We start from the raw sequence: 131,368 nt of genomic DNA on the forward strand, positions 1-131,368 counted from the left end.
TTGGGGCAAGTCATAGTCAAGTCAGCACACTGACACACTGACAGCTGAGTTTGTCATGTTATGATTTTAGTGTATTTTGTATGTTAAATGCAGTACCTGTGAGGGTTTCTGGACAATATTTGTCAGTTTTTTGTGTTGTTAATTGATTTCCAGTAATATATATATATATATACATACATTGCATAAAGCAAGCACATTTGCCCACTCCCATGTTAAATACATGACAAATCTTCCTTAAAGGTACATTTTGAACAGAAAAAAGTTAAATTAATTTGCGATTAATCACCATTAACTATGGACAATCATCTGATTAATCACGATTAAATATTTTGATCAATTGACAACCATAATAATAACTTGTTGTTTTAGTTACGGTATTGGGAATAAAGAAACGGAGCACCTGCTCTCTCTCTCTCTTTCTCACACACACACAGTGCTTTGGCAGCACTCTTCATCTGTTCACCTGGGCCTTTTTCGGGAGGTCGGCTCCATGTCCTCAGATGAGGATTCCTCATCCGGTGAAAACGACTGGTCATTGATCTCTCTCCCATCCGATTCTCCCTCACTCATGTCCTGGAGCATTGCCAGAGCTACTTGGACATTCATCCATCTTCTGCTCCGATTCGTGTTTCCATATCCAAATCTATCTATCTATCTATCTATCTAGCTAGTTCGCTCGCAATATGGCAGGCTGCTTATCAAAAGACGCCTAAACGTCTAAAAAAAGGTGTTGCTCGGCAACCAGGCGTGGCGCGATCTGTTGAGCACAGCAATATACAGCGGTTTTCATTAAGGGTAAAAAATGACCCCATGGCGGTTCTAGGTATAAATGATCATATTTTTTTTCTTTTTATCCCTCACCTCCCATGATTCACTACATAATTCATATTTTTAGGAAAAGTCACCAACTGAGAGATGGGGGGGTTTTTAACAGCGTTCCGCCTAAAAGTGCCGTACAAGAGTAAAACACAATTATTTCTATTTGATTGTTATATTCTACCGAAATGGCCTGTGTTGAACAATAAAATATTAAAAATGAAACAAACGTTTCAGTCCAAAATGGCAGCGGCTGTTGTCCAAAAACACCAGAGATTCTCCTAAAGACATGTAAACAGACGAGTTCTACTTTAAAGCTCCAGAAGCTCAAGAAGCATGTGTTACTTTCAGCATCGTGCTGGTGGAGAATATTCCAGACGACCTCTCTCTCCTCGTGGATGGCAGACACCACCTCCCTCTCTCAGTTGGCTTTCATACATTGTTGGACCTGGCAAAGCACTCAGTTGAGGTGGTGTCACCTGTATGGGCCTTAAACCCCTGGGACCTGGAAACAACGCCAAGCACTGCCAAACAGGTACACAGTCTGGATATACCCCCCTATACATTCCTGCAGAGCATGAACCAACTGCATTTCCCAGGTGTTCTGTAAGAGGAAAATGCAATTATTTTCTAGTAGATCTGTATGTAATCTTTTAATGAGGTTTGTCCTGCTGAGATCGAAGCATCACCATTTTAAGGGACATGGGGAAACACTGCTCAACAACAGTAATACAGCACATCACTCTCTTCCTCAGGGTCAGCTGTTGTTCCAGAGACTGCTCAGCCTGAAATCTCGGGGGGTTAAACTGAAGATTGCCAGCAGTCTGACTAACTCTGCTGAACTGAAGACCTTGGCAGCACACAGTGAGTGGCTGTCATATTTTCATTTGATCTAAGCAATTTGTTATGCCACTGTAACTTTCCAGAATGAAGATTTATAGCTCCTAACAACTCACCTGACAACATTTCTTGTATGGCTGTGGATTGGCAAGAATCTGGCGATACAATACGTTTCATGATCACGATTCAATATATTGCATTATATTGCTACTGTAAATAAGGCGTTATATTATGTTTAGTTGGATCTGCATTCGCATTTATCACAGTCCCTGTAACATCCAACATCATAGCACTACTTTGAGAGGGCACATACACTGAGAGGGCGCATATTTTTACAAATAAAATAAAGTATTGACTGAGTTAATCTTTGCATGTAAACTATTTATTAAAAGTCAATACAGTATCACAAAACATAATATTGCGATATTTTATTTTTTTCGATATTTTCTTACATCCCTAATTTCCTGTGCACAAACCAGTTTTTAAAAGAAGAAGAATTGTAGTAAATGTTTTAGTTGACAGATGTAGGCTCATTGACACCATGCAGCCCCATCCAGCAGCTCCACAGCACGGGTCATGCAACCTTCACATCTGCCAGGCTTCACAACGGAGGTCGGAAAATCATGAATGTGCAAATGTACCTGGCTGGTTTCCTTTCGAAGCCGTTGCCTCTCAGGCTGCCTGCCTGCTTTGCCCCATATGTCCGTCAGACAGTCCGAGGCCAATTGGCACATTTCCACGATTCTCTCCATCTCATTCTTTCAAACTTTTCACACTACCACCACTCTCCCTCCGTCTGTCTGTCTGTCTGTCTCTCTGTCTCACGTTGTCTAGATGCAGAGGTTCATTTTGTTAATATGACAGCTCTTAACAGAGGAGGACTACATTCTTCATTCTGGATAGTGGATCGGAAGCACATTTACATCGGGAGCGCTGATATGGACTGGAGGTCACTCTCCAAGGTAACAGCAAACATCGACAACATGAGTGTGTGCAGAGTAAAATCAGACCGGTGGGTAAATGAGCCGCTGCAGTCGGGTGCGGTCGGGTCTGCAGTTCTTTTCTGGCCTCAAAATGGCTACAGTAGATTTTTTTTTTTCTCTCCAGAAATAAAAGCGGGACAAATTAAATTAGGTGATAACATTTGCACCCCACAGGGACTTAAAATATAACACAGAGTCTGGATTAGTTCCACTCTACACCTGCACCTTTATATGCAATTACTCCAGCAACTCTTAATGAGAATCAGGGATGATTTAAGATTGCTGTCTGAGGCGGGCCAGAGAGGCAAGAAGCAATTCACTTTGCATTTAGTATGTAATTCACAATAGAGGAGGAACCAGGGAGCATTAGCATACCACTACTTGAAGTGATTACCTGGCACTTTTCATGCATCAGCGCTGGCTGGAGGTAGAACTACTGTTAGGTATAATTAACTAAGGAGCCAGAGGGAAGGAAGGGACTCGTATATGAATGATGACACACACACACACACACACACACACACACACACATGACAGAAGGGGCAGGTAAGAAGAGAGACAAAAAGGCAGCAAGTTAGAAATTCAACATACATAGTAGAAGAATAAACTGCAACTCTGTGTGCTTTGTTCTGGGTCACTCACCGAAATAGAATTAACACAAAACAAATATCTGCTGTGGAATTAATGACCAGGCGAGAATATATGTAGAACGACTAATAACGAAGTCTCTTGCTCACTGTTTTTAGCCACGCTTTGGTCCAGACTGAAGTATCTCAACAACGATTTGCCATTAAATAATATACTAGGGCTGTCGCTCGATTAAAACATTCAATCACGATTAATCGCAAATGAATCGCACATTTTTTTTTATCTGTTCAAAATGTGCCTTAAAGGGAGATTTGTAAAGTATTTAATACTCTTATCAACATGGGAGTGGGCAAATATGCTGCTTCATGCAAAATGTATGTATATATTTATTTTTGGAAATCAATTAACAACACAAAACAATGACAAATAAAGTTCAGAAACTCTCACAGGTACTGCGTTTAGCATAAAAAATAAAGTATAAAAAACTCAAGCCCAACAGTCAACAACAGCTGTCAGTGTGTCAGTGTGCTGACTTGACTATGACTTGCACCAAAACTGCATGTGATTATCATAAAGTGGGCATGTCTGTAAAGGGGAGACTCGTGGGTACCCATAGAACCCATTTTCATTCACATATCTTGAGGTCAGCGGTCAAGGGACACCTTTGAAAAGGGCCATGGCAGTTTTTCCTCGCCAAAATTTAGTGTAAGTTTAGAGCGTTATTTGGCCTCCTTTGCAAGTTTTCTAGTTTCATATGATACCAGTATCTTAACGAGCTTTGAGTACTGGTACAACCTAAAAAATTGCAAGTTGTATTAATGCTTTAAAGAAATTTGTGGCGTTAAATCAAATTTGCGTTAACGCGTTATTATGGCGTTTACTTCGACAGCCCTAATATACATATTAATTAACAAATGCAAAACTAATGCCATTCCCATCAGCCTCAGCTGTTGTGTTTAGTGCTAGTTAACAAATGATAACATGTTTATATGCCCAGCTAGAAAGTATAATATTTACTGTGTTCACCACCATACATGATAAATATTATACCTGATACACATCAGCATGTTAACATTGTCATTGTGAGCTTGTTAGCAAATGTGCATGTTGGCATCAAGCACCACTGTGCCTAGCCTCACATGGCTTAGCATGGCTGTAGAGAAAAAAAAACTGATCCTATTATAATAGGATCAATAACTTCTATTAGATTATCAAATCCTCTCACAGAGTGTGATTATTCTTGCTCTAAAATCAGCATCACTTTTGCCAAATATCTAACTCTACTTCCTTTCTCACATTGCTTAAGCATGTCTATCCAGAGTGCATCACACCTACTGAAACTTTTCTGCTGCATCACCCTCTTCTCTTTGTGCTCCTCTCTGACACCCCACAGAGGAAAGAACTGGGGGTGGTGGTGTATAACTGCAGCTGTCTGGCTCTGGACCTCCATCGAGTCTTTTCATTTTACTGGCAGCTCCATGAGAGGGACTACATCCCCTCCATCTGGTCGAAGAGAGTTACAGCCCTTTACGGGAGGCACAGCGCCCTGGAGCTGCAACTCAACGCCACAGAGGCCGCTGCTTATGTGTCTGTGAGGAACGACTTTGTTACGTAGCAGTATTTACTGCATGTTAACACATAACGTGACTCTATACAAAATGCACAAACGACAGGTTGTGTCTAATAAATTCTTTATATGCCTCCTTAGGCACCTCGCTCTGGACTAGATGGTGAATGTCTTTATAAAAGTTTCATTACCAACTAATAAGAGACACACGCAGGGGGCGATTAATCATGTTAATATCACGCTGAGGAGCATCTTGAGTCTGAATATCTCAGTACCTCAGCCTAATTTGACAGTAATGAATCTTGTTACCCTCAAAGCGACAAGACGCTTATCAGTTGCATTCAGGACATTTATCATCCTATAGGAACTAATGGAGCCATGCTGTCACAAGCTGCTGACAACGCCAGCCTGATCTGGTGCCTCGCTTCTTCTAGCGGGGATACATGGTTGGAGAAATGTGCCTTGTTGTTTTTCTTGCCCTTTGTCAAAATGTTACACTGAAGCTGTCAGACATCAAAAGATACGGTTGTAAACTTTTTGTTTGTCAAACTGGGACAAAGTGAATATTAAAAGTCGTCTATATCATATTTTTAGTAGGGCTGTCAATCGATTACAATATTTAATCGCGATTTATTGCAATTAATCACAATTTTGTATCTGTTCAAAATGTACCTTAAAGGGAGATTTGTCAAGTATTTAATACTCTTATCAACAGGGGAGTGGACAAATATGCTGCTTTATGCAAATGTATGTATATATTTATTATTGGAAATCATACAATGACAACTACACAGGTACTGCATTAAGCATAAAAAATATGCTCAAATCATAACATGCAAACTCTGTCTGTAAAGGGGAGACTCGTGGGTACCCATAGAACCCATTTTCATTCACATATCTTGAGGTCAGAGGTCAAAAGACCCCATTGAAATTGCCATGCCAGTTTTTTCTTGCAAAATTTAGCGCAAGTTTGGAGCGTTATTTAGCCTCCTTTGCGACAAGCTAGTATAACATGGTTGGTACCAATGGATTCGTTAGTTTTTCTAGCCTTCAGGTTTTCTTTTTCTAGTTTCATATGACATCAGTATCTTCTCTCTAGCTTTAAAGCCCGCTACAACCTCAAAATCGCAAATTGCGCTAATGCGTTAAAGAAATTAGTGGTGCTAAAATGAATTTGCGTTAATGCGTTATTATTGCGTTAACTTTGACAGCCCTGATAAATTATTTAGACTTTATTGTCCCCCAAGAGGAAATTCCTTTCCACAGCACATCAGACAGACAACAGCACACACTCCTATTCAGCAAGGCCTGTTGGGCTGTGGGGATCAGGCTTTTCCCCAAAGCGAGCACTTCTGCACCTCAGTGTTCTGTACCTGCGTCCGGAGGGCAGTAACCCAACTTTCAGTACTTTGATTTTCATACTTTTTTATTACAGTTTGGGTACAAACTTGTCTGAGTGATGTATCTCTTCTGCAGACCTCTCCTGAAATCTTCTGCGCTAAAGATCGAACCAAAGATGTAGATGCCATCTATCAAGTCATCCAGAGTGCAAAGACATTTATCTTCATATCCGTGACGGACTACCTCCCTCTGGTGAGCAGGAGTTTCAGAGGAACCTCAGTCACAAGGTACATTAATACTCCGAAGACCTTTGACATTCAAACATAGTTTCTTGTGACAGAGAAGGTCCATAAAAAAATTGTATTTTTTGGGGTCTAGGGACGTAAAATTGAATGAAATCAAATATTTCAATAACTTACATTTGAGAAACACACTATGTGTATCATTGCCTTTAATTTGTAAAGCTGTATCTAATTATAATGGTTGCATCGATAGGTACTGGTCAGTTATCGATGAGATGATCAGAGAGGCTGTGGTACTGAGAGGAATCCAAGTTCGCCTGCTGATAAGCTTCTGGAAGAAGACCCACCCCCTCACTTTCAACTTTGTCACCTCCCTCAAGTCGCTCTGCATGCAGCTGCACAACTGTTCATTAGAGGTGGTACGTGATTATTCCTCCAAATATGTGTCATGAAAGGTGTAGTTTAGTATTTACAGTAAACTTCTGGATTTTTTTTTATTCAGTATGCAAATATTACATTGAGAATTGGTGTGTTGTCTTTACATACTGATCTTTATTAATACATTTTTTGCAGAGGTTTTTTAGTCACAAGGAGCGAGAGCATGATATTCAACATGGGCTCAATCACAACAAGTACATGGTGACCGACAACGCTGTCTATATTGGTAGGCAATGTTTGCAAACAATTCAATTTATATTTAAATTCTTTTTTTTATTTAATTCTTTTTTTGTTGATGTTATTTGCCTGTACATGTTTTCAGGTATTTCAGAATGTCTTGTTTTTACACTGACTGCTATTTTAAAGAGATTACGCAGTGTTGTTCTTTAAAGGAGCAGTTTGTAGGATCTGGAGGTTTCTGGTGGTGAGGTTGCAGATGACAACCAACTGAAGCATCTCCCGTGTGCCAAGCGTGTAGGAGAGCTATGGTGGCCGACGCAAAAACGTGAATGGCCCCATCTTGAGCCAGTTGTTGTAAGAGTAGCGTAGGTTATTTGGAGCAAAGCCAGTGGGAAATAGGCGTATACTCTTTCTTGTCGGGACTTAGAACACTCCTCTAACTCTCAGCAAGAAAATTAAGGGTATTTTTATGCATCCGCGCCAGCGACAGCCGTGGATAGAGCCATTATGTTTCGGGTTGTTTGTCCGTCTGTACATCTGTCCATTTCAGGAACGCCTAGAGGGAATTTCTTTAAATTTGGCACTAACCTCCACTTGTACTTAAGGATGAACTAATTAGAATTTGATGGTCATCAGAATCTGTTTTATCTGCCAAGTACATACATACAAGGAATGTGACTCTTGGGCTTTTTACGCATCTCTCTAAGCGTACTTACACAGAAGTAGAAAAGAAAGCTAGGGGCAAGGACAGCAAAGCTGGACAAATAAAGGTAAGGAATAAACAGGACTGTTATGTACACAAGTAGTGAAAGAAATAGGTGCGTATATACCGTAAATATTGTAAAAATACATATAAATACATATATATATATTTATATATATATATATATATATATATATATAAAGCACCAATGACCAACAATAAAATAAAAAATAAAATAAAAACATCAATATATTGACGTAACTGTGTAAAATAGGGCAGGACACTACAAATTAAAGCTCTGTAAAACTTTCCGTTTGGATGAAAAAGGGTGAAAAGGTTTGCCAAGTTTCTTGTCGGATGTTCAAAAGTTCCTCCCTGGTGTACGTAACCAGAGAGGGAGAGCAAAAAACAGAATAAACAAACAAAAACAGAAAAAGTATTAGAGAGTGCAACACCGAGGCTGCCACTCGCGGTGCCATCTTGGTAGCATGTTTTTGGCCATAACTCGAGATTTCTTATGCTAATTATGAGAATTTTACACAAATGTCTGATTGGACAAAATGATGTAGTGATGACATTTTGGACAGACATGCATGTATACTGCAACTAGACTGGTTGGTGGAGGCATACAACCACAATGCGGTGATTCTAGTTTACAAATAGAAAACGTTTGCCCACTCACACACAGACATTTGGACTCACAAGCACCAAACTGTTTGTCAATTTGAACACGCACAACATGAAGAAAAGCACAGTAGTGGAGCACAAAGTCATTATTTCATGAGATAATATCAGTTTCAGACACAATATCTAAGGTTTGCCGTTTGTCCACAGGTAACCACGACTGGGTTGGGAGTGACTTTGCCATTAACACAGGAGTTGGACTGGTGGTCAAGATGAAAGACAGTCTTAAAGACAGAGGAGTGACAATCCTGGAACACATCAGGGCTGCGTTTGAGAGAGACTGGAGGTCACGTTACGCTAAGAGCCTGCAAGGAAGCAAAGAGCAGCAGGGCAAATACAGAAACCTGCTACAAACGAAAATTCACACGGAGTCGAATGAGGAAAACAAGTGGAACTACCCTTTATCTTTATAAGCACAGAATGTCTTCCTATATCTGAAAGCCTCGGAAGGATAAATACTCTAGATTTTGCAGCACATGTACACAATATGAGAATGTGACTTACATTATTAGACTTCACTTTAATTTTATGACATTATTTTAATATATTCAATTACAGTCAATAACGACAACATTGAGGTAATAATTTGACTCACTAAAGTTGCAAGTTACAGTAATAGTATCTACTTAATCAAATGTTTACACTATATGAGCATGCTATGCTGCATGAATATTGAAAGCAATATTCAAATTCAAACTATATACTGGGACAAGCAATATGCTGATTATAAAATCAATATGCTCTATGTGAAACTTATCTAAATCCATAAACATACCCCATCAAACTCAAAACAAATCACATTTAGTATTTAATGATGACGCACTATTTTTGTTTACAGTTTTAATTTGTATTTTATAAACTTTGTAATACTTTTTTTGCATAGCATTTAGGACTATATTGCCTTCAATTGTAATGAATTCAGTTTCTTGAATGCACAAGCTTAAGCAGTAGTTTTACAGCTGTTTATCATCTTATCGAAAATGATCATCTGACCTTATAAAATATATCTTTTTCTTAATTGTTGTTGTGTTTATTTCAGCATCACCTCTCTGGGAAGCACAGAGTGGCCTACATTTATACACAAGGTCCAACAAAACAAGGTCAGGTGCTTCCCGACAGATAACAGTAAGACTCATGGCCGTGTTTCCTGTTTTACAGAATGTAATTAGCATTGACTAATATAGTGATGCCCAACCGTTCACATTCTCCTTTTATCAAAGCCACTAACAAGCTGTAAGGTGTGCCTCTTGTCAGGTCATGCAAACGGAAAATGAAAAAAGTTTTCGAACATAAGGAGGCCTTTTAATCACTGAAGCATTTCCTGATGTTGGATTTTAATAAAGGCCTTTCATTTTATTTAGATAGGTAGGATAGATAGGTATACTGTATCTAATGAGGTCAGTGTGTATTATAGAGGCTAACCTCAAATTGCACCCACAACACATTTTAAATATTGCATCATTACAATTCTACAGTCACCTTTTGGTAAAACAAAACAGTATGTCCAAGAAATGATTCTGTTACAGTAGAAATAGTATAAAACCTGAATTCAGTTTAATTTAAAGTTTGTCTGATGCTCTGTATTGAACTCAGGCAGACTGCATGAACCAAATGTGGCCACTAGAGGACAGACAAACTCCAAAACTAGATGATTTACAAAATACCTGATGTGAGTGTTAGCAAACAGTGGACTTCACAGTTCACACCACAACCACACAGAATTATCATCAGTCAAGGTCCAGTATTTTAATCTCCACATTAAATGGAATAATTAGATTTAATATGTGAAATAACAGTACAAACTATCTGTTCTTCTGTTAATACAATTGGACTATATACTGTTTATTTGGCTGTTTACTGAGGGAAAACAGTCATCTGACTTTCAGATTTATCAAGTTTATTAAGATTGAAATTTTTGAAAATATTTTCTTTTCCAAGGAAATCATATAATAATATTAAATGTTGCATTGTTATTATTATGAGTGTATGTTTTTGCAAACAAGTACAGCCATTTAAAATAATATTTATTCTTAACACACTTAACAATTTAACATTTTTGTGGTGTTGTTTAATTGTGTTGTGTTTCACTTTTATTATTTTATCCACCCCATTTATATTAACCCCCTGAGACCCACAGGATCGAGGGCTATCCCGACCAACTTTACTGTCTTTTAGAGGCTGCACCAGGTTCAGTTTTAGGGCTACAATGAAGGTCCAGAAACCAAATCACAGCATGGCTTTTTCTATGGTGTTCCTCAAGGTTTTGGTGTCTTAATGTTGTATTTTGGAGGGATTATTGATCATTTTCATGAGTTCTCGAGTGGTAAAAAATTGTTAAATTTAGCACCAAATCTGTGAAACAAATGGTATCAATCCAAACATTGCTGCAATGATTGATGAGACATAATGGAGCATGGGGATGATCATCATACTGTACACTTATATCAAAATGTTCTATGCCCTTATACACTTTCACAATTTATTTTGATTGATTCATTCATTAATTCATTGATTCATTCATTCATGTTTATTTCTGATTTATGACTAGAATAATTTGACACACAGTGCTGAGCTGCATCTCAAATAATTAATTAATAAAAAAAATAATCTTCATGTTCCCAGCTTTCAGATGATGTACACCACTTCTATGTGACATATACTGCTGACCTGCTATTTCGCCCTAAAGACCCCAGCATGTACATTATTTGTATTCTGTAAAATCATAGTATACTTTTACATATTTCTTATGGTATTTGTAACATACGCCTATGCCAGAGTTACAGATTTGCTTCCAGCCTTAAACACAAGGAGGCACCGTATCACCATCACAGGATGCTAGATTTGGCAGCTGGAAGTTTTGCATGATGAGTTTGGAGGTTTTGTATTCTGAGGGGAAGAACTTCATCACAGTCATAGCTGCTATCTGTCGGATAAAGTGCACCCTTTGAAATTCAGTTTGTCATGTTGTTTTTTTTAGTGCTGAACAGGATCCCTGAGCTGAACCAAACTTTTTATGCCAAATCATACAAGGCATGTTGAGGGGATTCACTTGGAAATGAATTAGGGTAATTGCATGTTATGTTTGTAGTTGTTTATCTGGTGATACATTTTGCTAAACCTTCTTAAACTAATATAAGATAAGATAAGATATTCCTTTATTAGTCCCGCAGTGGGGAAATGTGCAGTGTACAGCAGCAAAGGGGATAGTGCAAAAAACAAGATGCATCAGCTAACACAGTAAAAAAGAGCTAAACAAAGTGTAACAAAATATGAACCACTTAAATAGAAGTATAAAAATAGGAGCAGTATATACAGTATTGACAATAAACAGACTATTAACAAAGTGGAAAATTATATTGCACAGTGAGAATGAATGAATGCAATTCCACCTGAAAATATTCACACACTTCACACACTTTAGCCAAACTAAAATAAATACTCATTTAAAAAAACACATTCAGAACTTTACAAAAAGTTGTTGCACATTGTTATAGATCCTATTTTGTATGTCTCTACACTTACAACAAAATATCATGTCTAGCTAAGTGGCTGTGCGTGTGCGTGTGCGCGCGCGTGTGTGTGTGTGTGTGTCTGTGTCAGCAGCAGTGTGTGAGTGCTTTTGTTGTCATGTGAAAGAGGCTGCTGCTGATGGGGAGGAGGGGATGGGGGCGCCGTTGTCATGGTGACAGATTAAAAGGCAAAGATATTTCAGATAGCTCTATTAGGACGTCTGCTGCTGGAGACTAAAGGAAGGGAGGAGCATTTCATGTTATCGTGTCTAGAATAGGAGAGTGTTTTGTTTAGTTTTTTAAGGAATCAGCACATTTGGCTCAATTTTCGGTTGTTAAATAGTTTTTAGAAATCCTCCACTCAGTGGTGCTAACTCTTTCTGTGGAGGCTGGGAGGAGGAGGAGGAGGAGGAGGAGGAGGAGGACGGGTTGGGGAGGGGGGACTGACGGCAGATGCCTTTGCAGCAGAGGAGGACCAAGGAGGATGTTGTGCGTGTGTGTGCGTGGTGTTGCGGGACAAAATGCGGACAGAGAGGACTGTGCTTGAACACAGACTTGGCGACGTTTTAAACTGCAGGATGTCGTGGATGTGTAGCGACGGGCTGTGAGCAAAACACGACAACAATCTACATAGCAGTGCCGAGAGGACATTTCCAACTAGTTTACATAAGATGGATGGGATGGTTTGGATGGTGCACTCGTGCAAGACTGCCTCACTTCTGCAGAAGATGTAGTTTCTGGGCTGCTGTACCACTCTCTGCCTGATTGACACATATTCTGTTGAGATTCATCACACAGCATTTGGTAACGATGGAAATTGGAATTGTTCTGCCCTGTCTGGATCAATTCATGCTGAGCCCACTTGTCACTTGGGTAAGTAATGCACAAACCTCTGATTTCCTGCCATGACTCACTATGATATCAACCTTTCATCCATCCTGTCTTTGCTATTTTAGGTGAGGACATTTGTGCCACATGATGGGGGCATGCACTTGGACTTCTCTGAATTACTGGATGGAGTCTTTCTGAATGACATAATGACACAAATGTAAGTCACTTCATGCTTCATGCAGCTTTGTTCTTGCAGCTTAATATTTCATTCATTTCTAATCTAGGTTTGTGAACAGTGTCCCAGATGGATATTCAGATTAGTAGCCTGTGTGTTGTTGATGCTGTTGGCTGTCATAGACTTGAATCAAAACATTTGATGATTAAAGCTGCAGTAGGCAGCATGTTTTTGGCATCATTGGGAGAAAGATTCATAATAACCTTTCAGCATATTGTAATTCAAGTGTTTTGAGAGGAAACTACACTTCTGCACCTCCTCATGGCTCTGTTTTCAGGCTTTAAAAAGTCTAGCCCGTGACGGGAGACTTTGGCCAAACACAGGTCATTTCAGAGAGCGAGCATTCCTATTGGCTGTTCATTCAACAGAGGCAGCTGTCAATCACTCGTGAACTCTGATCAAAGGGTCAAGCTAGGCAGCACTGATCAAATATGAATCAATATTCTGTTACTGTAATGCCTGTGTCTCGCGTAAAATGTTTTCAGAAACATCTTGTAGTGTACTGTTTAGCTGTAAAATGAGAAAGTTTGCTCCAGCTGGTGGGCGGTGCTTGGTATTTCCTCAACTTATGTCAACATGTCTGCCGGGTCACAAACTTTCCCATTTTACAGCTAAACAGTACACTACAAGATGTTTCTGAAAACATTTTACGCGAGAAATAGGCATTACAGTGACGGAATATTGACCATATTTGATCAGCGCTGCCTAGTTTGACCGTTTGATTGGAGTTTATGTGAGTGATTGACAGCTGATCAGAGACGGCAAGGCTCCAGCTCGGCTCTGATTGGTTGTTTCCTTCCGGTCTGTGAAATCTCGTAGATGCCATTAGGAGCACCGGAGGACACAGAGAGGCACATCATTTTTTTCAGATTAATTGTCTCATGCACTACTGTCAGGAGGATATAGTGACCGTTATATAAAAATAACTTTTTTTTAATCATATTTGCTCCATTTCTACCCACTTCAGCTATAAGAACATCACTCAAATACTAGAAATAGTCTTAATTAAGTCTTTTATTAGGAATAGGTATCTTCCCCCCTCATGCCATCTATAGCAGCTACTGATACAGTATCAAGCATCTGCTAACATTCTTATCCAGGCACCAACAGTACTGGCTTTGTCACTCTGCAGTAATAAAGGGGATCTTTGTAGTCTGCCAGCCGTCTTTAAATGCAACTTCCTCATTACTTACAGGTTAGGGTTTCTCAAAAAATGTTAGAATTAGCATGAAAGTTACAGACACTGAGGGAGAAGATCTGCCAAGACATGAGGGACATCATAGATACTGTCAAGATGCTACTTAAGAGATTATGATTTGGGGGCCTTATGTTCTGAGGGAATTACCTTCACCCTTAACAAACATGAACCGATGGTCTTCTGGCAGTTTACGATGTGACACAAACTACTGTGAGTTGACAGGTGGCGAGACCCTGGCTTTAGTCTTCATGTTGGGATGACACTTCAGATATTGATGGTAGAACTGAAATTGAAGAGTTGCAAAGAACGGGTAAAAAAAACTGATGACCCAATGCACTTGTGGATAATGCTGTCTAGCCATCTCAAGTCTACAGTATCCATCATCCCACTTATCCCCCCAGGGTCACAATAACCAGCTCTAAATGCAAAACAATGCTGCGCCAAGGGGAGGGGAAGGGAGGAGACGAGGCGGGATAATCTCCTGGATTGGGAGACCCTCTGGGATTAGGGCCTTGTTGCTGGTGTTTAGTGGCACTGGGACACAGATGGTGGAGGCACAGAAACAGGACAGACAGCGCAGAGATGGAGACAGGCAGACTAAAACATGTGATGCAAGGGTCAGCATCACTTTGCTAGCTAGTCTGCACACAACAGGTGTCTTTTCCTGAGCAATAAGGTGACGTCTGACCTATATAACTGCACAAAGGTGATGGCATTTCAGCTATAATGTCAGTCAGTTCAACCACAGACTACATTAGGCCCGTGCCAACAGCCCAAGAATCCTGCTAAAGGGTTTCCTTTGGGTGGAAAGTCTAATGCCACCCCATTTGGCTCGAAAACAGTGCAGTTTTTTGGCTGAAAGGAATGACGTCACACAGGCTAAAGTTAGGAATGAATAGAGAGACCTCATACATGTTTTCGGGGCGATCCCTGAGCCAAGACTTTAACCAGCTTGCAGCTTCCTCTCACTCCATTCCACTGACAGCTGTTTGTGTGTTTGTGAATAGCAGAAATGTCAAATAAAATGCCTTTTGTACATTCCGTCTTTAGAAATCCCTCAGCTACACCTCAGGGTGCAAACAAAGTGAGCAGGGATCCAAGTCATAGGATCCAGAACCTGAACTTCCTTGTCCAGCAAATCAAAGCGTACTATCTGGTGAGTTTTGGATGTTCCCTCCCCTTGTTTCGCAACCATACGTTATATAATGTATCCAAACTAAGCTTTCCATCTCTCTCTCTCTCTACATGGGATTATGATATCTGAACATTTGATTTAGAATTTTTCAATTCTGCCTATTTTTTGCCTCATCTGTCACACGCACACACAACTAGCTCACACATGCGCGAACCAGATAGTTGGCAGGACTTGTGTCCCAGCAGATCAACTTGTTCTTCTTAAGATGTGTGCCCTAAATATCAGCCGTGTTCACATCTGTGTAATCAGCACAGGAGCGAGGTTAGAGCACAGCAGAGAGCCACAGTAAAGCTGCAGTCAGACAGGCAGAGCTTTAGAATGACACACAAAGTCACAAGATTCATGGGCAGACACACCACTGTGTCTGTGTCAGAGTAATTAAGTACGATTCGAGCTAAGCTTTCTTCTACTAAGAACTGTTAAGATCACAAGAAAAGTAATTTCACAGAGGACGGTACAATCATGCTCTTCAGATTAGCAAAGGAATGATGGGGTTATACTGTATGTATTTTTGTTACCATAGGTTAATAGTAGGGCTGTTAATGTTAACGCTATAGTAACACATTAACGCAACTTGCGATTTTTAGGTTGTAGCGGATTGAAGCTAGAGTGAAGATACTGGCATCGTATGAAACTAGAAACCCTAAGGAATCCATTGGTACCAACCATCAACGTCAAGCTTGTCGCGAAGGAGGATAAATAACGCTCCAAACTTATGCAACATTTTGGCGTGGAAAAACTGTCATGGCCCTTTTGACAGGGGTCCCTTGACCTCTGACCTCAAGATATGTGACTGTACAAGTCTCCCTTTTACAGACATGCCCACTTTATGATAATCACATGCAGTTTGGGGCAAGTCATAGTCAAGTCAGCACACTGACACACTGACAGCTGTTGTTGCCTGTTATGTTATGATTTGAGCATATTTTTTACGCAAAATGCTGTAGCCTACCTGTGAGGGTTTCTGGACAATATTTGTCATTGTTTTGTGTTGTAAATAGATTTCCAATAATACATTTATACATACATTTGCATAAAGCAATCATATTTGTCCACTCCCATGTTGATAAGAGTATTAAATACTTGACAAATCTCCCCTTAAGGTACATTTTGAACAGATAAAATATGTGTGATTAATTTGCAATTAATTGCGATTAAATATTTTAATCGATTGACAGCCCTAATTGGTAGTATATCTGATATCATCTACTGTAATCATTGTTTATACTGTGTTTACTCTTAGTAAAATCAAAGTTTTGGGTACTTCTAGTCACGTTGATCTCACTCAGTGTTGCTGAAAAAACGTCACAGAAAAATCTTCAAAATGAATTAATGCCCTGAGACCGACGGCAGTTTTTATTTATGTCTTTGCTCCAATTAAAAGAACTCTTACTCAAGTACGCTGCAGTAAATATAGATGTAGGGCAGCCCTTGTATCTTTTAACTGCTGTCATCTGAACTGACTTGACTCCCTCTCTCTTCTGATTGGAAAATAAGACTGAAGAGTCTCTACAGCCATGCTAGCTGCTCTGTATGGTACTTTCAGCTACTTGCTAATGTCAGCATGCTAACATGTTTACAATGACAATGCTAACATGCTGATGTTTAGCAGGTATCATGTTTACCATGCTCACCAACTTGGTTTAGGGCTCGATCATGCTAACATTTGCTAATTAGCACTAAACATAAAGCTGAATGTCATTAGTTTTGCAGGTATTTGGTCATAAACCAAAGTATTGGACAAACATGATGATGGTGGGAGATGAAAAGTCAGGGGATCACCAAAGTTATTACAATTTATCCTGAGGGGAACGTGAATGTCTGTATCAAACTTCATATTGCAGTCAAAACCCCCAAATGTCACCCTCATGGTCTCACTAGTGCAGTGGTTCCCGACCTATTCTCCTTGAAGCCCCCCTTACTTGTATCTAAAAAAAGCTGAGCCCCTCCCCCAAAGTTTTCTGAAGTCATCACCCTTAAGAAAAATTATAATCCCTCGAACAGAATCCTCAATTTGAACTACAAAGTAGTAAATCATATATCTTTATCTCTGTCTATAGTTTTACAGACTTTTGTCTGTTTACATTATTCAGTAAGTCTGTTATGATGATTTTAGTTATAGAGTATTATGTGCAAATCTCATTTTGACAACTTCAGAGCAGACAAATCCTGGCACAACCCCAGGTTGGGAACCACTGCACTAGAGGAAATGTCAGGGACCACCAAAATCATTAGGATACATCGTCTGGGAACCATGAATGTCTGCACCAAATTTCATGGCAATCCATCCATTTGTTGTCAACACATTTTACTAAAAAACAAAAAAGTCATCTTCATTGTGGCACTAGAGAAAAAGTCAGTATGATTCATCCTCTGGGGGCCAAAAATGTCCGTACGAAATGTACAGATTAAACACAATAACTATCCATCCAATAGTTGTATATATTTCAGTCCGGACCAAAGTGGTGGACCAATCGACATTGCCATCCTGGTCTCAGTCAGTTGAACTTTCCTTAAAGGGTCACAGTGGCAGTCACTGGAAAATGTGAGGGTTGACTGTATAGCTTCAAAGACTAAATGATTCCAGTCATCTGTAGCTTTCCTTCCATATGGGAATTAGTAATAGTTTCCTGAACTTTACAGGGTCACTTTTCCTCATTAGGAGCTATTAACAATCAGTAATACACTGTGCATACACACCGGAAGACAGACTGCACACACACATGAACGCAAGCCACTTATATCCTGATGCAAGGCTGCACCCAAACACTTCTGGTGGATTCCACCACTGCGCCAGGGAAACTGGCTCTGTCGCCGACCCATTCAGAGCGCTCCTCCATTAGTTGGCTCTGTTTCTATACATGTGTTTCAGCAGCCGCTATGTGCTGTCCATACATACGTCCCTGTCCATTCAAGCACTTTGGCTAGACCGCAAGAAGTATTGTATCCTATCCTTGTTTCAGTGTGGCCTAAAATGTGCTTATCTTCCTTTTTTTTTCCTCCACCCATCTCCCTCGTCCTGCTCTGTTTCTCTTTCTTTGCAGGATAATCTGAGACAATTAATCATGATTCCTTTGCCAAACGTGTTGCTGCTTGGCAGGACTCCTTACTGTGGTATGCTGTTTTATTCCTCGTCTCTCCTCTCTATTAGAGCTGCTAAGTCAGTATGTGGTTGGAAGCCTGATTAGTCTGTTTGGTGATCCTCAATAAGCATTGCATTGATTTATTGAAGATTATTACACGGCTTTGTTGAATACTCAATTCTGATTGGTCAATCACGGCGTTCCACGGTCTGTTATTTCTTTATAGAAATAGTGTCGTCATGTATAACATGCCGTTGCTATGGACGCAGTTCTGATCTCGGACTCTGGAGGACATTTTTTGTGTCAAATTATTGAATTCTTAAGTAAGTCGCTGTGTAATAAGCGGGATAATGTACAGCTAGCAGGTCATTGTTGTGAAATAAACCCCAATGCAAGACCTGTCCTCTTCCTGCCAGGGTTTATTTCACAACAATAACTGGCTCGCTGTATATTATCCCTTACTTAGGACTTATGTGTAATATAGACTTAGTGTCATTGCTAAACGGGTCGATTAAAAGATTTTAAAAAGTTAATTTAACAAAGTGATATATTATTATTTTGAAAAGAATTTTAAAACAGCTCTGCTAATGAAACTGAAGTTAACTAGCAGCAATAATGTAACTGTTAATTGCATTTAGAAAATGGCATCAATGCAAAACGTGATTTCTAAGTAGTGAACAATGAAAATCAGGTAGCATTTTCCCCCAAAAAAAAGGCTTCCCAGCGCTGAAAACGTTTACAGTATTTCCTCACTGACAGACTGCTTTAGCTCTTTGATACCGTTTCTGATGAATTCAACTGCACTCTATCAGTCTGATAAACCACACTGCCTTGTGATGATAAGGCTTTGGCAAGTGGTGACCTAAATTCAGCAGCCAGCGCCCTATTCAACTTAAATCTATGTCAGCAGCCCTCAGTACTTCAATCTGATAAGTTCTATTTCAGATAATGAACTTTTTTTTACTCTCCACAGAGCAAAGTCTGGAGGAAATGAAGAAGCTTTTGCTGCTGCTGTTGGGATGTGCAGTCCAGGTAAACCCTGACTGTCTGACCATTTCTGTTCAGAAAACCGGAAAAAGACTGCATGAGCTGTGGAGATCTAAATCTGTTTGCCTTTTTTACTTTCAGTGTGAGAAAAAAGAGGAGTACATCGAGAGGATCCAGACGCTTGACTTTGACACAAAAGCTGCCATAGCTGCACATATTCAGGAGGTATCTGACTTTATATGACATGAGCTTTGAAATGCCACAGCTGTGATGTACCGGAAATCATGTTGTGTGTAGTCGTGGTTGTATCTGGGACAAGTAAAGAATACTGCAGATACAGTAGGTTTGTAGCCAGCCGAGGTCACATGGCATATTTTCTTGTTAGCTAAATATGAGAAACACAGTTCATATGAAATTCTTGGAAGTAATAAGGACTTATTGGAAAGTGAAAGAAGTAACAGTCTATCATTTTGTAGCTGCATCCTGAGTATCCTTGTGCCACTTTGTTTTCTTTCACATTATATTGTGCTTTTCTCTGCTTCCCTGACTGTCCCTTCCCATGTTTACCAGTTGACCCTCAGTCAGGAGAACGTGCTGGATCTGCAGTGGTTGGAGTCCAGCGAGGTGCACCCAGAGGAGCTCGAGGCCGTAGCGAGGAACATGGCCACGCACCTCCGACATGTGCTGGACCAGAGAGACACCCATTTAGAGGTATATTTAATTTGCATGCATATTAATTAGGGCTGTCAATCAATTAAAATATTTAAACGCGATTAATCGCATGATTGTCCATAGTAAATCAAGATTAATCGCAAATTAATCACACATTTTTTATCTGTTCAAAATGTACCTTAAAGGGATATTTGTCAAGTATCAATACTCATATCAACATGGGAGTGGGCAAATATGCTTGCTTTATGAAAACATATGCATATATCTATTATTGGAAATCAATTAACAACACAAAACAATGCAAATATTGTCCAGAAACCCTCACAGGTACTGCATTTAGCATAACAAATATGCTCAAATCATAACATGGCAAACTCAAGCCCAACAGGTAACAACAGCTGTCCGTGTGTCAGTGTGCTGACTTGACTATGACTTGCCCAAAACTGCATGTGATTATTATAAAGTGGCATGTCTGTAAAGGGGAGACTCGTGGGTACCCATAGAACCCATTTTCATTCACATATCTTGAGGTCAGAGGTCAAGGGACCCCTTTGAAAATGGCAATGCCAGTCTTTCCTCGCCAAAAGTTAGTTCAAGTTTGGAGCGTTCTTTGGCCACCTTAACGACAAGCAAGTATGACATGGTTGGTACCAATGGATTCCTTCCATCCTGGTTTTCTAGTTCCACATGCCAGTATCTTCACTCTAGCTTTAAAACTGAGCCCGCTACAACCTATGAATCGCAAGTTGCGTTAATGCATTAAAAAAATTAGTGGCGTTAAAACAAATTTGCGTTATCGCGTTAACTTTGACAGCCCTAATATTTACTGCATGTTTGCACCGATTTTAAGAGGTACGTTGGATGTTAAATCATATGCTAATCTGTCACCTGTCCTTTTTGCAGACTATAGCCGAGCTAATGCAGGAAAAGGAAGGTGTGGTTAGCTTGCTCAATAGCCCCTCCAGCCCGATGTCCGGCAGCTACTCTCCCAGCATGCAACAGCAGACGGGGACTCAGCAACACCTGGCAGTGGAGCTGGCTGACTCTAAGGCCAAGATCAGACGACTTAGACAAGAACTGTAAGTATTAAATGGTTATTTTATTTATAAAAATTTTAAAAATACAGTGCAGTTAAAGGAACAATATATAGGACTGACAGCTAGCTTTTAAAATGGATAACAGTAGTCCAAATTCAAAACATTGGAGCCGTGGCCCATCCGCTCCTCCGGTGTGACTGATAGCAGCGCATGTTTTCGCAATTTGAGGGTTACCTTCTAGACACGACCGCATTAGCCTCTGGCCAGCAGTAGACTCTGAATCACTTCACCGCTCAAATTCTCGCTGCCTTGATAACTCAGCTGCACACGGACGTCAGAGAGATGTGCCGAGGCTTTTCAGGTCGTTAGAATCTAATGTTAACATTATCTCTGCTGATACAGTTAGTTTTCTTGCTTCCATGGCGGTAGAAGGCTGTGTTTGCGTGACAATTTGTTTCATATGTGTCAACGGGGTGTTGAAATGGGCAGTGGACGGGATCACAACGGCCAAAACAAAAACGGGCATTCCGGACCGGAATGGAAATTTCAAAGGAGAACAAACTGGCCGTAGCATTGTTGTCGGAGAAGCCAGTATTTCAATTCAGAATGTTTCCTTAATCTCTGATGACATATCATGGTCATTTTATGATTTATTACAGTAAATATATTACATATTGGTCCTTTAAGCAAGAAAGCATGAGGAAAAATTGGTAAAAAAAAAAATCCTTGTGGCTAAAAGGTTAACATAAAGTTTACACAATCAGGAGAACAGAAAAAGTTCACTCTTTTACAAGTTCACAGTCATAAAAGCATCTTACAGCAAACATGCCAATGCGTTGGAAAAATTTTGTTCTGAGACCTAAATGCAACACCAACGGCATGAGATCAAAAATACACACTGGTAGAAGTTGTCCATTCCCACAGTAAGTGATTGTTGAATTTTATATAGTGTCTTGGTATAGTACGAGTATCTCCCCAGGACGCATGTTGGTAAAGCGTTGGTCTGTCCTCTGGGGGAACTGCCAATAGAGAGTGAATGAGAAGCAGCGAGAGATACTACAGGATAAGAGATGCCCCTGGGAGTTTGGCCCACATTACGGCCTGCTTGGCAGGTTCAATGGCTGTGCACCGCCACTGACCCACATTGGCCCTGCATTTCAGCAGATACTGCATGCACACACACGCGCACACTAACCCCTGATCCGATCAAGATCTCAGTTCCATCATTGCACTCCGTCCCATCTTCTCAGCTGTATTGTCCTGTTGTGATGCTCAGATTCACATACTGCTGCCTCTGAGCAAACACAATATCACTTAAAGCATCATGTATAGCTCTGGCCTTAGACAGTTCTTTCATGTGCATAATATACATCTGAACCACGTGGGAAATAAAATAAAATGGGGTTTAAGGAGCTTTATGTTGGAAGCTTTATGTTGGAATCAAGTATGGGTGTTTTGTGCAGTGTTTGTACCAACATTAGTAATTATAGCCTACTTATCGCTTTGAATTTGAGAGCATTTGAAACATAAAATTTCAAGGGGGGATTTGTATTTGATCATTATTTAAATATATGCAGAAAAGTAGTATACACTAACCGGCCCGCCTGCTTGTCTTTCTGCACTGCACATCTGACCCCACCAGAGAGGAGAAGAGTGAGCAGATGCTGGACTGCAGACATGAGCTGGAGAACATGGAGGCTGAGCTGAAGAGGATCCAGCAGGAGGTTAGAAGTCAGAAAAGACAAAGAATAAATTGCAGCTCCTTCTGATGATGACACACAGTGACCTACTGATCGCTCTGCAGATTACACAGATTATTGCGCGCCACACTTTGCTGCAGAGCAGTAAATTTAAACCTCTGGACTCAGAGATACAACCAAAAGCTTATATGGATTTGTCTGAACAGGAGATCTCGAATTGTATTCTCTGTTTAAGCCTTGTGGCTGCACAAGTTAGCATGTTTCATATGTTTCCAACAACCAGACATTTGTTGGAAATTAAAGCAGTCAGAGACCCTCGGGGCTTTGGGATAGGGTTGGTGGGCCTGGGTATCACCCTTCACCTCTGGAGCCTGATGGATGTCTCTCTAGTTCTGGTCAGACACCCTTGGGGCCATTGGAAGAAGGCCAGTGGGCCTGAGGACTGACCTCCAGCTCTGGATCTCGATGGATCTCTGGGGCTGGTCAGACACTCTTGGGGCCATTGGAAGAAGGCCATGGGGTCCTGACGACCCACCTCCAGCTCTTGAGCCCAATGGATGGATCTCTGGGGCTGGTCAGACACTCTTGGGGCCATTGGAAGAAGGCCAGGCGGCCTGGGGATCGTCCTCCAGCCCTGAATCTTTTTAGCCGATAAATACTCTACCAGCTAGTTGCTAACTTTGTCTGTATGCCCTTTGGTGCTGGGCCGAGAGTGTACAGTGGGTTTATCAAAGCTGCCTGCAAAATGAGGTTGATGGGATCTGTGAGACAGAACCGTAAACAGTAAAAACCAAACGGTAAAGTAGCGTACCATGAAAAAACAAAATAATGATCTGAAAGACACAAAATTAAAGCAAAAAAAGCTAAAGGGGAACTGCAGAGTTGGGTGATAATTCTCTGAGGGCCTGTCACTACCCTTTCACAATACATGTACTCATTTGATCTATGGTTAATATAAAAAAACATTGGTCAATACAGCTTTAAATACAAATAATGCAACAAACTGACACTGACATATGTTAGTATGTCTGGGACTAGTTGAGAAAGAATGATGCAGAGCTCCATGTTTTTAAAGTTTTCGCTATAAACCATGCCTCTGTCTGAACCGTCACCAGAACTCCCAGCTGCTTGTAGACGCACGCGCAGCCCGCACCTACCGGGACGAGCTGGACGCCCTGAGAGAGCGAGCAATAAAGGCAGACAAGCTGGAGAGTGAAGTGGGACGCTACAGGGAGCAACTACACAAGATGGAGTTCTACAAGGCCAAAGTGGAGGTTGATGCAGTCTTATAAAAGCTTTACCAGTGAAATTTGAGACATGAATTTTGATCTAAATTTTGAACTTAAGAAATCACTGAATCCTCTGATGCAACAATCACTCATTGATATATTTGTGTGTGTGTGTGTGGATTTCAGGAGCTAAAGGAGGATAACAGGGTTCTACAGGAGACCAAAGAGGTGTTGGAGGATCAGCTGGCAGGCTGGAGGGCCCGCTCTGATAAAATCCACCAGCTGGAGAAGCACAGTCTGTTGCTGAAGGCCCGGGTCCATGACATGGAACAGGTCAGACTGCACACAAGGAGATCAGTGGCAGTATAATTCAAAAACATCTAGAACTCAACATTAGATGCCTAAATCCTCTTTTACTTTTAATGATCATCCAGTCGTTTCTGCAGCTGGACAGAATCTGTTCTCACACCTCTGCTGACCTCTGACATTGTGTCTCCACTTCAGGAGAGGGAGGCAGATCAGAGGCGCACTGAAGAGCTGCAGGAGGAGAACCTGGCTCTGTGTTTGGCTCAAAGGAGGAGCATGGAGGAGTCCCAGCACCTGGGCTGGGAGTTAGAGCAGCTCTCCAAGACCACTGAGAACTCTCAGGGTAAGAGCTGGTCATACAGTAAAATGATGTAATGGGAGAATTATTGGAACGGTAGGGTAAGTAAGGAAATACATATGTAAATTATGTGGAAGTGTGTTCATCCGTGGATGCATGCATGCATAAGTGCTTTAATCTATTAGCACTTTTTATCCACTTTTACGATTTTTTCTCAGGAAATAGTAATGTATGCATTTTTGATGTTTCTGTATGCAGTTTGAATGTATGCTGAAACATGACCTAGAGTATAAGCTCATTTACTAGATGTCCACAGATCAGGAGATGTTTCACCAAACACTGTAAATTGTGATTTACAGATTAACACTTGTATGTCCCTCCCATTCTGCTACTGATCCTACAGACATTTAATAGCCTAACTGAGCTAAGTTATCTATGTCACATACCTCTATGTACATCATCTGAAAGCTGGGAACCTGAAGATTAATTTGAGATGTGTGTCAAGTTGTTCTAGTCAGAAATAAAAAATGCAAATGAATGAACATCTTCAATGACTAATTAAAATAAATTGTTAAAGTGTATAATGGCTTAGAACATTAAGATAGAAGTATATGATGGGCATTCTCACGCTCTATTATTTTTTATAAGTTGTTGCAGCAATTTTTAGGTTGATACCATTTGTTACACATATTTGGTGACAAATTGATAAAAATCATCAAGAATCCCTCCAAAACACCACATTAAGACACCAAGACCTTGAGGAACACCATAGAAAAAGCCATGCTGTGATATGGTATCAACAACTATAAAAAAATAACACATCTGTAAGGCATGTAAACAACTGCATGGTTTTTCCCCCCAAACTGCATGTGATTATCATAAAGTGGGCATGTCTGTAAAGGGGAGACTCTTGGGTACCCATAGAACCCATTTTTATTCACATATCTTGAGGTCAGAGGTCAAGGGACTTCTTTGAAAATGGCCATGCCAGTTTTTCTTTGCCAAAATTTAGCCTAACTTTGTAGCGTTATTTAGCGTTCTTCCCAACAAGCTAGCATGACATGGTTGATAACAATGGATTTGATTTTTTCTAATCCATTCCTTAGGGTTTTTCTAGTTTCATATAATACCAGTATCTTCACTCTATCTTAAAAACTGAGCCTGGTACAACTTCTGAAAGACAGAATAGCAGCCGGGCCCACCAGTGGGCCATCAGAGTGTTAAGGGGGTTTAAGCTGCACACGACACCTTTAAACGTTTACAACTAATCTTTCATTCTGTCTGTCTCAAGTCCTCATTTCCTGCAGTTAATTGCCACCATGTGTTTGTGTAAAGGCCAGCAGACTCTGAGCGAGGAGGTGAGTGAGAGGACCCGCAGTCGGATGCTAAAGCTGGAGAAGGAGAACCAAAGTCTCTTAAGGACCATAGAGGAACTCAGAGCTGCCTCTATTAACAACAGCACGCAACCCAAACATGGCCACCACCTCGAGTGTGACCGTGTCCGCCAGGTGGTCTGTAGCACCAACAACTGTACCTCATCAACAGATGAACCCGCTGGGTTGCAAACCACCTGCTCCAATATAGAAAACCGCACTAATGTATTCCCACTCAGCGCACTAACACAGCAGATGCTGAATGGATATTCAAACTGCCATCAGCCACTTCACGCAGACAATCTGGATGGAGTCCAGAGTGAGATCCTCCTCACAGATAATCCAGACCTTCATATCCAGGAGAAAGGACAGCTAGAGGATGGAAGCAGTGGAGACCGTTTCAAAGAACTGATGTCTGATCTGGAAGCCTTAGAAAACAGTCACAATAGGCTCCGTTGTTTTGTTGGATCACGTGATCGCTCCCCTGGCTCGAAGGGCAGCAGTCCCTGCCACGACAGCATCCTCACAGGTCTGCCAACACGTTCCTCCTACGCCAGCAAGCACACACAGCGGCTGGAGGCCAAGTGCAGAGCCCTGGACACAGTTAACCAGCATCTACAGACTTCCCTGGATAACACTGGTAGGTTCTGTGGACCAAATCAACATTAAAGATTACAGCAATCCAAGCATACAATTTACCAATTAGTTTATTTTTTCTCCCCATGTCTTTAGACCGGAGAGTTCAGCGCCTGGAGGCGGAGGTTCAGGAGCTGGAGGCAGAGAACCAGAGTCTGCAGGCCACTTTAGAGGAACTTCGGATCTCTGCTCGGCGCCTGGAGCAACTGGAAACGGAGAAGCAAAGCCTGGAGCAAGAAACCACAGTCCTGGAGAGGGAAAAGAGGCAGCTAGAGAAAGAGAATCGACGACTCCGCCAGCAGGTAGGGAGGCTCGTTTTCTAAAGCTAACGTAAGGTAGGATAATGTTTGGAAGACTTGCTTTGTTGCCCTTGAATAAAATGGCTACTGTTCTACTTTCCTCTGTTTTAGGCTGAAATCCAGGAAGCCAATTTAGACAGCAGCAATGTCTGTATGGCCAGCCTGGAAAGGGAGATGCGGTTTCTAGTAAAGGAGGTGGAGGGGTTAAGGGAGACTGCTGAGAGGGTCAAAGGCCTGGAGAGAGACAACAGAGAACTGACCAAGCAAGCTGCTATCGACCAGAGGACCCTGGCCACCCTCAGAGAGGTGAGGGGAGGAAGTCTGTGCTGTCTAGTTTATGCTGACTGAATAAATAATCTGCCCTGACCCACCCTGACGTTTCACTGATAATGCACTGGTGTTGTTTTTTCACAGCAGCAGTGTACATGTGTTTCACATTGGTTCTCAGTTTTTTACTTTTGGCTAGATTTTATCTGAACACACGTGAACTAGCTATATTAAAATATTTATTTTGAAAAATTAGATAAAAGCAAGTAAAGATAATGTAAAATGTATGTTTTGTAACATTTGGTTTTTTTTTGCATCAATGACAGTGACTTAGCCAGATGTTTGGAAAGTATTCTTCTATTCTGAATGCCATTTTATGTCCTAATATGAAGGCTGTCACGCGTGCAATGGTCTGCTGATTCTATGACAATTCTTTTTTTAACCAGGCCTGGAGATTTAACCTAAAATAGTCAAGAAAACAATACAATTTGGATCTGTGAATATGGAATTATGTCCTAACCTTGAATGCACAGTTTTACCACAAATGGCAATTTGTCTGTGGGTTAAAAATTTTAACAACACAAAACAATGACAAATATTGTCCAGAAACCCTCACAGGTACTGCATTTAGCATAAAAAATATGCTCAAATCATAACATGGCAAACTGCAGCCCAACAGGTAACAACAGCTGTCAGTGTGTCAGTGTGCTGACTTGACTATGACTTGCTCCAAACTGCATGTGATTATCATAAAGTGGGCATGTCTGTAGATGGGAGACTCGTGGGTACCTATAGAACCCATTTACATTCACATGTCTTGAGGTCAGAAGTCAAGGGACCCCTTTGAAAATGGCCATGCAAGTTTTTCCTTGCCCAAAGTTTGGAGCGTTATTTAAGCACCTTCGCGACAAGGTAGTAAGACATGGTTGGTACCAATGGATCCCTTGTTTCATATGATACCGGTATCTTCACTCGCCCGCTACAAGTTGCAATTCGCAAGTTGCGTTAGTTCACTAAAGAAATTAGTGGCATTAAAACGAATTAGCCTTAATGCTTTATTATCACATTAACTTTGACAGCCCTAATCTCTTTAAAATGTTTTTTAGTGTAATTCACATATACTGTTTATCTTCAGGAGCTGGTAAGCGAGAAGCTGAAGACCCAGCAGAGAGACAATGAACTGGAGAGGCTGGCCCATGAGTTGGAAATGAAGGTCCTGAACCAGGAGAGTGCACAGCAGGCTGAACAAGAGGCACCAGACAACAGGTGCTTACATACTGTTTGGAGCTCCCATCCTGTAACTTTTGAAGTGAGCATGATAAGAAACGAAGAGTGTTGTAATTCCAAAGTTGGTGCATAATTCCTTCTTTCCTCTATGCAGCAGGTTCAAGATGCTGGAGTCACAATTGGAGTCGTCTCTGAAAAAATCTCTTCAGATTAAAGAGGACAAGATGGCAGCTTTGGCAGCTCGTCTACAGGAATCCTCCACCTTGAGCCAGCAACTGCGCCAGGAGCTCAAGACTGTAAGTCATGTCATAAAAATTCACCTTTGGAGGCCTGTTAGTGTCGCATTTGAGAAACAAAATACATTGGCTGTGCCCAAAATCACTCACTACTGACTATAAAGTGGATTATATAGTGAGTTTGCCATTTTGTAGTGTTGTCTGAATGTATAGTGAGAGTTATTATACCTTATATAGTGGACTCAAAGTGTCCCACAATGCATCGTGAAAAGTAGTGGACAACGATGGTCACTAATTGAGCACTATATACCATCATGCATTGCGCTTAAGGTAAAATGGCAGACAGATGAGAGGAAAGAGAGCAGCACTGAGACAAATCCATGAGTTGCGGCGCGAAAATAATGTATTTAATGTGAGCGGTGATGTGATGGTCTACCAGCAGCAGCAGACGTTGATCTGGCACCTTTTAATTGTGCGACAGCAATGAAAGTGTTTTTTGTTTTTTTATTTTGCTGATGATCTCACTATATATATATGATACGATAATTACGATAATACTTTTATTGTGTCAGACAGGTCTGAAATTTGTCTTGCATCACTCCATTTGCAACATCACAGAAAGGACAAAAAATCAAGACAAGAAACAAGGATACATACATTTAACATAATACAATAACAGAAGACAATTTTCAGGGCCCTTCAACGTACATTTGATCTGGGATTAGGCTCCATATTTAGTTTTAGGATTGACTGGGGTACAAAAGAGTGCTTCAGTCTAACCTTATTAAATCGTGGAACCCTGTATCTCCGATTTGATGGTAACAATTTGTACGTAGAACTCCCTAGATAGTGGGAAGGGGCTAGTGAATGATTGAGTGAATGATTGATTGAGTGAATGATTTTGGACACAATGTTTTGTATTTTAATACAGATCCAAGTGTTTGTGACCTTTGACCCCCACAGGTGAAGCTGAGCTATGAGGCCTTGCAACAGAGGCAGGAGGAAGAGTGGACAGCATCAAGTTCTACCCCACCCAGAGAGACTGGCAAGGCGATGAGCGAATGGCTGCGTGGAAGCCAAGAGGCCACCAAGGAACTGCTGAAGCTCAAAGACCGTCTCATTGAAGTGGAGAGGAATGTAAGTGGTTGGCCTTGCTTTCAATGTTGATCTATGTTAATAATAGACTTAACAATGTGCTGAGGGCATGAAGTTACATTTAACAATAATCTTTTCTTCTCCTCTCCAGAATGCGACACTTGAGGCAGAGCGCCAGGCTATGCAGGCCCAACTGAAGCAGCTGGAGAGTCAGTGTGACAGTCAGCAGGCTCAGATCCTCGCCCTGCAGAGGCAGGCTGCCTCGCTACAGGAGAACAACACAACCCTGCAGGCACACAACGCTAACCTGCAGGTGCCACTACAGCACACACTATTCTCTGTGGTACACTTAAAGTTACTCTGAGGAACTTTTAAGTGGTTACGAAGCAGTGTCAATTTAATACTGACGCCTCTATATGAGTAGTAAACAAGACCATCAGCTAAAAGATTGGCTATTTCTGTATAGTTATTCTTAATGCTCGTCATCGGTGCCACCAGGTCTGATTCTGGCGATATCAGACAAAATCATGCAGGTTCTCCATTGGGGCCTCCCAGATCCCGGTTGTCAGACCCTGCTTCTGTAAAATGAGAGGTTTATTAAAGGAACTCTGGTGCTCTGAAACACACCTTTTGTCCACAGGGACCGCCAAAATCAACAAGCCACTGCATCGGTATGCATGCAGACAGTACACACTGAAATGCTACACTAATCCCTTTCTTCTCCAGGTGGAAAAATCCACTCTGAACTCACAGAGTGCTTCCCTCATGGCCCAGAATGCTCAGCTGCAGCAGCAGCAGTCAGGGACAGAAAGCGAGCGGGACAGTGCCATGCGGGAACGCGAAGAGCTGCGCGGTGTTCACGAGCAGCTGCTGCGAGATCACGAGCGGCTAGCGGCTCTGCATGAGCGGCAAGCCATGGAGTACGAGGCCCTAATGGGCAAGCATGGCTGTGTGAAAAACGCCCATCGCACACTGGAGCTGGAGCATCGCACACTGCAGGACAGGTGGGGGAAAGGCACTATTGTCATGCCATGTGGTACGAGATCCCTGCATGTTCCTGTGTTTGTGTTTTCATGCATGTATTTGTGTGTGTATCTTTAGGTACAATATCCTGTTGCAGCAGCGGACCAAGCTAGAAGACCTGGAGAAAGCCCTGAAGGAGGAGCAGATGAGGATGGCTCTGGAGAAAGAACAGCACAGGACCACTGCTGCCGAGTGCTACCGGCTCCGTGACGAGAAGGACTGGTGAGGAGGCACAAGCATGCACCCACTGGAGAATGTACACACTAATGTGCACCCAGACGAATGCATGGAGGTGGGCTTATACAAGGGGATAAACATCTCCGTACATCTTTTTTTTAAGGCTGAACAAGACATACCGTCAGCTTCTTAACGACAACGAGATGCTGACAGCAGATCACAAGCAGCTCAAGAGCCAACTGAATGAGGCCAAGCTGGAGCACACCTGGCGGGAGGCCGACTTTTCCAAACTCAAGAAGGAGTTTCAGCAGCTGGATATCACCTCCACAAAGCTCACCAACCAGTGTGAGGTATTGACATTAAGCAGGTTGAGCTGGTGTAGTATTTCCTATTAAATAATATAAATTTAATACATTTAACCTCAGCACACTCTGGACAAACACTCTTCAGAGTTGGGGCTATATACATGCTCAATAAGCTGACTTTATGTATAGTAGTGCAATATTTTTTTTTTTATATAATTGCACAATAGTGCGTGTTTTCTACATTCATGCTTACACATGTGCACATATGGCCGCTTGTCTATGTGATGTGTAGCTGCTGGGCCAGTTGAAGGGCAACCTGGAGGAAGAAAATCGCCACCTGCTCGGCCAGATCGAGACCCTGATGCTACAGAACCGAACTCTGCTGGAGCAGACTATGGAGAGCAAGGATCTGTTTCACGTTGAAGAGCGACAGTATATGTAAGCAAATAGGGGCAACACCATGCAGTCCCGGCGGCATGAACGTGCATTGGAGGGCTGGGCCCGCCCACTGAGTTACCTGTGTCAGGGCTTAACCCGTCCCCAAAGATGGACTAGTTAAATGTGTTAAATGTAGTGGGTATTACATGCGCACAGCGTTGCCAACTTGGCAACCTTTTAGCTGGATTTAATAACTTTTCAGACCCTTGGAGCCATTGCTGCTCAATGTACTGTATCTCACATTGGCTTACATTTAAAATGATTTTCGTAATAACAGCCTGTCAAAATACATGCAGGTCTCTAAACTAACTGTATGGGGGGTCTGGTGGTCAGCCCTGAGTGACACAAGTTACAGGAAAAATATGTGAATGTAATTATTTTTATGTCGCAGAATTAATCTGGAAAGTAAACAACAGTATTTGAGGTACACATTTATCTGTTTTGTTAGCCTATTAAGACGTGTAGCCTACTTTGAATGTAATATGGTACCAGAGTGCATAAGAAAGCATACAAATAGAGCTTATTTATCAACGCCAGGCCAGGTAGACTGCATTTCCACTGACCTGCTAAATATATTACTTCACTAATATACTTCACCTATGTCGTTTCCAGATATTTTACGTATAGATATAGATAGGGAGAATGTACTTATAAATGTATAATCAGCCAGATCAATACACTCACATGCCGGCGCTGCCTATTATGTTTACATTGGGCCCGCTCAGACAAATCAAATGCCTGGCCACGGATTTATGTCTGCCGCCGGGTCTGACACCATGACAAGATAATGCTGCATTAAACAGGATCTTCTGTGTTGATTTACAACATGTTACTCTCATTTGTTAATGGCATTAAGGCTAAGCGATACTTGCAAATAGCAAAAAATTTACCCTATTTAGGACACCAAAATACAATCAACAATCCCTGCAATTATAATTGATGATCTATTCATCTATTTTCTCTCTCTGCCTCTCTGTTCAGTGACAAACTTAATGATTTGAGGAGGCAGAAGGAGAAGCTGGAGGAAAAAATAATGGACCAGTACAAGTTTTATGAGCCATCACCTCCTCGCAGGTAAGTTGCCTGTAGTAATGATAATTATGATTGATTCTTACCATTACTATGGTGAAATGACTGTGACACATTAAATTTCTGTTTTCACATTCAGCACTTTATACATTTTAATGTGGTACTTGGCTAATTGACAAGAGTACGTCATTTCAGTTCATATACACAGTTATTTGATCAGTCAAGACATATTCATAGTGTAGTCAGTAATACAGTGAGCTCCATAGTTCTTTGTATCTCTGTATAGCAGGACATGTTTATCCATGTGCTAATTGTCTTTTGAAGCTTTTTTGTTGCTCTGTATTTGGTCTCCACCAACTTGCTAAATGCTCCACTATGTTCAACAGCTAGTTGCGAACTGTGTCTGTCTGTGTCTAACTGTTTGGTGCTGGGCAGGTAGAGTACTGTGGGTTGATCAGAGCTTTCTCACTGAAAATAGCTGCAGCCCAAAACGCTGCTATGAGAGCGGTGAGAGTGAACCAAAACATTAAAGTCGCGGGCTGTAAAAACCAAAACGATGAGCTGCAAGATGCTAAAATGCTCCGTAAAGAGAGGAATTGCAGAGTTGTTAATGAAGTCACTCTCCCTCTGTGTGTGTTGTAATCTGAGCTTCTTCATGCTTTGTTGACTTTGCCGAGCTGGCTACACGTGCCTTTTACTGCATGTTTGTGCATGTGAGCGTGCCCCACGGGCTCGCCCACGGCCACCGCTCTACACTGCACTCAAACAGCGGTTACGGCTGATAACACCATCCCGACCAACACTGACGTTGCGGAAGCATTGCGCCCACCCTCTGGTTAACACTGTTAGCTCTGTCAGCACTTTTGCTGTTGTTTTCACTGTTAGCACCATTAGTACTGTTAGCTGCGAGCCGCTGGCTGTTGAGAGCCGTGCAGATTTATAGAAATGCTCCCAATCTAGCATTTAGCACCTTCAAGTATCTGAATATCAGACAAACATTAACATTCATTGCTAGTCTAGTTCACCTCTGTGTGATTGGTGATTGATTGATTTCGTCTTGTATATTTGCCCTACCACAGACGTGGAAACTGGATCACTCTGAAACTGAAGAAGTTGATTAAATCCAACAGCCGTGAGCACGGACCCGACTGCCCACCCACACCCACACACTCGGGCGTCGCTGAGCCACACCTCCCCTGTCACGACAACAGCTCCTTCATCAGCTCAGATGGCTCTGGAGGCTCAGCCTCCACCTCCGCAGGTGACGCCATCTCACCCCAACGTCACGGCAGTGAGTATGACCTTCTTGAAGTCACCAGATCATCTCTCATTGACTTGGCGGAACCGGTCTCATCAAAGTACCAAAGTCCCCCCTTCACTGTTTCAGCCATAGACCAGGAAGTAAGATCATCATCATCAGAGGCAGGGCACAGAGATCATTCAGGAGTGTGTTCATGTAAAGTCCAGTTCACAGCCTGAGGACAGAGCGGCATGGGGGAACCGACAGCAGTTTCATCTGTACACAAAGCCGTATTTGTATCTTCCCAAAATTTGACAAATCTTCCCCCTCCACCTCAGCATTTTTCAAGGAAATACAAAAATGAAAATAAATAGATTTTAAATAAAAACTGTGTAATGAATACATAAATAATGCAGATATTGCAATGTGTTTAAAAATAAGCATATTTGTTTGTTTCCCGATGCATGATGTGTGTGTGAACAGTCCTCAATATGTCTTCCCTGTGTCTTTCTTGTTTCCTCATGTGTTTCTTCACTCCTTCCTTCCTTCCTTCCTTCCCCTTGTCTTTTTTCATCCCTTCCTACCTCTCCCCTCCCTTACATCACTCTTTCTCCGCTTGCATCCTTTCCTTTGTCTACCTCCCATGTGGCTGCACTTTGCTGTTACATATAGCCACCAAAATGTTTCCCCGTATGAGGAACAGGCTGAAGGACAGAGACAAAGTCAAGTCCCTCTTCCGTCGTTCCATGTGTAAGAAAGACTGCGGTCCGGTGTCTACCCTCATCTTGACTGTAGCCTTTTATTTCACTGCTAACTTGATAATACTAGATGTATCTATGCTTTATTTTTGATGTGTCCATGCCAACCTCATTTCACCACACTAACTTAACTAAATTAGATATGATATTACATTGTTAAGCATCTGCAGCAGTCATTTTCTAGCAGAGTGGCTATATTTGAACACAATCTGGGGTATTTTATCAGAGGTCAAAGAAATGCTGCATTGCAGGAGGACACTGGTGCTGCATGAGCTCTGCCCTACCAGGAGCCAGCTGCACTGTAGGGATTAACTGTTTGAAACCACAATTCTAGGCGAATGTGTGGTCTATGGAGAAAGCAAACCATCCCGGTCTCGGTGATTTCCACGCCATAGAACAAAAATACCTCCTAATCTCCATGACCAGTACTCCCGTCTGTCCCCCTCCCTCATCCACTTCCCATTTCTTCCACTCCTTGGTCCAACAACGCAGCCCTGAGCAGCTTGGCGTACCCCTCGACCCTGTTCGAGGAGGAGCGGTGGGCAGAAAGCTCAGAGCGGCTGGAAGGGTCAGAGGCTGATGTTGAGGAGGACAGGAAGAACGCATTGTCCTCATCCCTTACCACATCCATCTTGTCCATCATCCACCTTAATCTTCCCACCACTCTACCATCTGGCCACGTCATCACCACAACCACTGACACAACCGACACTGTTCCAGATGTTTCTGAGCTCTGGGTGACAGGTAGAGGCATTCATGACCCACTGTGTTGTTTGATAACATGTTCATTAGTTAGATGCTAGAATAAAGTGTAGAGGAGAGGAGAGCAAAAACGGCACTCTTTGTGTGCTTTTCTTGTTTTAAGCATAGAAGCTAGAAATGTTGAAAAGTGTCAATCGCTTATAACCATCCAGTGTTTGATTTCTCATTTTATTCCCCCACAGACAAGGATTCAAATGATAGCGCTGTGCCATCTGGATTTGAGGACAACGACGAGCTGCAAAATCACGGTAAAGCCCTGTGGATTCTCGTTTAGAGGATTCAGCCAGCATACAGATGTATTACCAGCTCGGGAATTAGAGCAAATCCATCAAATTGCAATCATGACCTTGTTTCATATTAATCTCTATGCTGACCACAGAGGCCAACAACTGTTAAAGAAAGCCTTAACTCTGTTGCCCCCTGTTGGTCATGAAGGATATTACATGTTTTCATGATAAAAAAAGGAGGATTTGTGTATAGATTGTACTGTAGATTTATTAAAAATTAAAAAAAAACACCATAATCTTATTCCAGGGCTGAATGGCGTCCAGAGTCGAGCTCAAAGTGAGAGCAGCGGTGAGTTCAGCATGAGCCTGGAAAATGAGCCATGGTCAAATGGCAGCAGCCCTGTCCAGCAGCCTCCATCACGCCGCTCCTCCTCCTCCTTCCAGCCCCCCAGTGATACCTCCACACCCCAACACACACAGAAGCAGCAGCACAAGGAGAGAGCCTCTACCCTGCCCATCGCCAACAGCCAGAATTCAGATATCCAGTCTATGCCAAAACAGAAGAATTCTGGGCTCTCCCAGGACTTCTGGCTCACAAGGGGTACAAAGAGCATTCGAAGGGGGTCAAGAGGGAAAGTGACGCGTCGCTCCTCGGATTCAGCGGGCACAGTCAAAGTGATCCCAGGGCTCAACAGGATGAATTCAAAAACGACGAGCTCTAGCAAAGCTGAAACTACCCAAGTTTTAGCTTGTTCACCTATCACAGTGCTGTATGTTCAGGGCAAGTCATCCTCAATGTCTGGCTGCCTCAACTGTTTCTCCACCCCTTTGGGGAAAGAGGGGCGACTGAAAGGGATCAAGTCGCCAGAAAGGCTCCCCCGAGCCAGCAGCGTCATTTCCACAGCAGAGGGATCGTCCCGACGCTCCAGTGTAAACAGTGACTGCAGGGCGACAGTCAAGACTGACCCGCTCTCTGTCCAGGTTTCAGAAGAGGGCAGTAATCAGGAGGAAGCAATGAGTCAACCTGACCCAGAGACTAATAACAGTGAGCCTGAGCCCATTCCTCCAGTCAAACCTCCCAGAGACCCAACAGTTGTTGTTCCCACAGACGGCCCCAAATCCCCAGTGCAGGAGTCCCTTTTCGGCTCCTCGTTCACTTTCAACTCTGTCTTCTCAAACACGATCTTCAGTGATTCTGTGGTCACGACCATGACCAGTCTGGATGCCCTTGACAACAACCAGACCTTCCTCTGTCTGAATTCCTCTCTGGTGCAAAACTGTCAGCTAGAGAGCCAGGAGTCCACTCCTAACACACCACAAACACTGCTCAACGCAGAGAATGAGCAGAATCAAAATGCAGAACATGCAGTTGGGTTGGAGGAGAAGGACAAGCCCCTCACAATTGCATGAAAGCAGCTGCCACATCATTGGATATTGTGTTATTCAAATAAAGCAGGTAGCTGCGAGGCCACTTTTCATCACATCAACCGAAGCACAGAGTTTAAGTCACTGTAATTTAATATGTTTGCATTTTTTTCCTCTGACTACCTGAGTATACAGTAATCTTAAGAGGTGTATATAAGAATATGTTTAGATACTTCTGGTTCAGATTTTCTTTCCACACACACCTTTAGTGAAAGTTAGAGTAGTTGACTGAAAGATGTATGGATAGATGTCCCCTTTTGCCCATTAAAAATTAGATTGGTGTTGGGACTTGAGCTTGTTTATCTTTACTTTACCACACTGACAATCCTGTTATGTAATATTTGTGTTTGCCAAAACAGTTTGTTCATCTCTGCTGTTTCTATTTATGTCCTGTCACTCAGACAGATCTTTTAAATTATTATATGTTGATTCCTGTATCTATTAGATTTAATTGTGAGCCTGGAGGAAATGTGACGTTCATGTGTGAGAAACTGTAAATCTTGTAAAATTGATGTATACCTGAATGCTATTTTCCCTTAAATAAAGAAACCCTCTATGTAAAATATGTACTTGCGTTGTCATTGTTTTCTAATATTCCATGAGCCAGACCAGATATTGGGACCATCTGAGTGGGCAAAGCCTTACCTATACTAAATTGTTTATTGAGTCAATATAAGTAAATTAATAGGTAATTATTATATGTTCTCCACAAGAGCAGCTTTTCACATTGATTGGACATTTTGTTATTTGCATTATGACTCATTTGCATTATTTTACCTGTTCAAAAAGTAATTGTATACAATGTCGGAAAAAGTCAGCTTATAGTATGTCGATAATGGTCATAAAGATTACCATAGTATAGTATGCCATAAAAATAAGTTATAAAAAAGTCATGGTATAGTATTGCATAAAAAAAAATCATGGTATACTATGTTGAAAAACGTAATATTATAGTACGCCAATAAAGTCATGGTAAAGTCTGCCATAAAAAAATGTCATAGTATTCTATGCAATAAAAGATGGCATGAAAATTGTCATAGTATACTATGGCGTTTTTATGGCATTTTTTATGAAATACTATACTAATGATAAATTACCATAACCATAAAAATATCATAAAAAATATCGTAGTATACCAAAAAAATGTCATAGTATAGTATGCCATGAAAAATAATGTAAGAAAACATGTCATAGTATAAAATGCCATTACAAATTTCCTAAAAATGTCACATTATGCGATAAAAATGACATGAAAAATGTCATGACAAGGTTTGCCATAGAAAATAGTATGGTATGTCATAGTATAGTTTGCCATAGAAAAAGTTATATAGTATGTCAAAAAAAATGTCATTGTATAGTATGCCATAAAAAGTCATTAACAAATTTCACAATATAGTATGTCACAAATAATGTCTTAGTATATGTCGAAAAACGTCATAAAAAGTCATAGTATAGTATGTCGGGGAAAAAAAATAGTACAATATGACGAAAAAATAAAAAAGTCATAGTATAGTATGTCAAAAAAATTAAAAAGTAATAGTATAATATGTCAAAAAGAGTAATAAAAAAGTCAGGATACTATATTGAAAAAAGTCATAGTGTAGTATGTTGATAAAAGCCATAAAAAAGTGTCATAAAAAGTCATGGTATAGTATGCCATAAAAAAGTCATACTTTAGTATAGTATGCCACAAAAAAGGGTCACAGTATAGTATGCCATGCGAATATCATAGTATAGTATGCCATGAAAAATGTTCATTGTAAAGTATGGGGTAAAAATGACATAAAAAATATCATAGAATAGTATGTCACAAAAAAATATAATATTGTATGCCATAAATAATGTCATAAAAAAGTTTTTAAAAATACCACCGTCTAGTATGCCATAAAAATGACATACTATAGTATGCCAAAAAAAAGTCATACAAATTGTCATAGTATAATTATAGACTGTATAAAATATGGATGTAGTCTCCATGATGTCATACTATTCTATGAAAATGTTATATCCCTGCAATGAATTCATTCACATTTATGGCAAAAAGCGGACAGTTCTACAGACGTGCAGCCAGTGCAGTCTGTTTTATATTATGAATTTTAACACTTTTTTCAACATACTATACTATGACTTTTTTTTGACATACTATACTATGACTTTTTTATTTTTTCGAAATACTATACTATGACTTTTTTATTTTTTAACAGCTATTCTCAACCCTTGGGCCGGGGCCCACTGGTGGGCCTCAGAGCGCCACCTAGTGGGCCGCAAAAGTACTGACAAATGGTTAAATTAACCTCTTCAAAATCCAACAGCCTCTATTTTGTTTTTCAGAGGTTGTAGCGGGTGGGTTTTAAAGCTAGAGGAAGGATGCTGGAATGATATGAAACTAAAAATCCTAAGGAACCCATTGGTCCCAACCATGCCATGCTAGCTTTTCGGGAAGGATGTTAAATAAAACTTCAAAAAGTCACGCTAAATTTTGGCGAGGAAAAACTGGCATGGTCATTTTCAAAGGGGTCCCTTGACCTCTGACCTCCAGATATGTGAATGAAAATGAGTTCTATGGATACCCACGAGTCTCCCCTTTACAGACATTTGTCTCGGATGCAGTAACACAAAATGGAGCGTTTTTTTTTGTTATATGAAAAGTGATGTTGGAGACAACTCTGCAACCAGTAAAAGCTCCAAAGCGTGTGGTGAGGAAATATGACCCTGAATAGTTTGGATTCATAATGTCAGGCAGTGATGGGTGAGAGTAAGCTGAATATGTATGTGGGTCATTACACCTGACAGTGGCAAAACACATATTTATAGCCCAGTTTGTCATTTATTTTGGAGTTGGTCCTCAGAATTATTTTAACAATCACACGTGGGCCTCAAGTTACAAAAGGTTGAGAACCCCTGTATTAAAAGAACATCTCTCGAGCACCGCCCCTGAGAATGAGGCAGGTGGATTGGATGTCAGGTCAGTCACGTGACACCATGCGGAAGCGGACCATTTTCAGCCTAAAAACCAAACATTCGTGGGTGGTGGTGTTGAGTTATTCAATCTGGACTGACGTTATACCTAGCTGCTCTGCACTGGAGTGGTTTCATAAACTGTACCGCATAACTCCACGGTTGTACCCGGGTGTTGGCACGATGCTGAACGCCGCCGCCGCGGAGAGGAACAAGGATCCCATCCTGTCGGTGCTCCGGGAGACGGTGAACACCGGGAGACCCCTGCAGGCTCTGGAGATCTCCTCCGGTACCGGGCAGCACGTCACACACTTCGCTCAGGCCCTGAGGAACATCATCTGGCAGCCCTCAGAGTACGACCGCCAGTCTCTCTCCAGGTAAACACAGCATCAGCTGGTAAATAGTCACGTCACTGTTACATAACGTGAACAGACTCGGTTAACGGTGTGGATTCATTTCTGCGCAGCAAACTTCAAGCAAGGCATTTAATGCTGCTGTTGCATGGATGTGTTTTGTTAGACATAATGATGTCTTTTGTTCCCATTCTCAGTATCGAAGCGTACAGAGCCCACTACCAGCTGCACAATGTGAGGCCTGCCATCCACCTGGATGCTTCTCTGCCCTACCAGTACTGGGGAGGCATCCAGCCAGAGAGCCTGGACCTGGTGGTCAACATCAACATGATACACATTTCTCCAATGGCTTGCACAGAGGTAGGGCTGCTGATTTTATTTTTTTTTATAAATGCTTATGCTGTTAGATAAGATCAGATATTCCTTTATTACTCCTGCAGTGGGGAAATGTGCAGTGTGCAGCAGCAAAGGGGATAGTGCAAAAACAAGATGCATCAGCTAACACAGTAAAAAAAGAGCTAAACAAAGTGTAACAAACATGAACCATTTAAATAGAAGTATAAAAATAGGATCAGTATATACAGTATTGACAATAAACAGACTATTAAGACTCTAGTAGAATACACAATACTGTACATTATAACAAATTATTTCTATCTGTGTGGCTCCTGGATGATAGATTAAGTGATTAAGAGATCAATGTTGTCTTTCTCAATCTTAAAAAAACTATATAAATGATATAACTACATGCAAGATGCTATTTCGTCTTACCAGATTGTGGCCAATGTGGGCAAATATAAAGTATGTTTTATAAGATAAGATATTCCTTTTATTAGTCCCGCAGTGGGGTAATTTGCAGTGTACAGCAGCAAAGGGGATAATACAAAAAACAAGATGCATCAGCTAACGCAGTAAAAAAGAGCTAAACAAAGTGTAACAAAATATGAACCATTTAAATAGAAGGAAGTATAAAATAGGAGCAGTATATACAGTATTGACAATAAACAGACTATTAACAAAATTGCACAAGTGGAAAATGATAATGCACAGTGAGAATGAATGAATGAATGAAATTCCACCTGGAAATATCAGATTATTGTCAGTTTTTTGGTGTGTAAGTGGTCTACTGGGAGCAGAGCTGGTTGTGGTCTACTGGGAGCAGCGCTGGTTGTGGTCTACTGGGAGCAGTTCTGGTTGTGGAGTCTGACAGCTGCAGGAAGGGAGGACCTGTGATAACGCTCCTTCCCACACTTTGGGTGGAGCAGCCTGTCGCTGAAGGAGCTCTCCAGTGCTGAGATGATGTCCTGCATGGGGTGGGAGTCATTCTCCATCATGGATGATAGCTTAGCCATCATCCTCCTCTCTGATGGCTAAACTGTCATCCGTGTTGGAGAGTATAGACATGGTGTTGTGATTGGTCTTAAATAACCCAAGAACCTAAGGTTCCTGCCCAAAACTGGATTACCAATTGGCAAAGCGGGCAACCTCTTCCCTGGGCCCCTCAGGATCCCCGAAAGCCCCAGATTTAATGTGTGGTAATTTGATAAATTGCACATTTATTTGGTAATACTGTATGCACCACTAAAGCAAACTGAAATGTTAGGCCTCATCAGCACCTGCATTATTTCCTAATCTCGAGGACCATGTAGCAGAGAGGCCCCTAGATAAAAATCAAGTTTTAAGCTTCAGGCTTTATAATTTGGGTTTATATTGTGCTTTCACTGTGCATATATCTTTTAAAAAATTTTAATAAATCAACGCCACCACAAACTAATTACAAATACGGGGCGGTTGGCTCATTTTTGCTCTCTGGGCCCCCCAAGTGGGTTAATCCAGCCCTGATCCTACCCAAACATAGTTGTGGTTTAAATCTCTACAAGGGGAAGCCCACAGTGCTAAGAGATAGATGTTTTGCTTTATTACTGAAAGCAGCTTTATGTAACTGGAACAGGGACCAATGTGGCCACGAGTGGCAGTTACATGATGATGATGAGGAAATTGTGTTATTGTAGTACAAATATGGACGAGTCAAAAGTCACAACACTTAGTAATACGGTTGTAACGGTATGAGATTTTATTATTATCATCATCACAGGGCTTGACATTAAGCTTTTTCAGCCACTTGCGTTCACTAAGTGATGTAATGCATCATTATTATTATTATCAGTTACAATGATCCTTAAAGGACTGAGAACAGAATATGTTATATAACTGAAGGATGTTGGTTTGCACGTCAGCAGCACTATAACATGTTAAATTAACTACTAGATGAATAATAACATCAGCTGTGAGCTTTTAAACTAATGTCATATGATTATTAACAATTCAACTTAAAACTGTAGGTGCTCGACAGCGCAGCCAGACTGCTCCTGTCTGTACCTTTAACTCACACACTCACTTATGGCAGTTTTTTTTTCAATACGTTAAATATGCAAATGTACATGGTATGATAAAAATGTCATCACTGATATCACAAAGTCTGCCACGTTAAAATGTTGATTTGATTTAATTCAGGGGCCTGCGATCAATAGGAGACAATATTATATGTCCATTAAATACAATCAGTTACATTTATACCAACTCACAAAGAGCAACTAAAATATGATTTGACAATTTTATACTATTAAACGTCCAGACATTTAAATGAAAAACAATCTATTCTTTAAATAAAAAGCATAAATATAAATTGGGAATTTCCAAAATAAAGGCGATATGTATTGGTATTTTCTCTTTGCATCGATGATATTGGATCGTTGATCATTGAATCGATTTATCGATCCAAATCGAACCGTCAATTTCAATACCACGGTGTACTGCGATACCAGTATACCGTTACAACCATCCTTAATGTCAGTTACACAGCAATACCTATGTTAAGTCAGCTAACGTTGGCCACCATAGTTACTGGTCATACCAGACCAAGTAATGCTGTAGCAGCAAAAACCTTTGTGTGTGTTTTATTGTTTATAAATTCAACTTTTCATTAGTGTGGCTAGTTTTGTACAGTGATCTATTGACTGATCCTGGTGTTCAGTTTCCATAAAGCAGAAATATTGCAGTGAATGCCCCCCAGAGTATATGCACAGTATGACCCTTTTGACTCATAACTCCTCAGATAATAACTGTATAGCAATGCCCTCTTACGATTTCTGCCTCCGGTCTTTTAGTCTATAAAAGAGACCCAGAGCATAAAGGGCTGGAGTAGTTATCCCTCCTGCCTCTCAACCCCCACCGCATGTGATGTGATCACTATTTTTCTTCTAGGGTTTATTCAAAGGGGCTGGAGCTGTGCTGAAGCCGCAAGGTCTTCTATTGACATACGGGGTGAGTGGAAAAAAACATGTTGTCATAAACATGCACTTACCTCATTCATGACACGTTATCATCAACATAAAAGCCTGCCAGTAAATGCTCCATGACTTCTTTGTAATTTTTTTATCACATTTTTATGGCATACTCTACTATGACATTTTTATCAATTTTATTATGACATGCTCTACTATGATAATTTTTAATGATATATTTATGGCATGCTATACTATGATGTGTTAATGGTTTACATTACTATGAGATTTATGAGATTTTTTTTATGATATATATATATATATATATATATATATATAATATATTAATATATAATATATTAATATATATATATAATATATATAATATATATTTATATATTATATATATAATATATATATATATATATAATATATATATAATATATATTTATATATTATATATATAATATATATATATATATATAATATATATAATATATATTTATATATATTTATATATATATATATATATATTTATATATATATATTTATATATATATATATTTTTTTTTTTTTTTTTTTTTTTTTTTTTTTTTTTCATGACATATTATACTATGATATTTTAATGGTTTTCTTTACTTTGACATTTTATGCTATTTTATGACATTTTTATGGCATACTATACTATGTTATTTTTATAACTCCAATGCTTCATGACATCTTTTGTTTTTACCCTCAGCCCTATGCAATGAATGGCCAGATCACCCCACAAAGTAATGTTGACTTTGACTACAGCCTACGGCAGAGGTAAAGTGTTTTAAAATCTTTTTTTAATGCTTCACGGAAGAATTGAGTGGTCACAGTCTTTTCTTGTCAAAAATATTGGGCAGCCATGAATTTAACTTGGACATACAGTAGCGTCTGTTTGCTGTCAGAGAGAGCAGCATTGTATCCATAATCATTAAAGTTAAATGTGTTTTTGTCACCCATAAAATAAATAATGCAAAGGTGGCTGTGGGACATAGATATATATATATATAAAGGATATGTATTTTAATCTTATAGGAACTCAGAGTGGGGACTGAGGGATCTCTCCCTCCTCAGTTCTACAGCACAAAGAAATGGTTTATTCCTGGAGAAAATAGTAAGTAAAACAGCTCATTTAAACACAATTTTTTATCTTTGAAATGTAAAAACTGTGACAATGTGAACAATGCAGTAATGAGAATATCGGTTTACTAATGTGTTTTTTTTTTAAATGTTTTCTTTGCTAGGTGGACATGCCTGCAAACAACAAGTGTATTCTGTTCAGGAAGGAGAGTTTGGTGTGAAGTATTCTGGTGTTCCTTCTCTGGGTGCCGACCAGCATCGGAGCGGGATGGTCATACCGCCTTAACTTACACTTGAAGCTCAGATACATTGCCAAATTTTCCAGAACTTTTAATGAACCGTTTCCCCATATTCTCATACAAAATTGACAAAGATTAAATTGTTTAATCTGAACTGAAATGCTGTAATCTATTTAACACTATATTCTTCTGTATTGCACACTTGAGTAAACAGGCTCACAGATATGTTGTCTTTGTACTATATTTACCTTGATGCAGCCACCTACTCTTTCTATTTCTTCATTCAGTTTGCAGAGACTGACAGTAAAACTAAGTTGGCAGAAGTGCTTTGCAGAGGGAGGTTTTTAAAGGAACAGTGTGTAACAGTTAGAAGGATCTATTAGCAGAAATGAAATATAATAATAATAATTCTTTAGTGTATAATCAGCTGACAATAAGAATTGTTGTGTTTTCATTACCTTAGAATGAGACGTTTATATCTGCATAAGGAGCAGGTCCTCTTCACAGAGTCCGCCATATTTCTACCCTTGCCCAGAATGACCAAACCAAACACTGGCTCAAAATAGGGCCATTCACGCTTTTGCGTTGTTCTCCTACATGCTTGGCACGCTCGAGAGAAGTTTCAGTTGGTTGCAATCTGCAACCTCACCGCTAGATGCCGCCCAATCCTACACACTGCTCCTTTAAGAGAGAATGTGCTGCACATTAGATCTTGAAATCATACATTAAGAAACATAACAAAAGGAAACCTATATCAAACAGAAATAAAAATGACTAGTATAAAGAGCCCAATAAAAAATAAACATAATACAATAATACAGAAAAAACACAATATAGAGGTAATACAGGTGTCTATGTCTTTAGCATCACAAGCTAGGCATTTTTTGCAAGTTGATCTACATGTGTGGCTGCTATTCTGGCTACTATCTTATTGTTCAGAAACATACAGAATAATACATGTCAAAAGAACATGTATATTTTAAAGCAGCAGTAGGTAGAATTGGAGCAAATATTATTTAAAAAAGTCACTATATCCTCACTGTATGCATGAGACAGATAAAAAATCTAATGGTGTTCCAATGACATCTGTAAGATTTCACAGTCCGGAGGAAAACAACCAATCAGAGCCGAGCTGGAGAGCCTGTCGTCTCTGAGCAGCTGTCAATCACTCACAAACTCCGATCCAACGGTCAAACTGGGCAGAGCTGATCAAATATGAGTCAATATTCTGTTACTCCAATGCCTATTTTTCACCTCAATGTTTTCAGAAACATCTTGTAGTGTACTGTTTAGCTGTAAAATGAGAAAGTTTGTGACCCGGCAGCCATGTTGGGATCAGGTAAGGAAATACCAAGCAACGCCCATCAGCCGGAGCAAACTTTCTCATTTTACAGCTAAACAGTACACTACAAGATGTTTCTGAAAACATTTGAGGTGAAAAATAGGCATTACAGTAAAAGAATATTGATTCATATTTTATCATCGCTGCCTAGTTTGATCGGAGTTTGTGAGTGATTGACAGCTGCCTCCGTTGGATGAACAGCCAATAAGAACGATCTCTCTCAATGAAATGACTTGTGATTGGCCAAAGTCTCCCGTCACGGGCTACATTTTTTAAAGCCTGAAAACAGAGCCATGAGGAGGTGCACAAGTCTAGTTTTCTCTCAGAACACTTGAATTACAATATGCTGAAAGGTTATCATGGAATTGTTGCCCAATGATGCCAAAAATATTCTGCCTACTGCCACTTTAACTTATTTAAAAAGAACATTTCAGCATTGGTATTAACGGACTCACAACACGTCTGGAATGTAGTACAACCTGTGTTGTAATGAATATACATTGTACATACAAAATATTTCTCATAATTTCATTAACACAACATATTTGGGTCTTTTGATTTAAGTTGTTATTAAATATCAGCTTTTCTTGTTGCAATCCTGATGCTCATCTTCAGTGCTAAAGGTTAAGGTGACCACAGAAGTCCCGGGACTTCTACAATACCTCACAGCTTTTTTTATTCAGAACCTCACGTAGCCTCTTGAGTCTTCGTTCAGTTATGGCTCTGACATAGCTGTCTGATTGAATGATGGCCATGCCATCCTGCACAACGCCCATCACCAGCAAAGGGTTTTCCTCCATGGTGATGTTGGGACAGGGACAGCTCCAGTCTATCTTGGCGATAGTCACCTCTAGGTGCTTGGTATTGAAGAAAGTCAATCCCATCTTCTCATCTCTCAGGACCTCCTCCAAGCTAAAGCGGGCTAACCCAGAGTCCAGATCCTCCACCAGCTCTGTCAGCCGCCCCACAATAGCAAAGTCACTCCGGCATAAGCTGGGCACCATTTTCCCCTTCACCCGACAGGTCTTACAAGGTCTCCTTTTGGGCTGCGGGCAGTTCGCCTCACACTCCTTCTTGGTGCGGAAGCTGTTGGCATTCCCGTGGCAGCCACCATAGACGAAGGCCTGGCACTGCTTCAAGAGGGAATTCCAGGCCCAACGTGGCTCCCAAGATTTGCAGGGTCCCTGGACAGCAGGCAGGGAGCAGAAGCCCATCCCCTCTCTCTGACAGGACGCCTTGCACTCCTCATAAGACTCAAATCGGTTGCGGCTGTCGTCGCATCCGCCGTTGCTGAAGGCCATGCAGGAACCCAGCTTGCCGTCATAATACCAGTCCACGTGACGCTCACCGCTGCACACTCTTAGGTCTACTTCAGCCAGGCAGTCCGCTGGTGAGAACGGCCTCCCCATGAACATCTCGGGATCTTCGGAGAAATCATCGTCTGACCGGCGGATGACAGACAGCGGGTAGTCCGCACGAAGAACTCCTGCGGAATTGCGTGCGATGCAGGTGTAAATACCTGTATCCCACACCTGGGCGTTGTAAATGACAAGCTGACCGATGTTGGTGATGACCACGTTGCCGTACATCTGGTCGGGCCTCATGACCAGACGCTCACGCCGATTGCTCTGTTTCTCCCATGTTACATCAGGTCTGGGGGCTCCAATGACATCACAGTGGAAGCTGACCGTGCCCCCGACATAAATGGACTTGTGGTGAGGGTTGGAGTACAGCGTGGGGGGCATCGGGTCTTCCTGGGAGGATGTCGGGGTGGGGTTAGCCGTAGTGTCCTGAGGCAGCGGACTGGTGTGGGGCCCGGCCAGGTAAAAGCGGCAAGCGACCACGTTTATGGTCACCCCACGGATGCAGGCCTCTCCGTCCATGTAGCAGCGGTTGAAGTAGGTGAGGCCATCTGAGGCACAGGTGAAGTTGGGCTCTTTCTCACAGCGGTCCTGGCACTTGCAGATGGGCTGTCCGTCCCAGATGTCACAGGTTGCTCCCTGCTGGCTGCAGATGAAGCCCTCACAGGTAGCACTGGAGGCGGGGGCATCACTTCCTCCTCCAGCAGCCTGCCCATCTGGCTGGGCAGAGGTGCCATCAGAGAAACGAGCAGCCACACAGCTGTTGAGACCACACACGTTGGTGCAGCATTTCTCAAAGTCTGCACAGTCCTGCACAGACACACACACACACACACACACAACCACACATTTATGAAAGCAGATTTAAATTAACAAAACACAGAAATGAAAAAGTAGTAATTCACTAATGCATGATAACATAAATAACACCACCTCATCGACGTTGCATTCTCTCTCGCAGGTGCTTTGCGCATCGACCCAGAGGTTGGAATTCAGCTTGTTGGGACAAAATCCTTCGTGTTCAACTTTGGATCCTGCCACACTTGCACACAAAGAAAGTTCGGGTAATTCGCAAAGCAAGAGCATCAACAAATACGCACGTATCCATCCTAATGTATTGGAGTTGGGTGCATTATGCCAACTTTCATCCTTTAAACATCCATCCTCCAAAAGTTGTATTTTATACATTATTGCGCTTTTGCATGAGTCGCCCACCGAGTAAATCCATTCCTCCTTTAAGCTCTTCAAATTAGGTTTCAAGTCTAATGTTTTTTTTTTTTTTTTAAACGTGGTCGTCCGTTTTGCACGTAAACATTGTGGAGAACAGTTAGCAGGTTTGCGCAGAGAGGAGATAGCTAATCCCAAAGATCAAGACGAGTGTCCATGCGCAAAATATATCCCAGACAAAAAAAAAAACGCGTGTAAAAATGCTGTTTGCATGAAATATTTGCCTTGATAACCAAAAACTCTTGCAACAATGCAACAAACTCTCATTCAGGTCTCCCCGAACAGCGAAATAAGCGAAAGGAAACTGCACAATGCGGGAGAGAGACGCAACATCAGCCTTTCAGAGTGTGAATGGAGGTGGAAAGGGCAGCCCTCTCTGACCGCCCCCATGGTCGGCCAGTGTCTGCAACTCTTATGAAGCAGCACCATGAGCTAAGCAACTGGACAAACATTGTAAAAAAAAAAAAAAAAAGAAAAAAAAGAAACACATCAAAGACAAATTGGTGGTGGCAAGCTGTCCCAACAACCGTGCGCACATTCCGGTGAGAAATCCAACGTTAAATGCGTCCAGACAGGGTTTATTATAGAGGTGTCATTCATAAATAAGGTAATGAGCTGAGAGCTGTTGTAGTTGTAATTACATTTCCAGATGTTTTTTTAAGCAGTACACATTTCTACAGACGCTACTTTTTCTTGCGCAAACCAAATTGTGCCTGGAGCGCAAAAGCGTGAAACCCAAACACTGGGCGTGTCGCGTCATGTCTAGCAGCAGAAACATGTTGTTTACGTCCTTTCTTGTCTAGACGTCGGTCAATTTAAGCGCCGTCGCTCATTCACACGGAGCTCAGAGATGCCACGGTCAGGTGGGAAGGCGTAAAAGCGCCACAGTTTCAATAGTGTGCGACTCATCTTTGTCCTGTTGCAGCTCCGAGGCGATGAGAAGCAGCAACCCCCCTCGTCTTTTCATTGGAAGTGACCCTAAGCAACCTTTGGGTGACTTTTGACCGCGCTGCATTCATGCGCTGCCGGTTATCCAAAAACTAGCCAATACCGAGAGAGAGGATAATCAATTCAGAAGCCTCCCACGGGTTTTATTGCGCTGGAGCACCGGACTGGACAAAAGGGCACAAAAGATATTCCCACAATGATAACGTGAATGAAAAATCATTGCAGCAAAACGCACAATACCTCTATCTGTGCAATATATCCTTGATGCAATATACACCTTAAGTATAACTTTGTTTACATTTTATTTATTACATCTACTCTACCTATTTTACAAGTGCAATTACCTGTTTACATTACATCTATTTTTATACTTCTAGTGTAACACTTCTGTTTATATTTATTTATTACATCTACTTTACCTGTTTTATATTGCTTTATAACTGAGTGTGTTTTACCTGTTATATGTTTTTTATCTGCCTCGTTTAGTCTTGTCAAGTATTTGTTTTTAAAGCACTGACCAGAAGTGGCAACTGTGAATCTCGTTGTATTTAATACAATGACAATAAAGCTTTCTATTCTATTTTATTCTATTCTATTCTATTCTACAAGTTGATGAAAATACAAAGCAACCCTGTAGCTTTATACCCTTTATTTTTGTTGGAGACAAAATTAGAATTGATTCTGTGTATCCAAACCTTTTTAGACACACAGCTTTGATAGCAACAATCATTATCAAACGTTTACAATATAGTGCTTTAAAATGTGCTGCTGCACTGGTCTCAATACAACACAGAAAAAACAGGCGCCAGTAGAAAACATGCACCATTTTTTGTTGATGCCCTCAATGACCTTATCACAGACATGTAGCCTGTGACTCTGGGAATGTTGAAGTGGAGATACAGCACATTAATCAGAGGTGGAAAGAAAACTGTGGTGTGTGTGTGCCATGTCAGAATAAAAGTGTTTCTGTAGATTATTCAATTATTAAAAAGAAACAATATCATTAGTCAGCTCGGATTTAAAAACAAACTAGGGATGCACCGATACTGGATCAGATATCAGGCCGATACTAATTCAAATAGCTGGATTGGATATCGGTGACAATGGGGCCGATCTATTCAATTCAATTCTATGTTTATATACATTATATACTGTAATTTAAATTCCTGTTTAAGTTTTGACCAGTTTGTTGCTGCATTAAAAAGGTTTACACTTGAAATGTTAATATGGTTAATTTTGGAAGACTTTTTACCAAGTAGCTGGTGTACGATTTATTATTTTAATTATAATGAACCATTAAATAAATTTTATATCTGTGTATTTATTTGATCACATTTTGTTTTAAAAAGTTAAGAAAGTAATTTTTAAGTCAAGTCTGATGTTGCCTTACACATAAAAGAATGATCCCAGTCACTTCCACACAGTGAGACATACAGCTTATTAATTAAACACTGGTATCGGATCGGTACTCTGTATCGGCCGATACCTTAAACCCAGGTATTGTTATCGGTATAGGGATTGAAAAAGTTGGATCGGTGCATCCCTATAAAATACTTTGTGCGCCCTTTCGATAAGTCTTCAAGTTCATCTGACGATACATCGTTATACGCACATTTTTAAGGTTAGAAAATAAGAATGAACTTACGGTACAAATACTTAATAAAAATATCACAATATTAGATGTACCCTGTAACTTTCCACCTCTGATTCACACATATTACCACATGGCCACAGCAAAGTAGCAGATGAATATTGTTTTACATTCATAAATACATTGCATATACATAAAAGATCCCAAAAAAAAGCCAATTAAAATATTCCACTCACAGATATCTAGTGAGTTTCCTGTTTAGAGACATGACCAGACATGACTGCAGTGCTTTCTGAAGGCAAAACGCCGTGACTGAGCAAACACTCAGCACATCTTGAGTTTGTACACGGTTTACTCATCAGCGCCAAGCAATCTCTGAATAGCCGCCCCAAGAGTTAATAGATTGATAAGTGATCATGTTGTTGATGGTTGAAAGCAGTTAAAGCGACGATGATGCCACTAAGGATATTAGATTTAGAGGCACAAATGGCCTGAGAAAGTCAACAGATGTTCAAACCGACGACTGATGGAGATGGAGGGTGAATTCATTTGGGCTGAAATTAGGGGGCACCACAGGAAGTCTTCAAAACTTGGCTCGACTTTGCTGGACAGTTCACACATTGAGAAGTGCTAGACTAAGAGTGTTTTTCAATGGATTTTTTCTCCTTAAATCCAGTACTAGTCTGTCTGGTTAACTAACCCTGCTCTTCTCATGACATTCAATTTAAGCCAGTCTTATTTAAAACATAACTCATCTGAGTTTTAAATAAGTAGCTCAGCACCCTTGAGGTTGCAACGGGCATTTACCACGGTAGACAAAAAGGCATAAGACACACAAATAAGTTGCACACCAAAGCAGGTGTCTCCCACAACATTCAACACAAAACAAGCATAAGAAGCTCCTCTCCGAGTAGCAATCACCAAACACAGACCAAAACAGCACATACAGCATATTTACAACTTTAAATACAATCCTTTTCCGAATAAAGGCTAGCTAATGTCCCTCCACTCGTTTGTAGTGTTAACAGGTAAGCGATAATCCTTGATTCACATCTGTTGGTCCCGGGGAAATCTTGTTCTACTTGATCATAGTGAGCCTCTGTAGTAAAGAGTAACGGACATCCGCAAGATGGCACCGGCAAGCGCAAAGACGACAGAAACCAATCCAACCATCCGAGTCAGTTCCCAAAGGTCAATGTGAGTTCACAGCTATATCCGTTTCTGGTGGAGATTGCTGGGGGCTCTCCGTGCTCTTCCATGGCCTCGTGACCTCTTGGAGCAACAACACCTTTAATACTGGCCTATTGGAGGCAACCGTTAGTCCGCTCCTTCACTATGAAATCTTACAGTTCCCCTTAGAGGATGACGACGAGTCCTTTGGAGGACTCTGTGGAGGCCTGAAGGACTTTGAGCGTTTCAGACTGTTGGCTTTGCTTCCGCCGCCGCTACCGCCTGCGGCTGCACTGTTCGCCACCGAGTAGGAGCGTCCATGCATCATGACTGCATTCATGCCGTTGGCCATGGAGAAAGACTTGAGGTGGGACTTGATGGCCACAGGTAGGGGCAGTTTGTCAATAAGGTGCACCGGTGTGCAGGAGACGATGGAGCGGCAGCACAGATCTTGGAGGCTGAAGACTGTGGAACAAGAAGAGGGGATATGGGATGTGCCGACTGGGTGTCATGTCAGATACTACCTAAACTGCAGGTCTGAGACATCCATAATGCATCTTTTCAGCTTGCTCATACACTGTACTATTTAGACATCACAAGCTGATGCCCTCCGCCAGATAAAGATTTTCACCCTTGCACATTTCTTACTGTTTGCAACATAAATTTAGTTTTTGTTTCATGCCGTTATCAATATTTAAACTTTATTTTGGTAACTGTGCATTTGTCTCTAGCAAGAAAAACACACCTCAAAGACAAAATCTATTATAACGCAAATTCATTTTAAGGCAACTCATTTCTTTAATGCATTACGCCAACAATCATTCATAGGTTGTAGCAAGCTCAGTTTTAGTGCTAGAGCAATTCACATAAATCAAGAAAACCAAGGAATCCATTGGTACCAACCATGTCATACTAGCTTTTCGCGAACGAGGCTAAATAACGCTCCAAACTTGCCTTTTGGCAAGGAAAAACTATCATGGCTATTTCCAAAGGGGTTCCTTGACCTCTGACCTCAAGATATGTTAATGAAAATGGGTTCTATAGGTACCCACGAGTCTCCCCTTTACAGACATGCCCACTTTATGATAATCACATGCAGTTTTGGGCCAAGTCATAGTCAAGTCAGCACACTGACACACTGACAGCTGTTGTTGCCTGTTGGGCTTAAGTTTGCCATGTTATGATTTGAGCATATTGTTTATGCCATATGCAGTACCTGAGAGGGTTTCTGGACAATATTTGTCATTGTTTTGTGTTGTTAATTGATTTCCAATAATAAATATATACATACATTTGCATAAAACAGCATATTTGCCCACTCCCATGTTGATAAGAGTATTAAACACTTGACAAATCTCCCTTTAAGGTACATTTTGAACAGATAAAAAATTTGCAATTAATTTGCGATTAATTACGATTAACTATGGACAATCATGTGATTAACGACAATTAAATATTTTAATATAATATAATATATTTTAACAGCCCTAATTCAAACCAATAGTAAGTAGCTTCTTTTTTGACTGATATAACAACTAAAAAGTGGATTCCCAAGTACCACACAATAGAAAAAAGCATACATTCCTAATCTGACAGAAGTGGATGGAAAAAATATTAACCAGCTCACCTCTGTTGGGCCTCCAGAATTTCTCCATCCCGTGCCTCATCAGCACAATGCGTGAAAGTTCTGTGAAGGATTCGATGACGTTGAAGTTGCACAGTGGACTGACCTCAAAGAAAGTCATGTTGTTCTTTTCTGCATAGGCCCTTGCCTGCTCGGTCGGCACCTGCCGCTTGAAAGCCAAGTGAAGCCGATTTCCCACCAGGATCCTGGGTACACCTGGGGCATGCTAATGGACATAAACAATATGGAAATATTTTAGGTCATGTAACACAAATTCTGCAGTATCTCTGCAGTATCTCTTAAAGAGGATTTCTTAAAGCTATTGCACTGACTAATAGACAATGGTAGACACAGGATATACCCCATTCCCATGCATTTCCTGTATTTCTTTGTCAGCCAGAAATGGGTTGAATGGAATTACCTCGTCAATTTCCCGTATCCAGCGGTCAATGCCATCAAACGACCAGGTGTTAGTGATGTCATACACGAGCAGGATGCCCTATGGAATGAAGGCCATACAAGTTAACATATACACAGAATTACATAATGAGGGGAAAAAACACAAAAATTACTCTACAAGTCATCACCTGTGCTCCACGAGAGTAAGACCTGAAGATGGTGCAGAATCTGCCTTGCCCAGATGTGTCCCTGTTGAAGACACACACACGAGCACGTACGGTAAGTACACCAAATATGGTACGGGTTCATCCATTACGCCACTTTTTGACTTGATCATTCTACACCGCTAAAAACACACTTACCATAACTCTAATTTCACTCTTTTCCCATCCAGCAGGATTGTGGTGGCTTTGTAATCAATCCCTGAAATTAAGATAAAATAAAATGAACCTTTATTAATCCTCGGAGGGAAATTCAGGTGTCAAAGCAGCAACATCAGCAAACAGAGGAGAAACACAGGAGAGGTAAAGGTATACACAAATTATAAAAACACAAGCATAGTGTGTCAATAAATACATGTAGTATGTACAATAAATAAATGTAATATGTACATATGTGCAGTCTATTTAGTGGTATAAAGGATGTGTAGTGTAAAGTAAGTGGTATAAAGGATGTGTAGTGTGAAGTAGGTGCAGATCAGTCCAGTGCTTTTTAATATTTTCTAAACAACTGAACAAAGCACAGCTTGTTACTCACCACTGCTGTAAGCATAGGGAGACTCTACTGATCCGTCTTTTAAACTGTCCAGGATCTCTCCCTTTCCAACATCGCTGTCTCCCACCAGAAGAAACTTCAGGAGGTAATCGTAACTCTTGACTGGACTACTCTGGGTGCCCATCATCCCACGCATTGGATCCGGTTCACAGAGGAGCCTCTTCAGCTCGCCAGACGTCCACTGCTCGGGGCAAGGTACCCACCAGACGGTCCAGCTCTGGTAGCTAAGCGACAGATAACGTTAACTAAGCAGCTGGTTCACTTAATGTACACTAACTCTCCTCTGTAAAGTCACAGACACAATAACCTCCTGATTAATCTGGATTATAGCAAAATGAATCGTTCAATGTGCGTTATTAGCCCTGTAGACTGAGTCCAGGCAGCGGGGACGTGACGTTAATGTTTAACATTAAAAACCAAAACAACCTCAGCTAGCTGTTAGCTCGTTAGTTAGCCTGCTAACACACACGATAATGACGCATTATAGCACAAACTGCTGATTCAAAGTAGAAACGAGTGTGTTTAGTCCAACATAAAACGATGAACTAGCAAACCAAATACGACTGTTTCACTTTGTTTGTAAAGATAATAAAGCCAGCGAGAGATACTCAGCTTCAGAGCAACACGTCTAGCTAGCTGACAACATGCTAACAACATGGACTGTGTTGGAACTTCCTGGTATTGACGTCAGGAGCTGCGTCACATCCGGGTAGGATTTTTAAAATAAAAGAAACCCAACATCATCTGAAAATATATCACAAAATATATCCAACAAACATGTATATTTACATTTTTCAGACGTTGATAACAAATGAACTTTCTGCAAGACTGAAAAAGAAGTATAATTCATCGTTTTATGGTTGTCCATGAGGATTTTAAGAACTTTAAACATGCACTATCTGCAACCATCTTGGACTCTAACCACTGGTGCACTTTGCACTTACTTTACACTATACATCCTATATACACCTATTTACACTATATATCCTATATACACTTACTTTACACTATACATCCTAACTTACTTTACACTATACATCCTATATACACTTACTTTACACTATACATCCTAACTTACTTTACACTATACATCCTATATACACTTATTTACACTATATATCCTATATACACTTACTTTACACTATACATCCTATATACACCTATTTACACTATACATCCTATATACACTTACTTTACACTATACATCCTATATACCACTAAATAGACTGCACATATGTACATATTACATTTATTTATTGTACATACTACATTTATTTATTGACAGACTGTACACACTATGTTCACCCATTCACTCTGTATCTTTTATATCTCTATTATTGTTTTTATAATTTTTGTATACCTTTACCTCTCCTGTGTTTCACTCTGTTTTTGCTGATGTTGCTGCTTTGACACCTGAATTTCCCTCCGGGGATTAATATAGGTTCATCTTATCTTATCTTATCTTATTGTATTAAATTTTGGAAAGGAAATTATATATTGTGCAAAAAATCATATGCTTTTAATATTGAAGGTAAACATGTTATCACTTATTTTGAATGGGATGATAACAGTTTTTGCTCTATTGTTAACCTTTCTATCTCAGTGGGGAAATTTCATATTCATAAAACTAAATTTCTTAACTCAACTTCATCTTTTAAACTGTTTTTAATTTAAATTGAATGTTATTTTGAGTCTCAATCCGTCAGTTACAAAAATGTACTCAGAGATGTTTGTCTGAAGAAGTCACTTATTTATACTACATACTGCATAAACATATAGACCAAATGTTCTATATATCGTGTTACATTGTCAACACAACACATTGTGAATGTCTGACTTAAATAAAGGTTTAAAAAAATAAAAATAAAAGAAACCCAACATATTATTTACATTTTTTATTTAATATTCACTAGCCCAAGTTTTCTAAATCTTCCCCGTCTTTTGAACTTGATTGATCTTTTGATTTTCGAAATTATATCGAGACTCTTTAACTTATCAGTGAGTGCAGGCTACATATAACTAATCCGGGAATTATTTAAAAAAACATTTTAGTAAGGTAACTATGCCTTTTGCAGCTTTGTATTTTAGCTTTATTGTTATTTTATGTCTCAATTGAATTCATATATAATAGTAATATAAGGTACTTTGTTTTTTAACATAATGATGCAAATGATGTCTTGGTTCTGTCACTTGTATTCTGTATATGATACACGTTTTATTGAAGTTTTGGGGGGAATGCTCTCAGTAAACCCTACTTATTGAGTAAATCAGGAAAGGATTAGGATAAGGAAATGTCACATTATGATATACTTTACAAACCACCACTGGTGTATGGCAAATACAAAGAAAGGGTGATTGATTGTTATTGGTCACCTCTCATTGGTTGTTCTTGATTGGCATTTGCAGCAGCTGTGGGGAGTTCTCTCTTGATTGCAGAATATAAAAGCCAGCTGAAGCACCACTATCATATCTGATCTGTTTAAGTGAGGGGTCAGCTTCAGTGGGAGGTAGCTGCTGGAGTGAAAATGGATCTGATGCACGCTGGGATTGTATTACTGTTGTTTTGTTCTGCCTATAGTTATCAGTTCAGGTATGACCCGTTTGTGCAAGACCCTGAACGAGAGTGGGAGAGAATGGAGACGGTGATAGGTGAAGAAATGACTGAGGCCCTTGCACCTGAAACTAAATTCTTGAAGAGTGCATCAGGTAATGGATCTTTAACACCTGAAGCAAAGACAGTTCCTGAGTATCTGGTTGTCTCTAAGGACCAGAAAGAGGTTTTCAAGCCAGAAAAGGGTGCCAGACCCCTCCCTGATTCAGCCAAGGAAATGTTACTGAAGACTGCCTCCACTACTCCTGCAACTGCAGGAACAGCCAAACCAAAGTTGGTTGAAATTCTGTGCCATGTTGATAGAATTTATGTAAGAATCAGGAGAGAGGTCTTTAAAACTAGGGATGCATACAAATATTTGAAACTAGGCACCTGTCCTGTTAACCAAGGTACCAAAAATCATTACTACCTTCTGTACCTTCTGAAAACTGACTGTGGATTCAAGAGACAGGTTGGTAAATGTGAATCATGTTTGTCTTTTCAATACTTTTTTTCTGCCTAACTTGACAAACCACACATATGTTTGTATGTTCCAGAGTAATGCGGCTTATCGGTCCATCAGCAATACGCTCCACTACAAGCCCACCAGTCCAGTTTTAAGAGAAATGCCATTTGACATTCCCCTGCAGTGTAGATATCCCAGGTAAGATTTAGTTTGAGCCAGAATGTATATTTGGTCTACTTGTAGGTTTAGGTTATAACTGACTTTTTTTTTCTAATCACCAAAGTCTAAATTTTATAAATTAAGGATTTAGTTAACACTTGGCATGGCCTACTGTTACAACTACAGGGTATTGATGATTGCCATTTTGCATTAACACCAGTTTTCACTTGACTGTTGCAGGTTGTTTCACTCCTACAAAGTTGGCTTCTATCCCAAACTACAGGGAGGCACAGTTTTCAAAGCGCTGCAATCAAGAGGCGGTTACACCCTCACTCCTCAAGATGGTATGTTCCCCTTAACTGTGAATTGACTCCTGTTCACATGTGCAAGCATTCATACAAAGGAACATGAGTGGCAGAACGAAGGCCTTGATGACTTGCAAAAGCACAAAGATGTATCTAAACTAGGGCTGTCGAGCGACTCAAATATTTAATTGCATGATTGTCCATAGTTAGTTGCGATTAATCTCACATTTTGTAATTGTTCAAAATCTACCTTAAAGGGAGATTTGTCAAGTATCTAATACTCTTGTCAACATGGGAGTGGGCAAATATGATTGCTTTATGCAAATGTATTTATTATTGGAAATCAATTAACAATTCCTCAAACTCTAATTTTCTTTCTGGGTTCTGTGTGAGGGGAAAACAAAGGAAACTGGACTATATTGGCAGCTTTCAGCTTCATTTGAGCTAAACTCAAACCTGTAATTAACAATTAAATTAATTCAAAGAAAGAGAAACTCTTTAGTTCATACAAATTTTTATTTGCCACTTTTCATACCACTACAGCAAGGGCTGTCATCTGTCAAGCATTTGAAGGTGTTAAAATGTACTATAGTCAAGCATTCAATACTATAGCATGTACTCTCAGGAATTCATCACTATATATTCAGACTGCTAAATGCTCAGACAGGGATGGAACATTTCCACACAAACATTTTTCATACTATTTTTGTAACCCAAATGGCGAACATATGCGGCAGTTTGTCCAATGACTGATGTCCCCCACTTTGCCACAGCATCAGGGTATGAAATCACCGGTTCCAAAACCTACACTTTGGGCCAGCCGATGTACTTTGAGGCCAAGCGAGCTAACAGAACTGCATCTTCTGGAGATAAGAGGATTTACATCAACAGGTGTTTCATGACGGCCTCCCAAAACCCCAACTCGGATCCTAAATATACGGTCATCGACAACCAAGGGTGAGCTTTAAATTATTTCAGAATAAAATGGGCATATGCCACTTGGTGTCTAGAGGTAAACATGCATATTCTCTCTAATTGCAGCTGTATGATTGATGGCAAGGCGACTGAACTGTCAAAGTTCCTCCCTTGCACCCCCAACATGGCCCAGAAATTCAGTGTAGGCGCCTTGGTTTTCAAGGACCAAGTTTCCACTTCTTCTTCATCACAGGTACTGTCAAGAGCAAGTGGTACATAGCGCTATACTGTCAAATAGAAAATGGTATTAACTCTGAAATTGAACATCCTTCAGCAACTCTACATGCACTGTGAGCTCTCCATGGGGAAACTTACTCCAACTCCAAGTTCAAAGGCTTGCAATTATGTCCCAGCTACCAAAAAGTGAGTTGACTCAACATCCACCGGTGGAGGCATAGCTTGCTTTTTGAAGGTCTTGTGGGATGAAATGTTTCATGTGTACTTGATGGGTCAAAACTAATCTCTTGTCAACAACAGTTTATTGTATTGATCGGTTTATCAAGCTTGCATTTCAAGACCTGCTAACTTTGTTTATGGTTTAGGTGGAAGGCGCTATTCGGTGAGGACTCAGTGTGCGCCTGCTGTGACTCAAACTGTTCGCCGGCAAAGCTGAAGGGTAAGTTTCCTTTTGTGTTTATGCATTATGAAAAAGGGGGAAAATCTTAACAAAAATACAGCATGATCCTTAACTTGAGCATCAATTCATGAAGCATTTTGATGTCACGTACAGACAATATTGATGCAATATCTCAGACAATAAGGCCATTGTAAGGTTGCTTTCTTTAATGCTACTTTTCCACAAATTAAGATTTTGACTTTATCATGTCCTATTTCAACAGCTTCTAGGAACATGATCTCCAGTCACTCTTGGAAGGTCGACCTGAGCAGCCAGGCTGACTATGACGAGTTTGAGCCTCGGATGAAATCCCTGGATGCTGACACATTCAGTTTGGAGGACCCTGCCATGGGAGAGCATCAAGACTTCCTGAAGAACTGGGAGCACGATTACTAAAAGAAATGTGGTGTGAAAATGAGAATTTTAAAATAAATATATCTCCTGTACTTGACGTTTCTTTTGCAACATGGTCTATTGATGAAGTAATGGTCTAACTCCTTCATTGACGTTAACCCTCTGAGACCTGTGGAATTGCAACTTTAAAGTCTTCATAGGCTGTCCATGTCTTGTCAGCTTGTTGGGGAAGGAGGCCAAATAATGCTGTAAAGTTAGGCTAAATTTTAGCAAGGAAAAACTGGCATGTCATTTTCAAAGGGGTCCCTTGACCTCTGACTTCAAGATATGTGAATGAAAATGGGTTCTATGGGTACCCACGAGTCTCCCTTTTACAGCATTTTATGATAATCACATGCAGTTTTTTTTGTACACACACAGCATAAATGTGTTTTTGCCTATCCTAAAAATGGTGTTTTTGAATACTGGGATCCCTAAACAGTCTTGGTATCACTGTAAAGCTGAGACTCTTGTGGATTCAATGAGCCCAATTGTAGTCATGTGACATTAGTCCCCATAGTAGCCATTTCATGGTAGTGAGACCATTTTTTTCTTTTTTTAAACTTGACCTCACTGTATAAAATGACCTGCGGTGACCTCTAGGATAATCACAGCCTCATGAAACTTTACAGCCACAAACTAAAGACCTAGAGCATTCAGAGGACGGATGGCTTTCCTAGCTAGATTGTCAATAAAGGGGGTTTCTGAGTAGTTTACACAACAGAAGTGCTCGCCATCCAGTCACCGAAAAATGCAATTCTTGCAGAAATCTCCAAATGTCAAAAGTTTTTGTGGTATGTAAATGTGGTATTTTGGAGGGATTATTGATCTTTTTTTTTTTTTATCAATTCTCGAATGGTAAAAAATGGTTTCTAGAACAGAAGTGCTCGCCATCTAATTGTTGAAAAATTTAATTCTTGCAGAAATCTCCAGATGTCAAAAGTTTGATACCGAATCACAGGATGGCTTTTTCTATGTTGTTCCTCAAGGTCTTGGTGTTTTAATGTGGTGTTTTGGAGGAATTATTGATTTTTATCAATTCTCAAGTGGTTAAAAAAAATTGTTTAATTAGCACCAACTCTGTGTAACAAATGATATCAACCCAAAAATTGCTGCAACAACTTATGAGACATAAAGCGTGGGAATGGTCATCATATACTTCCATCATAATGTTCTAAACCCTTATACACATTTACAATTTATTTTAATTAAATAATTAATTCATGTTTATTTCTTATTTGACTAGAACAACTTAACACACAGTACTGAGCTGCATCTCAAATTAATCTTCAAGTTCCCAACTTTCAGATGATGTACACCACTTCTATGTGACATCTACTGTTGACCTGCTATCTCCCCCTAAAAAAAACCTGTACCCCCATAATAAATAGACACAAATGGGTCCATTGTGAGTCTCAGAGGGCTCTAAATTGCACACTAAAATCAAGTGATGTTTTTTAAATGGAACAATTGAGACCGTTAATACACTAATCAACATAATCATGTATCAGCATATGTGCATTTCTAAGCATTTCCTGGAAATGCAGTACAGCATTTCTGTAGATGCAGTTGTGTACCACAAGGGGATGGAAGAGATTCACTTTCTTTGCTGCAGTAAATTCAGCAGGAAGTTCAATAACCCTCTGACTTAAAGGGTTTCCAATGAGAACATGGTGCAGCAGCTTTTTCTCGAGGCTTCTCCCCATGAAGGACAATAAGTCTCGTAGTCTAAAAGCCACATAGCCGGGTCTCCACTGCGACGGGTCTTTGGTCAAAAGCAGATGCATTAGTGCAGTTTTGAAATGAGAATCCTTGAGGGCACAACTTCCTGACAGTGCTGTCTGTCTCTTGTGAAGGAAACGTGCAATTTCAAGAGTTTGACTGTGGCATGAGTCTACAGGCAGGAGTTTAGAGATGTGTTCCAGGAAACGATCCTCATAGTTGGTCAGGGAGAGCGTCCAGAATGCATCCAAGTTGTTTGGGGAGCAACGAGTAATGAAGAAATGGGCGTCAGCGTTGAGTTTAACCACAGGATTCATACTGAAGCTAATTGTCTTCCCCGATCTGAATCGAACTGTCAGAGCACCTGGAGCACCGATGTAGCGAATGTTCAGCTCAAACTCGTACTTGTGTGAAATCTGTTCCCACGCTTGTTTGATGGTGCTCTGAAACCATCTGTTGACCTGTGATTTGGACAGCAAGGGGGAGTTCTTCATGCAAAGAAGGCCATCACAAGCATCGGCCATTTTCATCTTCTCAGTCTCGCAATGCAGCAAGCACACCATATCATCTGAATTGGGAGACTGACAGTGGCAGCCATTTGGGATTTCCTTATTTTCCACAAGTTTGATTTGACCGCAGACTTGCATATCTGGCAGCAGGTCACTTGCTTGGTTGTTCCAGAGCAGACACTCGAAACCATAGGGATCAGGCGGGGTAAAGGGGACGACGATATCACACTCATTCACTTTCTGAAAGTCCTCGATCACCATTCCGCCATTTCTACCGCAGACGGCCCTCATGGCCTCCAATAGATCCTGTGCAAAACCCTCCAAAAACTCTTTACACTTCTTATCAGATGAGACTTGAACACATTTAGAGTGAAATCGCTGCAGAGTGTCGCTGTCCGGTAGCCGCACTTCAGCAGCGGTGCAGGTCACAGTGAAGGCTCCGGTTTCTTCTGGTTTCATTTGGGATTTTTTCCCAAGGTATTTCCTAAAGAGGCGGATCAAAGAAATGATGGATAGCGTGTTCCATATGTACCAGAGACAGTCGCCCTCCCAGTCAGAGATGGCCTCTGAAGTTTCATTTTCTGATGTCGTGGTGTGAAGGTGTGACAGAGGGGATTCTTGCTCTTTGGAGCTGAACACTTCTTTCTCCCCTGACTTTTCTTGTTGCTCTTGTGGTCTGTTTGGGTCTGTAAATGAGCCATCAGTCTGGATGTGTTTACTCTTCATATCCAGCTGTAAATTCCCATGTTGCTCATGATCAATTTGTGGTGCCTTCAGAGGAGTCTCGGGTTCACTTTTGGAGTTTTGAGGCCAACTTGGATCTGCTATAAAATGTCCCCCTTCTGGTGAGTTATGATCAGCACCGCCTCCCTCTGAATCTTGCTTGGTGACATCTTCTAAGACTGACTTTTCATCTTTTCCAGTAACACTTTGATCAGACTGAATGTTTTTTACGTCATCCAGAGGCCCTCTATTGTCAGTGTGTGTCATTTCCTCGTCGACGGGTGCCATTTCATGGTCCACTTTCTCTCCTCCTCTCTGCAGCCTCTCTTCATGCTTTTGCATGCCCACTGTGGTGACCTCATCCCATTCCTCAACGCTGGGGTCGTCCCTCGGTGACATTAGGAGACCCAGAGCCACCACAAACACTCGCAGCAGAGTATCTTGCATTGCCACTTCTGTCTGTGAATGAGTCAAACAGCATAAAGATTTGTTTAAAAAATTAAGTCATTTTTAAAAAAAGCTCTCTTGAAATATGCAAAAACAAGAATGAATAGAAATCCCTGCAATTACATGAAAACTTTATGAGAAACTATCCTGCAGGCAAATTTCATAATGATGCAAAGCAAGTAAGAAGGAAGCTACTTCCTCGATGGCCTGGAAGCATCCTCTTTACTCATCTCTATGATTACATTGTATATCAAACATCATTTATCACTGCACTCAACATTAAAGGAGAAGAACAAGAATACGCACCAAAAGAAGTGATTAATTATCTCAGCTCTGCAACGCTCCGGTAATGTGTGAGTAGGTACAAAGGAGGAAGCAAGAGACTAACCTTGCACAGCCACAGGCTCTGTGAACTCTTCCTATTTTAGATGTCGTTGTGAGGTTGTCTTGCGTGACTTATTTCCTGCACACCCTGCCCATGTGTTCTGCTGTGACATCTTCCTGTGTGAATACATGTTAGAAGACAGATAGCACAGACTTCCTGTAAGTTTAACTGCACATTCAGAAGAGGCTGAAGTGAACCATTTTCACTGAAGTCACTGAATGAATCATAAACTTTCACAATGTATTATATTACGTTATGAAGGACCAAGCATTAGGCCATACACTATTGTAAACTCTCTGAGACCCATAATAGACCTGTTTTTGTCTTTTTTTTTTGTTCAGGGTTTTTTTAGGTGGAGATAGCAGGTCAACAGTAAATGTCACATAGAAGTGGTGTACATCATGTGAAAGCTGGGAACCTGAAGATTAATTTGAGATGCAGCTTAGCTTGGTGTGTCAAGTCGTTGTAGTCGTAAACCAGAAATAAACATGAATTAAGTAATCAATTAAAATAAATTGTGAAAATGTATAAGGGTTTAGATCATTATGATAGAAGTATATGGTGGCTATGATAGAATATTTTTCCAAACAGCTGACTTTGAGTCTTTTTTTTGTGCTTGTGTGTTGATATACTGTATATGCGTATGTATGTGCATATGTAAATGTGTGAATATGCTTATGCATGTATTGCGTTAATATGCATTATTTACCTATTCTATTGTTTATGTTGTGAATTTCCTTGAAAAGCACTGCTTATGGCTTAAAAAAGTGCTCTCTAAACAACATTTTCCTACAAAAAATCCCATGCTCACTTATGTCTCATAAATTGTTGCAGCAATTTTTGGGTTGATATAATTTCTTATACAGATTTGGTGCTACATTAAACCATTTTTTACCATTCGAGAATTGATAAAAAAAAAAAAAGATCAATAATCCCTCCAAAATACCACATTAACATACCACAAAAACTTTTGACATTTGGAGATTTCTGCAAGAATTGCATTTTTCGGTGACTGGATGGCGAGCACTTCTGTTGTGTAAACTACTCAGAAACCCCCTTTATTGACAATCTAGCTAGGAAAGCCATCCATCCTCTGAATGCTCTAGGTCTTTAGTTTGTGGCTGTAAAGTTTCATGAGGCTGTGATTATCCTAGAGGTCACCACGGGTAATTTTATACAGTGAGCTCAAGCATCAAAAAATGGTTTCACTACAATGAAATGGCTACTATGGGGACTAACATCATCACACATTAATACAATTGGGCTCATTGGATCCACAAGAGTCTCAGCTTTACAGTGATACCCAATTTATACAATTCCAAGACTGTTTAGGGACCGCAGTGTGCAGAAATATTCATAAAACATATCTTTTAGAACAGGTGAGAATAATACTACACTAATACAAACTGCTTTGTTTTTCATATGATATCTGTACAACCACTCCAGCTCTAAAACTGAACCTGCTAAAGCCTCTCAAAGACAGTAAAGTCAGTCAGGATTGTGTGCCTCAGGGGGTTAAAATAAAAACAATGTGTGGAAAATGGTTAAAGTCTATGAATAAGAGAATAAGCCCTTGCCTTTTATCTTCTTGTGGGCTTCTAACTGGTTTGTCGAGCTCTGCCTCATTCAGTTGGTGCAGTTGAGTTCAAAGGGCTACATGTAGGTGAAATAAAGTAACAAATACCTTGGAGATGTAATGATTATGATATTTTGCCCGAGACTGATTTATTTGTTTCTGATTTAACAAGTGGAAACAGATTCACCCTTCACCTCTTCGACAACAACCAAATGTTCTAGCCAAAGCCAGGGATATTTGAATGGTGTGAGGCCATGTTTGCATGTCTGGATTGTTCTGGCTGCAGCTGAACAACGCTGCATCCCCGAAGTTCAGGTAACCTGAGTTAACACTACTACATTCATATAAGAAAGAAAGAAAGAGAGAAAGAAAAAGTGAATTGTGAAAGGACTGTCTGGAAGTGTGTTTCTGAGAGCTGTAACAGGTTTACTTTTGAGGAAATGTGCGCTGAATGAGGATCTTTTGTTACATCACACTGAACACCTGTGAAGGGAGGGGTGTGATGGCAGATGATGTGGTCGGCTTTGAACATCACCCCAGAGGAGTCGAGAAACACCTTTCAGTCGGTCAGAGCTACGATGTCCAATAAGTGTACAAAGAACATCAAGTTATTTACCCTGGACTATATTTTCACTATATGATTTTGTTTCCTATCCTGGATCTTTCCTTTCCTTTTGTTCATCCACTCTTAAGAAAAGAGGTAAGAGTGTGTTTGTGATGCTCCTTTCTGATCAATATCTATGGGATGCCTGACTTTGTATTATTATTAGGGCTGTCAATCGATTAAAATATTTAATCACGATTAATCGCATGATTGTCCATAGTTAATCGCGATTAATTGCAAATTCATTGCACATTTTTTATCCGTTCAAAATGTACCTTAAAGGGAGATTTGGCAAGTATTTAATATTCATCTCATATCAACATGGGTGTGGGCAAATATGATTGCTTTAAGCAAATGTGTGTATATATATTATATTATATTTATTATTGCTAAATGCAGTACCTGTGAGGGTTTCTGAACAATATGTGTCATTGTTTTGTGTTGTTAATTAATTTCCAATAATAAATATATACATACATTTGCATAAAGCAGCATATTTGCCCACTCCCATGTTGATAAGAGTATTAAATACTTGACAAATCTCCCTTTAAGGTACATTTTGAACAGATAAAAAATATCGATGGACAGCCCTAGTTGTGATGTATAATCCCTGTATAAAGAGGTTCCTATCGAAGAGTGATAACTCGATTGCTACTAAATTTCCATTTAATACAATAGGAAAATGGTTTCATAGCACACTGGTTCTCAAATGAATTATGTGTGAAACAAGAATCAGCATACTGTGGTGCCTTTTCTACCACTCTTTCACCGACTGATTTCAAACTTCCTGCACTTGTTTTCACAGATTTAATTCCATCTTCTGAACTAAAGATCCACCACATCATCTCCCAAAATGGATAAGTTTCGTATGATGTTCCAGTTCCTCCAATCCAACCAGGAATCTTTTATGAATGGGATCTGTGGTATCATGGCACTCGCTAGTGCCCAGATGTACTCTGCCTTTGAGTTCAACTGCCCCTGTATGCCAGAATACAACTACACCTATGGGATCGGACTGCTCATTATTCCACCTATATGGTTCTTCCTGTTAGGTTTTGTATTGAACAATAATGTGTCAGTGCTCGCAGAGGAATGGAAGAGACCCATAGGGAAACGGATCAAGGACCCAACGATTCTTCGCTACATGTTTATCTCAATCACACAGAGATCCTTGATAGCACCTATGGTGTGGGTGTCTGTCACTCTCATGGACGGGAAGAGCTTCCTCTGTGCTTTCAGCATCAACTTGGATATTGACAAGTTTGGGAATTACAGTGTGATGACGGGGCTGTCAGAGATGGAGAGGATCAAACTGCTGGCGAGGATTCCATGCAAAGACCTATTTGAGCATCAGGAGATAAGAGTGGCAACATCACGATACATCAAGTGTATATCACAGGTAGCCTGCTGGTTTTATTCAGAGCTTTTCTGTGGATGGTTTTAAACTGCGGGGGTTGTTAGCTGGCATGCTTTTGACAGAGACAGACCCGGAGACAATTTTGACAATTTTAAAGACAAAATGTCAGTTAAATGGCAACATTTGAATAACATAGGGGGAATTCTGGCTTAAATGTGAAAAATAAATCTAATAGAAGTGGCTACTACTGTTTTCCCCATGGCGGCCGGGTCACAAACTGTCATTTTACAGCTAAACAGTACACTACAAGATGTTTCTGAAAACATTTTAGGTGAGAAATAGGCATTACAGTAATAGAATATTGATTCATGACTGATCAGTTTTGCGAGTTTTGCTAGCAGTGATTGACAGCAGCTGTAGAGACTGCTCAGCTCTGATTGGTTGTTTTGGTTCAGGCGTGATGAAAATTTGCAAATGCCATTAGGAGCACAGGAGGAGACAAAGGAACATGATTTTTTCACAGATTATATGTCTCATGCACTACTGTCATGATTTGCATATTTGCTCAAAGTTACCAACTGCAGCTTTAATCTATGATAACTGTGGTTTTCACAATAGCACAATAGAAGCATTTTTTTTATTCATCTTTGTGTTTTCAGTGGGGAGGCTCTGATTAAAAGGGCATTGGTAATGTAAAGACTATATATATATATATATATATATATATATATATATTTATACGTATATGTATATATATAAATACACAGTAAGTGTGGCCAAAAGTTGGGGACACTTTCAGCAGGCAGTTTTCGAACTTCATCACACGATATGATGACAAAGCAAATAAAATTTCCTTGCTTTATTCCTCAAAAACTGTAGTTAACTTAAATCTCCCCACCCGGCCTTGCACTTTGAGCTCACTGAAGCTTTCCTGTTCGCTTATTAGAGGGATAGATAAGCCTCTAAATTTATTATTCATGGAACTGGGACCTATTTCAATCCATCCAAAAACACCCACACTGTTATTTAGGTCTTTGATCAGCCACAGGGCAATTATACAGGCTTAAAAGTAACATGTCTCTGAAAAGTCTATTGATATACAGATTCTGTTAATGAGTTATGAAACTGGCAGGGAGCTCTTAGATATGCTTTTTCAATCACGTGTTGGACTATTTGACTTCCACTATCTTTAGTATATGCAAGAACACCAACACAACACAAAGTCCATCTCTCTGTTGTCTGTATATTTTTCATAAACTGTATGTTTGAGTGCTCAGAAAGGCGGTCATTTTGCCACACTGATACATCTAATAATGGCTCTATTTTACAGGCATGTGGATGGATGTTTCTGCTCATGATGACCTTCACGGCCTTCCTGATCCGAGCCATTCGACCATGCTTCACTCAAGCCGCCTTCCTCAAGACCAAGTACTGGTCTCATTACATCGACATTGAGCGCAAGATGTTCGACGAGACCTGCAAGGAGCATGCCAAGAGTTTCGCCAAGGTTTGCATCCACCAGTACTTTGAGAACATCAGCGGGGAGATGCGCAGCTTCCACCACCATCGCTCCAGCAGGGACGAAAGCGACGACGAAGACGAGGATAACAAGAGAAGTGACGAAGACAAGCTTCTGGGTATCAGGGCCCAGGATGATATGAATAAGGTTTTATGGAACTGGCACACCTGTAAGCCAGCTCTGGCTCTGAGAAAGGACCAAATGGATGTTGAAAACAATGGCCATCTGAATGGAGAGGCCAACGGAGCAGCAAATGGATTTGTAAAGGGACACACCCATGACGTGGAGAAAAGGGAATGGGCAGTGTATTACAGTAAGGTCTGAGGAATTCAAAAGGACAAAGAAAAGCTCGCATTGGCTCTTCTTTAACTTCACAGGAATCATTTTGTTTCTATTAGCTAGTAATTTATCAAAGTTAGTTAGAAATATATTTGAATTAGAATTTTACTTCAATGCACAGAACATATAAATGAATATAAATTAAATTATATATACGATATAATATAAACACATATATACACACATATTCACATATATACACATATACGGTATATACACATATATGCACATACACACATATGCATATATATACATACATATATACACACATACACATACATACAATATACAGTATATATATACACATGTATATATACAGTATATACACACGCATATATACATACATATACGCACACATATATATCCTGTATATATATAGTTTGACTGATGGTACAACACTTGAGCATAATACAATTGCCAACATATCTCTAATTCACATCAGTTAACTAAAAAAAGATGTCTATTTCTGGGTGTCGCCCAAAAACCTGTTTGTTGTTTTTACTGTTGTCACAACTATTTTATCTACATGTCATGAATTACTGAAAACAACGTGTCACTGCTCTCTGAGGGACAGAGCTTGGCAAACATCTGAAGTCTGTAAAGTCTAGGCTGCAGAAGTAGAGCTGCTGTATACTGTAGTAAAGCATAATCACAGCACACTGGAGAGTTCTCATTGATCGACAACACTAGTGAATGTTTGTGTTGCTCTTAAGTGTGGGGCCACCATAAATATCCCCAGGGCACAAAACAAAGTGATAACATGGGTAATATAAGCAAAGAAAACAGCTCCATGCACGTCAAGCTCCTTGCTTTAAAGAGAGACATGTGTCACTTTTGATAGAAGAAATAACACAATATATTTATCGTCTTACAAATGAAAAGTTGAATTGATAAGAAAATGAAACACACTCTTGTTCAATTCAATACACTCATATGTTCTGCTACAGCCTTGCTTGGTCTGGTATGACCAGTAGCTTATGGTGGCTAACGTTAGCTAATGTTAGCTAGCTAGATAGTGCTGTTTAACTAACATTACTGAGTCAGTTTACAGAAATTTGTGATATCCTCTATATTTATGCAACTGTTACAGACTTTTTAGCATTTACTATTGTCCTGTAGCTGCCACTTGTAGCCACAGAGGCAAAAGTTACATATTCGCTGTAAAGGAACTATGTGTTTTCCTTTCGGGGATCTATTAAATGGAATATAATAAGTATGTTTTCATTAGTGTATAATCACCTGAAACTAAGAATTGTTGTTTTTTTCGTTAGCTTAGAATGAACCCTTCATATCTACATAGGAAGCAGGTCCTCTTCATAGAGTCCACTATGTTGCTCTTCTATGTTTCTACTGCTACTACCAGAACAGACAAACCAAACACTGGCTCAAGTGAGAGCCTTTTGTGTTTTTACGTTATATGATGGCCACCGTAGTTCTCCGACGTGCTTGTGAAACTACGGTAACGTGAGCCGCAGAGTGCAAAACCGTGGTACCGCCAGCCGCCGTCTGACTTCCGTTGCTCCTACAATAGTGTTGTTATGGTATGGATGGCCTCTGAGCGAGGCGAGCGGCGTTACCACAGTTTTGCACTCGGCGGCTCACAATACGGCAGTCTTGGAAAAGGAGGAATGAGCGATAGGGTACTCTGGTGGTTGCAATCTGCAACCACACCACTATTTTGCCAAATAAGGCACTGTACCTTTAATGCCACATTCAAGCCTAACAGTTTGATGGACTTCAGACAAATACTTTATCTGTACTGGCCCGTAACAAGAGTTTATCAGTGTTATTAGAATCATGTAAAAAATATCAACTCGGCCTTTCAAAAAAAACTAATTTCGTGTTAGAGCATTTGTATAATATAATTTATTCTGCTTTGAAGCACATTTCTGGTCTTAAACCTTGTTATGAGCAGATGAACCTACAATGTTACTGCATCTCCAATCAGGCAAAGCTATGATTTATGCAAAAACAAAAGGTTGGGACAGCCTAAACAATTTACATATCACCAAAGAAAACAAGGCCAACATTTGCATCTCTCTTGCTCCCTCATTTTCTTGCTGCGTTTCATCAGTCACTTCCCAGTAAAACATTGAGGAATTGTCTTCTACGTTTGAAAAAAAAAGAAAGCCTATTCAATATATTTTACAGCAATTTCATTACAATTGATATGTATAATCTGTGAACATTTTCATACACTGTGTTATCTTCAGGAAGCAGTTGATACAATGGCGTTTTCATCATATTTAAGAGATAAGAGGACGTGCTGTTACAGGGGAACTACGCCCATTTTCAAAATTCATACATGTTATTCTTATGGTCTAAGACAGTCCAAAAAATATTAGTAAATATGAACAACTCTTTTCCAAATCCAAAAACTAGAGCACTAAAACTCAAACTTGTGATGTCATACGGTATAAAGTCTGGAGCTGCTCCATAGACAATGAACGGGAGACTGATTTTGTGGACCCACAGAATGGTTTTCTTTTTTATACCCAGATGAGCTTTATTATATTGTAGTTTAGTTTTGTCAGTTGTGAAAAAGAAAATGTCCCCATATACTCAGATCATTCCCCTGGCTGCTCTCAGTGTCATCTATAACATCTCTCCCCATTAATTGTCTATGGAGCAGCTCCACACTTTATACCCTATGACATCACAAGTTTGAGTTTTAGCACTCTAGTTTTTGGATTTCGGGGAAAGTTGTTAATGTTTAATAATATTTTTTGGACTGTCTTAGACAATAGGAATAACATGTAAGAATTTTGAAAATGGGCGTAGTTCCCCTGTAACAAAACCACCATCCTTCACATGCCAACAATGACAACACAACCCTGTAGCCACAACACACATCTCATCTGATTCAGACGCGTAAACACCCAACAGTGCATGCAGTGCATTAAGGACTGAGTTTATGCTCATGCATCTGTGCGGTCAATCCAGCTGTTCCTGTATTCAGCAGTAATGTCATTACTGGAGCTGGAGGGGAGGAGGGGAGGGTGAATGAAAATGGCATGAATCCCATTGAAGCCTTTACCTCCCCCCTTCCCCCCTCTCTCCCTCCCCCTGGGGATTGGCGAAACAGCACTCCCCTTGACCGTCTCACAGCTCGCCCAGTAGCCCAGCAGCTGTTCTCTCCCTCAGCGAATCATGGCAGCCAGGGCCGCTGGTGTGGGGGTGGACATGCAGGCAACGTCTTTGTCCAGGCTGTGACTTTTCTCTCTGTGTCACCCTCTTTTTCCTCTTCATATCATTCCCCTTCATGTCTTGCTTCCTGCTTTGTTCCCTCTATCGACTAGGGGTGTAAGAGAATATCGAAAACATAGAATATCGCAATATTATGTTTTGTGATACTGTATCGATTCTCAAAAACACTATAGATTTTTAATTAATAGTTTACATGCAAAGATTAACTCAGTCAATACTGTATATCATTGGCAGAGAGATGCACCGTCTATATGCCCTCTCAAAGTAGTGCTATGATGTTGGATGTGATGAATGAAAATGTGGATCCCACTGTTCTGATTGCATAAAAAAGTAAACTTTTTTTACTCAGATTTTATGCATATGGCGGTGTGTTCTTTATACTATGACAGTTTTCCAAAAATTAGATTAAAGAAATCGCAATATATCGCCTTACTTACAGTATCGCAATATATCGCAATTAGGGATGTCAATCGATTAAAATATCGCGATTAATCACATGATTGTCCACGATTAATCACAAATTAATCACACATTTCTTTATCTGTTCAAAATGTACCTTAAAGGGAGATTTGTCAAGTATTTAATACTCTTGTCAACATGGGAGTGGGCAAATATGATTGTTTTATGCAAATGTATGTATATATTTATTATTGGAAATCAATTAACAACACAAAACAATGACAAATATTGTCCAGAAACCCTCACAGGTACTGCATTTAGCATAAAAAATATGCTCAAATCATAACATGGCAAACTGCAGCCCAACAGGCAACAACAGCTGTCAGTGTGTCAGTGTGCTGACTTGACTATGACTTGCCCCAAACTGCATGTGATTATCATAAAGTGGGCATGTCTGTAAAGGGGAGACTCGTGGGTACCCATAGAACCCATTTTCATTCACATATCTGGAGGTCAGAGGTCAAGGGACCCCTATGAAAATGGCCATGCCAGTTTTTCCTCGTCAAAATGTAGCGCAGGTTTGGAGCGTTATTTAACCTCCTTCACGAGCTACATGGTTGGTACTAATGGATTCCTTAGGTTTTCTAGTTTCACATGATATCAGTATCTTCACTTTCGCTTTAAATCTGAGCCCGCTTCAACCTCCAAAATATCGATTGTGTTAATGCGTTAAATAAATTTGTGCCGTTAAAACAAATTTGCCTTAACATGTTATTATCACATTAACTTTGACAGCCCTAATCGCAATATATTATCATAACCCCTGTGTCATGATATGTATCGTATCACCAGATTCTTGCCAATACACAGCCCAACCATCAACAGAGATACCTCTTCTCTGCTCTTTCCGCCTCGTTCTTCTTTTGCAAAAGAGTGACAGGATGTTTATATATAGATCAAACATGAATAATATTCTTCTGAAGCTCTAAAAATACAATGTGTATATGTGTTAAGGAAGGAAATGGTGAATGAGGCTGCATCATCTCTTCTTTCCCTGACCTCCACTTCACACAAATGGCTTTGTTTTGGTTGTCAGGACATCAGCCATGCGCATGGTGCTGGCTGGGGCCTCCCTGCATGCTGCTGCAAACGTCTCTCTCCTCTCTCCCTCTCACATATACGTACATGCACAGGGCTGTGCGCATACAGCCACATACACATGAGCATGCTTGCAGGCGCCCCATTCGTCAGTGTTGGGCTCATTCTGCCTTCCTTCTGCCTACAGATTGGAGGACAGAGGAAGCGAGGGAGGGCTGAGTGAGAGGAGAGTTGCGAGGCAAAACGGCTGGTCACATGAGCACAGATCTGTTTACAAACCCAAGGCAGAGCAGCAGAGAGAGAAGGGGAGGAAGGGAAAGGCAGATTGCAAGCTCTGTCTGAGCACCATTATGGATTGAGAGAGGAAGAGGGGAAGCCTGCCATGACAAAGCCAGCTGGAGGTGGGACAGTCTGAATAAGACAGACACGCTCGTGCACACACTCAGCCTTTGTCTCTGCTTTTTTCTTTCCTCAATTGAAGGAGCAGATGGTTAGAGGGAGAGTAGGATCCCCCCCCACCCTACGCACACACACACACACACACACACACACACACACTAACTGACACATAAACACACCAGCAGAACACCAAAACCCAGCCAGAGGAGTGTTGTTGACTGCATGGAGCTGTCCTCACTTTGTTTGGGCTTTGAGGAAAGCACATCTCTGCCTTCTATACTGAGGAGGAATACCCACTGCAGGATCAGAGGACTGGAGGAGGAGACAACAGAGGAGAGAGGGGGGTGAGACTTGTGAAAATCCTCTGTTAAAAAAGCAGCTTTGGGAGGAAGACAAAGCACAGACTAATGCCAGATAATTACCTTCATTGGACAAGGACTGTCAGTTTGAGCGGTGGATGTCATTGAATTTGGTGTGGGGACGACACTGCAGACGCAAAGTGTCATCAAAAAGGCCTTTTTCTGCTGAAATGTAAGTATTTCCTGTTGTTGCCAAGCAGCCTGTGTTGTGTATGACATTGTTACTGAGTAAGATCCAGCTTTTCACAATAACACCTCCTGAATAACACATGGTGTGAGGCATCTGAAAAACAATCAGTTCTTGTCAACAAGATTTCTTTGTTTCTTCTTCTCTCTCTCTGTGTGTCTCTCTCTCTCTCCCCGTGATGACATCATTCTCACTGGGATCCAGGAGCACATGAGGTCTTCAGTCCCGGCCCGAACCCCAGTCCCAAATCTCCCAGTCTTTACACGGAGTGGTTAATCCAGATTTGGGAATGCTGGGCAGCCCAGACTGCTGAGCCAACAAAACCGCACCTCCAGAGGATTTGTGGAATCTGAGCAAATCTGAACAATCTTGATAGTCATTTTTGGAGGAGCTGACACAACCCAACAAAGGAGCGAGCCAGCTCAGAGGGACTGAATCCAGGCTCCAAGCAGAGATCCAGTGTCCGGAGCTCCGGCCCACGAGCTTGGCTGCTCTCCAGACTTCTGCTGACAAGGCCTGAATTTTACTGCTGTTGCCCTGGGAGTCAAATTTCATGCAACCATTCCAATGGTGTAACGGTAAGTGAGTGGATTTCTCTGCCGTGTGCCAAATACACAAGAGGTGGTGACGCGTGTAATCACTTGTGTCTCATAAACTCAGTTACTTAGTTGTTGTTGTTGTACTGCTGGCTTAGGGGATCCATGCAATGGGCGTACTCGTGAAATGGCTGAGAGACTGGAGTTAAAATATTAAAAACAATTCAAGATCATGTTTGTTTGACAGCCATGGCAACTGAAAGATATTTCATTCTCCATATTCTTGTTTTGTTACTGTTGACTGATTCTGCAGTGCATCCACGCCTGGTTCATAATTGTAGCTCTCATTATGCTACCCTAGGTCTTCCCTACCCTAAATCCTCCCCCCCTCACCCACCCTTGTAAATCCCCCAACCACCCAGCCATGTCAAATTATCCAACCCATACCCCCCACAGTGTGCAAGCTGTACCCATTCATTCACTCTAAAGAGGGACACATGGACATTTAGAGGCTGGCAAAGAGCATCCTCGCCGCAAATTAATAGGAACACATGTGGCCTGTGGAAGTGGGGCTTCCTCTGCTATTGTTTTACCAAATGGTCCTTTAGTCCCCAGAGTTCAATCTGTTTGATATACCCAACCCCCCTGCCACCTGCAACATACACACACATTCAGACAGACACCACACACCCCTACCCTCCATCCCCCAGTGCTGACACACACACACACACACACACACACACACTCCACCAGTCACCTCTATAGAGTCTGTGGAACAGATGGCGGTGTGGCGGAAGTGGTGTCTGTCCTCCATGTTTGTCTTGTTCACAGCCAATTAACGTGCAGTCCTCAGTTGCCACCACAGTGCCAGTCACAGCTCCCTAGAAACACCTGCATCCAAATAAACACCAGCAATTACGTTAAACTCCGTCGCCAAATATTTTTGTAAGACTGTCGATTGTGTGGAGATGAGCCAAAGTGCAACACGCTCATCGTCAAGCAAACATATGGTGGAGTTTTGTATCTGTTGGCAGGTATGGTGCTGTAGATTCATGTTGTAGTTAATGATCAACAACAAACACTTCTCTGCCATGATTCCTCTTTCTCATCACTGTACAGTTTAAATACAATTGGTAGTGCTTGCGAATGATAATCATTCCTTGACAAAGGAAAATTATTTCACAGATCCAAAGAGCTTACCTGCTCTCTTAACTCATAACAATGCAATTGTCTGTATCTGCAGCGTCTAAAGTCTATATGCTATCAATTTAGACTTGAACTGTCAATGCTATCAACTGTATACTGTAGATCTTGGGAGAGGTTTGGTGTTTGTTATGGGGAAGTAGAAAATGAAGTTGCCAGACAGGAAAATGCAGTTTAAAGAGGATCTAATATGCTTATTTTCAAGTGCATACATGTATTTTGGGTTTCTACTAGAACATGTTTCCATGCTTTAATGTTACAGACGGTGCTGCAGCACCTCATTTCACCCTCTGTCTGAAACGCTCTGTTTGAGCTCAGTCTGCTCTGATTGGTCAGCTGGCCCACTGTTGTGACTGGTCAATGAAACTGACTCTTCGGACTTTGCTCCAGCTCTGCTCTAACTAGCATTGTTTGAGGGCATGCCAAACTAGCTGCTAGGCAAAGCATGTTATTTGGTGACATCACCACATTAGGGAAGAAAAGGCGGGACTTCAAGCAAAGTGTTTCAGGAGCAGTATTTCTGTGGGGGAGAGTAACTCCCTTTGGCGTGGACTTTGGGCTTTGTAACTTTGCAGACCTTTTACATGCACAAAAAAACTATATAACGCACTAAAGGAAAGGGGAAAAGCACAAATGCATAATAGGTCCCCTTTAAAAGACTGAGGCTGTAAACAAACTAAAAATACAGAAACCTATATAAAGAGGTTTTGAGGTTAACTGTCATAATAGTCCCACAGAATGACTCCTCTACATTTAACCATATAAGAAATGAAAAAGGATTTATTAAATGTACTTTAACTAACATGTTGGACTCTACAAGGTAACAGTTCAATTTGGGTTAACAGTATGTAATCTGTACCTGCAAACTCTTCTTGCCAGGATGCCTGTGTGGTTTGGGTTCTCAACACTACTGCAGCAGCATGACGTCTGACATCTATCACCTCCCGCTCAATGTGTATGTCATTGTGCTGGGCATCGGCCTCTTCGTCTTCATGCTCAGCCTCATCTTCTGCTGCTACCTTTTCAGGTAGGTAGGGGAGGGATTGGGAGAAGGATGGACTGGATGGCTGTGAAAATCTGGGGAGAAAGTGAGAAAGGTTCATGGGAAATGTGGGGAAAAAGCGGAAAGTACAAAAAGAGAAGCGACATAACCGCAATCCCGTTAGAGAGCTTTTGGCAGTTTGAACAAGCATTGCATCACAGTGTGCCACAGCAGGTTAACATTGATTCAAACTAGCTTGGGAATAAGATCTTAATATGTGATGATAGCAGCAATCATGATGGAAATGTATGGAGTGGTGCCCTGCAGAGCTGCCAAAGTTGCTAAATATCGTCGATAATTGTTTGAATAGAAAAAAAAACATCAATCTGTGCTAGTGTTTATGTACATACATGTTAAAACATACAGCAAAAGCAGCTATTTAAAGGTGTTATTGATAACATTGTCCCTCCCCCTTTTCCATTGCTTACTTTACAACAAGTGGTTGCCAGGCCCTTACTGTCAATCTCAGCCATTTATCTGTTCTTTTAATATGATTAATTCACAATCATAATAATATTTTTCAGGAAAAGCCATACTTTTATTTGGCACCTTTCTAAAAGGCTCTGTGGATGTATAAATAAGCAACCGTTTGCTAGCCTGTCCCCATTTCAACTTTATAATGGTATTATCACAATATTACACTCACAGCTTGCTGCGTTGCCCCCATGTGGCCAAAAAGTCAATTAATGCAGATACCACATTTAAAGGACCGTTATCAAAAATGTTTGTTTGTGTTATGGCACAATGATACAACAAATATGATTTTTCTCCATTATTGGCCTAAAAAATCCAGCATCAGTCGAGCTGTACAGTGATATGAAAAAAATGTAATCAATCTAGTTTCTATAAATGTATGCTGGTGCCAATTCATCTACATTAATAAGACTGCAGCATAGTGCTGGTTAATATGTTGATATAAATACTGAGTTTTGATGAATAAGTTGGGTGACTTAAGTCAGTGGTTTCAAATATTATTTGTTTTGCCTGTGACCCTCTAATATGAAGCAATATCTCCATGTGACCCCTCATAACCGGTTGCACGTCTATAAAGTGTGAGCAGAGCCCAGATTGCTTTATCTGAATAAACCTAGAGAGGGAAAACTATACAATAAACTACAAGAAAGAAGCAATGTTTGGACAAATGAAAAGAAAAAATAAACAGAATTGTGTGTAGCAGATTTTATTTAGAAAGGCCTATCTATCCTCTTGGCTTTTATTTTGACGTTTACTTTTGCTTCCGTGTCACCTATCTGTCATTTTTCATCCTTCAAATCAAAAGACAAAAAATGGCAAAAAGAAAAAAACTAAATTGGACCGTTATTTGAATTTGGTGTTTTTGTTTTCTTGTTTTTTGATTAAGAAACCAAAAACGGAAAAATTGCTCTTTTTCCATTTTTGGTTTAAAACCGTATTTTCTTTTTTTTTGGTTCAAACGAATAAAACAAGCTATCAAAACTTACCGTCAATCTCAGCCATTTATCCGTTTTTCCACACTAACTGACAACCCAGAGACGCCAGGTGATACCAACGTTGTTTTACTATTGGCTCACATGCCTTGTTAGAAGTGGGAACTAAACGTCAAACATCTTCCACAGAGATAAACAAAACATTGAATTTGGACCTGCCAACATTTTTAAATGATTAATTCATAATAATAATATTTTCAAGAAAAGCCATACTTTTATTCAGCACCTTTCTAAAGACTAAAAAATATTTTAAATTTTATTATCAATAACACCTTTAAGTTCCAGTTGTTACGACAGTCACTTCTACCATACAGATGTTGTTCTCTCTCTCTGCCTCTCTCAGGTTGAAACAACAAGGAACCAGAGAGCAGTTCAGCTACAATGAGGTATGTAGTCACTGCAGTCTAGTATGTATGTCACTGTGGGTGAACATGTAGCACCAGTTTCTTTGGCAGGGTATAAATAGACTACTACTATAGCATTTCACACTGTAATCGTCAACTGTGAAACCCAGCACCACCCTTTATAGATGACCTTGACTTCATCTGTGTATCCTCATCTGCCCTCTGACTCAAAACGGTTCATCTAGCCGCAGTGTGAAAAGGCCTGATATGGTGAGCAGGTAGCAGGGTGTCACAATGTAGTCTAGTGACAGTTAGTGACAATGTTTCCAGCTTCAGGGAAGGTTGAACTCCAGCTGCAGCTGTCGGTGTTATATGTATTCATAATGATTTTTTTTTTTTTCCAACTATGCAACAAACAAGAGATTGCACACCACTCCTGTAGATATTTTTAAGCCGGTCACATCAGGACATTGAAACCCATCTGAAGTGTTTGTTTTACAACATGGATTTTCTGCCAACATAATAGCGCTGACACATCATCAACATGACACAATACTTCTCTCCTTCACCTTTTTCCAACTGCAGGTGGTGCTGAAGGGAGCAAGCAAGAAACTGAGCCTTCTAGGAGTAAGTCTTTCTTTCTGCTTTTTACGTACAGTATGTGCTTAACATAATACATGTAATGACCTGGCAGCTGGACACATTTCATGTTAAACAAACTGCTTCCGCGCCAGCTCACATGACCCATTATTAGCTGGGAGGGTTCACTTGGTTAACTCGATCAATTTCTCCTCTCGGATGTGATTAACATGCTGCACACACTCACAGAGGAGATGTCCTCAAATGATCTTGTATCTCAAATGCAGCCATTTAAAAAAAAATGTCAGAGTGCCTGCATGGCTCTCTCTCTACTTGAAGTAGAATTTAGGACTCCAGGAATAACTGCACTCATTCAAAATGCATTATAAGAAGATCTCTTCTCTGTCTCTTGTGGTTTCTAAAAATATTGCATTTCCAAGTTCTTTCAGTTCTTTTCCAAGGAAGCGGTGGTTAGGGGTCATTTTCAATTGAATGCCACAATGTCTGTTTTTGTACAAGGGAAGGTTGAAATAATCCTGTTACTTGGAAACATAGTTAAGGTAAAAGCATTATTTCAAAACACAAGCTTATACTTGTGTTATGCTCTAAATCTAGGTCACACTGAATTCATTTGCTGCTCAAATTTATCTCATTTACAAATGGCAATGTTCTCATCTGTGATGATGATGAGATACAAGCCCTCTGTTGAATAGAGATGGAAGCAATAAACAAATCTAATCACATAAACTAACCTTGCTGTTATTTTTTTGTTCTCGCAGCAAACCTGCGCAGTGTGTCTGGAGGAATTCAGGACCAGGGATGAACTGGGAGTGTGCCCATGCTCACATGCATTTCACAAGAAGTGAGTGTTATTAAACTGGAATAGTTATAAATAGATAGCAGATAGACGCTTATTGGCTTTCTGGCAGAGCGTTAGATGAGAAGGAAGATGCCATTCTCATGTCTGTACGATGAATATGAAGCTGAAGGCAGTAGATGGTTAGCTTAGCTTGGCATAAAGACAGAACAGGGAGAAGAACTACCTGAAGCCTTCACTGGCTGCATGGCAACCTCAAGATGATGACAGGACTCCATGAAGTTACTGCACCCAGCCAAGAAATAGGATCAGTATCATGTTATAACGTGAAAAGTATATCCTTATAGCAAGTTGTTTTTCACATTATAAAAATATATTTTCATGTTATTACAAATATACAAACTTTTCTTGTTATAACAAAATACTATATCTTGCTATAACGTGAAACTTTTCATGTTAGAATGTGAAACTTTTCATGTTTTAACATAACATATTGTTATAACGAGAAATATTTAATGTTTTGACGTGATAACTTATATTGTTATAACGTGAAATATTTCACACTATAATCTGACAACTTTGCATAATGTTATATGAAATATTTCATGTTTTAAAGTGATAACTTTTGTTAAAACGTGACATGTTTCGTTAAGTTAAAACGAGATAAGTGAGGATCACGTTAGAACAATATCAGTTGTCACGTTATAACGTGATCCTCACTTAAATTGTTAAAACGCGAAACCTTTCACATTATAACAATATAAAAAGTATATTGTTATAACAATAATTTGTTACATTTGTGTTGTAATAATGAGTAAATATCTTGTTATAACGTGAAAAACATCTTGTTATAATAATAAACTTTTCCTGTTATAGTACTTTTTTCCCTTTCTTGACACTTGAGAGTGGAATCAATAAGGCTCATCTATTTCCCTGAATTGGACAAAGCATTATTTTTTTTACATCTTCTTTTAAAGACTTCAGAACATTTTCACCAAGAATTTTCAGGTTGAAAAAAATATACTGTAGATACAAAACTTATTTGAACAAGTGACTACTAATGAAATGTAACTTAATAGATCTTCGTTAATAACTTAATTGCAGAAAATATAGATTTATAGGTGAGGGAAATTGGTGTTGAAATGCTTTTTCTCGCACTTTTTGGAAGTTTATATAGTGCAAATAAATAAATAATTAATAAATAGATAAATATAAAAAAAGAAATAAAAAGCACTTAATCATGATTCCAGATGTTGGTGTCTAATGCTCATTGTTTTCCAGCTAAATGTTACCGTTTTTGTCCTGTCAGGTGCCTGCTTAAGTGGCTGGAGATCCGCAGCGTGTGCCCCATGTGCAACAAACCCATCCTCCGGCTCCACACAGACGCTCCCCAGGGTGCCGAGGGTCCGATGGATCCGGAGGAGGTGTGAGGGAGCTGAGCAAGAAGAGGAAACCGGACTCCCCTTACAGAAAACACACACATTAACTACACTAGGGATGATGGACAGCGGTCATCTTAAAGACATCTCACAGGAAATGTTGATAATGATCCCAAAGTGGCCGCCCTGCTGCTGACCTTTCAGCAATATGCCTTGATGGGAATTGGATATTGACTGCACCAAAATAATTTGGTCAGATCAGTCAGGGAGTGGGTGGATGAAATAGGATCTTTTCATAAAATACTGCTCCTAGATCTACTTCCATATTGCACTGTTCACCAAAAAAAAACATGACAGGAAAAAGGAGCCACATTAGAGAGAGAGCAGGATATCATTGCCACAGTCACTGGACGACTAGTGCAGCACTGCCAGAGACAAACAACACTACAGGCATTGAGCAGGACATCAGAATACAGGATCAGTATGGATACCTCTAATATCTCAGGGGTGTTACCAATACAGCCAGCACAAACCATGTCAGTCACCCTATAACCCTGTGCCACACATGCATCTTCAATACTGCCAACGTAGGTGAAATGCTCCAGCAGTCTGAGGTAGCCACAACCTCCGGCTGAAACCAAGACCAGCGGGATTACAACCATGACGATTTAAGTAGACAATATTGTTACCGATTGTGTCCCATGCCCTTTCCTTTTAAAAAGAGACTGATAGAAAACTAGTCTTGCCTGTATGTATTGTATGTAAACATGTCCCTATATATATTGTTATTTTGTATTTGTTGCTTTTAAATAAAACGTCACGTAATGTATTGTAATGGTGTTGGATTTATTGAAAGGCAGGCGGGATTAATAGAATAAAATGCTCACAAATGTGTGAATCCATTCAAAAATGCAGTAAACTAATAGTCATAATTATGCTCTTCATACCTCTTTTCACATACAAAATGGACTAAAATGAAATGTTAAATACCGGTTTGTTTGTTACATGTATAGATGGTTACAACCCACTTTACAAAAGGTTTGACTTTCAGGTTCAGAGATCCCCAGTCCACAACAATATAAAAAGCCTAAATTACAAGGTAAGAAGTTGGATCATTCAGAGGAGGAACCTGACAGACCGGGTTCAGCACACTGCAGTCCACACACACACACACACAGTGTGTGTATTATTGTGTGTATCTGGTCATTAGTTGGCCGCCTCGGTGCCTTTAGCTTCCACAAACTCCATGGCCTTCTCCTTGACTGCCTGGATGCTCTGCGGGGTGCCGTACTTCTTCTCGTACTCCAAGTAGCGCTTGAAGAAGAACTTGATCTTTTTCACGGACACACTCAGGTGGATCACGCGATCAAAGAGCGCCCTGCAGGAGACAGGAAGTTGGGAAAACGCCATGAAGCACTCTTTACGTTTGATCATAAAACTGGTCTTATACACCTAACCAGCTCACTAACTTCAGATTTTCTCAAGTAAACCATCAAGGCTAATTAGTTTAAACGGGACTGTATATCTTAGCAAGTATATTTCCCTATATATGAGGTTGTTTCTGCAACTACGGGCATTTTTAAGTCCCCAATGAAATTAGATTTTTGTTCAAATTTGCAGTGCAATGCTTGACAAATATATAAACAATGTCCCATCTTGACATAAAAAAAATAATTACTCAATAATGTGAGTTAATAAAATTTATGAAGCATTTTATGTGTCCAAACACCACTTTTCTTCATGTCCCACAACTGTGGTTTCAATGTTGAGATACGTAAAATGAGCCAATTCAATTACAATATGACATCAATTCAAATGGAATTGTTTCATATACATATTACTTTACACAATATTAAAATTATTTATTTGTTTATAAATCATTTGTATGATTTTTTCATCTTAATACGCCCGTCCCACACTTCTGAGTCATTACTGCAACAAATACCATAGTAAAAGTATGCCACCCACATGTGACCCTCAAGATCAAGAAAAACAAGGTCAAGATCACCTTTTCTTCTTAAGTATTCATTGTGTGTCCTTACCATACAGCTTAGTAATTGTGTATTTTGAACAACATTTAAAAAATAACTTAGTATTACTGTTGAATTCATGTATATTAGATGCTAAGAGTCAAAGCTAACATAGCAGACCTTACTAGCTGACGTTTAACGGCATTATTAGCAAAAATGTCATTTCCGCAACATGTCCTTAGGTAACAGCTTTAGGTGTTGCGGTAAGGACATTAGAATTACAATATCTGTCATAAAAACAACATATTTTATATTTTTTTGTGTGTGAAGACTGACATATATGGTTACTGTCTACGTTTTTCAGGGTGTAGAGAAAATCATGAAATCCCCTATTTAAAAAAAAAAAACATTTATATCAGTTTTTATAAAGATGCACAGATCTTATAATTAATTTAAATGCCTAAAAAAAATTTTCGAAATTAAAAAAAGAAAATGTATAAAACAAACATTATTGTAATGTAGCGGTAAGGACATTTAGTAAGAACAAGTGATGAAAACCATAACAAATAAACACGTAGATTAAAATCTTAACCACGATATGTAATTATGTGTACTTGTTTATATGTATTTCATTGCAACAGAATAGCTACAAGGAAATGCGTTAGAAGTGACGAGGGGGAAGTGAGAAGGCAAAGCAAGGGCTTTTTCTCACCTGACTTCCTTCTGTGATCCATTCTTGACCATGATGTCGATGAAGACGGACCAGAGGTCTGTACGTTTCGGGTAGCTCGTCAGGACTTTGTCAAACATGGTGCGACCTTTCTCTGAATCCCCATAACGGAACTCCAGCTGAGCGAACTTGGCGATAACATCCACACCTGAGAGGAAGCGTGACAATACATAAAGGTTAAAACCTGTGGAGATGCACAGCTGGGACGGGATATGAATGGTTACACACACTGCACTGTTGAAGGGATGAGAACTCTCTGGTTTCAGTCAATGTGGTGGGTGTACAATCCAAACATATAAATACATATCAAGCTGTGTTGTGACATTTCATCCTCAGTGTTTACGCAGATCATCTTACTTTCTTTGGAGGGCAGACTCTTCAGCGCCCTCTGCAGGAGAGCACTGGCAGCGTCGCTCTGACCCTGCTGGAGCAGGAATGTCCCATAGCTCAGCCACACCGCCTTATTCTGACGGAAACGCTTCACCATTGTCTTATACAGACCTTCTGCCTCCTGGACAAACATGAGACAGAGCGGATTAAACACATGCAGGCGATAGGGGTTACAGAACACAGTATTTCAGCATCAGTCTCAACAAATACACTCAGTAGATCGTACCTCGGCCTTGTCGGACTTTGCGTAGATGTCAGCCAGCTGCTGGTACACGGGCATGGGCTCGCAGAACTGAAGCGCCCGCTCAAACACTTTCTTCAGGCTCTCCTCCGTGCCGTACATGTTCTCCAGGTTCAGCAGGGCCACCCACACATTCAGCTTCTCCTGCTCCTCCCTGGACAGACGCAGGGTTTACACAAAAATAAGTCAATCCTTTCCTCAACACAGCCTATTGTAACAAATGAGGACACGCTACTTTAACTCCTCACCCCAACAGATACTATCACTGCTATTATTCATTTAGGTATGATACAAAGGATGAGGCCGAAACACATTAACAAAATTACATTTTAAAAAAAATAGACAGTAGTCCCAATTATTTTTATTTTTCATTGTTTGTTTGACACTTTTATCTGCTTATCTTTCTGCCATCTTTTGGTGTTGTTTTTGGTTTCTTTTTTGGTGTAAAAGAAAATATATCATCTTAAAGAGGACCTATTCTGCTTATTTTTAGGTTCATACTTGTATTTTGGGTTTCTACTAGAACGTGTTCACATGCTTTAATGTTCAAAAAATTTATTATTTTTCTCATACCGGCTGTGCTGCAGCACCTCTTTTCACCCACTGTCTGAAACGCTCAGTTTGAGCTCCTGCCCCTCCCCCCTTCTGAAAAGCCCAGTCTGCTCTGATTGGTCAATTGAACCAAACTCTTCAGACTCCGCTCTTCTCTAACTAGCTTCGTTTGAGGCAGTGCCATACTAGCAGCTATGCAAATGTGTTACTTGGTGACATCACCACGTTACGGAAGAAAAGGCGGGACTTCAATCAAGGCGTTTCAGGCAGTTCAGTAGCAGTGTTTCTGTGGGGGAGAGTAACTCCCTTTGACCTGGACTTTGGGCTTTGTAACTTTGCAGACCTTTAACACGCACAAAAAAACTATTTAACACACTATAGGAAAGGGCAAAAGAAAAAAAGAATAATAGGTCCTCTTTAATGACACACAGTTGAATAGCTAAAAAATATTTATCTATAACTCAATCACCTGAAAGAGATGGTTTTGAGGGCCCTCTCGGCCACAGCGCGGGCCTGCTCGATCTGGGTGGCCTGTAGATGGTGAGCCATGTACTGGAGCCAGAGCAGTGAGCTGTTGGGTGAAGCGAGGAGCAGCCGCTCGAAGGCGGCTGCGTCCTTGGGCCGCAGGCTCGGATCCATCAGCTCAATCTCCCGCTGTACCAGGGCCTTCTCCGCTGCCTTTTTCTCTTGCTCGAGCTCATGACGAGTCTTCTTCTGGAGCTGGTAGAGGAGAGTGGCGCGCCCCAAGGGTAAAGACGGGAAGGAAGATGAGTTTGATAGTAGAACATGTTTAGATACAGAGAAGGAAACAGGAAGAAGTTAATCTTTAACCCCCTGAGACCTGCGATCCCGACTGACTTTACTGTCTTTCAGAGGCTGTAGCAGGTTCAGTTTGAGAGCTAGAGTGAAGGTACTGATATCATATGAAACTAAAAAACCAAGGAATACAATGGTAACAATCATTTCATACTAGCTTGTCAGGACGGAGGCTAAATAACACTCCAAAGTTACACTAAATTTTGGCAAGGAAAAACAGGCATGGCCATTTTCAAAGGGGTCCCTTGACCTCTGACCTCAAGATATGTGAATGAAAATGGGTTCTATGGGTACCCACGAGTCTCCCCTTTACAGACATGCCCACTTTATGATAATCACATGCAGTTTTGGGAAACAACTATGCAGTTTTTTGAATGCAGTATAAATGTGTAATTTTTGCTTATTCTAAAATGGTGTATTTGAATATGTCTGCATACTGGGGTCCCTAAACAGTCTTGGAATTACATAAATTGGGTATCACTGTAAAGCTGAGACTCTTGTGGATCCAATGAGCCCAACTGTATTCATGTGTGATGATGTTAGTCCCCATAGTAGCCATTTCATTTTAGTGAGACCATTTTTTTAAACTTGAGCTCACTGTATAAAATGACCTGTGGTGACCTCTAGGATAATCACAGCCTCATGAAACTTTACAGTCACAAACTAGAGACCTAGAGCATTCAGAGGATGGATGGCTTTCCTAGCTAGACTGACAATAAGGGGGTTTCTGAGCAGTTTCTATAACAGAAGTGCTCGCCGAATTCAATTCTTTCAGAAATCTCCAAATGTCAAAAGTTTTTGATACCAAATCGCAGCATGGCTTTTTCTATGGCGTTCCTCAAGGTCTTGGTGTCTTAATGTGGTATTTTGGAAGGATTATTGATCATTTTTATCAATTCTCAAGTAGTAAAAATTGTTAAATTTAGCACCAAATCTGTGTAACAAATGGTATCAACCCAAAATCTAGCATGGGAATTGCCATCATATACTTCCATCATAATGTTCAAAGCCCTTATACACTTTTACAATTTATTTAAATTAATTAATTCAGGTTTATTTCTGATTCATGACTAGAACAACTTGACACACAGTGCTGAGCTGCATCTCAAATTCATTTTCAGGTTCCCAGCTTTCAGATGGGAACCTGAAGATGACGTTGACCTGCTTTCTCCCCCTAAAGATTCCCTGTACCTCCCTAAAAAATAAAAAAACGGGTCCATTGTAGGTCTCAGAGGGTTGAGCTACATACAAAAAACAATGACAGAAAGTTGTAGTCCTTTAATAATCCTAAGATTATACGTGCATATTTATGGTCAGCTCACCTTGCTGCTTCCATCTTGGTCCTCTCCATCACTGGAGTCGCCCTCCTGCGCTGCAGAGGCAGGCTTCAGGGAGCTCAGCCCCACGTCCCAGGAGAAACCTGCTGCCACCTGCAGTCTGGATGGAGCCGCTGAGCTGTGCGTCGCCTGAGGAGGAAGACGTGTATTTCTCAGGTTCTGGATAATGACATTACTGTCCAGAGCTGGATTAAATAGATAGTTAACACTAGGCAGACTGTATTTCAATACTACTACTACATCAAATGAATTTAAATGATCCCGGGCTACTATGCTTCATAATAGAAATGCCTGTTATTAAATGTTTAGTGTTATATAACAACACAAGCACAATTGATTCTGTGAATTTAGAACAAACAAATGAAATGAATACAAAAAGTTTACGACAAGCACGAACAAACAATCACAATCCAAATCACAGTCTCCACAGAAAGTATCTGTGGATTTACAAAATACTGTAGCTGTGAGCAAAATAGACTGTTGCACTGGCTAGAGTTGACCATGGTAATGCAAAGCCAGCCAGCTTTAGCTCACTACATGCCGCTTTCTACACGCCTCCCTCTGCTGATTACGACAGATAATCATTCATAAAATGTTACAGGCTGCAATGTGGAGTCACTGGACAGTAGCATGTAGCGTACATTAAATAATGTCTAACATATACTTTTTAATATTTTCATTATGTAGGAGGTTGATGTTCTCTCCCCCTCTGTCTGGGCCCCCTAGTGGCAAGAAGGCCCTAGGCATGTGCCTGCCTGTGCATACATTCGGCTCCGTTACTGTAACAAATCTATGGAGATTCCTATTAAAAATACAGAGCAGCAGTGCATTCGCTTACTTTTACAGAAACAGATGTGGTTTCTTTTTCGTCTTCCATATCCTCCTCTTCTCTGAAGTACACCTCCACTCCGCTGTCATTGCCATCAGTCTGTCCTCTCTTTGTTTTCTTCTTCTTCTTCTTCGGGACCTGGGACTCGGCTTGGTTCTGGCAAATGAAACCGTAGTTAAGACTACCATCAAGGATTAAAGGATAACTTTGGTATTTTTCAACCCGGACCCTATTTTCCCATGTTTTTGTGTCTAAATGACTAATGGGGACAACACTTTTTGAAATTGGTCCAGTATTGAGGGAGAACTCTGCAGCCGCTAAACGAGCTGTGATGTAATCATTTAGGGCAACCTGGCATCGTCAGTTTACGTCCACTAAAAGTGCTGGTTTTTGCCACTGACGGGCTAAGATTGTTATTATAAGTGTCTGACAACATTATGGAAATGAGCCAAAGACCAAAGTTATCCTTTAAATAAATTGCAACACATACACATAAGAGACCATCTGGCTGCAATTAAAGCTGCAGAGTATACAGTGAGTCTCAACCTGAGGCAGAAATCAATGCAGCATTTATGACTGTCGGACCAAACGGATAATGAATGAGTGATAACTGAAGATGGCTTCGATCTATGTGAAAAGTGGTTTTCCTATATTGAGTGTTGGTTCATCTCCAGGACCTCAGCACACTTAGAAAAGCTGAGTCATCTACAATGCGTTTACTATTTAATGTAAAAATCGGGAAGGAAGGAAGGAAGGAAGGAAAAAGTTTGATGCGAGAGAAAACTGAGGCGGTTTGTAACCTGTTCGCTCTCAGACGCCGTGCGTTTCTTCTTCTTCTTGGTGTCATGTTCCTTCTTCTCCTCTCCGATCAGTCGCAGCGGCAGACCGAGAGATTCTGGAAGGATGTCTGGCTTCCCGGTGTCCACTGGGAGCAGGGAGAGGTGGACCAACTCCTCCTCTTCGTCAATGCTGAGGACGAGAATAGAAAGAGCTGCAGACTGAAAATGACAAGTTGACAGCATTGATTCTATAAATGGCTGCTACTTAAAGCTGCACGGGGCGAGATATGAAAAGACACACCATCAGCATTACGCCAAATCGATTTCTGATATCCGGTATGATGATTTAGTCCTTTCTTTCTTTTATTTTCAAACACTCAGAATGGAAATCTGTGGCTTTTTCTTACCTGAGGATCTTGGTAGTGAGCAGGGTGTTGGGAGTCAGGTGCATAGAGAGGACCTTGTAGTTGTTGACAAAGTACTTGGTGGACTGCTGAAGTTGGGCTCTTCCCGTGATGCTCCTTGACAACCTGGAAAACAAACAACAACAAAGTGAAATAAGGACGATGATCATTGCTGAAAAAACTGCCCTGAAACTCAATATGGAACATGTTGTTCCTTTCATGAGTCCTGATGCCAAAGAAAGTTAAACCTGCAGTAAGGCAGAATATTTTTGGCATCATTGGGAAAAAAAATCTATAATAACCTTTCAGCATATTGTAATTCAAGTGTTCTGAGAGAAAACTAGACTTCTGCACCTCCTCATGGCTCTGTTTTCAGGCTTTAGAAAATCTAGCCCGTGACGGAAGACTTCGGCCAATCACAGGTCATTTTGTTGTTCATTCAACGGAGGCAGTTGTCAATCACACGCAAACTCCGACCAAACGGTCAAACTAGGCAGCGCTGATCAAATATGAATCAATATTCTGTTACTGCAATGCCTATTTTTCGCTTCAGATGTTTTCAGAAACATCTTGTAGTGTACTGTTTAGCTGTAAAATGAGAACATTTGAGGAGAGAAATAGTCATTACAGTAACAGAATATTGATTCATATTTGATCAGCGCTGCCTAGTTTGACCGTTTGATCGGAGTTCACTAGTGATTGACAGCTGCTCAGAGACGGCAAGGCTCCAGGTCGGCTCTGATTGGTTATTTTCCTCCGCTCTGTGAAATCTTGCAGATGCCATTAGGAGCACCGGAGGACACAGAGGCACATGATTTTTTTCAGATTACCTGTCTCATGCACTAGTGTCAGGATATAGTGACCGTTTTATAAAAATAACTTTATCTCCAATCCTACCCACTGCAGCTTTAAACCCTAAAGTTCTGTGCTGGATGAATTTCTCAGTTACCTGATGAAGACCCCCTGCTCTCCCACAGACTTGACGTAGCCTCTGATGATCTGGTCTGCCTGCAGTTTGTCTACAGACAAAACCTCTGGGTCCTTCGCTGGCTTGGCCTGCTGTGGGTTCAGCCTAGAAGAGCAAAATTACAGTCAAACACCTGTTGTAATAACATATGCATCTGAATTTGTTTAACAAATCAAACGAAAACTCGTGCATACCTTGACTGACGTAGAGACAGCTGCCACTTGCCATTTTCCTCCCCGAGAAGGAAACACCTGATGCAAAAAGTGGCAAAAAATTAACCCTGCACATCAAGATAATCAAAATGGTTTTAAAGTCCAATAGTGGTACCAAGAATTGTTAATGCTGCTGATAGTTGATAATGTGTGCGAGCAGTTGCCCATAAATGTATTCTGAACAACAACGTTTACAACCACAACAATGAGGCGCTAATGATTCAAACAGTTAATGTGGTTTAGCCTAAACTACTGTTAAAATTTGTTGTTCCTTTTAGTTTTTTCGAAGACAAAAATAGAGGTTAACCTCAGTCTGGAATTGAAATAAAACATCACAAGACTAAAAAATGAGCATGTAGAGTACATATTAAAAGGCATTTCACCAAGTGTTAATTTTGGCAGCTATTTTAGATTTAGTCTTAGACTTAAAACGAAAATGCTTATTAGTTTTAGTCACATTTGTGTCATTTTTATCTTTCATAGTTTTAGCCAAATGACAACTTTCGTCCAGTTTTAGTCGCCAAAAAGTCATCAGATTTTAGTCAACTTTTAGTCAAATGGTTTTCTCTCTTAATTGTTTTAGCTATTTTTTTTGTCTTAGTCCTGTGCCAAATGTCCTTTTTAATCATCAGATTATATTCAACATTTCAGTCAATCTGTTCTAGCCAAAACCAATAATTGTCATTTTAGCCAAATTTATTTCACATACGATTTTATCTTATAATTATCTGATGAGAAACAAAGGTTGAATGATTAACAATGCAGCTTTGCAGAACGCTACTCCGAGTCCTCCTGACTGCGCTCATTAGTGATGTGCTGTTTAGTCGCACCCACCGGTCTGTTATGAAAGCCAATCCGCCCACCCAACATGCAACCATATGCGTTAAAATCAACCACCCGAACCCCACAAACCGAAAGGGGAGGAGAAGGTGAAAGGTGTCGAAATTAAAGAGAGATTTTAGTTAAGTTTTTATTTTTTAAACTACATTTTAGTCTTGTCTTTTTTCGTCAACAATATTACATGTTTGATATCGTCACCATTAGTGTTTAATGCCGGTGGTACCTCTCATCATTGTCTCGTCTTGGAAAAAAGGCAGTGGAAGAATATATTTCATCATAGTTTTAGTTAACGAAATTAACACTGATTTCAGCTAAAGGTCGCTGCTGCATCTACTGACCTGATCAGCTGATCCTTGCTGTAGCCGTCCAGGGGGTTTGGCTTGTAGGCATCAGCCAGGTCAGTAACAGCCACAGTCCCCGTGCCGCCAAAGGGAAGCTTGACCTGGAGGCCAACTTGTGGCAGAATATTCGTCACCATCCCCAAAGTAACGCTGTCTTTCTCCAGCTTATGGACACCTGGAAAACAAAAGAAACCCAGAATCAAATTAATTGTTGTCCGTCTCTTTGCATTTGATAAGAAACTGCATGTAAAACGTGACGATGAGAAGCAGTAAACAATAAAAACAGCTTCTACCTGTGAGTGACAGCACAAAGCGATGAGGTTTGGAGTTCACTTCTACCACTCTGGCATGGACTGCTTGGCCCAGCTTGAACAGTTTCTCTGGGTGGCCGGCGTCCTGAAAATAAGCAGAATGTAAACAATCACAGCTGTTTGAAACAAAGCTTTATCTAATCTTTTCTCATTTAGCCTTAAAGGGATGGTTCGGATTTTTTGAAATGGGGTTGTATGAGGTACTTATCCATAGTCAGTGTATTACCTACAGTAGACAGTAGCCATTGTCTATGCTCTCTTCATAGCCACCAGACTCCATTGACAAAAACAGTCATTTTACCTTGCAGAACACGGGAGTTGCTGATCTACCGCTGCCTCGATCGGTTAGTTTGTTTGTGCTATTGTGTGACTTTGGTGTTTTAAATCAGTGGTTCCCAACCTTTTTCCTTAAATAACCCCTTTTCTATCATTGAGTAAACTGACGACCCCTGTCTAAGTGACATATTTTAGGTATATTTCATATCATATTCAATACATAACAATGACAGTACAAAACAACTAACAAACTGTACAATTACCCCAAATAGGAAACGCAATATCTGCAGGAAGTTTGTGTGAAATAAGCGCTTTGGATGTATTTTGAGCAGATTATTTTCTGTGAATATTGCATCAGAGATGAGTTTTCCTGCTAAGTTTAGGATCTTTTAATACAATTCTCTGCATTTTATTTTTAACAATCAGAAATACTTATTAGGTTTCTTTTTTTGACAAAATCTGAGTTTTCTTCTCCCTGGCACTTGGCCATTGTTCCATCAGCTCTTTGGTTGTTTTAACTGCGTACTTTTCTAATTCAGGACGAGGCTGTTTAGCAGAGAGGGAAGGCTCTAGAATATAACTTTAGAATATAACTTTAAAAATAACAATTTAATTTAGTTTGATGAAATGAAATTCTGAGATATCGGCCAACTGTATATTAAAAATAAAAGTTGTCTTACACCCCTTAAAATATTTCAAACTTACTTTTGGATCAGTGATCATGGCCAGCAGTTCAATTGTCCCAGTAATACAAGGATCAGTGGTGACCTCCAAACTCTTCTTCTGTGGATTGAACTGGAGGCAGAAGCATAAACACAATGAAAACCTCTACTGAACTTTTGCTCATTTAAATTTGTTGTGGATTCATTTTTTATTTAATCAAAGATTTTGTAGAAACTGCCAGGAAGAAATAAAGCAAGCGACTGCGAGCCACGATGATTTCCCGAACTCACCTTTGATACAAAGCATGCCATCTCTTCCCCGACCGTATAGCTGTTTAGTTTATCTTTTGCTGTAACTGCTTTGAAATCTGTACTCGTATCCAGTTTGCTGCAGAGAGAAAAAGAAGTAGAAGCAAATAAGAAACTGAGAACAGATAAAAACACACATCCTGACATAAAGTATGAACACCACTACAGGTTTATATTATCAGAATTAGCATTTCTAATCTCTGTATGACATTTTATAAAAACAAAAAGCGGCACACAACAATGTCGGGATGACTGTAAATTTACTGATTTAATTCAATAATATTCAGGTTCTCATGCAGTATATCATGATAATTACAAGGTTCAATGAACTGTACTATACAATTACCTGGGTATAAGTGTGAGCTCGGGAATTTTGTATGTAAATTTGGGATGGGAGAATGGCAAGAATCTGAAATAAGACAGTAGAGATTAATACAATTTAACAAATATTACATAGAAAATCACCACATTCATGTTTACACTTTTATAGTGGTTTTATAATTAAGAATGGAATAATAATAAGAAAACAGTAAGTATAAGAAAGAAGTATAAGAAGAAGAAGAAGAAGAAGAAGTAGAAAAAAAGAAGTAGAAGAAGAAATTGTAGAAGAAGTAAAAGAAGAAGTATAAATATAAGAAGAAGAAGTAGAACAAGAAGAAGAAGTAGAAATAGAAGAAGAATTAGAAGAAGAAGCAGACCCTCCAGCAGTCTTTACCTGCGACTGGAGGCTTCTCGTCCTCCGATGACCCTGGCGGTGACCTCGCTGCCCACTTTGACCAAGGACGTAGGGAAGGACCTCTGACACACTTCTGCAACATCCACCACCTGAGACACGTGCACGCTGCCCGTGCTTCCGTCCTCTAGCGTGACCTGAATGGACGTGGGCTTCACTGTCCGCACTTTACCTCGCACGATGTCACCAAAGCGGTGACCCTTGGAGCCCGTTTGGTTTTCTGAGGTTGTGCGCTGTCGTTTTGCTCCGCTGCGTTCCCACGACACCATGGAGAGCCCCTGCAGCTCCGGGAGGCTGGATACTATGACCTGGACGGCCAGAATCATCCCCTCCCTCAGCTTGTCTGACTCGGACAGAAATGTCTCGTTCAGGTGGCTGCTGGTTTGGATCACGGTCAGCTGCGCCGTGTCGCCCAATGAGATGACGGCAAAGTCTTCGTCGATGTGCTGCACCATCGCCGTGTACGATCCTTCAGCTAACTGGAAAATACAAAAACGCACATAACAAAAGGTCAATACCTACATGAAAGTATTATAATCTGACTCTATACGAGTGCCCTAACATTTAATATATACCATCTACCTTTGTGAAAGCAGAGAAAGCAGTGTTCAGTCCAAATTTCCACAGTACATAAAACGATTGTCATTGTTTTGAAACTACAAAATGGCATTAAAGGGGACCTATTATGCTTTTGCACCTTTCGTTTGGTGTGTTGTATAGTTTTTTGAGCATGTAAAAGGTCTGCAAAGTTACAAAGTCTACGCCAAAAGGAGTTACTCTCCCTCACTGAAACACTGCTCCTGAACTGCCTGAAACGCCTTGCTTGAAGTCCTGCCTTTTCTTCTGTAACGTGGTGATGTCACCAAGTAACACATTTGTATAAGGGCTAGTTTGGCACGCCCTCAAACAAAGCTAGTTAGAGCGGAGCAGGAGCGGAGTCCAAAGAGAAGAGTTTGGTTTGGCTGACCAATCACAACAGAGTGGGCCAGCTGACCAATCAGAGCAGACTGGGCTATTCGAGAGGGCAGGAGCTCAAACAGAACGTATCAGAAAAGTAAAGCGTTTTTTTAACATTAAAGCATGTAAACATGTTCTACTAGAAACACAAAATACAAGTATGAACCTGAAAATAAGCATAGTAGGTATGGATGCACCGATACCACTTTTTTTCAGACCGAGTACTAGTACTTACATTTGGGTACTCGCCGATACCGAGTACCGATACGAGTACTCTGTGCCAAAAGACCCTCGTTAACAGCCAGCTGGAGGGTGTAAGCGACACACGGCAGGCTGGGGAGTACCGTGTACGAGGCGGCGCGACCGGCTCTAGGTCGGCTTGGAAAGGCTCTGGGCGAAGGTGCTTCTCAGGGCCGTGGACAAAGTGCTCGCTGCGCCCTCTCTCCCTGCTGGGGAGGGACGGGGGCCCCTGCTCCCGGTGCAACTGTCAACCGGGGCGGACTGTCCTCAGTGCGCCCAAACCGCGTCCTGCCCCCAGGGCGGGGCTCGGCCCACGTAAAAAGGCGCCAGGGGTCTGCGGCGATGTCTGCAACCCACCCAAACCGTCTTGAAACACGGACCAAGGAGTCTAACGCGCGCGTGAGTCAGAGGGTGCAAGCACAACCCTGTGGCGCATTGAAAGTGAGGGCTGGCGTGTGCCGGCTGAGGTGGGATCCCGGCCCCGCGGGGCACCACCGGCCCGTCTCGCCCGCACCGTCGGGGAGGTGGAGCATGAGCGCGTGCGATAGGACAAGAAAGATGGTGACGAGAGGTTAACGTCACGCTGCCGTGAAGTGGTATCGGTGCCGTTGTATAGGAGCCGTTTTGCGAGGACAAGTACGAGTTCATGAGCACAGTATCGGACCCGATACCCGATACTTGTATCGGTATCGGTACATCCCTAATAACTGGTCCTCTTTAAGAAAAGCAATACTCACAGATTTCTTCCTCCCCACCAGCTTGGACAGGATGGTCACATGGACACATGACGACAGGATGTCAACACGGAGGACGACCGCAGTAACTTTCTGTCCTGGGGTCAAATTAACACCTGGAAACAGTGCAGCCAAAAGACAGTTACACAGCTTACATGAAGGGATCTTGGAAAAATAAATATATTATATATATATATATATATGCTAAAGATCTCTGTAAGGGGTGCGAAACACTGGTTTAAAGGTGAAAAGCGAATTATCGGTCCAATCAGCAGATGAAAAAACACTACACTACAGGGCACGTATTGAGTTTACTTCATGGAGAGCCCCATAACTTGGGAGTCAAAGGGCCAGTCCACGGATCTTACACATGGAGCTCTGTTCACCAGTCATGGTTAGTACTAATCAGCCTGTGACAACAGTTACATAATGCCCTATGTGGCTCTGGAGGGAGCTCTCTAAAGTCTGAGAAAATCACTTGACATGACATGGGCATACACCGTTCCGTTCCAGTGGAGAGCACTTGCATAAACTATAACTACTGGAAAAAATAAGAAGTCAGAACGGTATGACACAGTTCCCCTGTCTTATACGTGTTTATTGTTAACATAAAAATAGATTCAGAAAGTGACAGCATTCTCATTTATATTGCAAATGTTGCTGAAATTCTATACTCCATTCAAAATCGCCACTGACAGGCAGTTGCTGTTTACCGTGATGACGCTGCCACCTTGTGGTTTCCTAGCGCGCCCTCGCATTATCCATGTACATGAGCAAGTTGCAGTATTTTTTTCCATCATGTTATATAGCCTCCAGAACACTGACCATGAACTGCAATTTCCTTGTTTAGTCATCTCTCTACTCTCTGTAACAAAGGCTTATAATGCCCCCAAAATACTCCCTTATGGTTTAATAATAGGAAATATTTGAGCATCCTTTACCATATTATTTTGGTTGATGCAATCATACCATTAAAACCTGAAACCAGTCTGCTTCTATAATGCATGTCAAGACATTGTAAGAAATGTATGTGATGGCAAAGACCATCATCACAGAGGAGGAAAACATAAGAATTTCTACAAGATTTTAAAAAATGTTTCTGGTTAAAAACATACCCGTGACATGGTGCTTGTTGGCCAGTATGGTAGCACCGGACAAATCATCAGACTTAAATGTGGCGCCGCTGTCCTTCGCAGTATCTACGGTCAGCTTCAGCTTCTCACCGACAGACAGAGCGGCCAGCTGCTTGCGGAGATCACTGTTCTCTGAGAGCAAAGACATGAGACACAATGAGAGATCAGATACCGAAGACAAACTTTAAATAGAGACTTAAAAGGCCGAGGCACTCGTACCTCTCGTAGCTAACATTTCAGACACGGCTCTTCTCTCCAGCCAACCATCAAGGAATCTGGTCTTGGTATCGCCATCTGGAGATATGACCTCTGATATCTTCAGCGTGACCAGGAAACGCCGTTTTTCCACATCCAGGTTGGTCACTTTAGCGATCACAGTCTGGCCCGGCTGGAAGGCAGTTGTTGTATCCTTGATGAACTTGTCGGTCATGGCCTTAAAAAAAAAAAAAAAAGCAGAGAAAGAATTTTAGTAGCGGAAATTGACATGCGGCTTAGTTCACGCTACACAACTTGCTGTCTTGTAAGCAGGAGTCTTTAAGTCGTTGTGGTTTTCACACTACATGACTGACCAGCGACACTACAAGATCTTTCACCAGGAGGAATCCCCGATGATCTCTAAACTATGTATTGTCACAAAAACACATGCGAGAAATACACGGTAAATGATTTGATACCATACGCGAGACATATTGCTGATGTTGTCGTTGGCAATGTGTTCACAAAATAGCCTGTTTCCACACTCTTTTTTTTTACTATTTACCCCTCTAGGTGCAACAACAACTTTACATACAGTAAGTTCCTGTTGTTACAGGCGACCCCTCCTCCCCCAGGTTTACTCTCAACCCGTGTCTCGCGCTCATATTGGCTGTTGCTTGTGGCATGTTAGATATCTGGAATGCATCTGCGGTTAGCCTCTTGGCATGACGCCCGAGCGCCGATGTGCGAGCCAACGCCAATTTGCCTCTGATCTGGGGCTTTTGTCGGGGGGCTGAAAATCATGGATAAAGTGGTGTAGTGTGAACTAGGCATTAGAGGTAGAGCTATCTAGGACAGAAGACGTAACACAAAGCTCTTTACTCACCGACTTGGGTGCAAGACCCACTAAGCCGTATGGGAACTCTACAAAGACGCCGTAAGACATGATGTTCTTGATCCAGCCAGTCAGCTGCATTCCAACTGTGACTTCAGAGAAGTCCTTGGCAACCACTCCATCCTCCAGTGACCATCGCACTGTTGGTTTCTTGGTGAGGGTCTTTAACAGAGGAGCAGTTAAGGAAAACAGACACGACTTTCCTGCTTTTCATAATTAGGAAATTTACTTCCTGATAAGCATCAAAGGCCAGTAAAATATATCATACTGTACAGAATAAATCAATCAGGAGCTTTAAACTTTTCAGTTGTTATCAGAATCGCACAAAATCGACAGACTTATTTATAAAACAGGATACAATATTGCGTTTGTTCTTGTTGAAGCAGATGAGTTTTGAGATGTGGTCTCCCTCCTGCAGGCTCTCCCACAGCAGAGGGCAGTTGGACACGTGATCAGACAGGTGCACTGTGGGTAGTACGGCCCGGATATCATCGGGGAGGATGGCCACCTCCAGACCGTTGACTGTCTTTTTCAGCACCTTGGCCTCCAGGCTCTACATCACACAAATACACATGTTGAGGTCAAAATTTGATAAATTCAGATGAAAGAAAGAAAGAAAAAAACGTGGCATGAAGTCTTTAACTTACCTTCCCTATCTCACAGTCTAACTGGGGCTTGGCGGCTTCCTCTGTGTCTCCCTCCATCGCCGCCTTAAATGACAGCACCATCTTTGCCTTATCGGGGTCACACTGAAGAACTCTAGCCTTCAACACCTGGACAATCAACGGAAAACAAACAACTAATCAGATGGTAAATGGTAAATGGACTTGCTTTTATATAGCGCTTTTCTAGTCTTCCAACCACTCAAAACGCTTTACACTACATGTCAGTATTCACCCATTCATACACACATTCATACACACACTGATGGCAGAGGCTGCTAAGGTGCCAACTTTGTCCATTAGGATCTAATCTTAATACTCATTCACACACCGGTGGCTATGCCTTCGGGAGCAATTTGGGGTGAAGTGTCTTGCTCAAGGACACATCGACATGTGACCCGGAGCAGCCGGGGATCGAACCACCGACCTTCCAATTGGTGGACGACCTGCTCTACCCTCTGAGCCACAGCCGCCCTATACTCAAAAAAACTCTAAGCAGATCCGTAGAAACAGATATGATCCTCGGTGTCCATGCTGTTTGATCTCCTCACCTGCCCCACATAGAAGACCTCTTCAGGCTTGGTGACGGGCTCAGAGCTGAGCTCGCCGAGCGGCACCAAACCCTTGACGCTGTTGTAGAAACGAACGATGCAGCCAAAGTTCTTGATGCAGACGATGTAGCCGTGGGACACGCGGCCAGGACGGGCGTCGGTGTAGCTGAGGAACAACGGCAGGTCGCTGTGAACCAGGGCCTTCTTTCTGGTCAGGTACAGACTCTTTTTCTCTGCATCTACTGACAGCACCTGAAGGCACATATTCACACACACAAACACAGAGGGATGAAACATATGAGAGATGATTTTGCAGATTTGTCATACAGATTGTTGCAGATTTTTAATCTCGTGGTCTTCTCGGTGGCTTTAAAAACAAAGTGGACTGACCCGACATTTGATCTTCATGCCCTCCGTGTACTTCTTCTCTGGGTTCTTAAGGACGATGTCTGACAGGTGAGTCCGGGGCACCAGGCCTTTAATGTGGTCGGACAGATGCACCACCATGCCGTGATCCAGCAGGAGTGTAACTGTCCCCTTGGAGGGAGACACATGGAAGAGGGACAAAGTGAGACAGACAACAGACACCGAGAGAGCAGAATGCGGCAGATAAAACGAGGGTAGTTAAACCGTGTCCAGCTTTAACCTTTTTGTTCTCAGGTTCATCTCGCATTTAGCACCTTTAAAAAAGCTAAATCCTAGTCACTGGTGTGTACTTGAACAGGTGGCGATTTGTTCTTACCTCCACGACCTGACCGGCCTGAAGATCATGATATCGGTAAAAACGCTTTTCAATCACACTCCTGAAATCAAGACAAAAGAGGGTTGTCAATACATCACATTACAATAGTGAAGTCCATGCTAACTAATGGAATAAAACACATAAATGAGGTGTGACGTACTTTCGCAGGCTGACAAAATGAATTTGGTCAATGGCGCTGAAGTTCAGGATCCTGCAGGTGTGCTCAGTCATGGCCAGCGCTCTGTTTTCATTGGCTGGCACATTCGACTCCTTCAGGTGGTTCCTCTGTCGAGAAGGACACATTTAAGTTATTGCCCCAATGCGGAGTCGGCAGAATATTTTACTTTAATTCTTCTTAACGGTTAAAGTAGGTTTTTAAATATTTAAAGCATCGCGCCCGACTCACATGCACAAAGGCCAACGTGTTGTCCGGCAGTTCCAACATGGCTCCAGACATGTGGTGCATGGCGGTCATCTTGCAGTCCTTCACCACCTCACCGATGCGGTCGCCTCCGGCAGGAGAGGGGTCGACGGTGGTCCCGGGCTGAACGAGGTGGCTGCGCAGGCTGAGGCCCACCAGACGGGTGGACGGCTCCACATACAGCACACGGGCTCGCACCTGGGTGGATTGATGCAAAACAGGGTTAGCCTGCCAAGTTTACACTCTGATAGAAAAAACACATATGAAACCATTAAATGGTAACATTTAACACCTTTCATTTATGATTGTTTCAATAAGGTGCATTATTAGAGTGACCGGATCAGAAAGCTGAAAACAATGACAGACACAAAGAGATTTCTCGTATAAGCCAAGAGGATCCAAGTGCCAGGTCAGTTTTTACCTCGGTTCCCTCAGTGTAGCTGGATGTCTGCTCTGGCTCCATGTGGAGAAAGTCCACCTGGCCACTGAAGGAGGACAGGAAGTCCAGGAGCAGACCATGTTTGGTCACCTGCAACACCAACATGTAGACTTTATTCAAATGACACATAGCTACCACCGAAGGTGTCATAGGGACTGTTGGGAGCAAGAGTAGATCATTCACTGGATAAAACAAAACAGTTTTAGGCCTTTTCCCTCTTATCCTTGGACAGAAGATGTACTTGTTACCAAAATAAAAAGTTGTCTCTACCTTTTTGATCGTGGCTTTCACTAGAAGCCCGGGCAGCAGGTTAGTGAGGTTCCAGCCCTGCTCGGATTCAGCGCAGGCCTGGGCGACGGTCGCGGGGTTGACAGAAAGGCGGGCCACACGCCCATCGTTCTTTACTTCTTCCACTTCAGGCATCACGTACTGACCCACTGTCAGCTCTGGACACATGAAAACACACACAGATGCTTGTGAGATGTATTGACGCTCCTTTCAATCCATTACTTTATGAATGAGTTTGCTAAAAAAGCGGGAAACAACTGCACTACTACTACTCTGCATCAGAGAGTATGCAATTGACAGTAAATGAAAGTCGATCTAAAATACTTTGTCATACCTTCCAGGTTGTTGTGTTTGTCTTTTACTGCATTCTTGGGCAGGAAGGCTTTGGTTCCACTGATGCCGATGTCAACTATGTAGCCATGATCCTCCACGCTCTCCACACATCCACTCAAGACCTGAGTGGTCACAAAATAACAATACAATAAATTAGGGCTGCCAAAGTTAACGCGATAATGCAAAATTTGTTTAAACACCACTAATTTCATTAACGCATTAACACTACATTTGCATAAAGCAAGCATATTTGCCCACTCCCATGTTGATAAGAGTATTAAATATTTGACAAATCTCCCTTTAAGGTACATTTTGAACAGATAAAAAATGTGTGAATAATTTTCAAATAATTGCGATTAACGATGGACAATCATGCAATTAAATATTTGACTCAATTAACAGCCCTACAATAAATTGATGGATATAAAAAAGGAAAGCTGAATGTTAAGAACTTTTTAACAAATATTTAACAAAAGATCAATAATTAATGACTCACCATGCCAGCTTTCAGAGAGCTTGACGTGAGAGCCTTGTTGACCACCTTTGGATTGATTGACAGTTGGAGGCTAAGAGAGCCTCGTTTGGCTACATCCAACTTGGCAACCACACACCTGATCACCATGCCGGGGTAGAAGAGGTGAGGCAGAGAGCAGATCTCCTGTGAAGTAAATATACAAGATCCACCTCTTAGATATTACAAAGTAGTGGTATACTATTTACATAAAACTAGATAATGAATCGCCCTTGGTCTAATGTAAGTTACTATCTAATTCTAGACATATCCAACAAAAGCAAAAAGAAAGAGCTCACAAAAAACATCTTATTCCAAGATACTGACAAAAACCAAACCAGGGAAAAAAAAGTGTGGCCTCGCGCATGGTGTATCACCGTCGATATGCCCCATTATGACATTTCAAATCACTCCGCAGGCCTACCTCTGTATCAGCTGAATCCAGTTGCTCGCTGAGCAGTTTGGTGTACGGGTCACAGATGTTCTTGATGCTGAGGAAGCCTTGCATGCCGCAGGGCAGGCTGACTGTCACCTCAAAGTCTGCTACCTCCTTCACACAGCCCAGCATCAGGATACCCTCCTTCACATTCTGGGAAATGCAGAAAACGCACACGAAATCGAGTCAGATACTGAGCTAAATACGCTTTTGATTCACAGTAGTGTTATAGTAAAAATAAGTTTAATGAGAAAATGAACATACTTAACACATACAATAAATAATAAACACACATTGGTTCTTGAATTACCTTCATATGTAGAATTTCCACACATTTGGCTGCTGCATTCAGCGTCAGACCACCTTCTTTGCCCGTCTTTGGCTTCTTTTGCTTCTTGCCGTCATCTTTGCCCGCCCCCTTTCTTTTCTTAGTTTCTACTCTTTCGTTTGACTGCGAGGGAAAAGCAGACTATTGTTTACTATGGAGAACATTTTACTGATACCTCCTAAAGTGAGACGCAAGCCAAACTTAACTACAGAGTGTGTGAAAGGAAAGGGATGAGATGGTTGAACAGCTGATGTGAAAGAACCACTCCCACTTAAAGTGGCAGTAGGCAGATTGTTTTTGGCATCATTGGGAAAAAAATCCCATAATAATCTTTCAGCATATTGTAATTCAAATGTTCTGAGAGAAAACTAGACTTCTGCTCCTCCTCATGGCTCTGTTTTCAGGATTTAAAAAATATATCCCGTGATGGGAGACTTTGGCCAATCACAGGACAGTTCAGAGAGAGAGAGCATTTCTATTGGCTGATCATTCAACAGAGGCAGCTGTCAATCACTCGCAAACTCCAATCAAACTAGGTAGCGCTGATCAAATATGAATCAATATTCTGTTACTGTAATGCCTATTTCTCTCCTCAAATGCTTTCAGAAACATCTTGTAGTGTACGGTTTAGCTGTAAAATGAGAAAGTTTGCTCCGGCTGGTGGGCGGTGCTTGGTATTTCCTCAACTGATCTCAACATGGCTGCCAAGTCACAAACTTTCTCATTTTACAGCTAAACAGTACACTACAAGATGTTTCTGAAAACATTCGAAGTGAGAAATAGGCATTACAGAAACAGAATATTGATTCATATTTGATCAGTGTGTGACCGTTTGATTGGAGTTTGTGAGTGATTGACATACATAGTTCTATGAAGTCATTTCCACAATCCTCATTGATATGGCCACACAAAGTAAAGTCTATTAACAGTAGTATGGACAGAAGGATAAAAAAAAAGTTTACCTGGAACAAGTTGTCCACTTCTGTCCTCTGCACCACTATCTTACTCTCTTTGCTGGGCTTCTTTGCCGTCCCTCCTCGAGGGAAGTCTTCCTCCACTGATGCCATGTTTGATGTTGTTTCAGAATATCTGAGAAAATTAAATATACTGTCAATAAACAGACCATTTCATTCCTCTAACCTGAGCAGATGATGCAAAAAAAAAAAAACAGGTTATGTTAAGCGACGAATGGCCAAGCATAATTAGACCTTCAGTCTCTCATGTAACTCAATGATTACGTTTGAGAGTTACTATTACAGAGAGTGTTACAGACGCATAAGATACAGATACAGACAGCTTTATACTTTATACTTTACACAATCATACTGCACAATCATCAATGACAGAGGGAACACAGTAGGTGGCATATGGGGAGGTGCAAGATCAATAAAAGTACAAGAATACAAAATATTTGCTATAAAAACAATAAATACAAGAATAAAAACTAGACGAGATGGAAGAATAAAGGAATAAATAGAATAAAGTGCCAAGAGTATTGCACATTGCAAATTACATTCCAGGAATGTACCTAATTGCAAACAAGGACAACCCTTATATAGTTAGTGCAACATAACTTTACATTCAAAGCAGCATGAGAGCCACAAACATTATAGATACCTCTATCCTACTGAAGCACACTTTAGCAAGTTTCCCAGCAGACAAAATACCTATTCACATTGAGACTCGATTCTGATCTACACATACATCAAATGTTTCTTGTTTCAGTATTTATCATGAAATGTTACCTTTCAGTTAAATCTCCGGCAAAAACTCACATGTTGTTCAGCAACACGCCATGATCACAACCCGGAAGGGAAACTCATATGGGCGTTCCATTCGTTCCTCCAATCACAGACGAGAAAGAATGACTGACATTAAGTTCAGCCAATCAGCGCTCGTTGTAGACCCTAAACTTTGAGTGACATCATTTTGGACCAATAAGGACACACTTGTTGGACGGCTGAGAGTAGGCGGGACTTCCCAGGGCATTTAGCATTGCGGCCTCTGCTGAAGGACACCTGACTGTCTCTGTCTCTCTCTGTCTGCTCAGGGTCGAGTGTGAACTAAAGGTAAGTCACAGCACGTTTAGACACATACAACACCTTTCACTTTAGGTTTAACAACAACATTGAGTAATAGGTTACCCATGATATCTTTAAAACGCCTCTGTAATAAAGGACTATATAGATAGAGCTCTGAACATGTAACTAGCTAGCAGGCTAACCTAGCATGCATGCTTAGCTAACAAGCTCTGCAGCTGCTGACAGATGAAAGTCAGTCTGAATGAAATGCACACTATTAGTGCATTGGTCAATCACATTGTGATTGAATTGACTTGACAGTTAAAATGTTATGTTATGCATGTTGTTAAATGTCTTGACACATTAGCTGAATTTGATGGTAGTAGCATGTCAAGCTAACCACCATTAAAGCTGCCCACTCTCTTATATAATAACCTTAATAAATTCAGTAGTTTACTAATGCAAGAAAGTTGTTTTTGTGCTACTTTTAAGTATTTCTTTTAACATTAATGTCTTTGATTTTCCCCCACACTCCTTCCTGTCAGGAGATGTCAACATGGTGCATTGATATAATAATATGCTGTGTGACTAATTTGTTTTTGTTTTGCACAATTTAAGACTATACAACATAACAAAAGAAAATGAATAATAAATAGTGCAGGAAGAGGCAAAAACCCCACTGGGCTTATCTGAAACCTCCACCTAGAGACAAGATTAATATAAAGAAATATGACTACATAATAGCTAATAAGAACTGTAAGGTCCTCTTAGTAGTTAAACTGGAGATTTTTTCATTAAGCTGATTATTTCTCGGTTATTATAGTGAAATATGAGTTTCCCAGGTCCCCAAGGTGACATCTTCAAAGTTCTTGCTTTGTCTGACCAGCAGTCCCAAAGATATTCAAGTTACTATCATAGAAGATTACAAAAAGACTTAAGAAAATCTTAATTCACTTAAAAAGTGGCAATCAATTTTCTGTCAGTCGACTAATCGTTTCCAGATTTTTTTGTCACACATACTGATCCTAAGGTCAAGAATGAACTTGCTCGTATGATCTATTATTAATCACTCAATCACCTGTGTTCTCCTTTTTATAGGACCATTATCAATCCATCATGGGAGGACACGACGCCGGAACCCACCAGTTCACTGGGTTTGCAAAGTACTTCAATGCATACACAATCACAGGACGGAGGAATGTGAGTTGTGTGTTACTTAGGCTCTGTTCAGACCTGGCATTAACATGCGTCCTGAGTGATCCGATCCCAAGTGGACAGCTTTAAGTACATCTGTTCACACCTGACATTAGAATGGGTCTCCACATGCGTCTTGAGTGACCGGATCTCACTTCCCTGCTCTATACGCAAATAAACACGTAGTATACACATGGCTGATACAGCAGAGGTTGTGACGTAATATTACAGGAATGTCAGTAGTAATATCTTACATATTTGTGAATTTGGGTACACTTTATTAAGATCAAAATATAAGGGTATTGTACTGGCTACCTCCGTGCCGCGGACACCGCTGCCTTTGCCAGGAAACAGCGAGGTACAGAGCTTCAGAGCCGGGGATGAGACAAGCGCTCGCGTCTACCTGTCTATACACCTGAGGAGCGCAGAGACTCCGTGGATCCCAGTGGGATGTCAGTTGTGTAGGCGGTCCTTAATGTGGCCCAGGACACATTCACGCTGCTAAAAGAATGTGGCCATATGTGGCCCAGACCACCTCTAAATGTGGTCTGAGCGATCGGATCACAATGCGTCTTGAGTGCGTTCACACCTGTACTTAGAGCTGTCCACTTGTGATCCAATCACTCAGGATGCATGTTAATACCAGGTCTGAACAGGGCCTTAAATATATATAAACAGCATTTTCATGCTTTGCAGGCTAAAACTGTCATGCCTCTTTGAATGTCTCATCATGCTTCCTTGTTTTTTTCTTTAGTGTGTTTTGGCCACATATGCCAGCATACTAGCCATTGGCCTTTTCTTCAAATTGAAGCCCAAGAAACAGGCCGCCGTCACAGAAAAGTGATCATGTAAGTGCATTAAAGTCTCTCCATCCTACTAGTTTCCAAATCCATTGCACTCTTGGAAAGTATTGGTCAATTCAATTAACTCAAGGCCCTCATCATCTCCTTACAGGTGTCCATTTTGACCATCGTGGAGAAAGCAGCTGGACATGCTTGTAATAAAATGACTGTTTGGTTTCCCTATGTTAACAATAAAGAGTGTTTATGTCCAAAACATTAAAAAAACATGTTTGTTTTATTTACAGTGTACACCAGTATAAAATACTATGATACAGATGTGTCAGCCACATGTTGAACAAAGCTGTACTCGTGGCAGTGATTTTTAAAAAAACATTCCTCAATCAACAATGGCACTGTGAAGAGATATCTGCAATAGATCAGCTTGATTTGTGGGCCCCGAATCCGTCAGACTGAGGGCCGGAACAGGAGTCGGCTAACCTAATTTTTTTAATTTTCATTCACAGCTAGATTCTCACCAGAGCTCATTTGTTAATACAGTTTTGTTTTACTCCAACTGCACCACAAACCTCTCCAGTTACCTGTGAGGACCAGATGTTTGCTTAATTTCAAGTTTCTGTAGATTATTTTTCTCATAATTCAATAATGTCTCATGGATTGTAGGCCCCAGCGGCCAGCAGCAGGTTCCTGCGGGTGAAGTGAAGGTGTGTGACAGGTGTGGATTTAGACATGTAGGTTCCCAGCAGAAGCTCCTGGGAGTTATCTTGTAAATGCACGTGTCCTGTAGCTGCTGTGAAATCATCAGTCTCTAAATCATCGAACGCTTTCGTAGCATTCCACAGACGAACCGTGTTGTCCATGGAGCCTAGAATGACAAGGTGAAACACTATCACTGATAGTATAATTTCAGCCACACAAATCTGCATGTGAATACATTGAAACCAACAGATAAATAAAGACCGCAAGGGTTATATCAGATTTTAAAGTGAAAGAAATGTGGCTAAAAATGTGTTCAGTTAGTGTTAATAAGAGATATTCATTTGCTGTCACATTAAGAGATGCTGTAGGTCACCCACCAGAGGCGAGGATCTCTCCGTCTCTGCTGAACCGGAGGGAGTAGATGGCGTCTGTGTGGCCTTTAAGCTCTCCAATCATCAGCCCGTGACCGATGTCCCACAGGAGAACTCTGCTATCAGTGGCTCCTGAAGCCAAGAACTTCCCATTGGGAGAGAAAGACAGCGCATGGATAGGCCCCTGGAGGATAGAGTTAAAAGACTGGCTCAGTAGTGGTCTCTGCAGCAGTATACAGTACATCTGTGGATCTTAAGCATCTTTAACTCTATGGGTATAAAGGAAATTCTCCAAGTAAACGTATACATATGTGTGTATACAGCACATTTAATGTTAAATTGGCTTGCTTAATTTTTTCTCATCGGCATTAACGTAGTTTTAATATTTGATAACAATCACGTCACAATATTTGCTGATGTGTGCGTCATACTAAACTAACTGATTCCCTACTATGCCGATACCAAACTAAATGTAACCCTAGTGATCCTTTTGTTTGAGCTTGAAAATGCTTAATTTCATTACCTTTAGACAACAGATTTGGCTATCAAGATATGGCCCCTACGGCTGAATGGGAAACCACAGATCAGTGGCCTCGTTTATAAAACTGCGGAGAATCCACACCACGTACAAAAAAATATTCTGATTTATAAAATAGTGCATATGCCTACCAGTGTGCAATTTCCTTATATAAATGTACGCACATTTAAAGCTCTTCTTTGTGCAAACGCAACGCTTATAAATAAATGAGGGCCCCAGATCAGGGCGCTGCTCTGGTGACTCGTCTGACCTTGTGACCCGTGAAGATGCGGACACAGTTCCCGCTCAGGACATCCCAGAGCCGGATGGTGCGATCAGAAGATCCCGTGGCCACATAATTGGAGTTGGGGTGGAAGCGGACGCAAGTGACATCAGCTAGGTGACCGGAAAACATCCGCAGAGGCTGGTAGTGATCTGTTGCCCACAGACTGTTGAGAGGAAGCACAACATGGAACAATGACGGACATCTGTATAGACATGGCTGCTGCAGTGTGTTTTCCTCTGTTCACAGAAGAATACGGAAGGACAGTTTCTTACCGGGCAACTCTGTCATGTCCCCCGGAGACAAAATAGTACCCATGAGGGGAAAAGTGGGTGTCCCACACTGGGTAATTGTGGCCTTTGTAGCCCACCAGACAAGTAAATGTTTGGAGACTCCACAGCCTGACGGTACCATCTTCAGAACTTGACAACAAGTAGTTTCTGAAAGGCAAAACGAGAAGGTCAACAAGTATTACTTGAGTTATGTTTAGATGCACACAAAGAAGGGGTCTCTCCAATATGTGCCTTTTTTTAAATACTCTTCATCAACACCACCCTGCTACTTGCCCTAATTATCATAATTCATATTTTTTTTAATCCCCTATACATGTTTAAACTGTTATCGTGAGTGCACAGGCTGACAATAATAATGTAAGCTGTAAAAATAAACAATTAAATGATTGTATAAGCCAACTGACCTCAGTAAGCAGAGTTTTTTTTTTTTTTTTTTTTTTTACAGGAGTGCCTAGTAGATGTAAGAAACTGGATGTATGAGAATTTTCTTCAATTGAACTTAACCAAAACAGAAATTCTTGTTATTGGCTCCAGCAACACAAACATTCAAATACTGCCATCTACTGGGTACCTGTCTGAACTACGCCCATTTTTAAAATTCATACATGTTATTCCTATGGTCTAAGGCAGCCCAAATAAGTTTAGTAAACATGAAGTTTGGAGCATTATTTAGCAAGCTACAAGACAAGCTAGTGTGACATGGTTGGTACCAATAGATTTCTTAGGTTTTCTTGTTTCATATGATACCAGTATCTTCACTCTAGCATTAAAACTGAGCCCTCTACAACCTAAAAATCGCAAGTTGCGTTAATGCGTTAAATAAATTAGCGGCGTTAAAACAAATCTGCGTGAACATTATTGCATAGTTGCTATGTTATGTTTAATGTGTTCTTTGCTTCCTGTATCAAGCACTTTGTAACTTTGTTTTGATAAGTGCTATATAGATAAAGATATTATTATGATGATACCTGTCTGGACTGAAGCTGATGCCATACACCGGGCCACTGTGTCCATAGAGGATCTTTGACTCACTGGCCGTCCTCTCATCCATGATCCTCTCCAGCACATCGTCCGACTCTTTGTCGATCAGATTCAAGTCTTGAGAGAGAGAAAAGAAAAAAAAAAATGTGTTATAGAAAGTCAGAATAACATCAAGCCGGGTTGCGTTGGTCACAGTCGCGCACTGTACCTGCTGAGGACTTGACCTTGCGGAGCTTTTTCGGCGTGACGCTCCACACCCGTACTGTGGAGTCAGCGAAGCCTCCTGCGATCAGGCTGGAGTCATCTGTGAAGTCCACTGCAGTCAGACCCTGCAGGGCGAAAAGAGGAGAAGACTTAGAGATGACTCTCCTATAGGTCACATCTCTACCACTGGCTTGTTTATGAGTTATTACCTGGTAAGCATTGAGAAAAGAGTAGAAGCAGATGGAGGGCAGGTTATCTGGTCCCAGGCGGATCCTCTTGGTGGCCTCCTTCATGTACATGATCTTGTCCAGCTTGTCTGAATCCTTTAGTTCTGGAAGAGGGATCCTGAACAACAACACACCGTGTCAGCTGACTGGTGGCTCCACAAACAGTTTGCAAGTACATAACTGAATATGAGTCTCTTTTAAACATTGAAATATGTATGTTGTAAGAGTTGCATGTTGGTTTTAAATCAATAAGCTCTCATTTAATATTAAAAAGTCAAATTTTATCATTATATAATTTATTTTATTACTATGGTCCACGCCTCTGGAACAGCCTTCCTGAGTACCTGAGGGCAGCAGAGAAGGTTGATATTTCTAAAAGCAAACTTAAAACCTATCTTTTTAGTCTGGCTTTTAACTGGGTTTTATTTTTTTATTTATTTATTTATTTATCAGTCTAATTATTTATTTTATTTTACCCTTTTAGTCTATCTTTTAAATTAGTGGTATTTATTTATTTATCAGTCTAATTATTTATTGTATTTCACCTCTTTAGTCTGGCCTTTTATATAACTTTATTTATTTATCTATTCATGTATTCTAGTCTGTTTTGCTTATTGTAATATGTTGGTTTACCAAGTTAGAGTTTTTGATCCTGCCTCTGGTGTTTACTTACAGTAAATTGATGAGATTTATGCTAGTTTCTATTTTTTATTGAATGCTGTTATTATTGATGGGGGGGTTGTATTTTGTGCAGAATTTTGTGTTACATTTGATTTGTATGAAAGGTGCTATACAAATTAAGTCTGATTGATTAATTGATAATATTTGTGGCAAGGAGTTATGTTAAAGATTATGAGAGTGTCAGTAGATGAGAAACTAAATTGGAAAAAACATTCATTTTATTCATAACAAAACTGTGAAGTCACAGGGGATCATCAGCAAACCACAAAGCTTCATAAATATCTCTTGTTTATTAACTTTATATTATTCCATGATTTATCCCTATTTGATTTATGTAATATTGTTTGGGCAAATACATACCCCTCCAATCTTTATTTGCTGCAAAAACGATTTGTAAGATTGTCAACTTTCTCAAATTGTGACGAGGCCTCAGTTCAGGAAACTGAACATTCTTTCAGTGTATGACATAAATATTCATCAGATATGTGTGTTCATATATAAATATTTGCTCTTGCCTTTTTCTCTACCATCATCGTTTAGCAACTTCTTCAAATTTAATTCCCAAATTCATTCATATTATACTATACTATATATACTGTATATATATATATATATATATATATATATATATATATGTATATATATATATATATATATATATATACATATATATATATATATATATATATATATTACTTTTTTTTTTTTTCTATATTCTTGTTTTTCCCTGTATTGTTTTTCACGTATTTCTTGGTTTTTATTGGATTGTTGTCTACTGATTGGTTGGCTTTTTTTGTAGCTTCTTGTTGTCACTATTTTTCAAAATTATGTTAGCTTAATTTTCTTTTTTTGTTGTTGTCATCTTTTTTTTTTCTCCTTTTTTGTTATAGTTTGTTTTTCTCCTTAAGTTGAGGGGAGGTCTGTTGTAAAAGCCTGTGGCTTCTTGACCTCTCAAGTCCTGACACATTGTTTTATTTTTTCATCATCTGGATTTTATACAGTCTTATTAAAAGTAATAAATAAAGACTTGGACGTTTGCGACACCATTAACTGTCTGTGCTTTGTGTGGATAAGTCACTTGAAATTAAATTCATGCAATCATTTCGAACTGAAATGTCCCCCAACGCTGCAGCTAACTTCTAATGACTCATACTGTTCTGGCCGTACAGCATTAGGTGATGAAGACAAAACCAACGGACCGGCAGTGGGTGTTCAGAGCTATACACCGGTGTGTCAAAAAACTTTACCTAGTCTGTTGAGGTGCATTAGGATCCTGCTTCTTGCTCTTGGAGCCCATGCTGTCCTTTTTGGGTTTCTTCTTCTTGGGTTTACCCTCCTCATTCTCTGCCTCCTCATCCTCGTCATCAAGAGGCAGCTCAATTTCTGGCTCCTTCAGCAGTCCATAGTAAACCTGATTGAAGGGTAATAAAACCAGAACATGCCACAAATTCAACAGTTGTTAAGAAAACACATCGTATGTGTGTGTGTGTTGGTGCGTAAATCACACCTTAGCCTTATTGGCCTCTCGCTTGGCCTCTCCTGCCAAGCTGCCAGACATGGCGTCGATCTGGCTCTTGCTGCGCGGCATGCCATCGAAGATGTCAATGTAGAGGTGCTCTTGTATGATGTTCCAGATCTGGTTGTTCTGGCGCTCCTGCAGGTGCCTCTTCAGCAGCTGGTAGGAGTCCCGGGAGATACGCAGGACGAACTTGCTGGTGCGGAAGTCCATTAGGGTCTCGTTGCCTCTCATGTGCTCCCTCTTGGACAAGCTGGACAAAACAAGCAAGTCGTCTTCGTAGTAACACTCTTGATCGCCAGTGAACCTGAGATGGAGAAAGAGGTAGGCTATCAACAGTGCAGGATTTAATGCTACGAAAAAACACAATCAAGTTTATACTGTTTATAGTTGGAAGGGCGTATGATATGTGAAGGAAACTCACTTGTCAAAGAACGCCTTGGCCTCACTTTCGTGATTGTTGTACACCAGTTCCAGATACATGTGCACAAACAGCGGGTAGAAGACCTGGGACAGCTCTGCTCGGTGACAGTCCAAAACCGATTCTATGAACCTCTTCAGGCCGCTGTAGTAAACCGGGTACAGCTTTGGGTCTCCCTGCTGGCTGTAAGCCGACAGCACCACGTTCACGTCTGGCTGATCCTCCCCAGTAGTAGCTGTTGAAGAAGAACAGATGAGCGCTCTAAACTAAGCTTTTACCAACAATATTGTATTCAGTTTTTAAAAAAAAAAGATTACTTTAAAGGTCTTATTGATAACAATTTTATGTAGACGAATATTTAAAAATAAATAATACATCCACAGAGCTTTTAGAAATGTGACGAATAAAGATATGGCCTTTCCTGAAAAAAATATTATTATACTTCTAACAAGGCTTGTGAGACAACAGTAAAACGACGTTGGTATGACGTGGTATCTCTGTGTCTCTCAGCGATCAAGTTGGCAACCACTTGTTGTGAAGTAAATGCAATGGAACGGGGGGGGGGGAAATGAGACATCTAGTGGTTAAATGTTATCAATGTTATTAATAGCACCTTTAATTGTAATTTAGGTAAAGAAAGAAAATAACATGGCTTTATAATACACATCTTTTAAACCTGAGAGATGACATGGTGACATTAGCCTTAGCCATCTCCATGACAACAGAGTCAGACTTTCTCCACTGTCTTGACATTGTTATGACTGGCATGTCTGAGAAGCACAGATGGTTTTGTATCTTCACTTGCAATTACACTGAAGTGCATATACGTACTTGCTCATTTGACTGGGAAAATAGTCGTTAATTGTATTGCTTAGCTTTCAAAAATATATACTGTACATTTAATTCTTATTTAAACCATTGTGGCATTTTATATTTAACACACTTATAGATCCCACTTCTCAGCATTTTGTGTTTACTTATTTGCACTGTGGTTATATGTTATATATATTGCACGTTTTATACAAATATTTGTACATATTTCTTATATTTAATTGTATTACTTAGTTATATTCCTTTACAGATATTGAAAAAATGCTGCTGTCTTGGCCAGGTCTCTCTTGCAAAAGAGATTCTTAATCTTAATGAGTACTACCCGGTTAAAAAAAAGGTTAAATACAAATAAAATTGTGTTTATATTGTTGCATTGCGCAAATAATTTACATGTTTCATCCTCCTTTATTTCTATTTTCTTACATTTCTTTACGTTTATACCAGAACAACTACCCCACGCATCCCTGCAACACACTATGTGTTGCTACTTTTGTGAAACTTTTTCATCATATTGTAGTTTGTGTATTTCTGGTCACTGAGAGCAGGATTGTAGTACCTCTATAGTCATATAAATGAGAGGTATTATATCTATGGAGGAACACTTCTAACTTGTAGTTGATGTGATATTAACAGGAAACGTTTGGATTCACGCAATAAAACAACAGTAGCCTTAATATTGGACCTTTAGTTTATATACTGTACATTTCAAGAAATATTCTTATTTAATTCTTATTTAAACCATTGTGGCATTTTTTATTTAACACACTTATACATCCCACTTCTCAGCATTTTGTGTTTACTTATTTGCACTGTGGTTATATGTTATATATATATTGCACGTTTTAAACAAATATATGTACATATTTCTTATATTCTCAATTGTATTAATTAGTTATATTTATTTACATATATTGTGTTGATATTGATGCATTATGTACATATTGGAACATTATGTATATAATTAACATTTCATACTCCTTTATTTCTATTTTCTTACATTTCTTTATGTTTATTATACCAGAGCAACTACCCCACAGCATCCCTACTTTTGTGAAACTTTTTCAACATATTGTAGTTTTCTGATCACTGAGAGCAGGACTGTACCTCTATAGTCATATAAATGACAGGTATGATCTATGGAGGAGATACTTCTAACTTGTAGTTGATGTGATATTAACAGGAAACAGTTTGTATTCACACAATAAAGCAACAGTAGCCTTAATATCAGACCTTTAGTTACTTAGTTATATTTCTTTACATATATTGTGTTTATATTGTTGCATTATGTACATAATTAACATGTTTCATCCTCATTTATTTATATTTTCTTGCATTTCTTTATGTTTATACCAGATTAACTACCCCTCAGCATCCCTGCTACTTTAGTGAAACTTTCCTGCATACTGTAGTTTGTGTGTTTCTGGTCCCTGAGAGCAGGACTGTAGTTCCTCTGTAGTCATGTAGATGACAGGTGTTATCTAAGGAGGAGGTAGCTGATGTGATATTAACAGGAAACAGTTTGTATTCACACAGTAAAGCAGCAGTAGCGTGATATGGACCTTTAGTTGGCGGCGGGACTACAGCGGAGGATGAGCTGGTCACCCGGCTGAGCAGAGAGCTCGCATCGCCGCCTTCTGCCTCCACACCGCCCGCTGCAGCTCCAGAGCCTGCACCGGAGGAATCACCCGCCTTCAGGTCCGGTGAGTCCTCCGGTAATCCCGCTTCACGACGCAGGATCTCCACGGACTCGGTGAGTTTGTTCTTCCTGAGGAACTGCAGCACCGCCAGCAGCGTCTGCTGGTCCTCCGGAGCTGCTGCTGCTGCTCCTGCCGCGGGTTTGTTACCCCCAGCCGCAGCACCGGAGCCGGGGGACGTGGAGAGCAGTCTTCCGTCGGTTGCATTGTTATTCCCGCAGCCGTCGCTCGCCGGTTCCGTTTTTATGTCTTTTTCTTCCACCGCGTCGCCCAGACCACCCTGCACGGCCGCCATTTTTAAAATGAAATGCGCATGTGCGAGGTTTAAAAACGGGAAACAAGATCAGAGCATCTGATTGGTGCTCTGGTGCCGCGTCATCCGGTGCGGAGCGGAAGTCCCGCCTCCCTCGACACTAGCATCTGTACATCAATGGAAGACTGGACTGCTGCTGGAAACTGGACTAAATCCAGATGTGGAATGTAACTAAGTACATTTACTACTGTCAGGTAATTCTACTGTACCTGAGTATTTCCATTTTCTGCTTCTTCATATTTATACTCCACTATATCTCAGAGGGAAATATTATACTTTTTAAGATTAGATAGATAAGATAAGATATACTTTTATTGTCCCCATGGTGAAATTTTTCCTGGACTAAATCCAGTGGTGGAATGCAACTAAGTACATTTACTACTGTACTTAAGTACAGTATTGTTATTAATTGTTTTTTATTTGTTTGTTTGTTTTATTGACACAACAAACATTAATTACTTCTTTATTGTTTTCTTCCATTTACTGTACATGCATGTTCTTTTTAAATATCTATATATTGTAATTTGCTTAATGAATTGTATATATGTATATATATGTTTTTGTTTTTATTTTGTTCTTTTTTTATTTTGACTTATTATTGAATTGATGCTTTGGAAATATTGTTCACCTGACAGTCATGCCAATAAAGCAAATTGAATTGAATTGGAAAAAGTTACATTTTGAGGTGCTTCTACTGTACCTGAGTATTTCCATTTTCTGCTTCTTCATATTTATACTCCACTATATCTCAGAGGGAAATATTACACTTTTTAAGATAAGATAGATAAGATAAGATATACTTTTATTGTCCCCATGGGGAAATTTTTCCTGGACTAAATCCAGTGGTGAAATGTAAGATAAGATAAGATAAGATAAGATAGAACTTTATTAATCCCGAAGGAAATTCTTGTGCCAGAGATTGCTCAATTGTACAACAAAATTACAACAAGTTCAAATGTATAAAATACAAGTGTTTAAAACAAACAAATAATATTTATAGCACCAGTGCCTAATAGAATAACAATTAAGTAAGATACATTTAGTAAAATGAGTAAATAAGATAAGATAAGTAAAATAAAAAAGGTTAAGTAAGCTAACAAACAGAAAAATAAGTAATATTGCACACAATGAACAGTGATATTGCACATGAGAATGTAAAAAGTAGTATTGCACATGATATTGATATTATATTTGTTCTCAGTGTTTTCAGCTGTCCTTCCTGCAGAAGGGGGAGGACTTATAAAGTCTGATGGCCACTGGTAGGAAAGACCTCCTGTGGCGTTCTGTGGTGCACCTCGGTGGTCTGAGTACATTTACTACTGTACTTAAGTACAATTTTGAGGTACTTCTACTGTACCTGAGTATTTCCATTTTCTGCTTCTTCTGCACTCTCTCATACACTCTCAATACCAGCCAGTGTTTGAACTGCAGTTACAAACACTAAATTAAAACAGCATCAACAACAATAATAAACAATTCCACACAAGACAGGGAAACAGTCCACAGAAACAGATGTTTCAACACATACACAGTCCACGTACATAATGGCACATACTATCACACACACCATGGCAGGTATTGCACCCCAGACAGTGCACTGCACCGTCTACCATCTTGCCCATATTGCACAGACAATAGCCCAATATTACACAGATGCAACGTATTGCACTGTCCAAATTTAACATATTGCACTGTTCCTATTTAACATTTTTAACATTTTACTGCATCTGACAGCTTTAGTTACTTTAAATATTTATATTTTGCATTAATAACCAGAATCAACTAATACATTATGATCTATTTTCGTAGATAAAGCTGCCCAGCAGTTACGTATTTAAATTTGCCACACCATAACCAGCTGCAATGTTAATGTGATGTATACAGTAATGCATCAATAATTATAATCCAACAATGTAATATATATTATTCTGACATGGGCCATTATGCATAATAATAAATACTTTTACCTTTAATACTTTAAGTATATTTTGATTCTAATGCGTTTGTACATTTACTCAAGTAAGATTTTGAATGCAGGATTTTTACTTGTAACAGAGTATGTTTACACTGTGTACTACCCCAGTGTAAACATACTCTGTTACACTGTGGTATTACTACTTTTACTTAAGCAAAGGTTCTGAATACTTCTTCCACAACTGACTAAATCTAAATGTATAACTCATCATTTTATTATCAACAGGTTAAATTGTGCTCCAATAGTTCTCAAATAAACTATTTCCATATTTACCATGCAACATAACTGTTGCACCTATTGTCATTTTCATTCTATTTAAGCTCAGGTAAACTGTATGCATTTGACCAATAATTATCATTTTCATTTAAAAAAGTGAAAGAGTTCTATTTATACTTAACATATGTGTACTTTAAACTGAAAAGCATATTTCATTTATAATTGGAGATGTACCATTTTGTACCAGGTGGTGGCACTTTGGTCCCACACAACCCGTGGCCAGTCTTGAGTGTCCCAATCTGATGACCTCCTTGGACAAATGATAAAGAAAAAAAACAATTATTTTCATTATCAATGAATCTAAAGATTATTTTCTCAATTAATGATTAATTGTTTTGTCTATAAAATGTCCGTGTGTCCAACCAATAGTCAAAAACCCAAAGATATTCAGTTTACAATCACAGAAGAGAAGAAAAACAGAAATATATTCACATTTTGTGAAGCTGAAACCGAGGAATATTTGCTTCATTTTGTTTTTTATATACAGATAGGTCTGCTGTATTCTAACCTGCCCACTCTGCTTTTAAGACAACATTTGTTCATATCCTTTTGTGCTCCACAGTCCAATATGATTTCAAAACAATGCCCTACCTTCGCCTTTATTTGATATACAAATACTTAATGTCAGACAATTAGTGATGTACTATGGTGAGAAACATACAGGTTTTGAATAGCATTGTGATCTTGGTGATAAGCACTTTACTTTACTTTGTGTTTTACAATGTTGGATTGATTAAATGTTTTACATACAACTTGCTGTGGTGGAACGTAACTAAGTTTACTCACTGTACCTAAGTACTTCTATGGCCCCACATTGACGAACTATAACATAAAAATGCTCTTAGGGTGAATTAGCCTAATGTGGGACATTTGTTTTCATTTCAGACTTCTGGAATTTATTGCGATATGAAGCCAAAACATTAAATCCACACCCAGTGCCACTCTGAAATCCCCAAGATGTGTCCTAGACAAACCAAAAAAGAAAATGTAGATATCACACAGACAAATAGGCATATCAGTACTCTAATGACACTGAAAAGTCTGTTAAAAGGCCTAAATCACCTTTATTAATTTAGGAAACACTCAAGGTTAAATGTTCAATACCATGTTCAGTAATTTTACCACTTACAATGTTATTGCTGTTTGCTGTTTGTTTTTTTCAGGACTTATACTTGTAATGGAGTATTATGGACAATAGTATATCTGTATTTAAGTAAAGGATCTGATACTTTTTCCATCCCTGAACTTCAACTTGTAGCAGCAAGGAAAACACATGACAGATAGAAAGTACATACAAGTACTCCCTTTGCATTCTGCTGAGGTTGGATTTCTGCCTGTATAGAATAACACACCTTCTTCCCTCTCTAACTCCCTGTCAGAGATACACTACATATACCGCTGACTGTGGATCTTTCTGGTCAGCGCAGCATCTGTTTTCATTTCTTGGAGACTGTCAGTAGAAAATCAAACCTTAATAGCATTTCATTTTATTTTATTTTCAGACAGTGCATGAGCCGTGTTTACTCACTGGCAGCTTTTCCCATCTCCTGTACAGCACTTTGCTCAAGATCTGTCTTAATTATAACACCTCAGATTGTAATATAGCTATGTTAAGCTCAGATGCACTTGTAGAAGCTCCTCTCATCCACACTGGATGGAGTGATAACAGCTCAGCAGCAGCAGGTCTAACGTGCAGACTCAGGTCCATATAAAGGGGTGGGGACAAAAGAAGGAGAAGGGTTCCCAGTAGGAGCAGCAGGGCGTTGTATAACATTGCGGCGGCGTAGCCTCCGTGTGGAGGAGAGATGGGGGTGGGGGTGGGGATGGTTGGATGGTGGGTGTAGGAGACAAACATCAGCAGCTCAGGGCGTGGTCATCAGTGCAGCCTCAGTGTAAGGCTGCTAATAAGGGAGCGAGGTTACACGCCTCCTTTTGGTGTCACTGAATGACAATGACAATGTGGTATAATACTAAGATCAGCAGTTTTACTGGTTGATATAGCTCTTGTTGTAGTCACCTTCTCTCTTACCTAGCAGATATGCAGGGCTGAAACATGCGTGTCAGGCTTAAGGTTATTGATTCAAGATCTATAAGTGTTCCCTTCATATAGCGATTAACATAAAGCCTGCTGTGCTGCACCGACTGATTGCAACATCCAGCACCTGCGTCACCATAAAAGCACGAACGGCTGGTTGCACAATTAATAAAAATGTTATGGGAGGAAATCGCTATATTTGTTAAAGGTGAAATGTGTCAACATACCATTTTAAATGAAATACTGTGGTGCTGCAGAGTTGTCCCTACACATCACTTTCTACAGATTTAAGAAAACATCTTTGTTTGTTACTTTAATATGATTTTCAATGAAAATAATGATGTAAAAATGATCATTCCCTCTAATATCGCAAACCATATCGCAATTGCAATATCAGTCAAAATAAAGTCAATTTGATATTTTTTTCAAAATCGTGCAGTCCCTAGGGTTTTTGTGTTGGTACAGAATCACTTCACTGTTGTGTTGACGTGCTTTTATTTTGAAATAGTAGAATAATGAATGGTAATAAAGACAGAAAAAAAGCAATCTCCTCTTGCTGCTTTAATGCTTTCTGGCAGCTCACCACCAGTGTTGACATTGATTTGAAATAAAACTGAGTGATTACACGCAGCTGGTACTCGAGGACTGAATCGTGTGAAATGAGAAGAGACGACAGGATTTTTGAGGTGCTGACGCTTTCTAATTTAAAAATAAGTGAAATGTGGTGCTCACACAATAAAGCACCACCGTTTTACACTTTTAAAGGGACCATTCTTCAATACTGTGTATTTTCAAAATACATTTACTTTTAATGGGGTATTAAAATAATTTATTGTTACTTTCAATTAAAGGTCTTTTACTTAAATTAATATTTGAAAAAAAATAATACATCCACAAAGCTTTTAGAAAGGTGCTGAATAAAGGTATGGCTTTTCCTGAAAAAAATGTGAATTAATCACTTTAAAAATGTTGGTGGCTCCAAAATGAATGTTTTGTTTAACTCTGTGGAAGATATCTGACGTTTGGTTCCCACTTCTAACAAGACTTGTGAGCGAATAGTAAAATAACGTTGGTATCATGTGGTATCTCTGGGTCGTCAGTTAGTGTGGAAAAAACGGATAAATGGCTGAGATTGATGGTAAGTACCTGACAACGACTTGTTGTGATGTGAATGCAATGGAACGGGGGAGGGAGAATGAGACATCTAGTGTCTGAATGTTATCAATGTTATCAATAGCGCCTTTAAATAGATTTGATTTGATACAATGGATTTGATCAAACATGTCAGTGTATCTCAAACAATTCAAAATGAGAAGCTCTCGTCCCCTTTACCATTAGATGGGGAAATTAGATGTAATCGCAGACAGTCCAAACCCAGAAATGAGGTATTATTGTCGATTAAATTTTTCACTTTCATTTGTCCTCTGGTGCTACAGTACCTGGCAGCAACCTTGTGCAACCCTTTGATTTCCTCCGGGGAAAGGAGACTGTTACTTGCTTCTATTGTCCACTTTTTCTAGATGGATTTTACCTTCACATTCACTGTCACAATACCCACTTCTGTCTTACATTACCCCTAGTTTGGTGTCTGTGAGGTCTTGTATTCAGTTTATGTAAAGCAGCTGACTTGCTCTTCACAATGTTAATGAAATTGTAGGTGGGGAGAAACGCATGTTCACTGGGATCCTCCTTTCACACCTCTGATGACTTTTCCCAGTTCCTCTTGGCATGTGCAGAAGCTGGAGGACTCTCCCACCAACCCCCCATCTTTCTCTGTGTGTGTGTGTGTGTGCGTGCGTGCATGTGTGTCAGGAGGCAGCAGGGTGTGGCATCACCCAGCGGAGACGGCTCTGTAGCTCTGCAGGAGCACACAAAGAAAAAGATTGTTTCATGTGCACTTAAACCCCTGAAATTCATATTGCTGTAGAGCCACAACATACTTTTTGAGAGCAATAACATATTAGGCTATATTATGCAGTCCAAGTTTTAGAAAATCACATTGTACAATCATGCTTAAGTTGTTCCTGTACTTATTATGAGAGCTTACATTCATATGGTAGCCTACTAACGAGTGTGGTGGTGACATGCATCACTGATTTAAATTAAAAGGCTTTTGCTTTGTGCTTACATGGTTAATGCGCCTCAGGAGAAGATGTGCTGTTATGGATGTCCCCTCAAGCTGTTGTGCTTATGTGCCAGTAAAAAAATTTCCTCGGATGAGAATGGAGGGAAGGTTTATAGCAGACGTGCTAATTGGCATCGATGGCATAACCCCAAGAATTAAGAAAATGAGCAACAACTGATGATTTCAGATGTTGGATTTCTATTAGTTTGAGATCACTTTTACCATTGTCCAGAGCATATATACTGTAAAAAAAAAAAGAATAAATGGCAAAAGCTTTTATTAAACGAAGCTTTACTTTGCAGGAAAGTGTGTATGTGCATGTTTGTGACGTAGTCTTGGGAGCGCAGAGTGGGGCGTGGCAGTTTTCCAGTCTCTTTCAGTGTTTTTATTTTAATGCATGCACGTGTAGTGCAGCTTTTTTTCCCAGCTGCTGGAAATGGTGCAGTTGGATCTGCTGACTACTTGAAATACATTCACCATCTCTATTAAATGATGCCTTCTTTCGAAGGGCCTAATATTATAGAAATAATCGTATAGAATAAGATGGCAACTACCCTCTTAACACTCAAGTGATCTATCTTTGGCTTTCTGTGTTTGTCCGTGCAGAGAGCGAGCGTGTGAAGCAGACGACCTGTGATGCTCACCTGCACATTTTAGGGAGTTCTTGCCTCCCAGAAAACACTGCCTGCGTGCCTGTCTATCTTTGAGCAGTAAACGGCCAGGAAACGCAGCAAAATCCCCTACTGAGGTGCACGAGTAAATAATTCATGAGGTGTGACTCTCAGAAGAGGTGGAAAATGCCCTTAGAGAAGCAGAGGGGGAGGGAGAGAGTGAGGAAAAAGATGAAGGGAGAGAAAGGAGGAGAAGGGGGGAAGGCAGCATGGTGGGTGGGAAGGGGATAGGGTCCCGGCGCACAGGGAGCGGTAACAAGACAGAAAGGATGGTGCCTTAAACTCAGAGGATGTACGGTTGATAGAGAGGCAAGGAGTAAACATTGTGAATGTGAGAGGTGAGAAGCAGGTGTAAAGGAGGGCGTGTGAATGATGAAGCGAAACTGCAAATGAAGAGAGCTGAACGGTAAAGCTTGCAGTGATGTGAGAAGTGAGCAGAAAGAGAGAAGAGGGATGAGGATCTCTCTTCTAGAGTAGCCATTTGCAACAAAGAAGGATGGCATCTTCATCCAGTTTAATCACACTGAGGTGAAGCAATAAAACAAAGCTGCAATGTTTGGGATGGATTTGATGCAGATTAAAGCTGAACACACACCTTACAGATTGATTTGCTCCCATGAGCAACTGGGGTTTAAACTATAGGGCTGTCAAAGTTAACGCGATAACGCAAATTTGTTTTAACGCCACTAATTTCTTTAACGCATTAACGCAACTTGCGATTTTTAGGTTGTAGCCGAGAGAGTTAAGATAGTTGCATCATATGAAACTAGAAAACCTAAGGAATCCATTGGTACCAACCATGTCACACTAGCTTGTCGTGAAGGAGGCTAAACTTTAAACCACTTTATGATAATCACATGCAGTTTGGGGCAAGTCATAGTCAAGTCAGCACACTGACACACTGACAGCTGTTGTTGTCTGTTGGGCTGCAGTTTGCCATGTCATGATTTGAGCATATTTTTTATGCTAAATGCAGTACCTGTGAGGGTTTCTGGACAATATCTGTCCTTGTTTTGTGTTGTTAATTGATGTTCAATAATAAATATATACATACATTTGCATAAAGCAAGCATATTTGGCCACTCCCGTGTTGATAAGAATATTAAATACTTGACAAATCTCCCTTTAAGGTACATTTTGAACAGATAGAAAATGTGCAATTAATCACGATTAAATATTTTAATTGATTGACAGCCCTAGTTTAAACCTTTACTCCATCTGAAAAAATCTCTTTTTACACCCGATGTATCCAAAAACTTGGAGTTGGAAATACTTATATATTTTGTAAGGTTGCCACCAAATTCCCTGAAATCCATCTTTATGTTACTGTAAGTCAAGAACAAGCTCCAAGATTATTTCTGGTTAGCTTCTGTCCTGTCATTCCTTGTCTTGCAGAGGCTGCTCTTATTTTCTTTGGCCTGTGAGAGGTAGTCCGTGTGTCTATGATGGTGCACTTGGGTGCGTGCGTGCATAAATGCATCTTAGAGCCTTTTGCCCATCCAAGCGGAATAATGGGTGTGAAGGCAGAGCTGTGGCACTAGAGATCCATTTGGGGGGGATGAAATGTGGGGAGTCTGCATTATTCAATACTGACCTAACTGCAGGGCTGGATGTTGCACGCAGTTGTCGGCTCTGCTCTGCCGGCCTTACGGATGGGCGGTGGCAACCGCAACAGAAGCAACCTTGATCAAATCCTCCAGAACAGCTGGAGAAAGTCTGGGGTGCAGTAGATGAAATAGTCTTTACTTTGTCAAAGTGTCCTTAAGCAAGGCAGTTAATCCCTATCTGTTCAAAGGCAGCTGCTATATCTAACCATCAATACCAGTCTAGTTTTGAGCAGTTCCACTGCAAAAAGCATCAGTCATAACAAGTATTTTAGTCCATTATACTCAGCCATCAAACTTTCTGAAACTAAAAAATATTATCTCAGTGGGTTAAAGAAAAAGTTTGACATGTTTGGATCTCTGATCGCCGACACCTGGCCTTATGAAGGCAGGAAGCTCCACTCAACCACACCTACAAGGGGCGGTGCTCCCTGCCTATAGGTGCTGGCCCTCACACTAGCTATTGTTGGTATACTGTGCGAGATGAGAGATGTAGTTCACTGAGCGCTTACACACAAAATTAACTATGACAAACCTACGACAAAGTTACTTTCTTCATGTGCAAAATTATGTTTTTATTTGACAAATATCATATGTGTGATTCATGCTGCAATTCAAACAGGGTCAAAAAAATATTTGTCTCTCACCATTGACTACCGTTCATATTTTTTACGAAATGTTGTCCAATGGAGTCCACCGGATGGGGCGGGACTTCACCTCTCTATTGTCACAGCTAGGAGATCTCATTAGATGGAAAGGACTATATGTACATCTGTTACCAAACATGTGGAGTGGTGTTTGTGGTCTTAATGATCTTATCTCAAAACTGTCATTTTATATTAATGAATTAATCTGAGAGTTGTTTTCTCTTTCTGCACAGCTCTCCCTCTCTCTGCTTGCTATTTCCCTCTGTTCCCTCCCACGCATTTACTGTCAGTAGACCTAACCAGGCACTTTAGCAGCCCCCCCGCTGCAGGTCCTTCCCAAAACAATGTTTTTCACCACAGTCTCTTCATCGCTATAAATAATGCATGCCCCATCTAAAACTAATAAAGCGACACGGCGCAGTGAGGCGACGTAACAAACTCAAACCAAGAAACACGCAGAGTCCTATTGAAGCATTCTGATTCAACTCATTATTTCATGCACCCAAAAACCCTATGTGTCCGTATCGACATATTACATCATAATTATTGCTGTTATTATAAGTCGTTGTTGTTTGTTGTTGAAGCACATTGTGTTATTACAGAATGAAGCTTTATGTAAGAGACAATTCGCTGCATGAATGTCCTTTGTTCCCCGCCATCCAAACCTCTTCAGATAGCTCCCCTACCAAATTAGGCTTCTCTGCGGTCCATTGAGCATGTCTAAAGATTATCACACACACACATACACACACACACACACACACACTGACCCTGACTGACAGCTGCTGTGAGGGTAAGATAAAGAGGTGGCCTCCAATTTGCTAAAGGTCAGAGCCCGGTACTTAAAACCTGAATCAATAATTACAATTTGTAACCAATGGTGACATAAACATTTTAAAGACACATAATTAACATAATTTAATGATTTGTATGGTATTGTTTTTGTTTTAGCTATGATATTCAGTCAGTCAGTTTCTTCTAAGTGTCTGTGGGTACGTGTATACTGTAGATACAAATAATTCAATTAAGACCCGAAGAAAGAGAAATGGTTGTATATTTGCTCTTTCCACCCATCCCCTCATAAATTAGAATAATTTATCGATGGATATCGCACCTCTCCCTCCAAGCGTGTGTCACATTGGCAGGATCCTTCTCCAACGACACCCAGGACAATAGACCGGCTGATAGCAAGATCCTCGTCTTGCACATAGCGAGCTTTGGTAAATTCCTGAAATCTGTCGACGTGGACCTGAACTAAATCCTGATTTGCTCTGTAAGCCAATGTGTTCAGGAGCACCTTTTCACTGTAGGTTATTAGTTCATTTGTTGGAAATGAAAAGCCACGTGGACACATGGATTTTCATTCAGTAGCCTGCCATCATGGTGCTGAGGGCTACTGCAAGGACAAAATGTAATCAATCATTCTCTCTTTTGAGAACACGAAAACATATAGATACATACTGTACATCCGAAAATGACAAACAAACCTGTTCATGGTAAAGCAACGCTCTTTGTTCTCCTTGAGTTGTGTGTGTGTGTGTGTGTATAGAGGATGGTGGTGAAACCAGGTTTTCCTTTGTTACTACCATTTGATGTCACCAGGAGGGGAGGGTGGACAGGATGAAGGGAATGTCCTTGGGGACTGGTATATCCCCTTGAAAAGACAGAAAAACACATAGATTTTGCACACAAATATGGCTAAATGCATGTGTGTTTACTAGGGCTGTCAATTGATTAAAATTTAGTCGCGAATTATCACAAATTAATCGCGCATTTTGTTATCTGTTCAAAATGTAACTTAAAGGGAGATTTATCAAGTATTTAATACTCTTATTAACATGGGAGTGGGCAAATAGGCATGCTTTATGTAAAGATATGTATATATTCATTATTGGAAGTCCATTAACAACACAAAACAATGACAAATATTGTCCAGAAACCCTCACAGGTACTGCATTTAGCATAAAAATATGCTCAAATCATGACATGGCAAACTGCAGCCCAACAGGCAACAACAGCTGTCAGTGTGTCAGTGTGCTGACTTGACTATGACTTGCCCCAAACTGCATGTGATTATCATAAAGTGGGCATGTCTGTAAAGGGGAGACTCGTGGGTACCCATAGAACCCATTTTCATTCACATATCTGGAGGTCAGAGGTCAAGGGACCCCTTTGAAAATGTCCGTGCCAGTTTCCTCCTTAGCAACATGCTAGTATGACATGGCCATATTCACTCTAGCTTCAAAACTGAGCTACAACCTAAAAATCACAAACTGCGTTAATGCGTTTAAGAGATTAGTGACGCTTTAAGTTGTAATGCAATAATCAGTATGTCTGAAGAATGTAAATAGATTTGTTGTGGTGATCATTTCCTCTCATTTTCACCACCCCCACAGGTTGACTCCATAATAGTTTGGAGATTAAATGTATTACACCAAAATTGGATACACATTTTGGTGTGTAGTCGTAATGTGGTCATCAAATATAATTTAGTATTTGGGAAGAGTTAGAAAAGGAAATTTGATGTTAAAAACAGTTTCAAAAGGATGAAAATTCATACGGGAATTAAATGAAATATTAATAGATTTTTTTTTAGGGATATCTAAAATTGCCCTCAGAGTATACAGCAGAGTTGCTTATTTTATATCTATCTCTAATGGAATCTGAATCAACTGGGTTTAATGTCCATTTACAGTAAAAAAGACTGCAAATTATTCAGTGTAATGAACATGGCGTTACCATCTCCCTGAGCAATAATGGGATGTCTTCACCCTGAGAGACCCTGTGATTATGCTATTTCATGAGAAAATGCATGCACCGCGAACACGCTTGAGAGTCCATTAAATAATAGTTTCATCCATATACGTGTAGAGGAGTACAGATCCTAACTTCCCAGCACACAGTGCACCATCACAGCTCTGAAACAAGATGCTTCAATCTACGGTTCCACGGACAACACATAGCCGGAAAACGGTGAACGTGACCAGGCCTAAAGATGGATTTACACAGACAAGTGATATATGACCTCTCAGTCTGCTCAGAAGCTGACTGTACAAGCCTCTAAACTGCTTTTTAATTAATAGCTGATCCTGCTCCATCGATCTGCTCTCTCATTATGGGGCTTGCTACGGATCAGCTGCCCTTGTGATACACACACAACCACAAAACCATCTGCACACACAGACAGACACACAGGCACATCATGAATACCTCTACACCAGCGGTTCCCAACCTATTTTTCTTGAAGCCCCCCTACTTGTATCTGAGAAAAGCTGAGCCCCCCCCCTCCCTTCCATATTTTCTGACGTCATCACCCTTAAAAAAAAAAATACAAATCTTCAAACAAAATCCTCAATTTGTACACGGTGATTCAGTTTATTAAATGTGTCAACTTTCTTTAATGAATAAAACTCGTCTGTTTTGTCAATATAAATAAAGTGATGACGTCTTGATGGATTTGCTAAGCGAATGCAGATACATAATATGATCTTTTTTTGTTTAATATAATAGTGTTAAAGCCTAAATAGATTTTGAGTTATTGTGGCTAAATAAATATAATGTAATATTTGTTATATTGCTCCTAGACTGCCCTGTTAACACAGGTGCAGGTGTCCATTTGTTTTTGAAAGGCATAACGCCAACAAATATGGATTAAAGCAGAATATTTCGTTAGATAAAAAATGTGAATTTTCTAAATTATTACATCTATCTTTATTCAATAAATTTTGACCTTACAATGCTCTGGAGTTATTGGAAATGTTTAGATCACACGAGTCACAAATAAACCTACGCAGTCACCACTGGAATCTAATTCTACAAATAGTGTAATACTAATAATATTAGTGTAGCCTGATCTTTATCTGCAACTCTGCAAAATACCGGGTTCAAACTGAATGTGTTCTACTAAGTAGCAAAAAATATATCTTTTTAAATAGTTTAATATACAGACTTTTGTAGAAATGATCCAGTAAGTGTGTTATCTTTGATCTTTGGGGCAGACCCCAGGTTGGGAACCGTTGCTTTACACCAGTCAGCTGGACGTTTTACTCTATTGACTTCATTACGGGAGGTAAATATTTTAACGGTTTACCAGCCGGAAATGTTGGTTGAATGAGTCTTCGGCCTCCAAGTCCCACAGGCTCAGAATGAGATGCCATTTTTCATTA

General features: G+C 40.5%; 12 protein-coding genes and 1 long non-coding RNA gene across 20 annotated transcripts in view; 7 read left to right on the top strand and 6 right to left on the bottom strand.

Annotated features, from left to right (window-relative positions):
• pld5 (phospholipase D family member 5) overlaps window positions 1-9,400 on the top strand; it is a 21,112-nt gene extending 11,712 nt beyond the window's left edge. For both annotated transcript variants that reach the window (XM_037762671.1, XM_037762681.1), the window contains 8 exons: window positions 1,168-1,351; window positions 1,572-1,680; window positions 2,491-2,618; window positions 4,621-4,818; window positions 6,271-6,422; window positions 6,631-6,796; window positions 6,951-7,041; window positions 8,533-9,400. In XM_037762671.1, coding sequence (XP_037618599.1) covers window positions 1,168-1,351; window positions 1,572-1,680; window positions 2,491-2,618; window positions 4,621-4,818; window positions 6,271-6,422; window positions 6,631-6,796; window positions 6,951-7,041; window positions 8,533-8,795 — 1,291 coding nt within the window. In that variant the 3' untranslated portion in view covers window positions 8,796-9,400. The remainder of the gene's footprint in view (window positions 1-1,167; window positions 1,352-1,571; window positions 1,681-2,490; window positions 2,619-4,620; window positions 4,819-6,270; window positions 6,423-6,630; window positions 6,797-6,950; window positions 7,042-8,532) is intronic.
• Window positions 9,401-12,066: 2,666 nt separating this feature from the next.
• On the top strand, window positions 12,067-37,742 carry LOC119483970 (girdin-like). Of its 4 annotated transcripts, none has more exons than XM_037762514.1 (29): window positions 12,067-12,764; window positions 12,848-12,939; window positions 15,206-15,311; window positions 18,395-18,464; window positions 19,407-19,465; window positions 19,562-19,645; window positions 19,991-20,131; window positions 20,996-21,171; window positions 22,772-22,853; window positions 23,945-24,103; window positions 24,245-24,391; window positions 24,563-24,707; window positions 25,998-26,675; window positions 26,768-26,973; window positions 27,082-27,276; window positions 28,373-28,503; window positions 28,622-28,760; window positions 29,664-29,837; window positions 29,947-30,108; window positions 30,522-30,799; window positions 30,897-31,040; window positions 31,159-31,345; window positions 31,593-31,738; window positions 32,720-32,812; window positions 33,847-34,058; window positions 34,680-34,757; window positions 35,258-35,509; window positions 35,710-35,775; window positions 36,062-37,742. In XM_037762514.1, exons 1-29 carry the CDS (start codon window positions 12,702-12,704, stop codon window positions 37,162-37,164), a joined length of 5,568 nt encoding a protein of 1,855 aa, XP_037618442.1. In that variant the 5' UTR covers window positions 12,067-12,701; the 3' UTR covers window positions 37,165-37,742. The 4 variants fall into 4 exon arrangements, with proteins under 4 accessions (XP_037618442.1, XP_037618434.1, XP_037618450.1 ...); XM_037762506.1 differs by having other exon boundaries at window positions 12,068-12,764; window positions 28,619-28,760; XM_037762522.1 differs by lacking the exon at window positions 35,258-35,509 and having other exon boundaries at window positions 12,069-12,764; window positions 28,619-28,760.
• Window positions 37,743-40,128: 2,386 nt separating this feature from the next.
• Window positions 40,129-45,348, top strand: mettl26 (methyltransferase like 26). The gene is made up of 6 exons (XM_037762899.1): window positions 40,129-40,514; window positions 40,688-40,850; window positions 43,755-43,814; window positions 44,514-44,581; window positions 44,840-44,918; window positions 45,049-45,348. The coding sequence occupies exons 1-6, from the start codon at window positions 40,138-40,140 to the stop codon at window positions 45,103-45,105; spliced, it is 804 nt and encodes a 267-aa protein (XP_037618827.1). The 5' UTR covers window positions 40,129-40,137; the 3' UTR covers window positions 45,106-45,348.
• Window positions 45,349-46,772: 1,424 nt separating this feature from the next.
• wfikkn1 (WAP, follistatin/kazal, immunoglobulin, kunitz and netrin domain containing 1) lies at window positions 46,773-50,350 on the bottom strand. The gene is made up of 2 exons (XM_037762602.1): window positions 48,760-50,350; window positions 46,773-48,636 (listed from the first exon to the last, which is right to left on the bottom strand). The coding sequence occupies exons 1-2, from the start codon at window positions 49,012-49,014 to the stop codon at window positions 47,119-47,121; spliced, it is 1,773 nt and encodes a 590-aa protein (XP_037618530.1). The 5' UTR covers window positions 49,015-50,350; the 3' UTR covers window positions 46,773-47,118.
• Window positions 50,351-51,100: 750 nt separating this feature from the next.
• Window positions 51,101-56,245, bottom strand: LOC119484196 (ras-related protein Rab-40C-like). The gene is made up of 6 exons (XM_037762874.1): window positions 55,542-56,245; window positions 55,148-55,208; window positions 54,974-55,034; window positions 54,808-54,885; window positions 54,390-54,612; window positions 51,101-53,227 (listed from the first exon to the last, which is right to left on the bottom strand). Exons 1-6 carry the CDS (start codon window positions 55,693-55,695, stop codon window positions 52,926-52,928), a joined length of 879 nt encoding a protein of 292 aa, XP_037618802.1. The 5' UTR covers window positions 55,696-56,245; the 3' UTR covers window positions 51,101-52,925.
• A 1,839-nt stretch (window positions 56,246-58,084) lies between these two features.
• On the top strand, window positions 58,085-61,121 carry zp3c (zona pellucida glycoprotein 3c). Its single transcript, XM_037762706.1, has 8 exons — window positions 58,085-58,621; window positions 58,707-58,813; window positions 59,015-59,118; window positions 59,853-60,036; window positions 60,121-60,247; window positions 60,329-60,417; window positions 60,597-60,670; window positions 60,894-61,121. The coding sequence occupies exons 1-8, from the start codon at window positions 58,085-58,087 to the stop codon at window positions 61,064-61,066; spliced, it is 1,395 nt and encodes a 464-aa protein (XP_037618634.1). The 3' UTR covers window positions 61,067-61,121.
• A 1,193-nt stretch (window positions 61,122-62,314) lies between these two features.
• On the bottom strand, window positions 62,315-65,672 carry LOC119484062 (inositol 1,4,5-trisphosphate receptor-interacting protein). 2 transcript variants are annotated; one of them, XM_037762601.1, is made up of 2 exons: window positions 64,853-65,672; window positions 62,315-64,476 (listed from the first exon to the last, which is right to left on the bottom strand). In XM_037762601.1, exon 2 carries the CDS (start codon window positions 64,462-64,464, stop codon window positions 62,551-62,553), a length of 1,914 nt encoding a protein of 637 aa, XP_037618529.1. In that variant the 5' UTR covers window positions 64,465-64,476; window positions 64,853-65,672; the 3' UTR covers window positions 62,315-62,550. The 2 variants fall into 2 exon arrangements, with proteins under 2 accessions (XP_037618529.1, XP_037618528.1); XM_037762600.1 differs by having other exon boundaries at window positions 64,771-65,670.
• Window positions 65,673-66,122: 450 nt separating this feature from the next.
• On the top strand, window positions 66,123-70,458 carry LOC119484193 (calcium homeostasis modulator protein 1). The gene is made up of 3 exons (XM_037762859.1): window positions 66,123-67,125; window positions 67,835-68,428; window positions 69,717-70,458. The coding sequence occupies exons 2-3, from the start codon at window positions 67,883-67,885 to the stop codon at window positions 70,227-70,229; spliced, it is 1,059 nt and encodes a 352-aa protein (XP_037618787.1). The 5' UTR covers window positions 66,123-67,125; window positions 67,835-67,882; the 3' UTR covers window positions 70,230-70,458.
• Window positions 70,459-72,087: 1,629 nt separating this feature from the next.
• On the bottom strand, window positions 72,088-75,661 carry LOC119484267. The gene is made up of 2 exons (XR_005205936.1): window positions 75,586-75,661; window positions 72,088-72,351 (listed from the first exon to the last, which is right to left on the bottom strand). It is a non-coding gene; the product is annotated as an uncharacterized LOC119484267 (long non-coding RNA).
• zgc:175214 (uncharacterized protein LOC557610 homolog) lies at window positions 75,220-84,088 on the top strand. Its single transcript, XM_037762948.1, has 7 exons — window positions 75,220-75,878; window positions 76,098-76,471; window positions 78,512-78,659; window positions 80,484-80,526; window positions 81,070-81,111; window positions 81,843-81,925; window positions 83,190-84,088. The coding sequence occupies exons 2-7, from the start codon at window positions 76,447-76,449 to the stop codon at window positions 83,308-83,310; spliced, it is 462 nt and encodes a 153-aa protein (XP_037618876.1). The 5' UTR covers window positions 75,220-75,878; window positions 76,098-76,446; the 3' UTR covers window positions 83,311-84,088.
• On the bottom strand, window positions 84,087-106,671 carry pdcd11 (programmed cell death 11). 3 transcript variants are annotated; one of them, XM_037762543.1, is made up of 36 exons: window positions 106,599-106,671; window positions 105,786-105,912; window positions 104,806-104,946; window positions 104,484-104,648; window positions 104,045-104,206; window positions 103,550-103,670; window positions 103,198-103,373; window positions 102,910-103,017; window positions 102,474-102,686; window positions 102,228-102,352; window positions 102,068-102,128; window positions 101,716-101,862; window positions 101,326-101,577; window positions 100,760-100,885; window positions 100,471-100,665; window positions 100,104-100,274; window positions 99,242-99,455; window positions 99,005-99,154; window positions 97,893-98,005; window positions 95,941-96,437; window positions 95,572-95,634; window positions 95,208-95,304; window positions 94,960-95,049; window positions 93,961-94,063; window positions 93,665-93,842; window positions 92,469-92,525; window positions 92,257-92,379; window positions 91,311-91,433; window positions 90,925-91,093; window positions 90,134-90,280; window positions 89,281-89,424; window positions 87,612-87,862; window positions 86,576-86,744; window positions 86,317-86,470; window positions 85,942-86,107; window positions 84,087-84,637 (listed from the first exon to the last, which is right to left on the bottom strand). In XM_037762543.1, the coding sequence occupies exons 2-36, from the start codon at window positions 105,888-105,890 to the stop codon at window positions 84,466-84,468; spliced, it is 5,448 nt and encodes a 1,815-aa protein (XP_037618471.1). In that variant the 5' UTR covers window positions 105,891-105,912; window positions 106,599-106,671; the 3' UTR covers window positions 84,087-84,465. The 3 variants fall into 3 exon arrangements, with proteins under 3 accessions (XP_037618471.1, XP_037618480.1, XP_037618487.1); XM_037762552.1 differs by having other exon boundaries at window positions 106,569-106,636; XM_037762559.1 differs by lacking the exon at window positions 106,599-106,671 and adding an exon at window positions 106,441-106,586.
• Window positions 106,672-106,744: 73 nt separating this feature from the next.
• atp5md (ATP synthase membrane subunit DAPIT) lies at window positions 106,745-109,105 on the top strand. The gene is made up of 4 exons (XM_037762958.1): window positions 106,745-106,892; window positions 107,943-108,044; window positions 108,793-108,886; window positions 108,993-109,105. The coding sequence occupies exons 2-3, from the start codon at window positions 107,961-107,963 to the stop codon at window positions 108,880-108,882; spliced, it is 174 nt and encodes a 57-aa protein (XP_037618886.1). The 5' UTR covers window positions 106,745-106,892; window positions 107,943-107,960; the 3' UTR covers window positions 108,883-108,886; window positions 108,993-109,105.
• Window positions 109,099-117,905, bottom strand: taf5 (TAF5 RNA polymerase II, TATA box binding protein (TBP)-associated factor). The gene is made up of 11 exons (XM_037762599.1): window positions 117,422-117,905; window positions 115,035-115,266; window positions 114,602-114,917; window positions 114,342-114,505; window positions 112,396-112,531; window positions 112,191-112,311; window positions 111,970-112,099; window positions 110,984-111,148; window positions 110,697-110,874; window positions 109,915-110,092; window positions 109,099-109,703 (listed from the first exon to the last, which is right to left on the bottom strand). The coding sequence occupies exons 1-11, from the start codon at window positions 117,849-117,851 to the stop codon at window positions 109,489-109,491; spliced, it is 2,265 nt and encodes a 754-aa protein (XP_037618527.1). The 5' UTR covers window positions 117,852-117,905; the 3' UTR covers window positions 109,099-109,488.
• Window positions 117,906-131,368: the final 13,463 nt, after the last annotated feature.

This window comes from Sebastes umbrosus, chromosome 3, assembly GCF_015220745.1.
Source record: "Sebastes umbrosus isolate fSebUmb1 chromosome 3, fSebUmb1.pri, whole genome shotgun sequence".
NCBI classification, from domain to species: Eukaryota; Metazoa; Chordata; class Actinopteri; order Perciformes; family Sebastidae; genus Sebastes; species Sebastes umbrosus.

Coding starts and splice junctions, on each gene's coding strand:
- LOC119483970 (XM_037762506.1), top strand. CDS start 12,702: ATGGAAATTGGAATTGTTCTGCCCTGTCTGGATCAATTCATGCTGAGC. Junction 26,676..26,767: donor GACTTCCCTGGATAACACTG/GTAGGTTCTGTG, acceptor CCATGTCTTTAG/ACCGGAGAGTTCAGCGCCTG. Junction 29,838..29,946: donor TCATTGAAGTGGAGAGGAAT/GTAAGTGGTTGG, acceptor TCTCCTCTCCAG/AATGCGACACTTGAGGCAGA.
- mettl26 (XM_037762899.1), top strand. CDS start 40,138: ATGTCAGGTCAGTCACGTGACACCATGCGGAAGCGGACCATTTTCAGC. Junction 40,851..43,754: donor CTCCAATGGCTTGCACAGAG/GTAGGGCTGCTG, acceptor TTTTTCTTCTAG/GGTTTATTCAAAGGGGCTGG. Junction 44,582..44,839: donor GACTACAGCCTACGGCAGAG/GTAAAGTGTTTT, acceptor TTAATCTTATAG/GAACTCAGAGTGGGGACTGA.
- wfikkn1 (XM_037762602.1), bottom strand. CDS start 49,014: ATGTATAAAATACAACTTTTGGAGGATGGATGTTTAAAGGATGAAAGT. Junction 48,637..48,759: donor GAGAATGCAACGTCGATGAG/GTGGTGTTATTT, acceptor GTGTCTGTGCAG/GACTGTGCAGACTTTGAGAA.
- LOC119484196 (XM_037762874.1), bottom strand. CDS start 55,695: ATGCGTGGGATGATGGGCACCCAGAGTAGTCCAGTCAAGAGTTACGAT. Junction 55,035..55,147: donor AGAGTGAAATTAGAGTTATG/GTAAGTGTGTTT, acceptor TGTCTTCAACAG/GGACACATCTGGGCAAGGCA. Junction 54,613..54,807: donor GGATACGGGAAATTGACGAG/GTAATTCCATTC, acceptor TATGTCCATTAG/CATGCCCCAGGTGTACCCAG.
- zp3c (XM_037762706.1), top strand. CDS start 58,085: ATGGATCTGATGCACGCTGGGATTGTATTACTGTTGTTTTGTTCTGCC. Junction 60,037..60,120: donor ACGGTCATCGACAACCAAGG/GTGAGCTTTAAA, acceptor CTCTAATTGCAG/CTGTATGATTGATGGCAAGG. Junction 60,671..60,893: donor TTCGCCGGCAAAGCTGAAGG/GTAAGTTTCCTT, acceptor CTATTTCAACAG/CTTCTAGGAACATGATCTCC.
- LOC119484062 (XM_037762601.1), bottom strand. CDS start 64,464: ATGCAAGATACTCTGCTGCGAGTGTTTGTGGTGGCTCTGGGTCTCCTA.
- LOC119484193 (XM_037762859.1), top strand. CDS start 67,883: ATGGATAAGTTTCGTATGATGTTCCAGTTCCTCCAATCCAACCAGGAA. Junction 68,429..69,716: donor ACATCAAGTGTATATCACAG/GTAGCCTGCTGG, acceptor TCTATTTTACAG/GCATGTGGATGGATGTTTCT.
- zgc:175214 (XM_037762948.1), top strand. CDS start 76,447: ATGCAACCATTCCAATGGTGTAACG. Junction 76,472..78,511: donor ACCATTCCAATGGTGTAACG/GTAAGTGAGTGG, acceptor TCTTCTTGCCAG/GATGCCTGTGTGGTTTGGGT. Junction 81,926..83,189: donor TCACATGCATTTCACAAGAA/GTGAGTGTTATT, acceptor TTGTCCTGTCAG/GTGCCTGCTTAAGTGGCTGG.
- pdcd11 (XM_037762543.1), bottom strand. CDS start 105,890: ATGGCATCAGTGGAGGAAGACTTCCCTCGAGGAGGGACGGCAAAGAAG. Junction 102,687..102,909: donor GCTACACTGAGGGAACCGAG/GTAAAAACTGAC, acceptor CAATCCACCCAG/GTGCGAGCCCGTGTGCTGTA. Junction 92,380..92,468: donor CTGTCTCTACGTCAGTCAAG/GTATGCACGAGT, acceptor TTGCTCTTCTAG/GCTGAACCCACAGCAGGCCA.
- atp5md (XM_037762958.1), top strand. CDS start 107,961: ATGGGAGGACACGACGCCGGAACCCACCAGTTCACTGGGTTTGCAAAG. Junction 108,045..108,792: donor CAATCACAGGACGGAGGAAT/GTGAGTTGTGTG, acceptor TTTTTTCTTTAG/TGTGTTTTGGCCACATATGC.
- taf5 (XM_037762599.1), bottom strand. CDS start 117,851: ATGGCGGCCGTGCAGGGTGGTCTGGGCGACGCGGTGGAAGAAAAAGAC. Junction 112,312..112,395: donor CTTTTCTCAATGCTTACCAG/GTAATAACTCAT, acceptor TTCGCCCTGCAG/GGTCTGACTGCAGTGGACTT. Junction 112,100..112,190: donor CAAGGTCAAGTCCTCAGCAG/GTACAGTGCGCG, acceptor CTCTCTCTCAAG/ACTTGAATCTGATCGACAAA.